The 144179-nt window shown below is 40.1% G+C and overlaps 3 protein-coding genes and 1 long non-coding RNA gene across 7 annotated transcripts; 2 read left to right on the top strand and 2 right to left on the bottom strand.

The window, feature by feature from the left end:
* The first annotated feature begins 4470 nt into the window (after positions 1-4470).
* LOC127047512 (2'-5'-oligoadenylate synthase 1A-like) lies at positions 4471-31259 on the top strand. Of its 4 annotated transcripts, XM_050945879.1 has the most exons (9): positions 4471-4675; positions 4946-5105; positions 6187-6373; positions 9642-9832; positions 11501-11661; positions 19598-19722; positions 21963-22152; positions 25242-25451; positions 28013-31259. In XM_050945879.1, the coding sequence occupies exons 1-9, from the start codon at positions 4668-4670 to the stop codon at positions 28167-28169; spliced, it is 1389 nt and encodes a 462-aa protein (XP_050801836.1). In that variant the 5' UTR covers positions 4471-4667; the 3' UTR covers positions 28170-31259. The 4 variants fall into 4 exon arrangements, with proteins under 4 accessions (XP_050801836.1, XP_050801840.1, XP_050801837.1 ...); XM_050945883.1 differs by lacking the exon at positions 25242-25451; XM_050945880.1 differs by lacking the exon at positions 4946-5105 and having other exon boundaries at positions 4610-4675.
* A 26-nt stretch (positions 31260-31285) lies between these two features.
* LIX1 (limb and CNS expressed 1) lies at positions 31286-75313 on the bottom strand. Its single transcript, XM_050945955.1, has 6 exons — positions 75029-75313; positions 62601-62764; positions 48260-48400; positions 39075-39170; positions 33889-33966; positions 31286-31971 (listed from the first exon to the last, which is right to left on the bottom strand). The coding sequence occupies exons 1-6, from the start codon at positions 75108-75110 to the stop codon at positions 31687-31689; spliced, it is 846 nt and encodes a 281-aa protein (XP_050801912.1). The 5' UTR covers positions 75111-75313; the 3' UTR covers positions 31286-31686.
* Positions 43118-90357, top strand: LOC127047620 (uncharacterized). Its single transcript, XR_007773420.1, has 5 exons — positions 43118-43261; positions 45137-45440; positions 65789-65839; positions 82873-82975; positions 87924-90357. It is a non-coding gene; the product is annotated as an uncharacterized LOC127047620 (long non-coding RNA).
* Positions 83203-109712, bottom strand: RIOK2 (RIO kinase 2). The gene is made up of 10 exons (XM_050945829.1): positions 109493-109712; positions 107855-107993; positions 105720-105836; positions 104135-104310; positions 97522-97610; positions 95416-95607; positions 94727-94819; positions 92828-93361; positions 91402-91498; positions 83203-83488 (listed from the first exon to the last, which is right to left on the bottom strand). Exons 1-10 carry the CDS (start codon positions 109556-109558, stop codon positions 83327-83329), a joined length of 1665 nt encoding a protein of 554 aa, XP_050801786.1. The 5' UTR covers positions 109559-109712; the 3' UTR covers positions 83203-83326.
* Positions 109713-144179: the final 34467 nt, after the last annotated feature.

A 144179-nucleotide genomic window follows, 5' to 3' on the forward strand; every position in this document is an offset into this window, starting at 1 on the left:
TCTTTATTCTTTTTTTCTTTTATTAAAAGTTTTGCTTTTAAGACCTGTCTGATTTTTCCCCTTGTTGAGGCTCAAGGGAATTGAGTCTGTACTTAACAGGGAAGGAGAAGGGAGGGGGAGGTAAAGGGGGGGAACCCACCTGATTTCTCTGTTTTGTGATTCAAGGAGTTTGAATCATGGTGATCTCCTAGTGTACCCAGGGCGGGAAAGATCTGGGAGGAAGAAAGGAGAAGGGGGAATCCCTTTGTTTAGATTCATGGACCTTGAATCTGTATATCTCTCCAGGAGCCCAGGGAGGGAACACCTGGAGGGGAGGAGGGGGAAGGGAAATGGCTTATTCCCCTTTGTTGTGAGACTCAAGGAATTTGGGTCTTGGGGGTCCCCAGGGAAGGTTTTGGGGTAGACCAAAGTTTATCAGGCACTCTACTCTAAGTCCTGATTGGTGGCAGCACTACAGGATCTAAGCTGGTAATTAAGCTTAGGGGAATTCATGCTAGTACCCATATTTTGGACGCTAAGGTTCAGAATTGGGAATTATACTATGACAACACCCCATCACAGCATCATATTCACTTATAACACCTGAACTGGTTAAATCTAAAATGGACTTAAAATTTAAGCCTGGCCAGAGAGTGAAGTGGAAAATGAGATATTGGGGCAAAAAAAGGCAAAGAGGTCAATAAGTAAACATTCCTCCCTTGGTATTGCAGCCCAAGTAACATGTTGAGTTACTCAGACAAGTCCAAGGGTGAGTCAGATATACAATTAAGGCTGCAGGAATTCCAGGATCAAATGACTGCAGAATCTGCTGCAGCATCAGTTCCCTGGTGCCAAATCATGATTTACTACCTAATCTTTCTTTTTAAAAGAGAAAACATCTTGCCGCTATTGTTGTAGTGGAAGCGTTCCAAATGCGAACTCAATATAAAATGGAGCAGTGTTAGCTTCCTGAGCTCGTATGTGGCCTGAATCAATAGCTCTGAAAAATGTGAGGTGCTCCAGTTCATCACACCAAGGTGTTTACATTGAAACCTAATGATAATAATTTGAAAGTCAAAACCTTCAGCTTCCCAATGAGGCCCCAACTAGTTCTACAGTGCAGTCATGTATGTTCAAAGCCAAAAATCTGCAACATATTAAAAATGAAGGACATCATAATATTGAATTTAATATCCACTTAAATAATACAAGCAATACTGTAATGACTGTACTATTCCTCTTTGATTCTAAAACACCCTCTTTTTAAAATGTAGACTCTGCAACTGACTTAGAATTTCTCGTCTTCTGCACAGGAGTGCTGCGCAGTACGGGGATTTAAATACAACCTCCAGTTGCTAGGGTTGACAGGCACAAGAAACCAGGCTCAACTTCTTCAGCAGAAGACAGGAAATGTGTGCATGGATGGAGATTTGAGGAACACATTTTATTATCCCTCCCCCATACACTTACACTTACATTTTGGGTGTCCCAAAGAATGTTCCCTTACCCATCCCAGCATCCTGACTCCCAAGTGGTGGTGGAATATTGGAGGACGAGATCTAACTATATTTGGGGGAAGGGCCGCCCGAAAGTGTTTTGCAGGCCCAACCAAAAATGTTAAGGAAGAATTTCTTGTTAACCCTTTCATCCTCCTTTATGCCTAGGACTGAGCCAATTGCTGCTCAGTTTGGAGCAGTGGTGTGCCTACCAGCTATTAAAGTGGAATGACTTTCCAGTGTCCCCACATCAACACAACTTAGAGTGGATGGGCATTGTACTATGTGTTCCCTGTAACCTCTCTGTGCCCAAATAGGAGAAGGTAGGGCCAAATAGGGCCAAGCTGATGTCACATTCATTGCTCAAGCCTTGCTCATTGCTGATGTCCACCTGCTCAGCCTCAGCCTCCAGCATGAAGAAAATAGCACTGGGAGGAAGCCACTAGTCCTTTCCCCTACTACTTTCTCTCTCCCCTACCCCTTACTCAAACCAGCTTGGGGAAACTTGCTCCACCACCCAATCCTCACACAAATTAAAGGACACAACCGTCAGCAGAGACTGATCCACTTCAAGAACCAGACAGGTCCCATGCTCTAATCTATAATCTACCACCTGTACTACCACCAAAAAGAGGAGGGGGGGATGCCTGCTCCTCACCCACCCAAGTAATCATCTCCACTACCAGAGGCCACCAGGATGCCTACCTGCCATTACTGGTGTCACAAAAGGCTACAGGACACCCTGCCTATCTTTGCTGTTGCTAAAATCATCTGCTAGGTAAGGGAGCCTCCTAGAGGACTTTCCATGGAGTACTGGGATGAGTGGCAAGCCTATGGGCCAAGGGAGAGGAGGGGAAGGGTGTATGCATTTGTATGGCAGAAGAATATGGAATTTTTGCAGTGGAGGTGAGAGAGAGAGATGGCGATGGGATTTATTTTTATCCACAAAATGTGCAGTCACTTTTCATTAAAGCAGGAAATTTTTCAGGGAACCCTTTGATATTTTGCTTGCATTTTGTTCATCAATGAGATGTTTCTACTTAATATTTAATAACTGTTTCTTTGCCAGAAACACATGGAGAACCATTCTGGAAACGGCATACTATCTGGCCTCTATTGGCCTGAGTAGCTGCTGTCTTTCTGTGCAGGCCAATTGCCAATTTTTGTTGTTGCCTTTTACCTCATTCAGTAAGGACCATGACAAGGTTTGAGGACTTAGCTAACAGGAATGAATTATTCTTGACAATTGTTCTATCTTACAGTAATGGTAATTGACTTAAGAATATGGACAAGGGAGATTCTGAAGGACATTGTGCCAGTCCTTGCAAGAACCCTTGGCTAGCTCGTTGTGTGGAAAGCTACTATGAGATCACTAGAAAAAGCCAGCCAGAGATGGACTGGGCTGAGGGCCATGGTATTACTGCTGACTGCTCTCCTTACTCTGTTGGAGCTCAGAAGAGGGTGCGAGAGAGGTGAGTATAGACTGTGTTCTGGCGTATTTAGGATACTCCAGATGAGAATTGTATTGGGAACCATGAGACCTACTGTTTGCCTGGTCACGAGCAGTCAGAAGCTAGTGAAGGAGAATATTTGTTAAAATGAGCCACCATGGATGGGAGAAGAGAGAGAGAACACACATTTATACCGCACTATGCTCATTGGAATGGGCTGTGCTCAGTATGTGGCACCCAGCAACCCCACAACACAGAGATCCCATTCTTTCTTTTCTGGAGTGAAAACCAAGCTACTGGAGGCTTCTTGGGTAGGCCAGCCAGCCAAACCAGCCTAGTGATGCCAGCAGCCACAGCAAGCCAAACACCAGCTATTTCTGGTTATCTGACACTTCACGTAGCTGGGAGAGAGGGGGCCTGTTTTATTTCCTTTCTGCTTTTTTTCCCCATATTATCTTGATCTGATTTTTGTAGCCATGGATGTGCACAGCCTATGACCCAGGACTGACAGTAGCTAGTAGAGATGGACTTCCCCATACTGGGTGTTACATTAATGAAGGCATCACACAGTGCTTTAATATAAACTCATACATACTGTAGTGACATGGATGTCAACAGAACAAGATGTACTGACAAGAAGATAGTTTACTTACTGACTGAATAATTATTTTGTTTACTCTTGCTGATGTGAGTAGGTAGAATACTACCCTCCCTTACTTATAATGTCAAAACAGCACTTGTCCCAAACCAGCAAGTAAGAGAAGGGCTCTTACTTTCTTAAAATAGAGTTTGTATAGTTCTTAGACTTTTGTCTCAAGTTCACTCTGGGGATATGCTCTGACCCCACTTGGCTTTTTAAAGTATGAATGTGACAAAAACAGCAAAGACAATTCTTTAAAAGAAGAAACCATATGTATAGTAAAATACCAGTGTATGGGAGATAACACACTAATGTCGGTCTGACTCTCCCTGTGAAATATACTGCAGGTAGTAGGACTTTGACACAAGTCATCCCGTCAAAACTACCAATACTTAATACATAATATATAACCTGTGGAACTCTGTGTTGCTGGGTATTATTGGACATTCAAACCAAATGTGTACAGAAGGAATGTTGGTGATAACACTGGTGTTCTCTGGTACACTTTCCACAAAATGCCAAAGAATCTATGTTCCAGAGACCAGGCAAAAGAGATCTTAGTTTAACATCTAACATAATGAATTAACTTTGACCAATGCAAGACTTATAATGCTCCACTGTCAGCATAGGCTGAGAGTCTAAGAACAAAAGCTGAGACCACAGCTTGTCAGTTTCTGGTTCAGCTTTGTTTCCAGTGACACCTTAACCTGCATAGAAAGCATGGGTACTCTATCATCAAATCATGCATGTCTCCTCATGCTTTTGAAAAACTCTTGCCATACACGGAATCATTAATAAGATGGTCTCATTCTGGTGACATGTAAACTACAAGTCCCACAATTCTCTGCATCTGGGGAGTGGTGCAGAAAGGCTTTCAGCCTGTTCACGTGGAGGTAACTGGGAAACGAAGAAATAAACACACTTGCCGTGAAGTGAAAGTACTTTTTTTTGCAAAAGTAAAAGGAATCTTCTTTGACAGTCACAGGGGTCTGTACCAGGAAAGTTCTTTCAATGTGATAAACTCCTTTTTGAATGGGTCTGCATGAAAAAGAAAAGTAATGGAAAGAAACCAGGTCTTCTGTACAGCTTATTCTTCAGAAAATGTTTAGGTAGGTAATTCAGGAGTGTTCTCCTCTTTTCCTTTGTACAATAGAAGCTACTATTAATATATCACTAACTTTAACAGCATTTGATTAGACTAAAGTTTGACTAAACAAGTTTTGAAACAATTTTGATCAATACTACAAATAGTGCAATATATTTTGAATCACAATCCTAACCACAGCTCTGTTCAGAGGTTTATACTGTTTTTCAAGTGTATAAAATCATTCAGTGCCCCTCTGGAGTGAAGCCTCTTACTTTTATTTCTTTTTATAAAGGATGGGGTCTCTCAAATCCTACAGCTGTGAGCAATGTGGGAATGATTATGTCAGCCGCACCACCTTGAGGTATCATTTCCGAGTAAAACATCTTGGAAAAGTTCACTGTGAAAAACGTGGTCCGGAAGTTGTGAGAGAAACACTTCAGGACCATGAAGCGGTGAGGCTGTTTGAGAGCTCTGACTCTATCTCTTACTCACAACACAGATTTTATTGATTCCCAGTCTCTCCTTTTCCTTTTGTATGTTCAGTTTGTATTAACTTTTCATTCAATAGAGACATTTACATTGGAACAGAAAGTACATCTTTTAATTGAAAAATGGCTTATACTATATATACATAGTGAATATACATATCTGAACATCTCACTGCAGTATAGGTGAAAATCCTGTCTTAGCATGTGGATAGATAATATAACCCAATAGATTATATCTCTAATTTCTGTGCTCAGTGCATTCCAGGTATGGTCTGTCTGTAGGTGTTTCACACCCAATCCAAAAGCAGCAGCCATTTAGTTTGTTACATTATAATACAGTGCCACCCCTGCCAAGGAAACCTTGATTCGTTTTTTATAAAACTATAAAGAAAATCAGCGGAACCTCCATGGATTGACTAAAGTCCTGTCTGGCTCAGACATAGCATGGGAGAGTACATGCTCGGTGCTTATGGAAGCTCCCACTGCAAACAGTAAAGTACAGATTTTATCAGAAGACATTTCTTAGAAAATCATTCCTTTAGGTGGTTTGCTCTTAATCTCATGCATACTTTTCTTATTTGGACCATCAAGTTCCTATATATGGAAGGAAATGTGGCACTGTGCTGTGGTCCAGTTGACTACTGCTTGCTGCCATGGTGGTGGCTTTATTTCACTGCTGCTATATTTACAGAAGTCACCAATGAAAAGTCCACATCCCCTGCAGATACCACATAGTTACCACTGTTCTTTCCTATTCTAAGTATAGTGTCTCAAATAATTCCTATATAAATTTTATTGTAAATCATGGAAAGCTTCAAGGTGGACTTCTAAAAAAATGGAATTATTGGAGCGGTTGTTATTTTTTATTATACCTGCTTTATGGATGTAGCCCATCTTCTTTCCCTGTGTAGTATGCTTTAAAAATGTTGAGGTTTGTCTTGAGATGAGCTCCTGGAAGTACTTCCAATTCACTGTATTAGCCAGCCTCCTTTTTCCATATCCAGCTTACTCCTATGTATGGTGTGCCCCATCTTCCTTTTAACAGGCCAACCATGAAAGGATGACTGCTGAAAGACAAGGGTGTTTCTGGGACATGCCTCCAAAGAGGGAAGCAAAATTTGTGTCTATGGAAATGTCTACCTCCTGCAGGATGTGCCCAAGGAAGTTTGGAACAATCCATAGCAGGGAACACCATGAGAAACAAGATCATCACTTCACAGCCAGCAAAAGAGGTATCACTGCTGTTCACAACAGACAGGAAGTTCTGCTAGAGTTCACTGGCCATTAGGGAGGGAGCATCAAGGGCTGTTAAATACCATAAGTATCAAATGCTTTCACTGGTGAGATCACTCCCAAGATGATTAAATTTCCTTGACCATTTATCACCCTTACCCAGCAAAACTCTTCCTGAAAGAGCACTGAGATGTGTGGGGGGCTGATTGTTTTCAACACCCACTGTAGTTGGTAGGAGCGGAGGATACGTAGGATGGGACACTCACACTGGTAATTGTAGTTACTGGTAACCAACTAGATACAACTTGTGTGTCTGGTGAGGACTTGTGGTGAAGGTTACAATGAATCTCCTCATTTTGCAGTTATGAAATATAATACCTCCTTGCTTTGAGACTGTCTAGGTTAATTGAACTGATTAACCCCTTACAGGTAAGGGGATTCTGTACCTCTGGCCAGGAGGAATTTTATTTTACTGCATACATATAAGGGTTGTTACCCTTCCCTTTATATTTGACAGCTGGGCATTAACATTTTTGGTATAAATAAAGAGATATGGCCCAATGTTCCACAAGTAAATGAATCTACATCAGAAGCTACAGAACAGAAAGTGTATCGAAAATTGACATCATCGTTAGTTTGTGTTCACTGACACGACCCTGTCTTACCCAACCCTCCCTCAGCCGTCAGGCTTGTTGTTTTAAATGTTGGAGAGGGGTATGGATAAAAAATAGCTTGTGCTATTGTCCTCATACACATTTTGTACTTCTCTGGCAATGAAGCTCACTTAGAATTCTCTTAGTGCTTGATCAGTTTGTAGAGATTATTCCTGCACATGTGGAAAGTGTGTGGGGGTTTTTTTATTCGAGGCCTTTAGGAAAGGCACCCTCAGGAAAACCACCCTACAACTAAATACATTTTTTTGGCATACAAGCTTCAGTTCTATTAAATAAATAACAACCACACAGTAACCAAACATAGAAGTGGAATGTGTAATTCTTACAGTAATGGGCCAGCTGCTACAGAAACAAGGTGCTGTTTGATTCAATCACTGTTTGCTGACTCAAAGTTTATAAAATCATCGCCTCAGGTCATCTGAAAACCATCTGGCCCACTAAGATGTGGGTGATAGGCATGACCATAAAACCAAAAGCCTGAGTCCCATAAAGAAGATTGGAGCAGCCCCTAGGCTGAGCTCCCAGCAGTCTTCACCAGTATATGACTATCTTTATGGCTGTCCCCTTGTTACAACAAATTAGTCCTGGAGATGACACTTTCCCACTCCAAACTCTCTCAGCCAAAGCTGGCCTGAATCTTCCTACCTGTAAAAACTACACTACCATCAGATGCCACTAGCAGCTGCTTGCTTGGCATCCCACCAAGCCAACCACTCACAAATACCTCTCTTGTCATAGCGGAATGCCCAGGATAAAAATGCCATAACAGATATCCAACAAATGCCCTTTGTCGTTGGAACAGTCCTGGGGAAGCACATGATACTTCAGTGCTCAAAACCATCACCCGTTTCTCATTTCTCAGTCTACATTTTTGTGAGTCTGTTTTCCACAACAGCTAAGGAGACTGCTCCATGTCTGGGCTATGTCATTGTGTCACCAGCACCATAAGGCTCAGGAAGGCACAACCGCTCTACACACACAACCTAACAATCCAGCAAATGTTTGTAAATAGTTTAGGGTGACTTTAACTGAACTATTAATCTTCCTAACCTGTTCCCTTCATTGATCAACCTTCACGGCTGGGAAGTGAGATGTTCTAGTCTCTATCAATTTTCTGTGCCCAGGTGTGTAATATATGTATTTGGTTCCTCTGTTTTTGTCCTATGCCAGTGGAATTCTGAGACACTCTGTGGTGGAACAAATTGTTTACAGCAAGGCTTTCTAATGCCTGGATCTGCTAAGGCTGAGAAACAAAACATTGTCCAGGACATGTGCCATGCACGATAGGTCACGTCCATGTCTTTCCATTCTAAGAAGATACTAAATAGTTCAAAGGCTAAACAGGAAAATGACAATCACATGGGCATGGCCTTATCAGTATGTTGAAAGCCCCATCAAATCAAAAGCATTAGAGTGAACCAGCAATAAATAAAAAGCTGCCTTCATACAGCAGGGAGGAGTCATGTGGTTAAAAGATGGCTACTTTACTGAGCAATTCTGCAAGTCAGTGAGTTTGTTGTTCAAACTCTCCCATGGATAGATCAAATGATGAATCAGTCCAGACTTTCTTGGCGCACACCCCTCCCCCCATTATGAAATCTTCAAATTGTTAAAGGGCCCCGTCAGAGGTCCTGTCTCACTAGACCAGATCTCACTTCACCAGCTTTCTTTTCCCATACAAATTCTGGAAGAGTAGACAATAACTTGAAATTATCTGACAGAGTCCTTTACCAATAATGAGGCATTCTAAGGCCCCTTTTTAAAACCCCACCACAGAATTCCACCTACCTTCTGATCTTGCAACCCTGCAATAACACCAGTAAGGAAAGCAAATTAACAGGAGTATGGGACCCTTTGTACTTGGAGAATCCTAATTTTGGACCTCCTGGTGGTTGGCCAACCTTCACATTTTTTCTTGCCCTCACCAGGAGCTGTATCTTTCCAAAAGGAACTTCTCCCACATTCCCTCACTGCACTTGGAGAATCTGTGCAAGAATCTCCATAGCTGTTTTCAGCAGGTGCCTCTTCAAGAGGGCCAGTAAAACTCTTCGCCTCTCTCAATGTGTTCCTAGTATCCTGGTACTGGGAGGCTACTGTCTGTAATCTGCAGCTAGGGATAGGCCTGAAGGAGATCATAAAAAGCTACAGCTTGATGTAGTGGGTGTGGAAGAAGGTTTTAACTGTGGTATTTGGGGTAAATTGGAGAAGGGGAAGCAGATAATCTGGGAATGAGGAATTTGTAGTAGTTGAGAGAGAGAAAAGATGTGTGCTACGGTTTTAGCAGTAAAGATAAAAAGGAAGGGGCAGAATTAGAGACAGCATAGTGGAAATAAAATGTCAGGTTTTGAGGTATTATACTAATGATTTTTTACTTCATACCACGTCACTTTTGGGTCCTTGGGCGCTGAGTACTAGCTGTCTGCCCCAGCTGATTAAAAGGAAGCAAGGAATTTATAGCATTGTTATTATGTTACAATCGTATTTGTTCTGGAGATGAATTTTACTCAGTTTGAAATTACCATGAAATGAGAGCTTCTTAACAAGCCCTTTTCAAGCAAATTAGTGATCAGACTTTAATTTTCTTTCTGTGCAGCTCAAATGGCCACTGGATTTTCACCCGATAATATCTTGGATTATAAAAATCCAACAGAACTAAAGACATTTGTAGAAGAAAAGCTTCGACCCATTCCAGGCCCAGCAAGCATTGCCTGTGCAACAGAAATTGAGGCAATTATTAATTTGATCAAGGAATGCTTCCCATTACCAATAGCTCGGCTAATCAAGGTAAACCTTATTTCCTGTTTTTATTGTGGTTCAACAAAATAGCATTTCCTTCACTTGTCAAGGTGTTGCAGCCTGTATGTATTTGTACCACAAGCTCCTCTTGTGTCCCAACAGTCCAGAGGGAGTGATCTCATAAACAGTGAATTTCCTTTTGGGTTAGATTCAGGTCTGACCTGTAGCATTATTTGGATCCACCATATTGTTTGAGGATTTAATCTTTTTAAAAAACTAACATTTAGTTTCTGGCATCTAAATATGAGTTGAGCCTATGATGATGATCTTTCCTCTAGCTGTAATTGCTCTTTTAGACCAATTATATTAATTGTGTAAATCTGGATTTACACAGTTTTAAAAAAAAGAACAGGAGTACTTGTGGCACCTTAGAGATGAACAAATTTATTTGAGCATAAGCTTGTGTGGGCTACAGCCCACTTCATTGGATGCATAGAATGGAACATATAGTAAGATGGTATAGATATAGATAATAAAATACAGAGAACATGAAAAGGTGGAAGTAGCTATACCAACTGTAAGAGGCTAATTAATTAAGATGAGGTATTATCAGCAAGAGGAGAAACCTTTTTTAGTGTTTGGTTTTTTTAAAACTTTTTTTAAGGCAAATTACTGGCTCATTTAGTTCTCCAGAGGTCCTAAAGTGACATCCCTAGAGACTGAACATCCTCACAGGACCGATGTAGTACAGATAACAGCCGTATCAACTTCCCCATAACTCCCTGTCGCTGTACATCAACTTCATTCTGAAGGAGCCATTTTTAGGGGTGAGAGGGCATTTCGACTTCCATGACCATTCCATATGAAGCCTGTTTACTAAGAAATTAGTGGTGGATTTCTGTTGCAGACAACTGTCTGCTAAGAACTGACCTGAACTTCCTAACTGATTATAAACACCCCTACCTGCAATGTGGCCATTGCATTATTGTAAGAAGGCTCTTAGTACCAAATACATGAGGATGTACTCATTAGCATGAGTAGGGGTTGCCTAGTTGGGCCCTATGCTCTTACTACAGTGATTGCATCAAGCAGAACTCTAGATGTGTATTGATAGATATGCTCTAGTTTAAAATGTATTTAATAAAAGCAAGAGGGTGATCAACAGGTTGAGAATTTGTTAGTTACTAATATGTACTTCTGCATTAGAAAATACTTCTATTAGAAATGTACTTCTATTCTAAAATGTACTTCTATTAGAAAATAGAAAAACTGTTTTGACACCAAATTTCAGAAAGGTTCTCACTGCCTTTCTCCTCCATCCTCCAGTTCCCCCCACTTGGTTGACTACAATTTGAATACTGATATAAACTGGATTAAACCATATTCAACACCCAGTAAAGAAAACTTGATTTGCCCTTGTGATTTGGATGTTGAACCCAATACCATTCCTATAGTAAATACCACCAATGGTACTGTGAATGCTGTTACTAATAAAGTGCCTGATCCAAAGTCCATTTGAAAGAGCCAGGGATCAGGCCCATCTTGCATCTGACCTTAGTAACATGTAAGCTATAAACTACTTGCAAGTAGGTAGACAAGACAGACTAAGAAAGTACAGAAGGCATCTAAAGCCTGCTTTACCACCATTGCAAAAATGTCCTGTTTACAGAAAAAAATCAAGTGCTAATCATATTTCTGGCATCTCTTGCATACCAGGGAGGCTCGTATATAAAAGGAACTGATACACAAGGCTGGTCTGATGTTGATATAGTGTTATTTAGTGAAGCCTTTGAAAATCTAGAAGACTGCAAAAAGAAACTGCCAGAAGTTATAGATGATCTTGGAAAAAGACTGAAGAAATCTTCATGGGCCAGCAGGTTTGGATCACAAGGGTTGTGTGTATTTTCTATGTTTAGTTAGTATTAGGGCTTTTACTTGCTCCAGATGTTACACAGGCATTTCAGATGTGATCCCCCCCAAGACTGCCTACTTCACAGAGCACAGCAAAATCAGAAAATAAAATGGATAAAATCAAACTAGAAAACTAGACACAGTGGTGTGCATCCCAGTACAGACATAGGTAAAATTCCCATTAGAGATTTATAAGGTAGATCACACCATCTTGTCAAGCCTTAATGATTCATCATTTTCTCTCACTTTGCACCTTCACCCTCTAGCTTCTCTAGCATGTATGAAAGCAACTGAATGGGACTCCATACAGACTGTTCATCTATAACGTGAAGTACAATGCTCCTCCCTCATCTCAGTGAACTTGTCTAGACTACACATGCTTTATCCACAATGCAAACAAATACTATGTATCTTTCTGCTTTGGCTAATCATGACAACTGGTGATCCGTGGTGTGTGTGGGCGATACATGGAGGCAGCAGACCTTGTTTTCAGGGGACTCTTGTGTCTGCTGAGCAGACACAAGGTGTATTGTATACTCCCAGGCTGTGGGATTTTGAGGTTGTGGAAAGAGATGTGGCGATATCGCCAGTAAAGAATTGTTTTAGCATGAAAGCCAAAGAGTGTTCCCTAAATATTTTTTTTCTCTGGTAGAAGTCCCATCCAACCCAAAATGCACATGGGTTTTGTTTCTCATAAGAAGCACAATAAAACACATTTGGGATCCTGTTTTAGATCAACCTATTTTTATATTTAATTTTAATCCAACCCAGTGTCACTCCAGAAACTGCATATAAATACTTCTTCTTGGGAGGAGGCACTGAGATTGTGTTGGGACAAGTTAGAGGGGAGAATTGAGGTCTATGAATTAGAGAGAACTGGGTGACAGGGGATGAGCAATAAAATATAGAGGTTTTTAGCTCTGGGTCAGTGGTTTGAATCCATCCCAAACAGAAGGGACCTGCAGTTGTTACCGTGGCTGTGGGCAACCTATGTGAAATATGTTTTGTGGTCCCTGTACAGATTCACATCCCAAGAATGACCATGACAATAGAGAGTAATTGACATCTTTGTTGGCAGTCTTGAATAAGAGGCCAAGGCTTGAATAGCCATGGAAACAGGCCATTTTGCTCATAGAGGCAGCCCCTCCAGTTCTGAGCTGGTGAGCAAAGTGTAGACGCTTGCACCTCTACTGCCTGTGTCGTATCTGTTCAGTGAATGAAGGGACGTCTGGCATCCCTGGGGTCTGTAATCTGGTATTTTTCATACTTCATGTTTTAGAGACCGTCGACTGTGTCAGTGTGGGCAGCCACAAAGCAATGACACACATTGTTGAGGACTCCAAAATGACTCAACTTCCCGGAGGTCTTCGTGCCTTGAACATTGTTGATAAGGAAGCTGCGGCTAGGCTTGACTGGATTGCATACACCAAATGATAGTTTTATACTTCATGAGCATTAATTTGTATACACTCATAATGCATTTATATAAATAAACGTCTGCCATATGCCTTTTAAGTGGAAATTCATTTTAAAAATAGAGAAGCTATTAAGAAACATCTTGTAGGGTCTTAAAAATATCTCCAGTTTGAATCGCTAGGTGTGGTGAATATGTATTTTTTTGTGTGTATATCTTACTGTGAATGGCAGTGTTTGTTCAGTATCATTTATTTTCATAGCCCTTCAGTTGTCTTTTCTAGCTGTGAATAAGTCTGCACTGGGAGTGCTTTGCTATACCAGTACATTGCACTTGGGAAATGTTCCTAGTGTGGATGCAGCTTATAGTGACAATACTGCACATTTGCCAAGATATCATATTCTGGCCTTCCCCAAATGAAGTAAGCTATCTGACCAAAAGCTTTTGCCGGGACAGCGATGTCGGTCAGGAATCACATCTCTTCACATCCCTGACTGGCATAGTTATGTGCACGCAAGTTTGTATCATAGACTTGGCCTAGGTTTCAGTAGACTCACAGACAAATTTCTGCCTGTTGGTCCCACTTGAAAAAAGTTGTCATTGGACAGAAGCATTTCAGCTTTATCAAAACAAAATGTTTTGGTTGACCAGGAATTAGATTTTTTTTTCATTTTATTTTGAATTTTGATTCAAAGAAATTTCAATGTTTGTTTTATTTAATTCATTAATTGATTGATGTTCCATTCTGTAGTGGCAAACATCTTGAAATCACAAAACTCCCCTGAAATGAAAAATCCAGTTCCTGGACAGCTCTACTTTATATGTTCAAACCACATTTCCCACTGACTTCAGCTGTATCTGGGAGTGCTCACTGCTTCTGGAAATCAAACATTGGGGTCTCAAGTCAAGCACTCAGAAAAGGAGGAATAGACAATTTGTGATCACCTGTGAAAAGCTGAATTTAAGTGACTTGCCTAGCAATACATAAGGACTCTGGGGCAGAAACAGGGATAGAATGCAGTTCTCCAGGGCAGAATTCAGCTTTACCCACAAGAGTCTCTTCTCACTTTCTGTAGTCCCCTGCCTCATTCACTAGATACCATCCAACTTCTGTAAGAAATGAGGCAGAGATCCTACAGACAGTCTCCTTCACTACACAACTCTGATCCATCCCCAGCACAGGTCCATTTTGTGCATGGATTGAGGCAGGGATCTTGTGGAAAATTAGTATATGATAATGTAATTAAAGACTGTATCAAACAGCATACTCTCGGGGGAGCACAGCCAACCTTAATTCTGGCATTTCCTAACTTTGCACTGCTTGACTTTTTGCAATTGAATAATGTTCTTTTACCATAGTTTTTGTGTATAATTACTTAGCAACTTTTTTTCAGTTTTCTTTTTAAAAAACTTTTTAATGTGACATATTATTGACATCAGCAGGTCCAACCACAGAGGCTTCTGCCACTTCAACTAACAGAGTAACTGGTAGCAGTAGTAGGTCAATAGCCTTTCTGTGTGGAATGGTACGAGAGGGGACTAGGGGACACACATTTTGCCAGTGAATTTCACAGATATTTGCTGACCGCAGAGGAGTGGTGAGACTCAGGAAATGTCACAGGAGAGGGGATTGTTCTCTAATAGTCAGACTGTCTGTTCTTCCCCAAAACTTAACCTCTTCTGGCTTGTCCCTTCCAACCTGTTCACATCCCAGTTCTGTCTCTTTCCTACTATTGTCTCCTCATCTATGGTGACCAGACAGCAAATGTGAAAAATCGGGATGGGGTGGTGGGGTAGTAGGAGCCTATATAAGCAAAAGATCCAAAAATCAGGATCCTATAAAATTGGGGCACGTGGTCACCTATCCTCATCTCAGTCCCGTTCCTACTTTTCTGACCTACCCCATCTCCTTTCCTCAGGCTTCTCATCCCAGTCTCTTTGCCCAGCCAGTAGTCTCCATTTCAGGCCCCTGATCTGAGTCCCAGTCTCTTTATCCAGCCAGTCCCGGTTCCCACCTCCAAGCTCCTCATCTGATCTGTCTCTCACCTCTCCACCAGCCTCCAGGGATTTCACACACACAGTCTGTCTGTCCTCAGGATCTTCATTCACTCTGTTTCCCTCTTTATCCCTCACTCCTTCCCTGGCTCCTTGTTCCAATCGCTCTCCTCCTCAGCTAATCCTGGTTCTGCCCCTTGGCTACTTGTCAGATCTGTCTTCCCTCCTCTTTACCTGACCAATTCCTGTCTCTCCCAACTCCCAGTAACAGTTTCCCTTTTCTTTCCCCACTCCAGTCCCATCCTCACCAGGCTCCTTTTCCCAGTCTAGTTGTATCCCAGTCCCCCAATCTGCCTTTTATCCCCACAGCATTAGTCAGATGGTTTCCTCCTCAACACTACAGGGTGCCAGCAAGAGCACAGGAGAGAGAAGCTTCCTGCTCTCAGTTCTGGTGCCCATCTCCACCCTGATCCATGCTGGCTGGGAGCTGCGATTGCAAAGAAAGTCCCAGCGAGACCATGTAGTCCTGGGCTGGAGCATACTCAGCTGCTTTGTAGAGATGGCACGTGCATAGTGTGGTCAGCACTAGAACTGTGAGAGGCTGCAGAAGTCTCTGTGAGGATGGAATCTTCAGAAACTTTAGCTGCTAAACTTAGCAAGAATTTACTGAGCATGTGCAAATGGAGATTTTTTTTTTCAGAGGTGTAAACTTGGGCAAATTTGAGCAGATTTTCTCAGGAACAGGAAAAGGCACATATCTGACACAAAAGTCACCTCTGCCAAATTTCAAGTCCCTGTTTTAAAAGCACAGGGGAGCTAGAAAAAAATTACCAGATTATTTTTTAAAATTGCAGAACATATTTTCCCTGTCCTTGTTCATGGAAATGGCTGAACCATTTTGGTTGAAACTTTCCAAAAAGATTCAGCCTGAGGGAGACAACTGGCATGGAAAATTTCAGCCTAAACTATTATCATTTGGCAAAGTTATAAGCAACAGGAAACAGGGTCTTCTACTGAGAAGTGTCGAATAACCTTCATAACAGGCCCAGCTACCAGCCTCATCTGAATGTTTGTATATATTAATGCAAAAGTTATGGGTTCTACAGCCACACTTACTCTGCAACATTGCACATATCTCTAACAAAATAAACCAATAATATAAAGGAACACAGGAATAAAAAGGCCATGGCCCTTTTTCAGCAAGTGCTTTCACTGAAGCACTTGCTTAAATCCTATTGAAGTCCATGTCAGGTCAGACTAGAATGATTGATTATAATGCTATTTTCTGACCTAAAAATCTGAGTCTATGAAAATCTTGTGCTTAAAGTTAAGCATGTGCTTAAGTGCTTTGTTGAATCAGGGCTACACGATTTTTATTCCTATTTTCCTCTGTTATTGGTTTATGTTATCTGGAAAAAGGGGTAAACAGTGAGGTGGCCAAATTTGCAGATGATACAAAACTACTCAAGATAGTTACATCCCAAGCAGTCTGTGAAGAGCTAAAAAAAGATCTCACAAAACTGGATGACTGGGCAACAAAATGGCAAATAAAATACAATGTTGATAAATGCAAAGTAATGCACATTGGAAAACATAATCCCAATTATACATATAAAATGATGGGGTCTAAATTAGCGGTTACCACTCAAGAAAGATCTTGGAGTCATTGTGGATAATTTTTCTGAAAACATCCACTCAATGTGCAGCAGCAGTCAAAAAAGCGAACAGAATTTTGGGAATTGTTGAGAAAGGGATAGTTAATAAGACAGAAAATATCATATTGCATCTATATAAATCCACAATGTACCCACATCTTGAATAATGTGTGCAGATGTGGTTGCCCCATCTCAAAAAAGATCTATTGAAATTGGAAAAGATTCAGGAAAGAGTAACAAGAATGACTAGGGGTGTGCAACGGCTTACATATGAGGAGAGATTAATAAGCCTGAGACTTTTCACCTTGAAAAAAGAGAGGACTTAGGGGAATATGATAGAAGTCTATAATATCATGATTGGTGTGGAGAGAGTAAATAAGTTAGAGTAAATAAATGAGAGTAAATAGGTAGCAGGTTTAAAACAAACAAAAGAGATTACTTCTTCACACAATGCACAGTCAACCTGTGGAACTGTTTGCTGGAGGATGTAGTAAAGGCCAAGACTATAACAGGGTTCAAAAAAGAACTAGATAAATTCATGGAGGATAGGATCCATGAATGTCTATTGGCAGGGATGGTGTCCCTAGCCTCTGTTGGCTGTTCTTATGTCCTTATGTCATCCAGTATGCAGGAAGTGCAATATTATAGAAACTTTAACTTTTGGGTTTGCTTGATTTTTTTTTTTTTCAGCCTGAACCATTAAGTATAACCAATGCTCAGATTACAGAGTTGTACTCTGTATGCAGTGTTGTGGTACCCATGTCACGCCCAGGATATTCGAGTGTGAAGGTGGATGCGGTAACATATTTTATTGGATCAACTTCTATTGGTGAGAGAGACAAGCTTTTGAGGTTTCACAGAGCACTTCTTCAGGTCTGGAAAACTTAGGCCGTGTCTACACTACCACTTATGTTGGCAAAATTTAAGTCACTTGGGGTGTAAAAAGGTTCTATGTTGTTAGGAGAGCTTCTCCCGCCGACATAGCTACCACCACTCTGGGAGTGGTTTAATTATGTAGATGGGAGAGCTCTCACTTGTCAGAATAGTGTGGCTACATGAGAGATCTGTGCCACTGTAAGCTTTGTAGTGTAAACATGTAGGGCCAGTCTACACTGGCAATGTTAAAGCACTGCCATTAAAAAACCACCTCCAAGAGGGTTGTAGCTACCAGAGCTGAAATTTGCTGCACTCTGGGGGGTGTCTGTAAAGTGCCAGTGTAGACAAGCCCTTAGCCTCAGAGTGTCACAGCTAAATACAAGATGGAACAGATCATTTAGCATAAGTAGTTCACAATGAATGGTCCCTTGAAATAGGTGTTAAGTGGTCTATGACTTATCCAGTCATAAGGAGGAAAGGAAGGGCGGGGGTAGAAAGCAGTTGTTAGTGTTATAGATTGTTGTAATAAGCCATAATCCAGTGTCTCTGCCAGATATTAAAAATCATGGACTGAATAAAGTTATGAATTTAAGCTCCCAGGCTCACCTTTTGAAAATGTTGTGCAGGTTTCCTTTGAGGATAAGGACTAAGTCCAATATGGAGTGATCCCTTTGTGAAAAGTGTTCACTCACGGGTAATATGGTGTTTTAGTCTGATCCCTTTGTGAAAAGTGTTCACTCATGGGTAATATGGTGTTTTAGTCTGATATTTTCCTCTGAGATTTCATTCGAGTGTAGTGATTGATTTCACCTACATAGTTGCTATTGGGATATTTAGTGCACTGAGTGAGGTACACCACATATGTAGGATCTTTGGATCTTGAAAGGTCTGTTGGGGAGGGGGTGTTGATCATTGTAGCAGTGAAGATATGTGTGCAGATTTTTCATCTGTTCTGGCAGAATCTGGTGCCACTTTGAGTTGGAGTGTGCTGGTCTGTGGGGGTCTTGCTTCTGATGATGAGCTTGAAGAGGCTGCAGGGTTGTTTGAAGGCCAGAAGAGGGGAGCGTCAGGAAAGAATTCTTTCAAGATGGGGTCCTCATTGAGTATGGGTTGTAGTTGTTTGATGATATCCCATATAGGTTCCAGTGTCGGGTGTTAGGTGACAACTAAGGGCATGCAGTCAGAGGAGATTTTATTTCTGTATTGAATCAGGTTCTTTCAGGATAGAGTGAAGATGGTTTTGAGTGTGTTAAGATATATATCCCAGATTTTCTCCTCCGAGTACATTCTATGGTATCTGAGAGCCTGGCTGTAGAGAACAGATTTCTTGGCTTGATTACTGGATCTATGAAGGCAGGTGTGGTGATCGCTGGATTTTTTTTGTATGTAGCTCTCTGTAGGGTTCCATTGTCGAAGTTGGTCATGGTGTCCAGGAAGTGGATACTGGTATAGGAGTGTTCCAGAAGGAGTTTAATGGACAGGTGGTGTACTCTGTCGTCTTTTTATTTCCTCTTATTTTTACCACTCAGCAGCGAGAAGCAAGAATATGACAAAGCCACTTACGCTACTGGCTAGTTTGAGAAGTTTACCTTCATTTCCTATTAATGTGAGGTTTTGCATTTTATACATGTCAGTAAATGTATTGCTATAAGATGTTTATAAATTACTAGCTTTATAAAAGAAATATGAAGGGCCACACTGGTCACTGGTGTAAACAAGCACGAGTTTGCTGACTTCAGTAGTGTTTAATCCATTTACACTGGTGGTTAATTTGGCCCTGAGATGTCCGTGTGGCCTTTTGTAAATAGTGTACAGACTGATATATTCTTATTTTTCAGAAAGGAGACTTTCCAGCCACCTTCCTCCATCCTTACTATACAGTAGAAAGATTGGAAACCATTGAACCCTTCCTTCCCCCAGTATTACTGTTCAGTAATATTTTTTAACTAAGGTTTGTTTTAGGATAATGATGGAGAAAAGGACCCAGTCATTCTTACGATTTCATTTCAAATGCTATAAGAATCACCATGGCCACTCGTTTGATATCATGCCTTGCTATGACATGCTGGGGCCTGCACCATCAACAGGTAGGGGATGAATGTTTTCCCTTGGGGAGAAACTTTCTTTATCAGGGAATGATTACTCATGACCATTTATACCCATCATATAGCTGTATAAATTGCATAATATTCCAGCTATGCCTTGTGAATCCAGGCTATAGATCTATTTTAGTTTTGATGGTTATAGTATTCTCAGTAGATTATAATCTGTTACAGAATTTTGAGGGAAATCACACTTTTGCCTCACTACTTGCTAATGACTGTGATGCTTTTAAAGTCCAAGCGCCTTCCCATACATACATACATACTCACACAAACACACACTCACTCTCTATGCAGGAACCATCAAACACCTCAAACCATCAGATGCAATGTCTAATTTGTGCAATTCTTACTGTATTTATTTAATAGATTCCATTCCATAATGTATTTCTAGGTATACTTCCCATCTCTTCTTAACAACTTTAGATGCATGAGAATCATTGGATCTTCATTTGGCATAAAGGGCTTGATTTTCTAAAATGACATAGCCATTGCGAGTATGGCTACACTGCAGTTGGGAGGTGTGAGCTAGCTTACTAATAATAGGAATGAAGCTGCAACAGCACAGGCTTGCCATTCAGCATCCTGGGTGGGCTTGTGATCTGGTCCCATTTTTCCACCACCTATGTGCTATGGCTTCTCTGCTATTTTTAATGAGCTAGTTGAACAAAGCTAAGGAGGGTATGAATACATGTGCTACCGGCACACCTCTAACTGCCACGTACACATACCCTGTGTGTGCAATATCTGCAGTTGCATGCATAAATCAGGTATGTATATAGGTCACTGATTACCAAGTGATCCAGATCACTCTGAAACTGTGTACAGACAAATATGTGTTTTCATATGACCAAATGTAAACATCTGGTAACAAAAACTATAGGCCATACTTACAGAATGGGGGACTCTATCTCTGGAAGCAATGACTCTGAAAAAGATTGGGGGTGGGGGCGGATAACTGGCTGAACATGAGTTCCCAATTTTATGCTGTTGCCAAAAGAGTTAATGCTATCCTGGAATGTATAAACAGGGGAATCTTGCATAGGAATAGTGAAGTTATTTTACCACTATATTTATTTAGCACTGGTGTGACTGCTGCTGGAATACTGCATCCAGTTCTGGTGCCCACAATTCAAGAAGGATGTTGATAAATTGGAGACAGTTCAGAGAAGAGCCAAGAGAATGATTAAAGGATTGGAAAGCATGCGTTATAGTGACAGACTCAGAGCTCAATGTATTTAGCTCAATAAAGGGTCAGTTAAGGGGTGCCTTGATTAGTCTGTAAGTAATAGGCTCTTCAGTCTAGCAGAGAAAGGTGTAACACAGTCCAGTGGCTGGAAGTTGAAGCCAGACAGATTCAGACTGGAAATAAGGTGTAAATTTTAACAACCAGAGTAATTAACCATTGGAATAATTTACCAAGGGTCATGGTTGAATTTCCATCACTGTTCATTTCTGAATCAAGATTGGATGTTTTCTAAGAGAGATGCATTAGGAATTATTTTGGGGAAGTTCTGTGGCCTGCATTGTACAGAAAGTGAGATAAGAAGATCACCATATTCCCTTCTGGCCTGGGAATCTCTGAATTTATGAAAAACATGCAAATACTTAATTAGTCACAACTAACTGTTCACGTGGTTGATGTTTATGCAGTCTGAATAACTGTGTGTGCATCATACAAACATTTTTGTATATTCAATAACGTGTATTTAAAAAAATTTGGCCCCAATTTTTAACTTTAAAAAATCACGATTATAATTTTCCTTTTTCCACAAGAGATTGTGGAACAAACTAAAATGGGGATGCCCAAATCAGGAACTTTACTAATAGGGGAGCATTATTTTAATCGTGTGTGTGTGTCCATGTATGCATATGCAGAATGTATAACAGCTATCAGCCAGAAAATAAATAAATATAGGGAGAGATGGGAGGAGAGGGAAAAAACCCCACACAAACCTAGCAGTTTTTTTGGATAATCTCTTGCATAGGAGATTAAATCTGTTTGATAAACATAATATTCTCCTAATAACATTACTGGATCTTGCATGTTTTTGTATGCCACCAAACTTGGAATGAATTTAGTCTGGACATGAAGTAAGCTTGTTAATATTATGGACTTGTGCAATATTTAACAGGATTTTTTAGCTATTATGAAGCCTCACTATTTGAAACATAAAAGTAAAATATTAGGGAATGCAGTCTTATCCTTTTCTTGGTGTTAACAGGTTTAAAACAGAGCTTTTACCACAAGATCTATCTCTGTAATGACACTGATGAAATCCAGCTGTACTCAATGTCCTTGCTGCAGTACCAGGTTGAGTTTATCAAGGCATCTACCATGAAGGTGAAGGACCTGATTCGTTTGGTTAAGCACTGGTTCAGGACTTCATTTGCTAAACCAACAGCACAAAATAAGTATGTAACTAATACTTGAGCCTCTTTTCCTTTTAACATCCTTATGTTTTTTGAAGAATGAACAACAGTGAGTACTGTATAATGGATTTTACTTAATGTGTGTATTATGCTTCTCCACTACATCCTAATGGCTGTTTTAAAACTGAACTAGAATGTGATCCAGTTAGACAGTGCCCTCGAGCAAGAAGGGATGGGGAGAATGGAGAGGAAGAGAAAATACTGCACAGCTGTGCTAGTGCTATTAATATATTGGCTTGGCATTATTTTTTTCCAATTAAAGTGACTCACTGTTGATTGGGATAAAGGACCCTCCACCTGTACGGCTGACAGACGAGTTTCTGCAAATGCATGACTCGCTGGACTTTTCAAACCTTTCCAAACCAAACAGAGTAGAAATCTGGCGCACACTGTTAAAAATGTGTGAAGCAAATCAGCTGAATAAACAGAGCCTTTTACAATAAGTAACTTCTGTTTGTTTATTAATTCTGAATTACGGTTCTGAAAAATTAACCTAATATGTAGGTGGAACATACATTCTGGAGAGTAAAGTGAAGGAAGAATGGGTTTGCAGACAAGACACTGGATTGGAACTCAGGAGATCTCTGTTCAGTTTTCAGTTCTGCTTTAGTCTTCCTGTGTGACTTTGGGCGAGTCAGTTAATCTTTCTGTGCTTCAGTTCCTATCTATGAAATGGGGCTATAACAATAATACTTCTTCAGGTTACAGGGATCTTGTGAGGATAAATTCATTAATGTTTGTGACACACCAGATACTACAGAAGTGGGAGCCATAAAAGGAACAAAGTGTCTGTTGTGCTTTGCCTGCTATGTGACCTTTATGTGGTTTTCTGTCTTCTCTGTTTAGATTATCACTGCTTTCTCATCTATTCAGGAAGGACAAGCGCTAATGGCCATTTAAACTATTTAAGAAACTACTTTTGTGACTCACTATCTGTATAGACACCCTATCTGTAGCATGTGATTTCTAGAATCCCATGTTTTTCTTGCTCCACCCCCTTCCAGAGCAGTTAGATGTAGCGGTATGTGCCTCCATGTATCAGTTTTTTAAAAAGTAACAGCAGCATGGTCTACTACATGCTCCTGTTTTCCTTTTCTGAGCTGTGAGATCCCCTCTTACTATATATCCCCTGGCTTCTGAGTCCTTCTAATGATGAACTGAAGAATCCTTGCAACCATAATTTCTTCCAACAAAATGCTTGAGGCAGGTATACTCTGAGGGGTTACACCAGACATGTTTGAAAACTAGAAAATCTCTGATGTGAAGTGACCTACACAAACTTGAGCAAAGGACAAAATGTCTTTTACCAAATTTAGTATAAATTTATTTTCTAAGCAACTAATACGAATTTAGCAGGTAACTAGCAGATAACTGCTATTAATACTGATCCCCACAGACACATGATTGGTAAAATAAGAAGCTCCTGTACTTAAAAAAAGCAAACCCAAACCAAACCACCTTTCACACTCAGAGTGAACCTGAATCTAGAGATGGGCTTGATATGCAAAGTTTGGATCTGGATTCAAACTGTCCTAATGTGTGGGGTGGTTTGGATCTGGGTTTTGGTGTCTGGCCATCTATATCTGAAGCAATTTACTGCTTCAAAAAGTTGGCTACATTTTATTTTGTTCACTTCTTCTGCCTTTGCACTTACAAACTATGGCTGAAGCACCACGTGATAGGTTTTTCACATTCTATTTCTGACGTGAACACAATCATCCTCATTTCTTGGGATGATTGTTCAAACTAATCCTGAACTCCAAACTTGCTGACTCACCGCCGATTTCAGCTCTTTCCTCTTTAGCTGTTTTCAGATGGGCCACATTCACTTCAGGATTTGCACCAGAAAAACAGCGCCAGCAGCAAAAATTCCATGAAAAGGGAGGGGGCTACAATGGCCCTGCAGCCAGTCTACTTTTTGCACAAAAAATGGCCAGCACTGCCCATAGTGGTAGTGTGACTTGGGGTGATTTGGGGTTCTTCCCTATTAGCCTTCTCTGGCAGGGCACTGATGAAGTCCCCAGTGGAAACTAAAGCTTCCTTCTCCAAGGGAACTAAATGTGCTTTCTCTCTCTGCCAACTGCAATAGTTCTCACTGATGCAGGAAGGGCATTTAGCATTTTCATGCAGTACGGGGGTGCATCTGGTTTCAAGTGGTGCTGAGGGTAAGTTTTGTATGCTGAATAAAGGTAATGTGTAAGTAAAGGATTCTGTGCATCTTGCTGTGCGGCTGAGGAAATGACAGTGGTGTGGTGATATGAAAAAATCATGAATTACACTGGTGCTGTTTGCTTTACCTTCCTGTACTAGCTGGGGGATGGAGCAGATGAGCTACTAGATTATAGATATGGCAAAGACCTATGTTTCAAGACTGGCCGATGAGTGAATGACCCCTCCTTGATGTAGAGAGGATAATATTGTTTTGCTAGTGACTGATTCTTCATTGCATTGGTTTATTGCAGTGCAGATATTCCCTCTGAGCCTAATTTTTGCACCAGTGAAGTCAAATGGGAGTTTTGCCCTCTACTTCAATGGGAGCAGAATCAAGGCCTTAAATGGAAGCCACCTCACTTTTGGTGGTGTATGGTCTGTCTCTTTTCTTCTCCTCATCCAATGTTACAAAGTAATCAGAGGCATTGGTGATGGTCATAAATGGTTCCAATTCTTTCTTTGGCACCATGAGCTTATTGTTTCAGCTATTGAGCCATAGAGCTAGTGATATGTCTTGTGACTTCTGGCATGCATGGCTCAGCTTGCGCGGCAGACCGTATGGCATATTCTTGATGCATTCTGTACCTGATCTGGACACATTTGTAATTTAACCACAAAGCTGCTGCTTTCCTTTTTACTGATCAATTTTCCTTATTATGCAGAATAAAATAAACTTTTCAGTGCCCCCATTGAAGGCTCTGACTGGGGACAACAGAATAATGTTTGCAATGGATAACAAACAGCATGAAAGTACAAAGCTGACGTTTGCTGCTTGTTAGTGTTTGTTTTTACTAGCATTTTGTTTGGAAGTTTCCTGTGTAGACTTTGTGATGTGCTAAGTCTGTGTTTGGTGTACTTAGGTTTCGCAGGCTTCCTTCTTCCTATGCTATAGAGCTCATCACAATCTCCATCTGGCAGCTAGCAGGGAAGCCAGTCTTTTTCAGCCTGATTCAGGGAATGAGAGCTATCCTGAAGCTTCTGGTTAGATACCCAGAAATATACATTGTTTGGCACAAACACTACAGCCCAAACTCTACGATTTTCAAAAAGGCATTCCAGAAGCAAACCAGGTAACTATATGGCAAAATATCTACTGTCATCTTAATGTAAATATACCACCCGACAGGCATAGCTGCAGCAGCTGAATTCTGCTTCTGTCCTCAGTGGTTCCTGGGGAAAAGGAGGCCCCATAACTCTTGGGAGGCAATGCAACTTTCTGTTAAGAGATTACTAACGTTCTTTAAAGAGACACACAATGCCTCCATAGTTCGTATCAAAACCTATTTACTGAGGTGCACTCCCTTTACTATTCTAGCTAGAGATTACACAGGAAGTGAAATTTACCCCAGTGCATATCGCCTGCACAAGGGGCTAAACATGAAAGGGCAAATCTTCTGTAACTAGTTGATGGGCAGATACACGAGGGAAGAAAATGCTTCCATCTGCCCCATAGACTGTGGCCTGAGGTGCTTCACTGCTCCAATTGTCAGGAGAAGAGTCTTTTCTGGAAGTCCTCCAAAGACATAAGTAGGCTTGAAAGGATTCTGTTTTTATCAGTAAATGTTAGTAAGTGTCAGTTTCACTGTACACACACAAAACGACATGATAATCAAAAATTACAGATAGACAAAGAATGTGCTACTTGAGAACTTATTAGAGTTTGATTTACTTTGTATGTTTTGACATGTGAAATTGACAATTTGTGTTTTAAACTTCATAACTTTTTTAATCTTATGGTCTACTGTCATTAAATAATTGTCTGAACTCCTCCCCATAATTTCATCAAACTATGAAAATTAAATTGATGATAATCTACATAAATGCTTAAATAAACAGTTTATTTGTCAAAATTATATACGAAATTGAATTCTGCCAGGCCTATGTATAAGACAGGACATTACTGTGATATCTAGAAAATGTGTTCCAAATTATGAACTTATGAACGCTATTGTCAATTTCTGGCAAGCTAGCAGAGATCCACAGTCCTGCCAGACTGAAGCTGCTTCTTGTTTTTACTTTTACTTTACGTGCAGCACCTAGCACAATAGGGTCCTGGTCCATGACTGGGGCTTCTAGGTGCTACCATAACACAAATAAATAATAGTAGTAATAACTAAAAGAGAGAATCCTAGGAAATTTCATGCAAAAAAAATGTATTAAGAGAACATGGAGATTCCATGATTAAATAAGTAAATAAATCAGAAAATGAGACAGTTTAAGATTTCATTGTGCTGTGATTGTACAGCTCCAGGGCACCCTGCTTAGGGCTTCTAAGTGCTCAGGCAACAAATAACAATTATGTGCTCTTGCATGTATGTTAATCTTTAATTACTTGATTACATAACCTCAGTTTAATATGTTATAGAATACGTTTTGTACAGCCTTACATATGTTTTGTAGCATCTTATTATAGTTTTGAGTTTTATGCTTGCACTAACAGTACTACCATATGATACCATCTCTCTGGATTGACTTGATAAGACTTTTTTTTTTTTATATGTTGCATTCTCTTCTCTCTACGGTATGTATTTTAAATTTTGTTAGCACCCATATGTATGTTCCTTTCAACCAATATTACAGCCTTCTAGAGGTGCAGTTCCAAGCATTAAGCAGTCAACTATGCTGCAAACAAAGGTGGTCTATAAATATGGCAGCAAATTTTCCATTACTCTCTGTTATGTATGTTATCTGTAATATTACTCGTAGGTGCAGTTACTAAGCATCTTTCATATAAACAACTTGCATGGGCTCTGCTTGATTGGAACACAAATAGTACAAAACTGTACTATCAGATGCCACATAGGTCTAAAAGTTGTATGTTGATATCTTGTTCATTTTAGAATGTGATCATGTAATTAACAAAAGACTGTATTGTAATGTATATACACGAGGTGCAAAATTAAGGATGCTCATTCAAATGTAACTTGGCATTTTCTGTCTTTTTGTATTCTGTGCAATCTTACTACTACTTTAATATAAGGAGACTAGATTCTGTTTTAAATTGTAATATAAAGTTCATGTGAATAATCCTGCATCAATAGTTCTACTGTTTATGACATATTTAAAACTTTAAAGAAATAATCATGGAGTAAGAGTACCTACGGGTTACATACTAATTTAAAGGGACAGACTCATGGGGAAATGTAACTAACACGACCAGAGAAAACAGATGATGCTATGTGATTCTAAAAGCAGAAGGGATTGAAGAGTGAAAAGGTCAAACTTCTCCAGCTTTTAGCCTTATGTCCTGTGTATTATCAAGTTCCCCCCTTTCTTTGCTTTCTTATGTCACAAAGACAGTCAGCACATCTGTTGAGGGGCTTAATTTATTACTTCAGAGAAGGAGGAGTAAGAAAGAAGTGGTACAAGTCCCTGTTAAGGAGAATAAAACAGTAGTGATAGACTATATAAAGTAAAACCATGATGTCTGTCTACTTTCAAGCACTATATATGTCTTGACCTTCTGATATTTTTGAAAAATCAGCTTTTTTAATCTTACTACAAAGTGCTGCTTTCCAATGCTATTGGACTAGTTACCTACTTACATCAGAGCTACAGCTGGGTCTTAGTAAATTTCTAGATCTCACCTCTTGGTATCGATGTTCATATTGATTCTTATTTTTCCTCTCAGGCCGTTCGTTTTGGATCCTGCAAAACCAACATTTAATGTGTGTGAGAACAGCAACGCTTGGGATGAAGTGGCTCATGTGGCGAGACTGAGTCTCCTTAAGCCTCTTTTTAATGGTGTGCAAGCGAAGGAGCCCTGGCTTTTTACAAATGGCTGGTAAAAAATGAGAGAAAACATTAGCCTGGTTGCAGTCCTGTCAAATAGGTTTGTCAATGCATATGACACAAGTCTGCCAATAGGAATATTCCAATATAAAGAAATGTACATAAAGAATGGTAGGGTGTTTTTTTGTTCTCTCTCTAATCTATTTAACAAACAATTATTTGTCATTACTTCTGAATGAACAGGACAGAATCCATTCTAGTCAGGGAATTAAATTGTCCGCTAAATTTTTATCCCTGTGTGAGGGATGAAGCTGAAAGATATGCTTCCTTATGTTTGTAAGGAGCTCAAGCATTAGAGCAAAGAGGGCAATTTGTCACAGCTCCTACAACAGCTCCTACAACGTCCTTCCTTCCCAGCTCACTAGGGCAGCGCTGGATTTCCATAAACGTTTGAGCTTTGTTTACTTTAAAAAGGCCCCTGGAAAGAACTCATTGGTTACACAGTAAAATGACTATAGCTCCATAACATCTGGCAAATCACTAGGTTGCAACAGATAAATGCTGGAAGGCTCTACACTAAGCTGTCTCTCAATACATCATTTATTTCCAGAAGTTATGGCTGATCACACATCTTCTGAATGTAAGATGAAGGGAAGGTTGCAAATATAACAAAGAGTAGAGTTAAATTATGTATCCAGACTCCACCCATTGAATTGTCTATGGAGGTACTAACCATTTTAGTCTGTAAAGACAGACTATTTTGTGTACAGTTGCAACAGCAGTAATTTGGGCTACAGAACAAAGAGCCCACCTGAAGGGGAGTTGGAAAGACTGCATTATTTTCTAGAATTATGGTCTGGCAGTGGTGGCTATTACCAGGAGAAACAGCATGGAATATGGGACCTGAGCTGACAAGGTGCTTGAGCATCATCAGCCCCTCCCAGAGTTCAGGCTAGTGGAAGAAATCCAACTGAAACAGAACAGGAGGGCAATAGAAAGTGGGAAAGTAGTCAGCATTAATTTTTCTCTTGAGTAGCATGTTGTGTTAGGCTTCAGGCAATTACCTGATTAAATTACTTCACGCTAGCACAGCATATCATCTGGGATCCAGGATTTGGCACCTAGTGATTTTTAATTCAGCTTTCCTTTGATTTATCTGTGGGCAGATAACAGCTCACATAATTGAAAGAAAGGTAAGAAATGAAATTCTGTTGAAGAAAAATCAAATTATTAGTCCATTTTAAGTGTCCAGTAGGACTGTTTATTTTATCATCTAAATAAACACATATTAAAACTAAGTTATTCCAACACTTTGCCATTTACAAGCTGTTGTTTAAATACTTTGTGACACAGCAATTCTACCCTGATAGATAGGGACTATATAGGTAGATAACAATTTTTTATCAAATGCAAAATAGAGCATGTACTGTTTACTGATGCTGTATAAAATTCATTGTACTCCATGAATCATGTTTTGAAAACACAACCTGAATGAAGGCTATTTTTTCCAAAGTAGTCCAAGCAAACTATTAGATGTTAGTGCTTCATTAATTACAATGGAATTTGTTCTGAGAGAGCGCAACCACCACCCAGTCTCTCTCATGCTGAGCCAGATAAATTAAAAATTCATAATTTTCCATTATCTAATATTTGTTTTAATGACATAATTGGCAAGATTCTACTGCCTGAGAATTTCAATAGCCTTGGTACATGTTTCTCAACTTAATATAGCAAAGTGTTGCTGTAAGATGGATTTCTACTTTCTCAACAAATGCTTTCATGTGAGGGTTCTTTCAGTCAGCAAAAAGTGAGCACTAAAAAGCAGCTTGGTGCTACCCAGCACAGACTTCAATCCCAGCTGCTGCTACATTTGAAGAAGCTGTTTTCTTTTCTAGTCTTCTGTGGAAACTCCTAGTACAATGAGCAAAATTAAATTAAAATTTCTTTTCTTGCCAGAAGAAACTGCCCCTTACTAAATAACTTCTACCAGAAATCTTGGAAACCTGACAAATATTTGCTGATTTTTTTTCATTTATTGTGTATATCATGGTAGTTCCTAGTGGCCATTTGAGAACGGACCCCAACTGTGTTAGACCCTGTGCAAACAGACTAAGATACAATCACTGCACAAAAAAGCTTGAAGACAATTAACATCTCATCTACAGAGAAAAGAATCTTGGCATGCAATGTTTTACTTCACCATGCTTCCATCACCACTAGTAAGGTGAACGGCTTTCCAGCAGCAGTTCTGTCATTCTTGTTGCACAATTCCTGGTTTCCTCTTTCGCTTCACAGGTGGCTACCTTCCTGGACCCTAACTTTACTTTGGATGGTAAAAGAATGAGGCAGTTTTGTTTCAAAGTATTCATTTTTCTACATTGAAATACCTGACAAAGCATTAATGGCCATTTCTTCATAACACTGGGAGTACTAGATTGGACCTGCACTAATACTAATTTAAGTCAGTTCAATTTATTGAAAAAAACTCCGTCAGCTGATTTTGCTTGAGAAAGGACTACAGAATCAGGCTCTTGGTGGTTAAATATGTAGTTGTAGATTTTAAAAACATTACTACAAAATAAGCTATGGTATTTAAAATAATACTCTAACACCTGACAATCAATTATTCACACTACGTTTTACATAGTATAAGTAAGTCACTCCACTCTAATATTTGTTGGTTTTTCTTTGCTTCCATTTTTGTAATAAAAAAAGTGTAAAATTAAGACACCTAAGGTCTATCTATACTGCAATCACAGGTATACATATATTAGCTAGTTCTGGTACCAGAGCATTGAAGCTGTGGCAGCATGGGCTTCAGCACAGGCTGTACAAGCCCATCCAGAACCCTACTCAGGTAGCATGAGCTGAAGCCTGTGTTGCCATAGTGTCACTGCTCTGGTACCCAAACTACCATTAGACATATACGGTCAAAAGTCTTGTGTACTGGTTTGCAGTTGTAAATGCAGTGAGGCTTTTGCAGAAAAGCTGTTTATAAATTGTTTTTTAGTTTGCTACTGGAAGAATCTTTCTACAGTAACATTGAGAAAATAAACTACATGGACTTGAGCAATACTATTTGCTTGCATTGTCAATAGGAAACCAGAATGGTGCAGAAGAGTTTGTTTGCATAATAAGCCCCTATGCATAAACTACAGTCCTTCACATCACCTACTACTAGTAATCTCTAGCTTTTTTGAACAGGTCTGTATGAACCCTGTGACCAAATATTTTCCTCATCAGTGTACTAAGTTCTCTTGGTGAGAAACACTTTGTATTGATCAACAGTCCTTTGCTAATATGCACTAAAGTTTTCTGCAGCAATTTCCCATTCAAGTTAGCTTTAATATACCATTCATATATCACTTAATAGAGCAAAGAATAGTGTTTTCGGGTTGAGCTGAAGCTGAAAAATATTTTCTTTCAAAAATGTGATTTCTTCAGCTCCTCTAGTGAATACACAAAACAGCATATGAAAGTGACTAATGGCCACTTCCATGTGTAGCCTAACTACTACGGGTTAGTAGGTTAGAGTTCAGTGTTATAATCCTACTTCAGGGCAGCAGGGTTGTGCTAGTGATAGCCACTTAGGGTCAGGCCCATTTGATCATCAGTTGAAGATGAGGTAACTTGGTCTCTGTAGATCTGGCTTAGTGCTAAACTCAGAATTTCCTTCTTTTCTTTGTAAAACCGCAATTCTTGTCCAGCTTTCCTGGCTTCCTCCAGCTCTCGCAGTGCCACTTGTAACTCTTGGGAAATAATTCCTGGAGATTCTTGCTCCTTCATAATCCAGTCCAGGGCCATATGACTTCTCATCCTTTCATCTAAGGAATACTGGGAATAATAGGAAATTACTTCCTATTACCCAAGAAATTCACAACAGAAATAAGTTATTAACAAAGAGATTCTCCTTTTAGTCAAACAAGCTCTAGCAGAACTTTTTAGCTAATGATATTCCAGAGTATATCAGCAAATTTGTATCTGTCAAACAACTAGCTAAAAGAAGCTAATGTGATCATAAATCTAATGATGAAAATTTTAACATCCTACTCTTAATTATAAATGTAGGGCATTTAATGTAATAGGTAATTTGAAAAAAAAATCCTTATTTTTAAAAAATAAAAGATTTTATAATCATATCATTTACAAATAATAAAACATGCCATTTAGATTTTGAATGAATTCTTGTGCAAGCAATATAGCCTTTTACATTATATTGCATCATTCACACTGAAGAATCTCAAAGCTCTTTACAAATATAGGTCTCAATCCTGCAAAGATTTATGTATATGCACAACTTTATGGGCTCTTACTACTTAACCTGAGTGGGGAGGGGAAGGCGGGGGAGAGTGAGAGAGTGTGTGTATGTATGTGAAAAGCTAAACACAAATAAATATTGGTAGGATTGGTGCCTATGTGTGTAATGACTTACAGACAGATAAGGCTCTGTACTTGTGAATGCTCCTTTCAGATCAAGGTCTGAAACAAATATACAGACTCTGCGCCGAGATCGCGTCAACCACCACTGAAATCCAACCCCATGTGGCATGACACAGAGCAACTGTTTAACGGTGCATAACATTGAGTAAGCACTCTATTTTTAGAAGAGGACATCAGAACACCTTGGGGCTTGTCTCCCCCAGGGGACACTTACTGGGAGATGAACACACAGCAGTTGATCGACTGGGGACCGATTTAGCGGGTCTAGTGAAGACCGGCTAAATTGACCGCCGATTGCTCTCCTGTCGACTCCAATGGAATGAGAAGCCTAAGGTAACTCAACAGGAGAACTCTCCCATTGGCCCAGTGCTGTGCAGACACTGGAATAAGTTGACCTAAAGGTGAATAATGTGAATAATATAGCTGGAGTTGGGTCACTTAGGTTGACTTAGCCCCGTAGTGTAGATCTGCCCTCAGTCACCTGTGATTCCAGAAGGAATGTTGTAAGTAGAAAGTATATTTGTGTACTAGCACTTTTAAGGTTCTTCATAGCACAGTTAATATTTGCAAGTACACTTTGAAAAGTAATTTTTTTAACAGATGTCCAAAGGGAAAAAAAATCCCTTTCAGGCAACATACTCTATAGGGTACATGAATTAGCTTTAAGATATAAGCATTCAACCTGATACACTTCCAAGTATTTTCACAAAAACAGAAGATGAGAATAAGAAGTTTAGACTATAGTTTATTTCAGTAAATTTTCTGCTTATTTATTTTCCATCTTTGTCAATTGGTAACAAGACAACAAATGGCAACGGATAAATGCGAGGGACATAAATCTGTTCAAGAACTTTACTTTTCAAGGGTCAGTTTTGTTTAGAGTCAGTCTCACTTTCTTGGTGCTGCAGGGTTTGGATTTCAGGCACTGCAGGAGAAGGTGTTTTGTTGAAAAGAACACTTTTTTTATTAAGAGCCATGAAAATATATTTATTTATAGATGTTACAGTACGTACGTGAGGACCAAATGTGAATGGAGCATCCATATAAATTATAGTTTTGGACTTAAAATGGGAAGGGTAAGCACAAATCTTAAATAATTGAAGAAGAAGACGAATTGAAACAAAGGAGGCTAATAGTTATGCCTAGTTTGTTTTCTTTTACCTTAGTTATATCAAAATAGACTGTTGTTTGGTCATCACAAGAGATGATTTAGAAAAGCAATTTCTTCCAACTGTCACCTCTGTACAAATTTGTTCTTGCTTCTCTGAATCCCTCGATCTCAGTTCCTGGTTATTTAAACCAGTCATAAAGTGGGAGCTCATTGTAATATCTTACCTGACGGGAGCACTTTGTTTCACGTAGGGCTTTAAGGCTTCCATTCCAGTGCAGCAGCTGAAAGACTATCATCAGCTCCTGCGGAATGAAAGCACATTGATTACTGATGGAAAACTTCAAAAGCAGCACCTTTGCTCTTTTAAGACAAGTAAGAGTATAGATTTGGTGTCATAAAGAAACAAAATTGACCCTAATCACATTAAAGGGTCTAATATGTTAATGAAAGGCATATAGACATGCAGCTGGAAGCTAGACATTCCATGGCCCTTTTCAAAGAGAATAGGCAATAACTCCTGTGTGCTGGACAATATTCTCACTCTCAGTAGTATAGGTTTTAGGCTTGATCCTGCAATGTGTTGAGCATCTCTTGTTAGGTGTTGTGGCCTCAGCAACCCTTGCGTTTAGTCACAGGTTTGAGGGCACTCAGTGCCCCACAAGAAGCACTCAGTATCTTGAAGGATCAGCCCCTTAAAATTGACAGCATGTGTGAACTATTGTTGAAAGCACAGTAGAATGTCTTTGTTTTTCTACATAGTGACTGCATGGCAACAAGTTTAATTATTTACTTTGCACTGAGATACTTGTAGTATGAAAGACACCACATCAAATCAAATTTTGTTCAGCATGTGAAATTAACCTAACCCCTTGCCTTTCACTAGACTGAAGCAGTATTGTATCAGCACTAGAAGACATATATCAGTAATCTGAAAACTCTTTGAATTCAACAGGGTTACCTTCACATATAAATAGCTACATAACTAGCAATGATACAATTTCTGGGGTAGGCAACAGTGGATCATCATGTCCAAATTAATACTGGTCTCTAATAAACTCCTGTTGAGGGACACCAGTTTTTAAACAGATGCCTTCCCCAATCAAATTATCATTGATTATCAGGGTAAAATGAAATGGAAACTTTGTAAATCACCAATTGTTTATAGTGAAACAAGAATAGATATTGCGCCAGTAAAAATAAATGGATATAAAATTGGAGCTTGCCTTACATGCTTTAACAGGACAAAACTACGCTGTGTACATTTCCACTCAACTTGAGTCACTGTCTCAGTATTTACTCAGTATTTATTTATAATTTGGAGTACTAATGAGAAAAATAGTCTTAGCTTCCCACAGTCCATGCAAAGCACAGAGAATTTTACTTCTAAATACTATTTCTTTTACAAAGCTGCTAAATTAGATTCATTAATTTTAAAAACTTTGTTTTGTAAACTTTTCCCTAAAACATAAGGTCAGCTATTTCTTTTAGATTTGTACATTAGAGTGCTCATTTTACTACTAATTTTATTACCTGTTTTACAGATGGAGAAAGTTAGCAGGCATGTTAAATGATCCGCTAAAGGCCTCAGAGAGAGTTAGCTCCAGGGTGCATGCAAGGGGCTTCTGTAAAAATCTATCTATCTGTACTGCTGCCTGGAATACATTTAGTGAACACTCAGACGTGTTTATCATGAGAGAAGACACAGCACTTTTTATTGGCTTTGAGTGCACATCACTAGTGCCCTGCCCATAGTAAATGTTAGATTTAGATTGATGGATGAGATAAAGATGATGATGATGATATCACTGAAAATCCTGCCTTAACTGAGAGTCCAGCTTTACCTCAATGTCACAGGAAATGATGTACTGGAAATTACTATGTACCAGAAATGTTATGACCTAAACCTGTGCCCTTCAAGAATCTGTCCTAATCTGATTCAACTCCTGACCCCTCATGGGAAGGCCCACCTTACCTAATGAGGAAAACCAACAGGATTTGATGGATAGGGCAGGACCCCTAAACCAGGGCCTAATGAATATCCCCACCCAAAAAAGGAAAGAAAATTAAGAAACACAGCTAAATGCAAGGAAACGGGCAAAATATAAAAGGAAGAGAGTGAGATTTAAAAATTTGCGATGAGACCTGTTAAAAGGGAAATAAAGGATCTTTTTAAAAAATGTTAAAATTTAAATGTTAACCAAAAACACCCCAATATTTTTTCTCACATGAATAATTTGAAAGGGGCCTAACCAAGCCTCTATTACTAGACCCCAAATCCTCCTTTGCTAGAGATGATGTAGTATGCGGCTTCAAACTCATAAACCCGAGCCTAATAAGCAGGGTTGCCTGTGGGGGAGGGGCAAGTGGGGCAATTTGCCCCAGACCCCACAGGGGCCCTCACAAGAGTTTCTCAGGGCCCCTGAAGTGGAGTCCTTCACTTGCTCCGAGGGCCTTGCAGAGCCTGGGCCCCCGGAGCTGCTTCTGCTCTGGGTCTTCAGCGGCAAATCAGCGGCAGGGAGCCCCACTGCTGAAAACCCCAGGCTCCCTGAATCCTCTGGGCGGCCCTGCTGATAAGTAGCACCAACCCCTTGGAAATGAGCAAGAACTGCAACTAAACATATGAGAAAAGCGAAAATGCAACGAGAGCTTTTAAAAGCCTTGCAAAGAGATGGTTTTAAGGGAAATGGGACATTTGTAAGCACAGGTGTTAGCTAAAAGCCCGGCATGTTTTCCCACATGGATAACTGAAGAGAAATTTGTAAAAGATGTAGGTATTGATAATGATACTTTACAATAATCTGTTATAAGTGATATTCTTATTACACATATCTTGTGAAAAAGCAAATATTAAGATTTTTATTTAAAGAATTGTTGAGAACCTCAGGGCTGCCCAGAGGATTCAGGGGGCTCGAGGCAAAGCAATTTCGGGGGCCCCTTCCAGAAAAAAAAAGTTGCAATACTATAGAATACTATATTCTCGTGGGGGCCCCTGTGGGGCCTGGGGTAAATTGCCCCACTTCCTCCCCTCCCCCCGGGGCAGCCCTGGAGAACCTTCTATAAGTACTGAAAGAGAAGGAGCAAATACAAATTGGAATTCAGAAGAACTGAGCCTTTATAGGGTCTGAACCCCTGTAGATATTCACATTCTCATTGCAAAAGGTCTGTCAATAACTTTGAAAGTCAGTTCATCCCAGCTGAACCCTCTTTTCTCAATTGTTAATATATGCAATAAAATTCCATTTGTTGATTATTTTTTTAAATTTGAATTGGTATCCTCCCTTCGCTCATCCATCAACCCAAATCTGAAGTTTACTATCAGCAGAGTACAGCTCAGCCAACCTTCCTGGGCTGCTCAAAATAATCTAGTTCAAAAATCACATCTTGCAATAATAGTGAGATTGTGCCACCTCATTTGCACAGCCATTTCCCCATACACTAATTTGATTCTGATCTTTACATTGCGTATGTATTTGCTTGCCCCAGTTAGACAAATCTGAATGTTCATAGGAGGAGTGCTTGAGCTAGTCTAGATACATAAACATTGTAAAAAACAAACTACCCCCCCCATCCTAAATTACAGTCAGTTTGTGATTCACATGCACACCTTAGTCTATTTTTCATCAGAAGCAAATGCCTCATTAAATGAGAATTTGAAAAATAGGTGGGTCATATTTAAAAACTGCATCCCAGAAACACATTTCTTTCATAGAGTTCTCTATATTGAAACCTACATAAAGGAAACATTTTTGGGATGATGTTTTTAAATACGTCTTGGCTATTTAGAATGATATATACAAACATCTGCCTGGAGACTGTATTAGTTCTACAATATATTAAATGCTTGCAGGCATGAGTCAGGGGCAACATCTCTCTGACTGGACTATAACCTTGAAAAGACTAGCTGACAAAGTACAAGACATAATCACCATTCCTCCCAATTACTAGGCATTAAAACAGGAATATTCTTCCTTGTATACACTACGTTACATGGCATTTAGCTATTCATGTTAAAATCAAATTTAATGTACGGTGCTGGACTTCAGACTTCCCAGTAAGTGCTAAAGCAGGAGAACTCTTGCATTGTCTTTAGGATATATCTAATCGGTATCTCATATATGCAAATAGAGATATTACTGTTAATTGAAATGCCGATTATTGCAGAGGCCTATCAGATTTTTGGTTTGTTTCCATGGCATATTTTCCAATAATGCAGATTAAGACAACTGCCATTTTTAATTAGGGACTGGAAGAAAGTCAGGCTTTTTAAATTCAGCCGGATAATTGCTGTTAGTAATTCTCAAGTACTGAATATGAACATAGCACTCTGGAGGATATGAAGAGAGAAATCAGAAGATTCACACACCAAAGGTCTGGATGGAAGGAGGTTGGCAGCAGAGGAGTAAGGGAAGAAGAGAGGTGGGCCAATTCTATAATAGACATGATCACATGATGTTGCCATTTTATGATAATTGGTATTTGTTTTATGTCTTTTAGTCACTCAAATTTGAAGTGTGATGTTAATTTAACTTTCCCCATTGTTACCATGCAGTCCTGAACCCTCATCTGAAATGTATCTACTTCTATTTGACACACAAAGACTTATAAATGAGTTGAGTTTAAGGTGCCACAAGTACTCCTGAGTGTTTAAAAAACATTTTTCCAACATATATTCAAATAGAAATAAAACATTAAGTTTAATGCTAGAAAAACCTGTTAAGTGGTGAAGTCCTGCTAGTTAGTGCATGATTATTGCCTGTTCCATAGGTAGTGGTATTTTGTGAGGCCTATTTTAACATGTCAAGTCATGTGAGTCTACCACCAAGTACTAATGTCAAGAGGAAGAAGTGGGCCCTTTATGTTTAAGAACTAATACAGATAGGCTTTCAGTATTTATCAATCCAAGCTGATGATCTTTAACAGGGTGTGATATACCTTGGTGACAACTGGATATCACAGAACTTGGATTCATGAGCAGCAAGCCGCATTCCAGCCTAAAAAGCCCTTTGAGGTCATCTATACAGCTGTTTCCGGCTTGGAGAGATTCATACTTTACTAAGTCCACTTACTTACTTCATTCTACAGCAACCATAATTCTTTCTGATCAAAGCTCTTTTTTTTTCAGATTCAGCTGCTCTATGCTTCTTTACAGAAGACATAACACTATCCTTTTTTAGGTATCATCAGCTGGATCAAATAAAGACATACAGCATTTCCATGAAGAAAAACAAATAACCAAGCCTGAAAAGATGCTGCTCCAAAACAGAGAAAGCAGAGAACAAGGCAATTGGCCAGGTGGACAGAGGGTCTGACAGTTCCCTCTTGACATCAGCCAGCCTACCCAACACATTGTCTTCAGACTTAACTATTCGTAAGTGAATAAATCAGGAAGCACAATTTTATATCCTTGTACCTGAAATTCTAACATAGTTTTCCCCATGTTTGACTCCAACATATAATGATAAGCCCCGATGCTTGTGCTTGGGTCATCAGCATCACTTGAAGTACCCTTGGGAAGGAAACAAGACACAGAGATTAGTATTGGGATGTTTGGTTTTTTATATATATATATTCTAAGTTTTAATAGTTTATTAAAACAATTCCAGTGTTGAAAACTTGAACAATCTGTCATGCCCGTCCCCTTCCCCCCCACCCCCTGATAAACTATTTGGAAGTACAGATCAGTGAATCACAGCTACATTGACATGATCCTTTGTGATGCCAATCCTTTCCAGCACCATCTGGGAATTCTGAAAGTGCTGTGAAAGCTAGTAAATTTTAGTTTACTTCTAGTTAAATATTGATCTTCCTAACAGGAAACCTTGTGCACCCTTAGGAGATTGGACTGATGCTGAATGAGGACTCCAACTATCATATCATCATTGGGAGTGGGGATACGAGGGGGGGGGGGAAGACCAACTAGAGATGGTGGAACCTCTAAAGGCTTGTGTTTGTATAAGCATCCAGAAGATTAGGTGCTTGCTTGATGTGCTGACCTGTACCCACCACTCACATACTCCACGCCCTTTTGTAGTTCCAGTCATATTTCTAGTGACATGTCTGGGAGTCATTCTCACACAAAATAGGCCTGATCTTGGGTATAAGCCCTGTGACCTGTTATCTCCTCCAATACTAGGTTTTTCCCCACCTACCCAGGCAGCCCACTGCCTTCATTCATCCACACTTGGCTAATTGGCTCACTCACTTCCTTCTGCAAGGCTTTCACACTGACTTGGTGTTTTATGTTAGTGCAAGTGCATTTGAGCCATCTCAGTCTTTGCACACTAGAATTAAAGGCTAGTGTGCAGTTCCCCCTTCGCTTCAGAAGATTTAATTCTTCAGATCTATAGAAGATCAAGTCAACTCGCTGTTTCCACAAAGAAGCAGGAGGAAAACGCAGACTAATCATCCAAACCTATAAGATCAGAGGAGGGCAGAAGCATTTGGTCTGCTCCAGATTAAAAGAGAGCGCACTGGAGGGGTTGAGTAGCAGGATGCTGGGTCTCACACCCCCTTCCCACCAAAAAACCTGCCAGTCATGCAAGTAAGGGTGTGGTGGGAGAAAGGGCTAATTTGGGACTTCCAGTATCTCCCCTAAAAGAGATGAAGGTCATATATTTGACCATTTCAGAACTTTTTCAATAAAGGTTTCTTCTAGGTGTACATTTTGGGTGCAGTATGACGGAAGGGAATGGATCTTAAATTTGTCCATACATATTTACCCTCCCTTCCTTTCCTTCTGCCATTTTCTGCCATTTATGTTAAACTTGTGTTGATCTGTTCACAGGCTTCTAGTGTCGAACTGATGGATTTGTCTTCTTTATTGTTCTGCTTAATGTTTCTCTAGGTTACTCTATTTCTCTTTCCAGGTGGTGTCCATGTTATCTCTTGGTGTGGAAGTTGTGTTGATGTCATCTTTAAAGCATGTCCATCAATATCGTCTTACCAGGTTTGATGCTTCAGGTTGATTTGCTCTCCTTAGAATTTCGGATCTTGCAATCTTTCCAATAAACTCTGAAGATCTTTGGAATCTTCAGGAATTTACTTTGGAATTAGTTGATCTTATCAATTTCTGTTGTTGATTTTCATGACTCTGTTCCATGAAAGAGGACAGAGATAATGCTGGCATTAAAAATTTGTATTTTTGTGCCATTGCCAATCATGCTATTTTTCCAAATCTTTTCAAGTTTATGAAAGTTTTTTGTTTTGGTTTCTTTTTTGCTTGTTTTTATATTTGTTGCTTAGTAGCTAGCATGGTATCACCACCATTGCACATCTCACCCCCTCGCTAGGCAAAATGATTTATTTCTTCTAATATTTCTCCATCTACTCTGACAGTTGCTTTTGGAACATTAATAGCCATGTATTTTGTCTTCTCCTTATTGATGAAACAAGCCAACTTGTTTGGCTATATCTGCAAAAAGCTGGGTCTTCCATTAAGTATGTTGGACTAAGCAGTACAATGTCATCAGCAAAAACAAGGTAATCAAATTGCACTTTGTCATTTATCCATAAAATTTCTTGGTTGCTTTCTATGGTTACTTTCCTCATGACATAGTCAATGACCAGGGCAAACACCCTTGCCTTACTCCAGTTGTCACTGCAAACCATTGACTGATGTAATCACTATCTTTAACTGCACATTATATTGGCCTTGATGATTCTAATTATTTTTGCTGATATTCTGTAGCATGCCATAATTTTCCAAAGACAGTCTTTGCATACACTGTCAAAAACCTTCTGGAATTCTACAAAATTTATCACAAAAGGTGCTTGCTATGCCATACTTTGTTGTATAATATGTCAGAGAACAACAATATGGTCTTCATAGGATCTCAGTGGTCTAAAATCTGCTTGTTCCTCTGTAAATTGAAGGTCCATTTCTTTCTTGATATGTTTCAGGGTGATGTTGCACATGATTTTACCAGGCTTTGACAGTGTTGTGATTCCTCTCCACTTATTGCAGTCGGTAAGTGCACCCTTCTCTGGCAATTTTACTATGAGGTCTCTCTTCCACTGGTTTTTTTTCTTCACTTCATATTCTATCCAAGAACCAAAAGGAAGTCTGGAGGGCTGTTTCATCATTTGTTTTAAGCATCTCTCAAATAATGTTATTTTTTCTAGCTGTTTTCTCATTTTTATATTTTTCTTGCCACTTGCCTGTCTCTTCACGTCTTAGCATTCATCAGTTTTTGTTTTACACTTCTCTTTTCCTCTTCTGCCCGAATAAATCACTAATCCATTGTTCCCTTCTAGATTTGTTGTTATTAAGGCTGTGTTTGCACTTTCTAGATAGCACTCTTATATTTTCCCACAGAGTATCAATGTCTTGGTTTTCTTCAGTTGACTCCATTAGAACACTGAACATGACTTTCAGATCAGATTGAAAAGCACTTTTTTTTAAAATGCCTGTTCTTTTTAAATTGTGCACTGCTAATGCATGGTCTTCTTTTAACCTTCTTCAGACTCTTTAACTTGATCTTCAGTTTAGCAGTATAAAGGTTATGATTATGGTTACTGCCCACTTCCGCTCCCTTGTATGCACATCTGCTAATGAGCTGTGAAGCTTTCTTGAAATGCAGAAGTGATCTATCTGGTTTTTTTGTAATAGCATTTGGGGATTTCCATGTCACTTTATGGAATTTTTTAGGAGGGAATATTGTTTTAACTATCACTAGGTTGTTCATGCAGGAAATGTTTACCAATTGTTCACTATTTTGATTCATGTCCCACCCCTGCCACACTTGCCCATAACTTTATCAAACTATTTATTGTTACTTCCAAACTTTGTGTTAAAATCACCTGTTGTCACTATATCATATTTTGGGACCTCAGTTAAAACATCCTGTAACAAATTTTTAAAAGTATCTTTTTCATTATGTAGCTTTTCATTGATTGGTACATAGTTTTGTATGACAGTTTAGTTTAAAGAATGTAGTCTGAAATCAAGCTTTAGTAATTATTTCATTGACTGATTCCCACTCATTCAGTGCCTGTTTAGCTTCATTCAACATTAGAATTCCTACCCCAGCTTTATGTCTACCGTCTACATTCCTGGAGTAGATGATAGTCTTATTTATTTTTCTTAAAGTGCACTTTGTTGAGACCTGTCCAACTACACTCACAGATTCCAAGGACATCAAGATGCTATCTATCAATTTATTTAATTATCTGAGCAGTTTTAGTACTTTCCTACATTGTTCTCATAGTCCAAAATCCATTTTTCATTACTGATTTGTCCTTAAGCATGGGACTTTTCAGGACATGGGCTTCCTTATGTGTTTGACCAATGCTGCAATATTCTTCCCAGGAAGTTCATCTCTTGTTCGAGTCTGCTGCCCACTGTTATAGGTGCTGACGTTTGTTTCTGTAGCATGTTTGTTTTATGTGATGAAGTTACAAGCCCCACGCATAACCTTAGGTCCATGTCTCCTTATTTATTATTCAAAGCTGTCCACATGTGGAGACTTCCCCATCCATCACCCAGGGATGCGTTTGGTAGCTTCTGATGCCCCATGCTCAGCCAAAAAAATGCAGCACATCTGATTGACCTGGACATGATGGCAAAATGAGGACAGATGAATGGATGAATTTTAAGTGGTAGGCTGCAACTTTTATTGCACAGAGGAGGAGTATTACCCACCCATCCTCCATATTCCCTTATACCTGGCATTCCAATGCAGGGGTAACAGGGCTCCTACCAATAACTCATAACTCAGTGGAGAGTCTCCTCAGCCTACCCCTAGGACTCAACTCGTTTTGAGTCCTACTCCCTCCCTCCTGTGAAGGGGACAAAGGATTCTGCAGAAAAGGACCTGGGGATTACAGTGGATGAGAAACTGGATATGAGTCAGCAGTATGCCCTTGTTGCCAAGAAGGCCAATGGCATATTGGGCTGTATTAGTAGGAGCATTGCCAGCAGATTGAGGAAAGTGATTATTCCCCTCTGTTCAGCACTGGTGAGGCCACACCTAGAGTATTGTGTCCAGTTTTGGTCCCTCCACAACAGAAGGGATGTGGACAAATTGGAGAGAGTCCAGAGCAGGGCAACAAAAATTATTAGGGGGCTAGGGCACATGATTTACGGGAAGAGGCTGAGGGAACTGGGGTTATTTAGTCTGCAGAAGAGAAGAGTGAGAGGGAATTTGATAGCACCCTTCAACTACCTGACAGGGGGTTCCAAAGAGGATGGAGCTCAGCTGTTCTCAGTGGTGGCAGATGACAGAACAAGAAGCAATGTTTCAAGTTGCAGTGGGGGAGGTCTACACTGCATATTAGGAAGCACTATTTCACTAGGAGGGTGGTGAAGCACTGGAATTGGGTTACCTAGGGAGGTGGTGGAATCTCCATCCTTAGAGGTTTTTAAGAGCCGGCTTGACAAAGCCCTGGCTGGGATGATTTAGTTGGTGTTGGTCCTGCTTTGAGCAGGGGATTGGACTAGATGACCTCCTGAGGTCTCTTCCAACCCTAATATTCTATGATTCACAAGGGTGGATACCTCAGCCTATGAGAGTCACAAAGTCTCATCCTATCACATGAGCCCACGGCCAGTCAGCAAAAACTCAGGTCTTTTACCTTTGGGAACCATTCAGTGTATCCTTTTAATCACATTGTAAACTAGCCACAGGACTAGCCAGTGACTAGCTTGATCACACTCCCCACAACCAAACCACCTGTTATCACAACTTCATTCATTCTTACATATTCTGGTGCCGGCCTCTGACAAATGTTCACCATCATCCCTGAAAAATTCAGGCCAATTGGAACAGATGTCTCTGTGTGTGACACTCTGTACCTCAAAATAGCACCTTGTAACCCGCCATATTCGCCACTGTGATATGATTATGATATATTTTGTACAAAGTATGCCTTGTGAGGTATCATTTAAAAAGTCTTGATCTATTGAACATTGTTAGCCTGTTGGATTGTATGTGAGGTTATGAAGTATTGCTATATGTATTACTGAAATATGTTGTGAGGTTGGGAATGCCCACAATCAGCCTTTCAGTTGCAACAAAGGAGGGCCCAGACATTGTTAATGGCTCAACATGAAAACAATCCATTATCCCAGAGGCTCCTTAGAGAAGAGACATATGCAATGCAGACTGTTTCACCAAGGGGGGCTCACTGACCCCACCTCACAGCAAGGATCTTTCTAGCAGGTGGAAGAAAGTATAGAAGAGGGAGAGTGCCATCATCACTTGGCCTCTACCATCACCCCATCTCAACACTCTGGAAGCACATCTGGAAGGCTCTAAAGGTCTATCAGGCCAGCCTTACAGAGCTCATGGAATTTGGGACACAGGAAGTGCTTTGTCATGTGTGGCCCATACCGACACATCAAAATCAAGGGCAGGCATGTGGGAGGAACCCTGCTGAATTAATTGCAGAAAGGAAATTAAACCTAGACCATTTTAGCTGCTGTTGATCTTGAAGGCCAAGGAATGATTTTTATTTGTGTTCATTGTACCCCAGAAGATGGTTGGATTATGTAACCAGAAGACTTGATTATCTGGCCAGAAGACCAAGCCACAGAAGACCCACAGAGGCCGACGTACAGCCTGCAGGGTCAATGGGAGCTGAAGAAAATGGCAGCACTGCTCCTGGACATCAGTGGGTGCTCAAAAAAGAAAGTGCAACTCTCCACACCCTCATCAAATGGCTCCCTTTGCTTCCCCCACCTGTTCAGGCAGCTGGGTGGCCACTTTCTGCCCTTGGCTATGGATGTGCAACTTGAATTGGCTTCAATGGACCCTCAGTGACTTACTGGAATTTTGAGGTGGGGCTTGGCTTTTGATTGGAATAGAAATTTCTGACAAGTAAAAAAAACAAACCAGGAGTTAACTCTCCAAATCACTTCTGAATTAATCTGAGAGTCAGTGGTAGTTCAGAAATACAGTGTTTTATGTTGATGCCTATTGCCCTCTACCTGCTCTTCACTGTTTCAATGATCCATTGATATGAAACTTTACCTCCGGTCCCCAGTCTTTTCCTGGCGCTGCAGGATTGCTGCCCATTCATCTGAACATTAAGGTTTAGATGTTTGATATGATCCACCAAAAATGTCAGTTAAATTAGTCCAGTCTACCTGCAGGCATTTATGAAAGACTTATCATCTATGTGCTGATTGTTCACACTTGGAGTCCCATACACTATCTCTATGATAATCAGGGCATACTGATGGACCTGTAGAGATATGAGCCATAATTAAGCAAATACTTTTTCAATGGACCTCTGGAGTATCATGAAGTAGCTAGGTAAGGAAGTGGCTAAATTCCCCATAAATTTGAACTTGTTAATTTTTTTTCTTTTTGAAAACCTAAAAAAGGAGCGTCTGAGTCAACTACTTTCGATAAATTCCCTCTCATAATTCTAGGTATTCAGTGGCAGCTGTGCAGAGTTGAACAGATCCCTACACAAGATAGTTCCTCTAACTGAACGGCCAGCAAATTTATAGCTTTTGAATGCTGTAACATTAACACACTGCTGCTGAAATATTTATGCTGGCTTTTAAATATCCCTGAGGAAATCCACCCTGAAGTCTGCAAAGCTATACCCTTTTACCTTCAAAATTTCCATAAAAAATGATGAATTACATTAAATTGAACCTCCATTTAAATTTCATGTATAAATAAATCATGCCCCATTTTGCCTAACTGACGTGGATTTTTGTTCCTCTAAAGTGTATGAGATTCAAATTACTGGGAAAGAAAGCTCTCCTTTCATTCACAGACCAGATATAGACCAGGCCTCCTTACATTGCTCTATCAGGTCACCTAAATTATAGCCACTCCTCTTCCCTTCTCCCAGTCCATCTCGTAAAGGAGAAAAGGGGAAAACTTCAGCTAGTGTGCCTCACTAAAAGCTGTTAACAGTGTTTCTAAATTATTTTAATTCCACTCCACATTTGTTATCAGACGCTTCTTCTGAAAAGATGGGAAGAATTTAATGAACCCTTTGTAAATCCAGGACATAAGCCTATCAGTGAGCCTGCACTTTCATTTATAAAGATTTGTTACATCCCACGTTGATTTTAGCCACAGGGCACAATGCTGAACTAGAAATCAAGTCTTGTTTGTTTTGTTTTGTTTTCTAATTATTGCCCAAACTGACTTTGGAGTTATCTTTACCATGACAACAGTGGGAAAAACCCAGACCCTAGTGATGGTTTATTTGTCAGTCAGGGGACAAGTAGCAGTGATAAGTCAGAGTTAATGGGAGTTAGTATGGGTATCAAGAGAAATTGTTCCTTGAAACTATTTAGGAAATTTTACAATGGAATTATGTTTTCCCACTCATTTTTACTCATTATGATAATTTAAGAAGAAAACAGATTTGGCTGATCTTTTCAAAGCAATGCAGGAAATTTAGCCATACACCTTCCACTAATGGAAAGGACAGTGCAAGACAGTCCTCAAACACTGTTTCAAAATATCTCAAGTGTCCATTAGAACCATTAGGATCCACTCCTTGAATGTGCTGAGAACAGTCAACTTCCATTACATCAATGGTGTGGGAGGGGATACTAAAGCTTAGCTCATCCATTACTTGTTACATAGACACAGACACACATTTTCTAGGTATAACTAATTTTACATTTAGATCAGCCTTATGTAAATATAGATGGGTTTTATTTATATCAGCTTATAATATTTTATGTTTAGCTATAGATATGAATCATTCATATAAGCTATGTATATAATATGTGTTAGACATTTGTTAAACTTCACCCTATATTGAAATGCACCCATCTCTGGCTGGGAAATTGTTGTGCACTGTTTTCAGCTACATCACAAATATTCCTAATTTTCATACTTTACACTAGATAATTAAAAATGAAACTAAAAGAATTTCCCCACACACACACTTGAGAAGAAGGAAAATACAGACCTTGGGCCAGATCTTCAGTTGCCATACATCAGCACAGCTCTACTGATGTACAGCGGCTCCAGTGATATCACCTAAATACCTGTCTCCTTGCTCTTAGAGTATAAACTCTCTGGGGGAGGAACCATGTCCCACATCTGTGTTTGTGCAGTGCTTAGCACAACTGGGCCCTGATCTTGACTGGGGCCTTCAGGGCAGAACAATTAAATAAATATTAAATAATAAGCACCTTGAATGACATTTAGTCTTAGGTTATCAGATTGTTTGTTTTTTATTTCAAACTTTAATTTAATAGGACACAGTGGATTTTCACTGGCCATCCCACACAATTGACAGTGAGTGCAGGTGTTGGGAGTCTGTTCCATCAATTGTGGTTGATTCAGTTTTGGTATTTAATGACAAAGGTTCCTTCCTTCACCCACTTTCCTACCAGAGTAACTATAACGTTAAGGAATAAATCACTGAAAATGAGATACATTGAAATAAATTAAGGATCTGGAACTAGAGTCCCTTACAGATTATACAAACAAATTAAACTCCCTGAATTCCAGATCCTGTGTTTAAGTGTTTACTAAAGAGTTAACGGATTATCAGTGAAGACACAGTTATGTAGGATCTAATATTAATCCCATTGAAGTAGTTTCCTCAATTAGCTGCAATTTTATATTAACACAGCGGACAACAACTCAAGAAACATAGATTGGTACTTACACTGGTTGAGGAAACAGCTTCTTGAACACTTTCCATAATGAATTCCTTTGTGATCTTGCGACAGGGCAATTCATTGAACAGAGAGTTGATCAGAGCTACTTTTGCAGCATCTCGTCTTGCCTCCGCTATGCTTAAGCAGCACTGAAATTGCACATAAATACAGAGGGAGTTACAGACCTCAGGAAAACTATTCTAGTTCACCTTAGGACTATTTTTGTCTTTATTAATACAACAGAGAGCCCTTTTCAAGTCCAAATTAAAACTGTATTTCTACATTAACATTGGCCAATGTGCTTTTATCAGTAAAGTTGGTTGACTTCTCACACACAAAATATTTTTCATTGAAAAATTGCCTTTTCTCTAAAATAGGACTTTTCAGAAAATTGTCAACATTATCAAAATTTTCTAATTTTTGCAAAATTCTGTGATATTTTTACTGAAATAATTTTTGAAATCTATCAATTTTTTCATTGACTGCAAACCTGATTTTCACTGAAAACCGAGTTTTTTGGGGGGGTGTGTGTATCTATATCTATATCTATATATATCTATATATATAAAAACCTGGGTAAAAAAAATAGACATTCATGAAAAATAGAACCAATTTAAACAAAGAAATGGGAAAAGACCCTGAATTTCTTGGTGAAATTGTTTCCCCATTTTTTGACCAACTCAACCAATCAGTATTATCCAAACATTCTATGGATGCGGTTTTCAAAGGAGTCTGAGAGCAAGGGTCCCAGCTTCCATTGATTTTCCCTTCATTAGGCACCTTTAAAAATCAAAGCTCATGTTAATTTCCTCTATTCTAGTCATAGTGTGAGAAAATCTTATTAGCACTTTCAAGCACCGTGCTTGCTAGCCCACCAACAAAACATTGTAAATAGAAACTAATACAGAAGAGACCTACCTCTTCAGTTTATTCATTTATCACATACTGGGAGTTCTGCTGAAGTGCAACTTGGATAGAATGTGATACATTTTACATATGATGTCAGTAATTGGACGCTTTCATTTTTTACTCTGCATATGACAAACTAACTACTCTTTAGTGGTTGCCCAATTACAGCAACACACACACATTTAAATGATTCTTCCATCAGCTTTCCTCAGATACGATACGGAATTATTTAAAGCCTGATCTATAGCCCACTGAAGTCAGCTGCAGTCTTTCCATTTATTTTAATTGGCCGTGGATGAAACCCTTGGTATAGATGTGTGAGTACAGATGTGCTGTTTTACCAGTAGGAGACTTGGGCACCTATGAATATGACGATTATTTCTGTCCTCTCTACAAGCAAGGAAAATGCAGGTATATTCACCAAAAACAAGTAATTGTGATGTTTCAAAAGCTTATCTTTTTAAATGATTAAACTTAATGTTTAGATTCAAAGAAAACGATTTTGTTTTCTTTTTACAAAAATTCCATTCTTAGCACATCTGTTTAAAGAATGAGTTTTCTAAAAGGAAAATCATTTTAATTCCCCTTTTATAGCTTAATTTTTACTCACCAAATTTAATTATTTGAACGTGCCTCAAGTAGCCTAACCCCACAGCTACTCATGGTATGTAAAATACTTGACCCTTCTCTGAGCAATTCCATGCACCTTTTATATCCATTTAGAGTTGCCTAGATCAATACATTTTACCACTCTGTTTTTCCTTCATTAGTTTGAAATATTCTCTTGTAAGTATCTCTGCTTTCTAAAATTCAAAGAACAAAACTCAGACTTGTGTGTTTTTAATAATAAAATTTATAATAAAAACCACTCCAAATAATTTAGATTTAAACCATCTTTGTGAAGATGAAACCCAGTGAAAATGACAGATAAAAGAAACTTAGTTTTAAGTAAGGCCAGCAAAGCAGCAGATCAAAGAAGTTGCATACATTTATAAGCAAATGGTAAGTCTTTAGAGATTAAGAGATTTACAAATCTGGAAGAGTACAACAATCCGTAACATTTTCTAAATGTAACAGGAGATATATAGACTTAACCAAAATAGATTATAATTGTAAACTGTGACATATGACTTTCCCTCTGCAATTTTTTCTTTAATTTAAATGTTTTCAGTCTCTGGAGAATGAAACTGATTAGAACTCATTTGAGCTGGGAGGTAAAAGGGCAAACTTTTAATTTAGTTTGTCAGAGGGCAAAAGTTTTCGGCATGGGCTGTTTGACTAAAATGTTACAAAGAAGTCTTGAATTATCCAGGGCTTAAGTTATAGTGGAGCAGTGAATATTAATAAAAAAGGGTGAAAGCTCCCTTAATGATTGGAGCTCAGCCCTGGGACTATCTTTATACTCCCTGGCAATGGATGGGGGTAGGGAAGAGAGATAGTGGGAGGTCTGCAGTGATGTAACTTTATGCCTATTGAAAGGTAGTAACCAGCAGTTATGTCAACTTTGGTATGATGTTTTAAAAACAATGTAGCTGATTGGCTGAGGAAGGAATGCAGCTCCATGTACATCCCACTCACTGCAGTCTCTATCACCTCCAGCCCAACCAGTCACAGCCCCCACTGTTCCCCACTCATTTGGGTGACATATTTCCCCAAAGGGAACACAGGACACTACCTGGAGCTAGCTCAAGCTTCCCCCCTCCCATGCCTGGGGATGATCCATGCCATTCACCCTCTTTGGCCTGAGCTGCTCACCCCCCAGGCCCATGTGGGGCTGGCCCGAGCCGCATGCTTGAACCCTCCCTCCCCCTGTGCGATGCTGACGTTGCCCCTCACCTGCATGTTCCACTGTGCCCCACTGGGTCACATCCTGCTTTTTTGCCAAAATTGGGAATTTGTCCTGTTTGCTCATGCAAATTGATGATCCGTTGGCAAGAGCAAGTGGGACAAATGCCCAGTTTTGCCAAAAAAGTGGAGACAGCCAGGACAGGGTTTAAAAAAGGGACTGTCCTGGCCAAAACAGGATATATGGTCTAGTACTAGTACCACTCACCCTCAAACATCCTGGCTCCCAGTCTCTCCCCACCCACAACTCTCCCCAAAACTGCCCCCAACATCTCTCACCCCACAGCCACGTTGCAACACCATTTACTCAAATCACTCATTGTGATGGAGAAGTGGCCGAGCCACACCTGAGAGGCACTGTGACACCGTGCACCAGCTCGTAATATCTCTCATTCAAACTTGGCCCAGCTGCCCCTCCCCCCCGTCATGATGGAGAGGTGACTGGGCCAAACCTGCATGGCACTGAAGTGTCAATCAGGTTTGAGATGGGCGCCCTGTTCAAGTGCATATTAGTTAATGAGTCCAGAAAGCAGCTTTGAAAAAGAAATGAAATTTGCAATGTCTCCTAAAAGTCAACCAGTTTGGTTCTGTGGGATCACTAGGGGCAAGAGAGTAAGTTCCAGAGCTGACAGGAGGACAAACCCACCCCAGGCAAACATATGCTTAAGCATCCTTAGTTGATCTCAAATGCCAGATTAAACATGAGAAGAGAAACAATCTCTAAATCACAAAAGGCTCAAAACATAAAGGGCTTCATAGATCAGAATCAATACCTTTCGTCACACCTCGAAGCAAATGATGAGAAAAGTACAGTTTTTGGAGCACACATTTAACATGTTCCCCACCCAAAGCACTGCAAAGTAAGAAAGCATCTGCTTTCTGCTCCAGTTAAGCTTCTAAGCGGTTTTCAAGTGTTGCCCCAAAATTGAGTACATTATAATCAAAATCTGGATAAAACAGAGGCAACTGTGCCAAGGTTTGCATCACATAGGTGTAGGCCTGAGGAGACCTGATCAACCCTTACTCCCCGCCCCCCCCAGCCTTGGGCAAAATTCAGGGAGTTCACCAATAAAATTGAAGAGAAAAAAAAAGTTCAAATGTGGCAATTTTGTTGCCAAGCACAGATGAGAAAAGGAGTCTCTTTTTTGGGATGCTGTTTGTATATTCCCAAACAGACAAGGATCTAACAAGATCCCCTCCCTCTAGCTGGCAAACCTGAGTAACAAAAGGTGGGCAAATAAATAAGTGCACAGATATTTCCTGTAGCTATTGCTTCACATCCCTTCTGTCTCACCAATTTTCAGCCAGCTAGTTCTCCTCAAAAGACTCAAATCTTTAAAAGTCTTGGGGGAAAGTAGTTCCAGGTCTGATGAAATAGAGATGGTGAGGTGAGAGTCATTCATCTTCTAATGATGCCACATTACTAATACCATTATGATAGCATCTCACATACATATGAAAAAGAATAGAATCCTATCTGGGCAGAGGACTAATGGTCCAGTACTGCCCTCAAATAGAGAAGAACGGAGACACTGAAAAGCAACTCTACTGTGTAGGCTGTTCCTGGGATAAATTGAGGACTTCAGTTTTACGGGCTGAACTCAATACCTTTCACTAGAATTGCAATCACTTCCATGAAGAGAGAAACTCATTTAGCAGTTCCCCTGAAACATTCAAACTGCAGTTCCTTTAAATAGTTTAGGTAACAGTTTTTCATCTTTCAGATGAATTTCACTGACCCTGAAAATATTATAGATCAGCACTATTTTTGCAACCACCTGGTTACTTTAACAAAGACACAAGAGACAAACACAATAGCTGGAAAATTCTACAGATTTTTTCTTAAATGTGTAAAGTGAGAGTATCTTTCCTTCCCTACACTGAATAGGGTTTGAGAACTTGGTTTATGTTAAAGGTGATTTTTTCACTCTCTGATATGAAAATGCTCAACCAAAACTGACCGAAGTCCTTGAGCAAGAAAGTTTTCAAACAGGTCTACAAGAAAACTGAAGCTTTCATTATTGTGCATTCAGCAGCCTATTTGAAAGAGAATCCTAGAAAAGCTTGTAAACTGTGGGGGGTGAGGGATTCTTATGGAGCTTCCTTGAATTCCTATTCAATCCTTATTCTACACTTTACCCTCTTGCACGCTACTGTTCTATTTTGAGGCAAAGCTCCTTCTATTCACTCTGCTCAACAAAAAAAAAAACACTCAAAATTTATGGGGGGGAGTAGATATCCTCCTGCCTTTTGTTAAAATAATCAGCATCTTCTGATTCATTGGGCTGGTATTTAAAAATTGCCAATTAGACTTTAGAATATAACCGACTTCTCTCCATCTTCATGTTTCTGTTCAGGGAGTTCCACTACCTAACATCCCCTGTAAAATTAACATTACATTGTTTGATTAAAAGGCTCTCACTGTTCTTTGTGATTTTAATGATTCCAGACAGAAATACCTGACATTAAAATAACCTCATTAGAAATGGACAGTACTTTAAAACACACAATAAAAACTAAAGGCTCTTCGAACTTTGCAAGGAAGGAGTATAGAATATTTAAAATAGGTATTATTTCATAACTAAAAAACCATATAATGATATTCAGACAAGACAAATAACCTCATTAGAAATGGACAGTACTTTAAAACACACAATAAAAACTAAAGGCTCTTCGAACTTTGCAAGGAAGGAGTATAGAATATTTAAAATAGGTATTATTTCATAACTAAAAAAACCATATAATGATATTCAGACAAGCCATTTGCCATATGCCATGTACACAGTAAAGTTGTCCCCTACTTATTTCTCTCTTCGGAATAACTTAGTTTTATAAACCCAATTTATTGTGAGAAAGAAGTATCTTAATTCACTGAACATTGAGACTCATCACCTGATGTACATAAACATATGGTTTTCATCTACATCTTCATTGTAGCCTTAGGTAACTTCCCAAAACCACATACTCGACTGTTAGAAGGCATGCAATTTTCCCATAAGCCTCTGCCTTTTTCCATCCTCAAATATTTTTGCCTGTCTTTATTTTAATCCCCAGATTTTATAATAAAACTCGGCTGGGGTTTAAAGTAAAGATCATTAATATGAATTGCCTCATGGGGCTTGGACTGAATCTTTTAGGCTCATCCCACCATTGGAGGGGTGACTCTCTTCATCCCACCTCACACCAAAACCAAAAATCTGACCAGCCACTTTCACTCACTGCACAGAATTTCAGTGATGTGCTGCCAACAATCTAACAAGCAGATCCCTCAAAAATGTTCCAAATGTCTGCAATACACGTGACTGTTCCAAAGTAAAAGGCTCTTCCCTCCAAAAATATAAAATTCCGTCAAACCCAATACTTTCTCCCAACTCCACTCTCATGCCTAGCAAACTAATACTCTTCCACCCCTCCACAACAGAACAATTCTATCCTTCTCAATTCTATTTATACCTCCTTACACTAAACCTCTCAACCCAACATGCTTCCAACTACCCAGGACCTTACAGAGGCTACTCCAGTGACTTCCCTACCTGGCAGAGTACAACTGTAGTTGTATTGTATTACAACTGTGGTTGAGGCAGGAAGGTTGTCCTGCAGCCTCTGGCTCTGGGATGATTGATTGGGTAGACAGTGAATCACCTCTAGTGGCGGGTGTAGGTTGCAGGAATGGCTCTTGGAGTGGGCAGGTTGCCTCTAACGGATGGAAATATCTATGTTGTGAGGACATCAGCTTGGCCCTAGGCTGTTGAGGAGGCTTGTTGGTAGAACTGGGCAAATAATTGATTTTTTTGGTTCATGGGCAATTTTGAGAACTTTTATTTTATTTCATGTCTAACTGAATCAAAAACTAGTGACAAATTTAGGCAAAGTAAAAAAAACAGTTTAGGATCAAACAACTTGTTTTGTTCAAGCACAAACGGATTTTTTAAATTCACAAAACAGAAAGGAGAGGGGCATGGAGTAAGTGTTGGCAGCTTCCCTGTAGCCTTTAACCCAGTGGTTAGGGCACTCGCCTGGAACAGGGGAGACCCAGGTTCAATTTCCCCCTCTGCCTACCATGGAATAGGATTTGAACATATAGGTATCCCCACCTCTCAGGAGAGTACCCAAGCCACTAGGGTACTAGGCTATGGGATAGTCTCTCTCAATCACTGACTGAAGCTGTTCCACTTGAGATAAATAATTAGTCATTGGAGCAGAGACTTGAACTTGGGTCTCCCATCTCTCCTGTGAGAGCACAAATTACCAGGGTAGAGCCATTCTCTCTCTCTCTCCCTCCCTCAATAGCCTAATGACTATTCATTGTTATTCATAATGGCACGTCATAGAAACAGAATAGTGAATCATGATCATGAATGACTATGAAGTGCCACTTGTGAATGACAGTGAATGTCTTCCCTTGTGGGTCTGGAAGGCCTGGTAGAGTAACAAGTTTGCCTTCTGTGGTGTTTGGGTAAGAGGAAATGAGGCTCTGAGTTCTTTAAACTCTGTTGTATGACTTGGCTGGCAGCTACTAGCAGGGCTGGACTAAGGCGTAGGTAGGATAGTCCGGTATCTAGGGCCTCAGCTCTTGGAAGGGAGGCTAGCAGAACCTCAGCTTTTTTTTTTTTTTAAGGTAAGTTTCTGTCCCTCTTGGTTGTGAAGAGAAGCTGGAAAATGTGACCTGAACATAACCAATGCAGGGGTACTTGTCAGAGAGCTTGAAACAATAGCTTTGAGAAGCTGACTGTGTTCAGCGCATCTCAATGGGGTGTTAACTACAAAATCCAGAGGAGCATGGTGGGCCTTGTCCACTCCTACCCAAGCAGATACACCCTGGCTGCAGACATAAGTACTACGGCCGCACCCTGCTTACCCATTCCTGTTCCTCCAGAAAGAGGGGGGACTGCTGCCTCTCCTGGGAGGGAATGGATAAACCTCTGTTAAAGAGGCCAGTTTAGCAACCTGAGTCCCACTTCTTCACTCCAGGAGAGGCAGCAGTCCCCCCTCTTTCTGAAGGAACAGGAATGGATAAGCAGGGTGCGGCCCTAGTACTTATGTCTGCAGTTTCCCCCTACCTGATCTCCTTGTTGTGCACCTGGAGAGGCTGGAAAGTGAGATGGAGGGAGCAGAACTAGGGCATGCCTTTCCCCTCCTCCTCCATGAATCTAGCAGTGCTTACAGGGAATTCAGGAAGAGAGTTTCTTTTGTAGCAGCTGCCAGCCCAGCCCAAGAAAAACCTGAAAATTTCAGCAAGCAGAGCCTACCTTAGCTTTTCTGGGCAGACTTATGAAAAACTTATTGTCTCCCCACCAGCCTCCCCTGTTATTTTAACAGATTCATGTCCCCCATTATCTCCCCATTATGCACAGAGCCAGCTTTGGTGATACGAGTCTTTGGGAAACCTCCAAATTTGACTGACTCATTTTACATAAAAAGCATATGGAGGTGGAAACCAGGATCTTTAGTTTTTGCTGCCTTCCTTCCTACTGCCTGGTGCCAAAGGGTGCTGGAACTAGGGATGCTGCCACACACACCAGGCTTGAAGTAGTAATAACAACCCAAATACGTGGTTTCTGCCTTCAGCACCGCAACTGTAAAACCTCTTCCAGCTCCACTGCACAGCTGTTTGCTCCTTTAGCTCTAGCAATAGTTTTTTTTATCAATTTAGATGATCAAGACTGTCTTTTCAGGGTAACAGACTGGAAAATAAAGCAAGATAAGATATTCTTTATGGGAGGCCATAGGGCAGTTACTTTAATAAGGAGTGTGTGAGATTCTGCTAGCCTGCCCAACATCAACGGTCTCCTTCTCCTCCCTAGCCCCCCAGTCACAAGTTTTAGCTATAATGATCTAAAATATTGAATAATAGAAATATTTCCAGTTGGAGAAACAAGACACAGCAAGGGGGGTAGACTTTACTGCTTCCCAGGTTATCCGATGAATGATAGGACTGCAAAAAAAACTGAAACCAGGGATAAAAATGCTGCATAGTGAACAAGCATGGAAGATAACTAGATTTTTTACTTAGAAATATTTTTGATGTGAGAGGGGAGGAAGGCAATACAGAGTTCTCTCTTTTGGTACATTTGATTTTTACAAATTAAAATGAGCAATTTTAATTCTACTTTTCAGCTAAAGTTTGAAACCACTGTTATTGTCAAAACACACTTTAATATTCTAGTAATACACATTCTGGTAATATACAATACATTGTCATTTTAAATCTGCTCAAGGAAGCTTTTAGTCCCCCTACCCCCTCCTCAACAAGCCAAAAGTTCATTGATCAAAATCACACAATTAATTCATTACTGTTGCTTGTTAAAATGAAAGCTAAGCTTGGATCGCAACTTTTTTCAATGTGTTTTTAAAGCTAAAATATTCAGCAAAGTTCCCCGGGTATTGAAAGCAAAAACATCCGCTAAAAACTATGAATGGCTTGATGACTAAGTTCAGCAAAAGGGAAGCCAGAAGCTGATCAACTGGGCCTTATGTTGGTGCCCTTTTGGTAAATGGAAATTACTTCACAGTTTTCAGAGTTGGTCATGGTATGCGGTTGTTGGTATAAACAACCCAGAATAAAAATGGTATCAAGAAACTCCTTCAAACATTGCCTTTATATATATTAGACAATGGGACTTAAAATAAATGCAAGAGAAATGCAAGTGTCAAAACTGTATCCCATAGTGTATAATTCTGAGCAAAGACTCAGAACAGATCATTGTTTAAAACTAATTTAGTTTGAGCAGAGACTCTATAATTTATTTGGATTGTGGTGCCTACTGCTTCTTGGGGGTGCTGTAAAATAATAAAAATCATGAACGTAGTACGTTTAAAGAAGTCTGTAGATTGAAAGCATGGATATCTATTGGGTAAGATACTGGTAGTTCATTATTAAACCTTTCTAGTGGACTTTCAATGCTTTTCTCTGATGAGCAGTTGGCAATTAGACCCATCTGCTCATTCCTAATACCCTTACCTAAAGGATGAATGGAACCAATCTACTGAAGTCCTTGTGGGACTACTTAAAGAGAGGAGAGGGATTACCCAGGGTATCCAGCCCAATATTCCTTCTCTCACATTCCATCACTGCAGTTAGCTGGCATCAAAGCAGACATTCATGACTGGCTGTAGAAATATTGCTGGCATATAATGGATGTTACATGCACAGTCATAGCATTAAAATTACATAATCAAATGTTTTGTAATGCACAGGAGAGAGAAATGATTATGTGAAGAGCATTATAGAAATGAATATTTGTGCATTTGTGGGCCTAGTGTTGGCAAAGTATGTTGAAATATTATATAGTGATGATGGCATATAAGGTATATCAGAATTTACAAAAGATGTATTCTGGTGAATTTGCCATACATTTCCTCACTTTTACTTTCTCTTGTCTTATTTTGAAAAGCCAAGTGGATAAAACTAACCAACTTTGACAGTCAGACTTCATGATAAGTTTTCAAAACATCTTAGATTCAGGAAATTCTACGTTGTTTTAAGCAACAATGTTAACAATGCTCTGGAGAATTTCATAACATGATAATTTAAACATAAGGAAAACTAGACCCAAAATGATCATAAGAAGTACTCAAAACCAAACAGAAATTCCACAAGAGGACTCTTGATCTTCAATTTTTTTGTAAAAAAGAATGTGACAGCAACATTTAAATACACTTTTCCCCAAGTGAAGCATTTTGGATTGAAATCAAGTCATATCTTTTCATATTGTATTAGAGGTTTATTTTTGATTCTGAAGTACACAGCACAAAAGTATGCATTGCTTTAGCTGATGGAAAACATGGTGTGCTCTCCTAAACATCTTTTAGTACACTTCAGTGACCTGTCGGAGGTTTCAGATGCTCTAGCCAGACAAATGATGACATGGTAATTCTCCCAAACCCCTTATGAGGGAAAAACACCTACAGAAATAGAGCAAGATAAAGAATTTGGAGCTCTGTGTACTGTCACTAAAGAATGAGGGACTTATCCTAAACTGGAGAAAATCTGCATAATTCTGTAGACTATAAGACCAGATCCTTGACTTCAGTGGAGCTATGTGATTTATACTAGATGAGGACCTGGCCTCAAAAGTTTAAAACTAAAAAAATGTTTAGCATTGTGGAACACTTATTGCTGTCCTGTGCAGCTAAATGGAATAAAATCTCCTGGTCATAATCAAAGCTGGTGTAAATTGGCATAGTTCCACTGATGTCAATGGAGTTCAATTAACATGTACCAGCTGAGGATCTGGTTCTCCCACGCTTAGCTGAAAGAGGGCTGTTGTCTCATCATTTTCAGAGGATCTTCCTTCTCATTGTGTCCTGAAAAACTGATCCAGAAAGCAAATAATGCAACATCTTCTGTCTCTGAATTTGGCATTTGGTTCATCATCTAACTAATTCTGAAAGAACTCTTTGTAATTACTAAGCTCACCATCTCTATTATGAATCTGAATCTTAAGAAATGTACTCATGTCTGTATGTATACTGATCTTTTACTCAATAGTCTTTTTTCTTTTTTAAATAAATTTTAGTTTAGTGAATAAGAATTGGCTGTAAGCATGTATGTGGGTAAGATCTGGAATATTTATTAACTTGGGAGATAATGTGTCCAATTCTTTGGGATTGGTAGAACTTTCTTATATGATGAATAAGATTTTCAGTAATCCTCATCATATTTGACTTGGGTGTCTGGGTGGAGGCATGAGGGAGGCTTTAAGGGAACTGTGTTGTTGGCTTCTGGGTAACCAGTGGGGTATTATAGAAGCTGTTTTGTGCTAGCTTGGTAAATTTAAGTACTGGAATATCCACCAGCTTTGGGGATTGTCTACCCCATTCTTTGCAGTTAATTGAGTGACCTCAGTTGGATTCCCTGGAACTCCAATCATACCTTCATAATCCTAATGTATATCCTACTGCCTCGCCCCGGATTTTCCAAACCACAGCAGCTCTTTTGTTTCTTTGTCAAGTGGACTACTGGAATTTGATTTGACTTGTCCACTGAAGCAACCAGCTTTTTCCTGAATTTAGAATTACCATTCTTTCCTTTGGTGTTACCACTGTAGTTGGATAGCTTTAGCAAGATGGGATGTGCATTCGTCTAGGGTTCTTAAATTTGAGTAGGAAAAAAAGCCAGGCACCAATGTTATCATGCTAAAATGTAGGAAATTCTATGAAAACAGCTCTTGCTCTGCACCACTCACACAAACAAATGGATAAATACAAACCGAGATGACAAAGCAAAAGAAGAAAAAGCTTGCTATTACTAGTCAGAGCAAACTTTGAGCCTGATAAACTCCTTATTCAGACTAAATCCCTATTGACTTTAGTGAGAGCTCTGCCTGAGGGAGAATTCCAGGGCTTGTTCCTCTTGTCTATCTAATTTAACATTATACTCTTTACTTACACATCGTGTGTACATCAAAATGGAGATGTGCTATTAATTAAATACACACGTACTCTGTATATACCAAGCCCCCACAATTAAAAAATGCTGCTAGAATATCGTTTTTCAACAATGATGCCAACAAATTACGCCCCCCATCCTTTTTGCCACCACCTTCCAGAGGTAGTGAATACTAGATATTACATGAAGAATGCACAATTATTGTGTCACCAAAATACTTGTATAGCTGAGCATGTAGGAAAAAAATTGTAATGTATAAATTCAGCAGTATACATCCCTGCCCCGCCTCCCCCATCTTCCCACAATATAGTTTATGGGTCTACATGCTTTTTTTTCACCCAAAAAGTAAAAGGAATCAAAACAACATTTAAAAGTTGCTGTATTCAGCATACAGCTAGCTACATAATTGCTGTACAATGCTCTTTGGCAAACAAGCTCCTAAATCAGATTCTCCTGTCCACTTGTCATAGTAGTTTGAACAACTGTATCTCTGATGACAGACAAAAGTACCCTCTCCTCAGTTTTGACCTGGAGAGGCCCATCTCTGGACAGAAGATAAATAGTATGGTCTCCAGGCCATTCAGTGTTTAGCTTTTATGCAGGGATTTCCAAGGACGTTGCCACTTCTGATGGTGTTTTCCTATGATGTGGACTCTTCTCCACTGGTAGCTGGACTAAAGCCACCAATTCATTTCACAAAAGCCAAATGGCCAACAGCTGGTAAGAAATTTTAAATGTTTGAAAACTGAATAATGTCCCACTAACTTCACAGATGACATAATGGTAAAATAATTTCATTTTTGTCCCAGGAATGTGGTTCTTGAGGGAAGGATTTTCAAAATCTTATCTCAGGTCCTTTTTTCCCAAATCATGGGCTTGAACCTATGAGAGACAGTGTTATCTCTGCTCCCTTGACTTGAGTAGGAGTTGCAGGTGCTCAGTAACTCCCAGGATCAAGCCTATGTTGGATGTCACTGACAGTAAATTGAAGGGATATATAGGATATAATTTAATTAGCTACAATGCTCAGCCATAGAGCCCTCTCCTCCTCTTCACAAAAATTGACAAATCAAATTGCCTTTTCTGTTGATTGCAATGTTTAGAGTCTGACTGTGTAGCATTTTCTTCTTCAAAATGTATTCAGAATAAAAAAGCAACTAATTTAAAAATGCTAAAACAAAGATTTAGTTATTCTGCCCCATCCTGCAATCCTTTAATGCCAAAAAGAATTGAAGGGGTCCAGAACCTCCCAGGTTTGGGCCCTGAATAATTAAAGTTAACTAAATATAAAAAGAATACTGTGTTAAAATCATATATAAAAATATGTATTACTAACATTTTAGACTGTTAAAATAAAAAGACTGATAATAAAGACTGAATTTACTTTTCATTATTTATGTTGTCTACTAGAAATGAACAAGGGACAGAATTTAGTTTTAAATAATTTCACAAACATTTACTGTTTTTAAAATTGCCTGTTTTCCCCCTCTTTTTTCAACTTCCACTACTAGATTTTGCTCATAACTAAAACTTCAAATATGTATACATATGTAGCTAGATAAAATATTTTTCTTGTATTCGAGTGCTCATACATTTTTCTAATCAAAATGTACCTTTCTTCCCTCCCCCACTTCCCTCCCATTTAGCTTAAATTCAAGTTGGTTCTATTGTTCAGTTTATGTCTTTCATTCAATGTGAAAAACTGATCTGTTTCTAATTTAGTTTCATTTTCTGGATCTCATGCATTAGCACTGTATTGATGTGTTTGGGTTGCACAGATTGCAGGGGAATCTTGTAATAAAAATATCTTTTCACTGACCATCAAAATAATGAAAACATTGCTACTACAAATAGGTTTTCTAAAGATTATGGGAAAAATCCTAACCAAACCAAAAATGTGGTCTTAAAACTATCTGACAAAGATATTTGACTTTGGATATTCTATTCACGAGAATTCCCTTCATTAAATACATTCTTATTAGAACAATCAGCCATGCCATGATCAATTAATTCACAGTACTGCCCGTTATTTTTCTTTAAACAATTTATGTCCCTGAAGATACTGTGGTCTGGCACTTAAGGATTAAGTGTAAATATATATTGTGCTCTGAAAATAAGTAACCATTTATTTTCCCTTTTAAAAAAAAAAACCAAAACTTTGAAGAAAGGTTTCCCTTTGGCAAAAATTGAAGTACGCTTCTTACCTGAAAGTTGCCAAAACAGCTTCCTCCAGGTAGGGTAACAAAACTGACAAATGGAGGACCAGGAGAGTTCAATGACTCGTACACCACTGTGCCTTCACTTGGAAATACAGCTCTCTGTTTCTGTTTGTTCTCCCAGAATTCCTGCAGCATTGCTACGACATTCACTATCAAAGACACAGAAGTGACAAATATTGGGTACATTTTATCTTCACTTGTAACTTCATTTGCCAGATTTAAACAAGAAATATTCTGGTTATATACATGTGAGAGTTGAAGATTCAGTCGAAGCCTGTAACTGTATTTTGCTCCAGCATGATATTAAGAGGCATTGTACTGTTGGAGCAGCTGTCTTTCAGATGAATGGGGAACTATATAGAAATTCCCATTTATCCATCACAAGAAGGGTCACAGTTGCTGTGTTCCACAGTAGAAGGGGCTGGATTTTAATGGTGCACGAAGTGATGTGTTTCCACACTGCCTTGTGATGTGGTCAGAAGGGAAGATGCTGTATATTAGGGCAGAGAGAGCTGCCAGCTAACATGAACATTAAAATACTAATGTACAAACTAAAAATTGATACAGTGCTCCTGCACTACAAAGTTTTAAGTTTCAGGGATGAAATTTTCAAAGCTTTGTAAGAGTCTTAGCCTCTCAGCTCCCATTTAAAGTGAATAAAAATTGGGTGCACCTCCTTTAGGCTCCTTTGAAAAGCCCAGCTACAAGATTATAGCTGATGTTTCTTGGCGACTAATAGTGATGGAACTTCTTACACTCTGTCAAAAATATTACCAGTTTCTATTTTAGACCATGCCCCTCTCAAACAACATGCCCGTTTACCACTTCCAAGAATAGGCTTATTGGAAGGTCATTGTGAAAACACAAGATGTTATCTATTTCCTATGACTGCTTGCTTGGATAGTCATAACAGGGAAAGCAATGAGAATACAGAAAATAAGAAAGGAAGTCCTTACATTGGGCCTTCAGAATGGTATGGCTAACCCCTGCCCCCATTTTGAATACCTAATGGAATAAGAAACAGGTGGTTATCTCAATGTACGATGGTGCTTTGACACAAACTGCATAAGAGTGAAACTCAAACCACAGAAACTGACTTCTGCTTTTCTAAATTATAGCTATATCTCCTCCCCCATTGAGACTGCTAGAATTTATGAACTGCATACTTAGTGATCGATACTACCTGCTGTTGATCTTTGATATTCATCACAGCAGTCCAGAAGAATAAAGTGACTAGATGAAATTGGTGACCTATCATTTTTATGTTCAACAAGGGTAATTATCCTCTTATTTTCAACTTTGAGCGATGATAAGTTTGAGCAAAAAATCAAATCTTTAGACCAGATAACTGCCAGCAGAACAGACCACAGAACCAAATGCAGCCTAGGTCAAGGAAAATGTCTAGGGTCTGCTGTGTTGAGAACTTCTCACTGACCCTGAGTGAAATACATCTTTTACATCACTGGTTGCTTCACTCTGTCTTTTAAATTCATGTTTGGTAATGATTCAGTTTAAAAGCCATTAAGTGGAAGTTGATATCTAGAAATAAACTTCATGCATGTTAAATGTCAAATTTCTAAGCTTTGAGCTTGACGGTTTAATAGAAGGAAAGTGCCACATTTATTGGAGAAATTGTATTGATATTAAATCTTTATTGAAAAGGTCATGTTTAGGTTAAAAGAAACAAGCTTGAAATAGAGCACCAGAATAAAAACAAATGACAAGAACAACAAAGGCTTATGACATCCCTATAAGGCAATTGTGGCCCTAGTGCTTCTTGGGAAAATTGACATTTAATGGTTTGATTTTTCTTTAAAAACAATAAATCAAAACGTCAGATGTCTACGCCAGGATCCTATTCCACCAACATGAATACCACCCACAGATCTTTCTCAGGCCCTGATATACTTGTGACATAAAATGTTAATTTAAGAAAACATCAACTGATAACCTAGTTTTCAGACCAAATATTCTTCAGCCTTTCAAATCAGAGCCACAGCTGCCTCCCCCTCAGGAAAAAAAATTAGTGTTTTAGTAACTTTTAGGCTGGCATTTTCAAAGGAGCATAAGAGAGATTGGTGCTTAACTCCCACTGAATTTGGACTGGATTTGGGGGGCTGAAACACAGTTGAAAAATTAGACTCAATACTTGTTTATCAAAGAAAAATGATAGTTATCCAGATGACAAACACTGAACAGTTCTTAAGAGCTAATGTGCACAGTAATGGTTGGCCTTCTAAATCAGTTTTTCCTTTCTTTTTTTTGTATAATCTGTCTTTCATATCTTTTGTCAGTTTTATAGCAAGATTGAGAAAATTTGCAATATCATTTTTGTTCTCTTTTGCTGTTATTAGTTCAGCATTTGGACAGCCTATGAATACTTCTTGGTTGGTTCAAAATTGTCACTGGATTTTGTGATACCTTCAGCTGTTTTAAAAATTAATCTGCATAAAGTTCCCTAAGCAACCAAGAGATTCTTCTTGGTAAAGGAAAATAAGGCAGAGTCTCTTCTTTTGTTGAAGTCGTGAAACTTAGCTTTGGCTGTCATTCTCTAAACTATGAGAGACTTTGTTACAGGTTAAGCTAATAAGACAAGTATCTAGAAAAAGGCCATGTATAACTTTTAGCAGTAGTAGTATTCTGGCAGCACCCATAAACTGTTACACTCTATTCACACACATAGAAAGACTGAATTTATAATCCCTAAGAGTTTACAATCCAAGAAAATTTAGGGCTGCGTACACACAAAATAGTACCAGTTTAAATCAAGTTGTGATTTTATTCCTCATTTAGTTAAAGCAGCACAACTTTGTGTGAGACAGTCTCTTAGATTGGTTTAAAGCAGGCCTGTAGCAGTTTAGCTTGCATGAGTAAATTTATAGGCACAAAGTAAACTGATATAGGGCAGTTTTAAAACCGATATAAGAGTCTATACTCACAACTTGCAATGGTTTAACTAAAAAAATGTAAATTTAAACCAGTGCAAATTCTGTGTAGACAATGTATTATACTCTCATATTCATACATATTTTAAAAATAGTATCACAAGTTATTCTAAACATATCCATTCCAAAAACAGCCATTTAATTTAAAAAAATGAAAAGAAAAGAAAAAAAAAGCAGGATGTAATCAGCAACCAGAGAGGTTTGAAAATGTTCCTTTGTGTTTTATAGTAATCCCAGGAGCACTGTAGAGATATTCAGGAACTGTTCTACCACTATTAGGTATGTAGGTGGCTGTTTAATCCTTCTTGAAACAGGTACCTTAGCAATATGCATAGTTTATTCAGACCTTCTACATTCATTTTCATATAAGGAATTGCATTATTTATTTTTTTGAACTTTCTGGGTGAAGTCTTGTCAAATCAACTGATATTTACACATTTTTCTTCACACACGTTTTTGCATGCTGCACAGCAGGGGTCGGCAACCTTTCAGAAGTGCTGCTCCGAGTCTTCATTTATTCACTCTAATTTAAGGTTTCGCGTGCCAGTAATACATTGTAACATTTTTAGAAGGTCTCTTTCTATGAGTCTATAATATATAACTAAACTATTGTTGTATATAAGGTAAATATGGTTTTTAAAATGTTTAAGAAGCTTCATTTAAAATTAAATTAAAATGCCCCCCGGACTGGTGGCCAGGACCCAGGCAGTGTAAGTGCCACTGAAAATCAGCTCGCGTGCCACCTTCGGCACCCGTGCCATAGGTTGCCTACCCCAGCTCCACAGGAATGCAGTGTAGCAGCAATCCAAAATTTAAACCATCCAGTGACAGTGTACAAATGAAAAAGCTAGATATTCTTTTTATTTTTTTTAATGTTGGAAGCGTTGAACACACTAAACTTAGCATTGTGATCTACATCTCATTTTGAATTAATGTCATTTACTTTAATTTGCTTTTTGTATTTGAAAAAATAAATATAATATGGCCAAAGATGTTTAAACAATGACTAGAGTACCTGTGTGCATTCGTGACTACTTTTCCTAACAGTTTAATTACATGTGCTCTAAAATCTGTTGTTCAGTATATTGTAACATCACTGAATCAGTTAAACAAAGATATAGGATGAAATTCTGACTCCACTGAAGTCAATGCCAAAACTCCCATCAACTTCAATAGGCCAGAATTTCACCCACATATTCTACATATGCATTTTCCTCTCTCTTTTAATCTGTTACAAACATGTAATACAAATATCTAAGTAATGGTAGGAATGTGACCACTATACAATATAAGGATTTCATGGATTCTTTATCCTTAATTTACCTCCATTCATGGGCATTATTAGGGTTTCAGACCAGTGCATGGTACTTGATGTGACATAACTTCTAGTTACAAGGGGATAGAAAGAACATCTTTTTATGATGCATTTCTGTACTTTTGTTTGTTCCCATAATAGCCAAGGCTTTGTGGATTATACAGTAAACTGGACCTAACTTCTGTGGTATAAGTCCCCTGGCTTCTGGGACACGGATACTGAATTTTACAACAAACAAGAAAAGATGTGGCAGTGCCAAATTAATAAAAAATATTGAATTAAATACAAAAAATGACTAGCACAATCAATATTATCCGTATTATTTTAGAATTACCTGTATTTTATGCTGTTCTGCAAATGTTCAGCTTTTGTACTAATAATGTGTAACCATTACAGAAGTTTTTTAGGGAGGGTGAAATAGTGGCTTTGGCAGCTGACCTAGGGCTTTTGACACACAGGGAGCAGTTGAGAATTTTGTCTTTGGAAAGTTGGTATCTCCTAGTGGGCAGAAGAAGAGATGACTTAAGAATTCCAAGTTGCTTCAAATTTCAGTTCCCCCATGTGGAGAACATGGGAGATACCTGTATTATTTGTGTGAATATTAGGTATGCCTCATCTTACTTGGTTCTTATTATGATGCTGGCTACATGGTCTCAAATGGTTAACCCCAGCCAGAGCTCTCCAACTAGGAGGGCCAGAAAGCAGACAATGGCTCCAGATAAACCTTATTGTCTGGTGCTCAGAAACAAGAGGGGCCAATTTCTTTCAAGTCTCATGTCTGCTGGGCTCTGGCTAGTGTGGCCAAGGGTAGGAACGGGGAAGATTCTGGTGGGAAAGCTGGGACAAAGAGCTGGGATCCTAATAAAAACAGCCCCTGATAAATGGGGGGGGGGAAGACTGAGGACGTGTCTTCACTGCACAGTTAACTGGGGTTCTTACACAGGTGTCAGCCCAACTGTCACTTTCCACCATTCACACAGAAACTCTTTGACCCAAGACTGGAGATGCTTTAAATCCAGGCTAGCTTATTTGGCTGGGAGAATAGGTTAGAATCCAGGCTTTGATTTAACTCAGCCTGGAACCCACTCACTTTGCAGTGAGGATGCAGGCAAAAATCTCTCAAGTACCATTCCTCCAATGTCCTTCCCACATTTCCCTCTAAAGAATGGACAAGTTTTCCTGCATGAATGTCACAGGACAAAGAATCATGAGATACACCCCCCATAGACATGTGGGTGAGTGCAGAAACACTGAGGATACAGAGTAAGGTGGATAGGACTTTGTTGTGAGGTTGCTTGTAATCAGGAGAGGCTAACCTGCATACAAAAAACCTGGGTGCCAGTCAGAGGGGTTAACTATAAAGACATATCCACAGACCACTAGGGATGCTCTTTGTCATCCCAACTCCTTGAAATGAGTGCCTAGAAGACAAATGGGATCTAGCTATTTTTGCAAGCAAAACTGGGGAGATGCAGATAGATTGTTCAATGTTTTAAGATTTGCTTTTCTGAATGCCTTGGTTCTGAATAATCAATACTTTGCTGTATGAAACCTGCACAATCTCTGTAATTACCACTTGCCATATCTCATGAAGAGGAGTACACTGGGCAGGGGGCCGAACCCTGTAGGACCTTCTGAGACAGGCATGGTTGGTACCCAGTGTGTCTGAAGGCCAGTCAAAGTCAGGGGGAGACATGATTTCACTTTGTGAGAGCTCAAGTGCAGCTGGCCTGGTAACTGAGATACCCTACCTAGAAAATCCTTGATAACAACCAACCACTTCACTGATCTCACCACAAAAACTGCTACTGCATCCATCACTGATTGACCAGCAGTGAATCACTTAACATTTTTAGCATTTTAATTGTCTATAGTTATTAGAAGTTAATAATGCTTTGAGATGAACAGGGCAGGCTATACCTCAGAGCTTTAGTACCCAAGTGGTGGCAGATTCAGGAGGACAACACTGACTTGGTTTACAATTGGAAGGCTTTCCTCAGAATCACAAGAGACAAGGAATTTAATTTATTTCTTTAAATGAAAGTTTAGATTCTGTTGCATATTCCATAATCATGGTACTAACCTTAATGTTACTAAAGTTCAGTGTGGGCTTTGTATTTAGTTATGGATGGTTTGGGGCTGAGGAAAATGGCTGCTCTCCCTGCTACCTCCACTAGCATAAATGCATGAGATTTCCTTGTAACTCTGATCTTAAAACGGTTAATTTCTGCCAGGTGTACAGAAATATTTTATGTCTCTGGGTTGGGTAATTACCTTGACTGGAATGAGGATGCATACTCTATGCAAGGTATTGCTACCCACTCCATTACTTGGTGGGAGGGGGGACATATTTTCTTTGTTTTTGTGGAAGGAAGCATATGGAACATTCTAGAGCCAAATTCAACATTGGCATAAGCAAGAACATGATTTAATGAAAATTAATTACTTCAGAGGATGTGTGTCCACTTATGCCAGCAGTGAACTTGGTTCCATATTTCTAGGACTAATATTAAAGCATGGTTATAGTTACCCTACCCGAGGTGAACAAACATGTAGAGGATTGAGAGTTAACAGGACAGTAGACAACACACACACATAGATGGGGATATTATTTGAGAAGGGAAACCCTTAGACTAATGGAGCTATTCAGAACAGAAGTCATACAGTCTTACCAGTAGAGTGAAATGGAGTCATAACCCTGACAACATTTCAATGTCAGAAGAAAGCAGGATACAAAGAACACGCAGGATAACCATCTATGTTGACATTTTTAAACTTAAAAGGGTTGTTTTAACTAACTTGACAGACTATCATTAAATGAACACTCAAATGCAGAGAACAATAATAAAGCTTTTGGAGTTAAAAAAGCTAAGCATTAAAGAAGATTCTTTAGTGAAAGGCTACTAAAGTTGTCTTACATTTCTTAAATCAATCTGTGGCACATAATCAGTGAAACCATATCATTGAAACAAAGATCATAAGTTATAAGTGCACCCTCCTGCAGCTGTATCCTATTATGGACTGTAACTTAACACATGCATCTTGGAAAAGTTGTTAAATTGAGTTCAGACTAACAAACCTATATTATTTAAATATGTGGAGAAAAGGGGCAGAAATTTAGGTGGGAACCATCAGGTTCTATAGGAGTTTGGTATTTCATGTTCATTTTTTTCATCAGTTGAGAGTCTATTTTAAAGGAATAAATGTATACGTACACATATATACAGATCTCTGCTGCAGACATGGGCGTAATAATCACAAACTAGGATTTTCACTAAAAATGCTATAATGATTTGCAGATTTATATGCTAGTACATTAATAGTGATGCCATGAAGCTGCATTTATCCCCATGCTAAATTTCTACAGGGCATAATATACTTCAAACATAAGTGAAGACAAAAATTCCCACTAAAAGAAGACTGGTAACGAACAAGATATTACTGTTTATGTTCATATTGGAGCTCCAAAAGTATTAGAGTAATGTACAAATACAAGCGGCCAAAACCTGATTTCAGGATAGCCCCTGTGCACTATTCAGGCAGCTGAAACTTCTTTGGTGAGAGGGAAACCCCTGGTGGCATAGAGCCATCATAGCCTCTAGTGTAGAAGTGCAGGTTGGTGGCATGTTGGAGTGAAGGGGAGGTGGCTGGAGTGCTCCTTCACTCTGGGAAGATGGATCACCAAAGTTAGAGCAGCTTTGAGGATGCTCTAACTTGCACTTGAGACTGACATAGACTCTGGTTTCTCCCTGTCGCTGTCCAGAATTTAGGGGGCATAAGTGTGGCCTAAAGCCATCTTTGCCTCTGTTGGGTTCTTTGCTGAAACCCAAGAATTGGGGCCAAAGTTTCTTGAGGATTTTGATTGTGAGGTCTTGGAACTGGGACCATCCTTCATAAGTATTTGGAAAGTATCCAGCACACAGTAGGCATTACTGTCAATAAATAATAATCCTGGGGGCTTATAGTCTAAATAATGGTGTCTGATATAAAGCTTTTATTGCCGCTCCTTTGGAAAGACTGGCTCATGGCTCCACAGCTCATGAGTGATTTGATAATCCCAAATTTATGGCAATAAAAAAAATTGATAGCACAGATCATCAGTGTAATAAATGTAGATCCATGGGATAACTGTATATATCATGCCCTTTTGAAGGCCTCGCCTGCACTCTGTCCACTAATCTATTTTTGCTGGGATGACTATTACTTACATTCCAAACCTTCTAGCAGCTTCAAACAGACACCATTTATATAAATAAAACTGCCAGAGAAATATTTACCAAGATCATACAGAGCCTGATCCGAAGTATTGGGGTAGGAGTCTTTCCATTGACTTAAGGATCAGGTTTATTCTTTTTCCCTTCCACTTGAAAAACAAAATGACACCCATTTCTAAGGAAACCAACACTGTAGGATATAGGTGCTACTGCCAAGGATCTGCTTCTGAGAAACAGACTGACCTTTACGTTCTCAAAAACATTAATTTTAAATATTTCTAAAAAAGTAAATGTGTTTCCATACAAACAATTTTTAAATTCTGCATTCCAGGATGATAATTTTGGAACACTTCATAGTGCTTTACAGCAAAGTTGTAGTGAGGGAAAAGCCAATAGTCCATTACTTAAGTTTAGGCTTGACAGAATTCAATTTTTTAAATAAAATTTCTACTGATTGTATCAATGGCTTTTTAAAGTATTTTTTCATTTTGTTATCTATTGAAATGTTCACAGTTGTGGGAAGTTATGTGGGGGGAGAGTCAGACAAAGGGCAGATAATTATTTTAAGAAAGTAGATAACCTTTCACTTTTTCCAATCTCTACAACTGTGAAAACAAAATTTTAATATTACATATCAAAATATACAAAGTACATATACTTAAATCAAATTCTAATCCGTTCTTAAACAGCATTTTTCTTACTTTATTTATCTGTAAAAGTAGATTGATGGAAATATTTTTTTAATTGGTTTGTGTGTATGTACGTATCAACAAAAATCTAATTTTTCCAAGCCTACTCAAATTGTAAACTCTATGAGGAAGGGTCCATCTTTTTGTTTTATAGTTGTACAGCACCTAGCACAATGGGGTTCTGATCCATAATGTGGACTCCAAGGTGCTACCATAATAAATGTAATAGCAATGTTGGAAAGGCATTCTACAGCAAGTGATGATGCAGGGAAAGTTCTGCTCAGTTCTGCTGGATCATGCTCAGTGTGAATGGAATCTCATGGGAATTTAGCTGCTAAAATTGAAGAAGTCTTTATAGAGCATATGTAAACTGAGATTTTTTTACCCTCAAAGGCTTTAAACTTGGCCAAATTTGGGCAGACTTTCAATAACCACAACAAAAAGCATAGTCCAGACACAAAGGCCAATTTCTTGGAAAAATCTCAAGTCTCTAATGGAAAGTACGGAGGTGCTGGAGTTTTCAAAACAAACAAACAAACAAAATCACCAGAATTTTTTACCATGGGCAAAATGTATTTCCCTAGCCTTGTTATCAGAAATTGCTGACCCATTTTGGCTGACATTTTCCAACAAAATTCATGCTGAGACAGATACATGGTATAGAAAAAATTCAGTCTGAATGGTTAAAGTTTGGCAAAGTTATAAGGTACCGAAAACAGGGTCTTAAAATGGGAAGTGTCAGGTAATCTTAACAGGCAGTGCTACCAGCCCCGCCGATAATATTTCAGTTATACTCAGCGATGTTATTTTTGCTCAGTCAGATAAAGGAAAACCATCTTTTTCTTAATACATTGTGACAAGCAGTAAAGCACTATTATAGCTGACAGATATGATTTCATTACTGGATTATTTCTGGTAATATTTGAAGTCTGTGCACCTTGAATGTTTGTAAAAGCTGTAGAAATAATAATACACACAGGCATGCTCATAATGATATCCTGTTCTATAATATAATTTCTACCCACATCATATTTAAATCCTACTGACAAAATACTGTTCCCAGTACCAGGACTGGTGGTTTAGGACAATACTAACTTCTTCATGACAATGCCATTAACTACAGTATCATTTTGGCTTTAATCTCCCACTAACTTCAATGGCAGCAGATTTATGCAGTAGTTTGGACCTTTTAGAATACAGTGCTGTGTACGTTCTGGCTTCAGTGGGAGCACATAGCAGAATCAAGCATAAGATGGGCAGTTTCTATATTAGAATTCTTTAAAATGAGTGCTTCCTGGTGTGGCTCAAAAAGCCCTTATGAATGTGACATTCCAACCTATCTATAATTTTGGGCATCTGCTTTTTCTCTTTTACCTTATCCATCTCTGGATCTGTGGGTGGTCATGGTATCATTGTCTGGGCAGCTGGTACATACATTTTCAATCAAAATCTTGTCAGCTGATCTTTATGAACTGGTTACCAAAGGAAACTCAGAAAGGGGAATGCCTTTCCTCCCCCTATTGATATCAAGTTCTTTGCTCCTGCAATGTCTGCTCTCCCTGGCTCTCAGAGCAAGGTCTGGGGACTGCAGCACTACATGAGTCTACCACAGCAACACAAAGTTCTCCTGCTGGGTGGCCTGAGAAACCATATTATTTGTGTATGGAGCTGTCTAGGTCTCTTACTTCAGGGTCAGACTCTGATACTTTACTCACTGAGTAGCACCTTTCTACAGTATGATCCTATTAATTTCAGGGAGACTATTTACACAGTGAAGTATTTTTCAATGCAAGTAAGGGTATTGGAATCTGGCCATTAGAAAACAGTTAATATACAGTATACAGACATTTCTTCTAGTTCCTTTACCAGTTGCGCGCTTAAGTAGTTTCTCCCCTATCATGTTTGAAAGAAATAACAATAAGCTGTTAATATAGCTGCTGACAAATGAATGAAGCTGAGATTCAATAAGCACCTTCCACACTGTGCTTGAGGGTTTAAAATAGATTACAGTCAGATATGTATGTGAAGAAAGCATTCCCAAACAGAGTCAAATGCTATGTTTGCAGTATCTTTTTACAGCACATAACAGAGCAATTTAGATTTAAAATTACACCTGCAAGCACCATAATATCACAATCAGAAACCAATGGTATAAACTAAAAATTGCCTTTAAGGAAACAAACTAAGTGATCCCATTCATCATGGAGGAAACTGCAAAATAATGGAATCTAAAGTAATGTTTTGCTGAATTTGCTCATGGATAATGATTCTTATTAATTCCTGTTTCTCCAGGCACTGATATATGAATTTAGGTAAGAAACAATGGGAAAGATTCAGATACCCTTACTCATGTAGAAAAACACCTCACTCCATGAATCAGCCCACTGAAATCATGAATAAGGGAATCAGAATCTGGCTCAGTAGAATAGAGAGCTAAATTCAACTGCATATATTTCAGCTGAGTTACCAAGAGATGAATGAGTTCAATATGAAGCAGTTAATCATATTAGCTTCAGAAACTAAGTTGCATGAAGTAGTTTAATGCTGATGCTGAAATAAAGACTTTTATATAGCAATTGACTAATATGATTTGAAAGGAAAATTGAACAGTTTGACAGATTTGCTGTCACACAAAATATCACAAAGAAAGTATGTAGTTAGTTTGTTCAGAAGTCTTAGAAGGAAAAAAAGATCAGTCTGTTTGCAGGACAGCATGCTGTGGTTTAAACAGCAGCATACTGTACTGCTTTACATCTGTTCCAATAGAAGTGCTCAGAGTTGAGAGTTCAGCTTTTAGAAAATTTTTACAGGAAACATTTTAACTATATATATATATATATATATATATATATATATATATATATATATATGAAATGCTTGGTCTAATATAATAAACTAATTGTTAGAAAGAGTAAATATTTATTATAGAATTACACCATCATTTTCTGAGATTTCACCACAGGACCCAAAAATGTTTGTTGAATTTAATCAAATTATCCCTTACAAAGAAGTGTTTTGAAAGAACATTAGTCTTTTAGAATATACACTTGAAATGTATTAAGTCAATTACCACCAAAAAAAGAGCAGAAGATAGTATAGCTTCAGTTTAAATTAGCATCATCTATGACCCATAAAATCAGACTATTTGCTTAATATGCTGTGCTCCTCGGTATCTTAATGGTAAAATACTTAAATTTGACATTAATAAAACTATTGTTTGAGAAGTCAAGAAACTTTCTTTGGTACTTACAGTCTTTAAATACAAGGGCAGGGTCTCTATGAGGCAGTACTTGGGCAATTAAATATTGCAGAGACTCCAAAGTTCTGTCCATCCTGGTTCTGCTTTTCCAGAGTGTACCCACAAAGTGTCCTCATGCCTGAATTATTCCAGTCCTGTACTGACTTTGTGCAGTTCATTGATGCTCTGGATTACTAACGCTTCTCTTTTAACATCTGCCAATCAGACATTACCCAGAATCAAAAGACCCTTCCCGGGGTCCTTCTCCCTGGCTCACTTATCTTTGTTATATGCTGAGCTAATTAGCTGTAAAGGCAGTCTGACAGGCTCATTCCTACAGCTTCCTTCTGTTAAACACACCCACCTACAGGCTAGCTGGAGAAGCTAATCATGTGAAAGACATTTCTCTTTCATCCAGATATTGACTGCATGTGCTGAAACAGACATAGTTTTGGTTTCCCTGAATTAGTACAAGTTTTTTCCCCCCATGTTCTTTTGGAATGTTAGGCTGAGACTGAGCTTCATAAGGTTCTCATTAGACAACCCAGCTAAAGTTCTGTAGAACTCTCCAGAGAAATATTAGCAATGAAATAACCCAATGTGGTAAGAGCCACATTCACTTTAAGAATAAAAATCGTATAGGTTCTTCTACGTTATTAGGCCAAACTGCAGGTGGAAAAAAATTGAGTTAGGCAGAAAAATTAAACTACTTCTGATGAGTTTTGTTGAACATGCAATCTGACTTGATGTTTTGTTGACGTATCTCCCTATTAATCTATGTGGATACAGGTGTTAGGGAGTAACAATTTGCCTTGACAAGAACATTTATAGTAATGCCCCTCTATGCTGCCTTTTTGGGGGGGAGGGGGGAAATACTAGGAAAAAAATGAGAACTTGACAAGTATATGGGTGCATAAGAAAATTAATCTCAAAATTACACTATATAAATTTGATATGAACTCTCAAGTATTGTAGATTAAAATGTGAATACATCAAACTACATTTACATATTTATCTTGGACAAAGTACAGCATCTATGAAAACAAACCCTTAAAGCAAGGAGAAAGTAGACATCTTGTCAATAAGGATAGCCCCTTCTCCATTCTTCTTATATTCCCAAATTAATTCATTTTCTTGGTGGTAAGAGCCACATTTCTTGGCAGATATCATTATAAAATGTTTCTACATCTAAATACTTGGAAGTTTTAGGCACATATTGTATTGAAAGTTAAGTATTCACTCTATAAGAAATGCCTTTTTGTTTGCTGTTCATTGATTTTCAAGAGGCTTGATTGGTTACAAAACCATAAAAGTGCTAAAGTTACCTTAAATGCAGTCATTTAAACCAGTATGATAATATCAAGATACTCATTGGTCCTAAATATGTGAATTTGTTAAGACTGTCAAGAACGTTATTGACTTAACCTCTATGTTTCCCAAAGCTCACTCTAAATAAAGTAAACTTTGTTTGAATGACCACATATGAAACATAAACTGAGCACTGCAAAGTTCAGTCTTGTGTAAACTTCGTTATGACCTTTGATGACTTCAGATATTTCAGGAATTCTGCTGCTGACAAAAGAGAGGTTTAATAAATATATATTAAGCTATAAAGTTGAGGTTCAGTTCTTCCCTCACTAACTCCAGTTTCTGAAGAGAGATGTGTCTATCCAAGTACACTGGCAGAATAAGTAAAAAGGATTGCTTATGGCCATCCATCAGTATTTCAAAGACTTAATGGAACATTTTGAAAAATAAACTGCATGGATTTCCATAATCCCTTCTGTTCTGACAGAAAGCTGAACCAATCTGAACAACCTTTGCATAGTAACTGGTGCCAAAAATAAATAGAACCATTTGAAAGATTTCACTATCAATGTCCACACATCAAAATAAACTTGTTCTCTAACAGAATAAGAAGTCTAAATTAGAAAACAAGTAGGGCTCATCCTAGTCAAACCGGACTATAGTATTTTTTTGAGGTCTTATCTCTCAGGATGAATGTGACAACATCACAACTTTTCTTAAAGACATAAATGTGAGAGAGTCTAGATATTCAAAGGTAAGATTACATGCAACACCCTGCAACTGTTAAAGTATGGCAATACACAATTAAGGTCACTTAAACAATCTTAACTCTGCTCCAATATCACTGACCACAGCAACATCAAGAGACAATTCTCAAACAAACACCTTTATCACACCAATAACCTGAAAATCCAATTAAATCATGGATTTCCTTACTTTTGTAGAGAGACTAATAAAATACTGTGGACTGAAGTGCATGTGTCTGTTACATTTCTTCAGTAAACTGCTACTGGTTTGTTTAAGACCATATGCCGTTGCTGGTAGATACAAGCTGTTACAACTTTTCACCAAGTGACCCCACTGCAAATAGGATTTCAAAAGTGAAAGGGGTCATGCTGTGAGACTTCATAGAATCACTCTCAGTATTGCTAGACTGCAATTAAACATCCACAGCTGACTCGGGCTAGTGGGGCTTTCAGCTCCAAGGTAGTTAAATTGTGGAGATGTTTGGGCTTGGGCTGAAGCCCGGGCTCTGGGATCCGGCAACGGCAGAAGGATCCAGAGGCTGGTCTCCAGCCTGAGTCTGAATGTCTACACAGCAATTTAAACTTCCACAACCTGACCCTATGAGCCTAAGTCAGCTGAGCCATGAGTCTTTTATTGAAAGGTAGACGTACCCTATGTCTGAGGCTATAACTCTCTGATGGGCCAAGATCGAAATGGTAGTTTGCATACCAGAAGCACAGGGTAGTGATGTATATGTATGTATCAGAGGTGCTTAAAAAAACCAATGTCCAGTCTAGAGTTTCTTGACTCTGCAGGCAAACTATGGAAGTATAATAGATTTAAGATGTCTATAGCCACAGACTCAAGGCCGGTCCACAACATTTTGGCCCCTGAGACGGGGAGCTCAAATGATACCCACATGCCCCCTCTCGCTTGGGCCAAAACTTTGAAAAGTCTCAATTCTGCCTTCTTCTTGTTTTACTCCTCTCATGGTACTGCTCTGCTACCTACTCCAATAAAGGAGAACTAACTACTAAAAATGCCTTGTTCAAATATTTTAAGTAACACTTAACTTTCAAACACCTGAAAAGCAAATGTAACTTTTCTTGTCTGCATAGCAAACACTGGCATTTTTATCTGTTTGACTAATCAAAGTGGTGCTTTCCATGCCTTCTTGGTTGCAAAGGTTTGAAGTGCTTCCTGCTGAAGGTCCACAGTCTGGGCCAGCTCATGCTCTATTTAGATGGTTGCAAGGCCAATCAACCTCTCCTGTGCCATTGTGGAGCACAGCTGTGTTTTTATTAACTTCAGCTGGGAGAAGTTGCGTTCTCCACTGGCAACTGTTACAGGACGTATTAGAAGTATGTGCAGAGCAACAAAAGCATTTGGAAAGAGTGTGGTCATCTTATTTAGATCATAGATCATAGATTATTAGGGCTGGAAGGGACCTCAGGAGATCATCTAGTCCAACCCCCTGCTCAAAGCAGGACCAATCCCCAACTAGCCCCCTCAAGGATTGAACTTACGTGCACATATATTCCAGAACAGCCCTTGGAATTGATCCTCCTGAAATGTATCTTGAAAGGGCTTTCAGTTCATCACCTAAATCACTCACATCAGTATTGCACATCATCATGTGACAACACTGTCTCTAGTGCCCTGTATTGCTGGTATAGGTCTTCTTCAGGTATAGTGAGGAGTTTTGGATATCATACAACATCCCAAATATACTGCTGTGTTCCTTGAGCTGCATGAAACATTCTTCAACTGACTGTATTGCACAATCTACCACCTGGTTAAAGAATTCAATTTTGAATTGTTCTTTGGGGTCTCTTATGGGATTATCCCATGCCTCGTAATCAAAATGTCTTCTTCGATAACTCTTGTATTCTTGAATGGGTGGGAAAATAGCTTCAGTGTGAAGTTCCTCTGCCAATTTCTGTGCACTCTTCAGAACATTTTGAAATCCCTCATTTGACCAGTAAGACTGTAGGTATGACTTTGTTTTGTCTAGTTGTTCCATTGCTCCAGATATATCAAGGTCCACACCTTGGAGTCTCTTGCTTACAACATTTATTTCAAACAGTATGTCATGCCACAACACTAAGCCACACAGAAATTTGAAATTATGTATGATTCTGGTGATTCCATTTCCCTCTGCCACTGTTCTCCCACAAACAGTTCCTGTCATAGCATTGTCCTCCATAATGGCAACTATGCATCATCTATCTTCCCAATTTGGTGCTTGTTAGGCTTTATCGCATCTACTTGCCTTTTCCATCATGTGGCACTCAGTAGTTTCAGTGTCAGAGAAGATGTTCCCAGATGTTGCTTCAAAATTTGCCATTGATGAGTTGATGCAAAGAAAAATACATAGATGCTTTGAATTACATTAAAAAATTCAGCAGCCACACTAGAAGCTGATGCTGCATCACTGACCACCAAGTTCGATGAATGAGAACTGCATGGGATAAAAAAGCTTGAGGTTTTAACTCTTAGATCTGTGTCTGCACTCCTCTGTTCTTTCTTCTCATGTTGGCACCATTATCGTAGCCCTGACCTCTCATGTCAGCTATCACAATTCCTGTATCTTTCAGCTTTTTAAGAAGCACATTTGTCATTACCAGCTCCTGTTGTATCATCGTAAATAAATTCTAGAAAATGCTCTCTGACCGTCACCATTGCAGGGACATTTTCATTAGGTTCTGTTGTTGTTATAAAACACACCATTAAAGTTATTTGTTCCGTATGGCTGATGTCAAGTGTGACATCAGCCAGAGTAACAGAGTAATATCTTGCTGACTTCAGATCTGCCACAATCTTCTGTTTGACTTTTGTTGCTAGTAACTGTATGATCTCATTTTGAATGGTTTTTCCAAGGTAGTGGTGTTTTATTGGGTGGTGACTCTTAGATTCTCCTGGAGTACAGCATCAAACTCAGCCATCAGCTCCACAATTTTAAGGAAGTTTCCATTGTTTGGCACATGCAGCTGATCTGAAGTGCCACGCAGTGCTAGGTTTTTGGGTGGCAAGAATTCTCACAATGCCAATGAGCCTTTTCAGAACATTTTGCCAGTAAAGAGACTCTGATGCAATCTTATCTTCATGCTGATCATCTATGGTGGCCTTTAACCTTAGTCTCATCTCAAGCTCTTTCCATCTATGGAATGGTCTCTGAAGATTTGCTGCCTTCCCACAGCATGCCAGATTTTCCCAGTCTTTTTTTCCTGTAGAATCCAATGTGGTTGGAACATTAGACTGGAAGAGTTTGCAACAAAAACAGTATACAGCATTCTGGGTTTTTGAGTACGTAAGCCATGGCCTGTACTTTTTCTCCATTGGGGATTTCGTGCCAGTAATGTATTGGATGGAAACTTCTATTTTCATTGCCTTTGGGGAACATGAAGTTTTTCACTTACTGTGGCCCATGCAGTACAAGGAAGTCCCTCAGGCTACTGCTCAAGTAGGTCCACAGTCCTGGATCACCTAGACTTAAGGAACTAAACTCAGCAGCAGCTGTTTCTTGAGCCTCCACCACATTCTTCTCTGATCAACACTTTTCTTCAGGAATGTGCATGGTTACATCCATTTGAGATGGAGATATGGATGCCACAGTAGCTGCCAGGTCCCCTGCACTCTGACTAACTGGAAGATCAGGCATCTCCTCACCACTCACATCCTCACTGGGGCTGGAAGGCTCACCGTAAACATTTGTGTCTATGTATCTCAGGAGAGCTCCTTTCTGCTTAGATAGAAAAGCTTCCTTTGCTTTCTGTTTCTGAATGCTGCCCCAGAGGGGCGTTTTCTTCTTTCATTCATGACTGGTGTTCTGTGCCAGCTATAGTGGCTCTCAACGCTCAATTGAAGGTGACAAATAAGCAGACTGGTAGCAAGGCCTGAGGGAAGATATCAGTGTCTTAAGGGCCTAACTGGCTCCTACTACTTCAGTTGACTGCCTGTTCTCCTCAAGTAGGTTCAGGGAAGCAGCAGGAAACAGGAAGCTCCCTGAGAAGCTGGTCTTAATCAGTCCAGGCTCCTGGGGGTGATAGAGAGGTACATAAGAGGCTCCTCCTTCTCTCTCTCCCTGCAGCTCCTGCTGCTTTCTGTTATTCCCTCTCACCTTTTCTTCTGCCTGCCTGTTATGTCTCTTGTGCCCTTCTTCCTCCAGCACAGCACTCCACCATCTCTGTGCATCTAGAGCAGAAAGAATACATATGCACCAGCAGCAGACAATTTTCTACACTTTGGGTCCTAGTGGTGTTTCCCCCCGCCCCGCTCCCAGTCTGGCACCTGAGGCAACTACCTCGGTTCGTCTCATGGTAAGGCCAGCCCTGCACAGACTGTACATTTCAAATTCATATCAAATTCTCCTTTGTGAGGTCTCCATCTTACACACAAGGTGTGATGGGGATGAAAGGTTAAAGGAAAATGTGAGAAGAGTTAAGGTTGTTTGAGTGAATGTATTTCTACTCTTTCTAGTTTTATTTTAAAATGCAACCTTATATTTGAATTTTCAGGCTAATCTTTCTGATTTTCCTACAGAAACTAGTGTTCTCTTAAGGGCTTTTCCCATAAATAAAGCAAAGCCATATAAAATCTTGGTTTTTTTTGTTTTTGGCCTAGGCATTAGGCTTGCTTAAAGTAGTGGTTCTCAACCTTTTTCTTTCAGCCCCTCTCCCCCCCGCAAAAAATCTACAGCCCTCCTGTGCCACAACTGTTTTTCTGCATATAAAAGCCAGTGCCCGGGTTAGGCGATAACAAACGGTGTAGTTGCCTGCGAGGCCCACACCACGGTGGGCCCCTGTAGCAGGCTGGTTACTTGCTCCTGCCCTGAGGGGTTTAAAAAGCAGCCTGGCAGGGCTTGAAAGCCGCAGCTCTAAAAGCTGGGCTGATTGGGAAAGTGGCCGCAGAGGGAGAAGGGCCTGGCTGCAGGGGGCTAGACAAGGTACCTAGCGTGGAGCAGGGCTGGGGAAAGGCAGAGGAACTGGGGAGCTCCTGCCTGGAAAGCCCCAGGCTGTGGCCTAGCATTAGGCTAAGAGATACTGGGAGTTGCAGGGGGCAGCCAAAGGCAGCAGGTCCAAACCCCTTTGCTGATGATGAGTGGCTGATAGTGCTGTCTGCCCCAGTGAACAGGGGCTAGATGGAGACTGGGTAGTAGCCAATACTGAGGCAAAGTGGGGCTAGTGGAGTGGGGGTTCCCCTGAGAGGGGTAGACCCAGTTAAAGGGGCACTGGGATCCTGGGAGGGACATGGGGGCCAGTAGCTGGAAGGCAGTGAACCAATTCCCAGGACAACCAGCAGGAGGTGCCACAGGGGTGAGTCTGGCCTGTCTACAGCCCTGCAATGCTAAATTGCTCAGACTTTAGTGTGAGCCCCACATGGTGGGGCTCAGGATCCTTGCAAGTCTAATGCTGGCCCTGGTTGGCAGAGTCCCTGAAGCCTGCTCATGGACTCCCAGGAGGCCTCCAAGTCCCTGGTTGAGAATCACTGGCTTAAAGGATGAAGAGGTTTGTTTGCACAAAGTTTTCAAAATGCATGAGCAAATTAGGTGCTGAAAGTTATGGTAACGTTCTTTGATATATAGCTTCCAGAATCATCTGCAACAGGCTATCTGGTAAATTACTAGATGTACAAGAGTTGTATTTATTGGCACCTGAGCAGGCAAATTCAGAGTCTGAGTGCCTGCCAGACCTATGCAACATCATTTTTATTACTTGTCTTTCTGGGCAAGATTTATGTAAGAAGGCTTGGAGTGAGAGTAAAATAAATGAGTTGCTAGATGCAAAGCTCTCTTATTAATTATGGGCTTATTCTCTGCACAGGTATAAAACCCAAGTCCTTGCTAAGGATGTAAACTACTTCGTTTCTGACTGTCTTCAGGTGCACATGATACAGATTTTTCAAAGACCTCTGCTTATAAATCAGGTGGGTAGCGTATCGGGGACGTGTTGAATAATTCTGGTTGTCAATTTCTTGTCATTGCAAACATGTTAAGAAGAAATACTTCATGGACAATTTTCAGACTAAACATCCACACTAAAATGTGCCTATAAGAGATACTGTAGGTCATTATTTCAGTTTGAGTCCCTAATTTAAAAATTAGGTACAATCATAGGTTTTACAGTTTCAAACTACAAAACAAAAGGACAAGGTTACAACAGCAAGAATGAAATTTATTGACTACAGATATAAACATTTCAATTTCCAAAAAAAGCAAGTATGTAATCTATGCATCATGGATAAAAATACTAATACTCCGTTGGAAGTTATAATGCATTAGCCCCAGAAACTAGCAGCATCCAAACTTGACTTAATATTGAACATATTTTCTCGACGCTGTTTGGTATAAACATTTGCCTCTCCTTTCTGTAACCGTCGTCTCAGAGCAGCTTTCTGCTGTTTAGTCAGTTGACGTTTTATCTTCTGTTTCACCAGTTCCTAAAAATAAACACAACCACATGCATCAGTATTGTTTGTTTGACATACAACATTAAGGACATACTAGTTTATATTTACACAGTGCTTTCTCATCCAAAAGGGCTTTATGCACAGATAAAAAAAGATGAAGTTTGGTGCCTGGAGACTTGTCCCTTTTTAAATGAAAAAAGTTACCTTGTGGATATTGTAAGTCCTTGGTACTTTATTTGGCTTGTGGCTATATTTTATGGCACTTTTTTAAAAAGTACTGTCTGCAGAAGTGATTTGAAATTCTTCCTTCAGTTGCTCCCCTGCAAAAAGGCAATTTATCTAACATTTTAGGGTATACGCTCTTATAAAAGAAGACATAGTCCCTGCCCTGTGGGTCTGTGTGTCCTGCGCAGCCTCAAACACAGATGGTCACTTGAACAGCAACAGTAACTGCCATTTACATAAGCAGGCAGTAGTTTTCTAGTGCTTTCATACATACCATCCACAATTTATTCATGCTAGGTCCTACTTGCCATCATTATGGCAATAGCTGCACATAAAAAAAAAAATCAAACCACAGCTCAGTAGATTTTGGCTGCCGATTGCTCTGTAGTGGAGAACATACACAATTCAACTAACTCATTTCACTTAATTCCTCAGAATGAACTAACTAGAAAGGGACTTAGATCCTGATTAAGGGGACTAAAACAGTTAATTGATGTTGGGAGAAGAGTTAAAGAAGTTGCAATATTTGAAAAATCATGCCTGAGCAAGTAATTGACGGATGTTTTAGCAGTATATTGCAGCCTGTTCTCCTTTGACACATCATAATGCATCTTCCTCCTTACCCAGTTTGACACAAACCACAGCTGTGGCTGCTTCTGTTGGGATAACTTGCAGGAGGCAAGCTTCATACATCTCATCAAAACAAAAATCAATCTTTCATAAAAACAAAACATCCTCCCATATTAGCCTAAACTTCAGTGAAAGGCAGACATGAACTAAGAATAAACCATGTTCTTAGGCACAGGGCTAAAAGACTGACCAGTTGAAAACAAAAAAAAAACAAAGCCAAAGGGCAGGTCTATACTACCCCTTATGTTGATATAACTTATGTCACTCACTGGTGTGAAAAAGCCACCTAGGAGTGACACAAGTTATCCTAAGCGCTGTTCACATTAGTGCTATGTCAGTGTGGAATGCTCTCCTGCCAACATACAGCCTCTTCACCAGATGTGCTGCTGCTGTGCCAATGTAACACTTCTCGTGTAGACTAACCTCAAAACAAAACCCCCACAGCAACTCAAGTAGTACAGAAGTCGAGGTCCCAAAAGCACCATCAACCTGATTGTGTTGCACATATGGTATGTTCTGTTCCTGTTAAATGTGTAACGGAAACTATTTTTATTGTAAAATATACTCCATAAAATGCATAGAGTGTAAAATGTAGCTGAGTTAGTGTTGTTACTGTAACTTTAGTTTTTGCATTTCCTAATTTAGGGCTGTTATGACACTATAAGAGAGCAATTAAGGTAAAGAGTCAGACCGCATTGTGGCTTGAGAGAGAGAAAACAGCCTCTACCGATCACTTATTACCCGGCCTGTGCGTGTGGGTGGGGAATGTCACAGCCTTGTCTTTCATCCCCTTAACATGCAAGCCAGCAGAAATGAGCTAGCACAGAGAGAAGTAAGCTGCTACTGCTACAGGACTGGCACAAAATTACTTCCATTGTGATTTTCACTGTTTAATCCAAAAATTACATTTTCATTTAATTTACCCAAATTATTTTATAAACCAAAAACAGCCTGCAGTTGAAGCCTAAACTTTTTTCAACCTCAGCATTATATAAAAGAATGCAAGGGCTCTTCTACAATGCAGCTCTACATGAAGGGGGGGGGGGGGGGGGAGGAGGTGTGGGGAAAACAAAGCATGAAAAATAAAAAAAACCCCTCACTTTCTACCCTCAGCACTGAAACACAAAATTAGTTGGTCCACCTGGCCCAGCATCCTGTCTTTTGACAGTGGCCAGTGCCAGATACTTCAGAGGGAATGAATAGACAAGGGCAATTTATTGAGTCGATCCATCCCCCATCATGTAGTCCCACCTTCTGGCAGTCAGAGGTTAAGAGACACCCAGGGTTGCATCCCTGACCATCTAACAACCATTGATGGACCTCTTCTCCATGAACTCAAATTTTTTTTTTTTTAACCACAGTTATACTTTTGGCCTTCACAATGTTCCAAGTCCCACAGGTTGACTGTGTGTTGTGTGAAGATGTACTTTCTTTTATTTGTTTTTAAAGCTGCTATTAATTTCAATAGGTAACCTCTGGTTCTTGTGTTATTTAAAGGGGTAAACATCTCTTTATTCACTTTCTCCACACCATTCATGATTTTACAGACCTCGATCATATCCCCTCAGTCTCTTTTCCACACTGAACAGCAAGTCTTTTTAATTTCTCTTCATATAGAAGCTGTTCCATACTCCAATCATTTTTGTTGGGAGGTCTCTGCACTTTTTTCCAATTTTAATACACTTTTTTTCAGAAGTGACCAGAACTGCAAACAGGACTCAAGGTGTGGGGAAACTATTGATTTATATAATGGCATTATGATAGTTTCCTGTCTTATCTATCCATTCCGAATAGTTCCTAACATTGTTCGCTTTTTTGACTGCTGATGCACATTGAGCGGGTGTTTTCAGAAAACTAATCACAATGATGCCAAGATTTTTTTCTTGAGTGGTAACAGCTAATTTAGATGTGATAATTTTATATTGTCAGGATTGTTTTCCAATGCGCATTACATCTGCCATTTTGTTGCCCATCATCCAGTTTTGTAACTCTTCTATAGCACAAGAGAGATTTGCCAGGGTAGCTTGTGTGCAGGAAATGAACTTCAGAGGATACCCCCTTCTCAACCCAACCCTTACATGCTAAGTGACCCTTATTTCCCTGGCTATTTAGGGCACTTAGCCTCAAGATATTTTGGGGTGGGGGGGGAGAGGAAGCTGCAGTTCACATTCAAAAAATTCTAAATATAAATAGGGACAAAATTGTTTAGTTATTGTTTCCTCACACTTGACTCTTTTTTGTGTGTGCAAACAATTCCATTTAACATTTTGTAGCTTGGAGAAATTTGAAAGTAACTTCTACCCCTTGTCGTTCAAAATAGTACAGAGTTTTTTCTGGCAACACGTACGCAAACCAGCTGGAGAACTTTTGCAGCATTAACACAAAAAAAGCAAAAGCACATCAAATTTTAAAAAGTAGATTACACATGAAAAACTATTTACTGTCATACAGAGACATCAAACATTTTCCACTGAATGTGGAAGAGAGTGTCTCCTCTTGCAGGTCAATGTTGAAATGAGTAATTACGCCTGATGTGAGCTACCCAGGTCCATGGAAACTTTTCTCCTGCTGGTTTATAAGTACCAACATCCAACAAGAAGCAACAGAGTCCTGTGGCACCTTAAAGACTAACAGATGTATCGGAGAATAAGCTTTTGTGGGTGAATGCCCACTTTGTCAAATGTACCCATGAAAGCTTATGCACCAATATCTGTTAGTCTTTAAGGTGTCACAGGACTCTTTGCTGCTTTTTACAGATCCAGACTAACATGGCTACCCCTCTGATACTCAACATCCAACAAATGAATTGTAACATCACATCTACTTCTCCTGCCTCTTCTCAATACCAGCTTCTTATAGAATTGGTTCTTGAACTAAGCATAATAAAACAGAACTGAAGCTGCAGTTTGTAAATGGAAATACCTGGTCAGATACATCCAATACTACCGAGATGCTGCTTCTTTGAATATTAACCTTCCACAGTCTCCTCTGACAAAAACCAGAAAAGATGACAAAGGTCCACAAATTCCTATCATGCAGCAATTGCAAGAAGTTAGTAACGTGGGATATGCCAACCTGATCCTAACAATTCATGCTTAAGTGATCCAGGCAGATGGGAAACAGGGGACCCTATCACCCTCACAGACCCTACCACTAGGGAAAAATTCTTCTCAGACTGAAGTGCATATACCAGCCTACATGCCCTGAGCAAGTAAATCTCAGTCTTTTCTTCATAATCATGCTACGGGTGGATGACTAGGTTGAATGCATTGGACTGAATAGATCAAAGCTTTATTTTAAAATTTTGCAAAATCCAGTTTTCCTCTGGTGGCTCATTTTGAATAAATCCTTAGTCAAGTTTGAGAGAGTACGGTAAGATGCCCACATAGTCTCCACATCAAAATAATGTTTTTAGCCTAAAATAGCTTGGATTTTCTATAGCTGATCAACTTAGTATCTCTTTTCTGGACATTCTTCAACATTGGTACATATTATATGCTGTACTGTTTATATATAATTCCTGATGCTATATACAAATTACATATACATAAATATAACCTATTTTAACATAGCTACAAAACCCACACAGAGCACTCTTATTATTCCACAGATACAACTCATCTGGGCCTGCTGATTTATTAGAGTTCCTGCTTTTGCAAGCACAATGGTAATGTACTTCCATGAAGACATGTAGCTTTTTTGGAAAGCCACAACCACATTAAGGTCGCTGCTGCCACCAAGTGGTTTTTCAATCTCAAATCTGTAATTTCTTCTGTCTGGATTCAGTAGTGCATCCCTCTTTTTGGAATCCTACCTGCAAAATTGCATTCATTTCTAAGAATTTAAAGACTGTGCCTGTAATGTTGTCAGTCCATCCCTTCTGCCAGGGGATTCCTGGACTATCACAGGAGTCATAGCTGCCTGTTAGCACATGGTTCTAATCCTGAAGTTCCTTCTAGCACTGACAATAGGATTTCAATAAAAAGGTAACAATTCTTACTCCAGGCTACTATTATGCATATAAATAAAAATTCATTCTTAATCCTTTTAAGTTCTGGAAAATACTTTTTGGCTAGAATTACTCCAATAAATACACCCAACATACAAAATTAATCCATCATATACATAAATGGATAAATATACTAAAAAAAACAGGCAAATGCTCTGGAAATAATACAACAACTTGAAAACATCAGTTAATAGGAGGAAAAAATTCACTTATGTTCTTCAAACAAGTGAAGTCCTTCATACACAAGCTACAATCTATCAAGAATGAAAGCCTACCAAAATAATTATGATAGTTATATATTAGTTGGTAAACAAAACATTCCTAGGATATGTGCCCTTATTATGTGATATAAAATACTCTGCAACAATCATCTGGACATTTTGATTCATGAAATATGCCATGTATGGATAAAGGTACATTTCTAAAAGCGTGCAGAGAATCTGCAGAGTTTGTTTCCTATTCCTATTTGCAAATGACACCATCTCACTTGGTTTACAAAGGAAAGCATCTATAGCAACAACAGATTTTAACTCATAGTAAGGTTATTTTACTAGTGAAGTGTTCAGCAGAAATTACCGAATTATTTCTTCATCTGGTGCAGCAGAAGGTATGTTAACTTGTACAGAGTATTAGCCATCCTTTCCTTCAGGGAGCTTTCTAAAATGAGCTTGCATTTATTTAAAGTATGACAGAAGGAGCCAGCATAGCTATTTTGTGTGTGTGTGTGTGTGTGTGTCTCTGAGGTATTAAATACAGCTATAAAAATTCTCTCTTCAGAGTGTCAAATTTACACTACTGAAGTGGTTTAATGCTAAAGTTTTAGGGAAAGGTGCTGAAGAAATTTCTAGGAAGAGAGGAGGTGGGTAGGTCACATTGCCTCAACTTATTTTAAATGTACTTCTCACTTTACTTCCCAAACCATTTTTTGTTTTTTTAAGTTTGACAAGCAATGGAAGGGAACAAACTGACTGTATGTTAGATAGTTAGACTACCAACATATAGATTTGTGGTTGCTTTACATGTAAAAGAGTTCATATTATTCCTGGGGGAATTCTGCACATCTGCAGACATGCAGAATTCTTCTGTGTCACATAATTTTGTATTTTCCCGCATAAAATGCATTTTGCCTAAGAAGTGCTGCAGTTCTGCCTTTTGCCCGCTTGAGGCCGCTGTGGCACCAGAACACCAGCTGCATGAACGCGGATGGCCGTTCTAGTGCCACAATGGTCTCTGGTTGGGGGGCAAAAGGCAGAACTGCAGCACTTCTGGGGCAAAATGCATTTTCTGCAGGGGGCGGGGGGGATTCTATGCCCAATGCTGCAGAATTGACCCAAGGAGTAGAAGTTCATCATAGCACCCTGTCCGCAGAGCCAAGTTCGGACAGAGTGGAGCACACAGGGCTGTTGCGAGGGGGGGGGAGGAGAGGGAGAAAGGAGGGTGGTCCACAGACTGGGGTTCAGAATGGCCAGTGGCAGAGAGAGACTGAGGCATGGACTCAGGAGCTAGTGGGGTGACAATGTTGAGCCTGGGGATGGGGGATGCATAGACCCATGGGGATGAGGAGTGTGGGGACGGGCAGATGTGCTTGACCTCATGGGAGAGACTTGGGGTCAGCCAGGGGCTGCATGGGAAGGCTTCCTAACCCTCCAACAACCCCCCTTCCCTCCTCCCTAAAAAAACAACAACCTCTTTTCCACCCACCTCCAGGTTCACTCCTTCCCTCCTCCTCAGCTCCTCTGTTACCTCAACTCCCCCAAGCCTTTGCACTACTTCTGACAGGGGCAGGAAATCCAGTTCTGTATTGTAATTTAAATGAATTACTCAAAGTTCTACATTAATATGCCTATAAGGAATCTATTAGTCAAAAAACCACTATCCACAATCTTTTTTTTTTGAGGTCTGTATTGTTACAGACATACTCACTGAAAGATATTTTGCAATAAAGTACCAAAATAATTGAAACTTGCACAATTATATTGTGTTATTTTGACAAAGCAAATAAGCATACTTATGCAGAATTTTCAGATACTGTGTGCACAATTTTTAATTTTTGGCACAGAATTCCCCCAGGAGTATCATATGTTGGAGTTGAACTTAAGTTGTCGGACATCTAACTGGCAGCTGCAACCAAAGATGAGCACAGCCTGGTGGCAAACAAATCTTTGGGAACTATTAGAGATCTAATCATTACCATTTTTTGGGGGGGGGGGGAGGAGGGAAGAGAAGAAGGGTTAACATGATTACTTAAAATGGTATTAGCTGGCCCAGTTTTCTCCTCCTTTCCCTGGACATCCCAGGAAAGAGCCATTATTCATTCCAGGTACATGTCACACTTCAAATTCAAAAGTTTAATAGGGAGATTAGAAAGTACACAGGATGCAGGCAATGCCATTTCATACATAAGCTATAAAAAAGCCTGCTGGCACTCGGAATGGGTGGCAACGTTCATCCCAGAGAGTGAACACACTATCTTTTATGCTTTTGATCTCCACTGGCAGAGACTGCAAATTTAGGAGTATGCTGCCAAGACAACACAAAAAAAATCATACAAATAAGGCCTATAAGTTTGTGTATTTTCACTTGTGCCAGACAACAATCTAAAATTCCTCTCTGCTGAAAAATGTATGATGCTAGAAGAAACAAGCCTACAAGAGCATCATGCTTTCTCCTTAGATCACAAGGTTGCTAGAGGCAAAAAGAAAAAAAGCACAACTACTCTTTTGAATTCTGAAGAGCACAATTCCTCTTTAAATAGCAGATATGGTTAAAGTTACATCAACCAAGGAAATATGAAACAATTCACACACTTTGGAGCTAAGGTTTCAGGCTTTCTGAAGACAAAATTGCTTTAGTTTACCTTCATTTTAAATGTTTTTTTTTTTTTTTAAACAAAAAAAACTTAGATTCTGGAACACAATTCCATGATCATGGAATCACAGAAGACACCAGAATCTGATAACACTAATTTGGACTGACCCACAAGTTACAGTTGAAAGACAGTTTTAACAACAAAACATTGACATCTTAGAATTTTAAAAATCTACAGAGGTAAACTAGAAAGCATGTATACACTAGTTACCTGAGGAATTGTTGAACAGCTCCCAAAACTGCCAGTGGAGGTGGTACTTAAGGTTCTCATTCTGTGTTCATTGATGTGAATCATACTTTCTTTGTCTCTACAATATATAAATTGGATTATTTCATCTGGCAAAAAGACAAGACAAATATCCTTTGGCTACAATCCACCATATTCTAATAATTTTTATCGATACAGTCTAAATTTCCAACACAATATTTGCATAACAAGGAAAAAACTTACATTTTGCAATATTAACTTCACTTCAACTTGACAGGTGTTTTATAACCTCTAAAGATTTTCAGATCTTATTTGTAAGATGATACAATGACCAACCTTAAATGCCAGAAGTGTTCTAAAAAACTAAGTGACAGTGATATTTTATATTTATGCTCAGTCAATGATCTCCATTTCAAATTTGCTAAGTTTACATATAAAAAAATAAACAAGCCAAATAAAAACCAAAATCAAGCAGGCTTGCTTCTTGTATCACTGTATTGGCTTTGCAATGCCAACAATACTAAAACTTGTCTGTCAGCAAAGTAAACCAATATGACATGTAGCAGAATGATGTTTTCACTACAACACTACTTTCATTCCCGACATGCCAAAGAAAAAACCCTAACAAACCATGATGGCAACATTTCCTAACTTTAAAAGTGACACATGCGATATCTATGTTTCTAATTCCCTCGCTAGTAAAGCACATTACGTAAGTTAAATATTAAGTTTTCCTGATGTCTATGCCATGCTGTCCAGGCAACAAATCATTTAATTCAAAACTGACTGGGTGGGCTGTGGATGGGAAGAGGAAAAGGGGCTACTGATTGGTGTACTCATTCCATTACATGTCCGCCCATCTCTAGGGGCTAGGATAGAGGTAATTATGATCTCTAAACAGGACAGGCAAGGAACTGATAGTCAGAACAACAAATAGCTAAGATATTATGATTGGATCTCAGGGGATTTGTGCTCCACAGCTAACTAGAATAACTGCACTTCAAGAAACGTTGTTTAAATTACAAACTGCACCATACAAATAATTGTGGAGTAGTATTTTAACACCACAAAACCCTTTTTCATTGGTATAAACAGTTTAAATATTCAGTAGAAAAGTGTACACTAGCTATAGAAGATAAGTGGAACTAAACTCAGACACCCAAGTCTAGTTATTACATTTTGTACTCTGGGGCAAGACAACTGATCTGTCACACTAGAAAATGTATAAACGTAATACTAATCAATAGGTTACCTAACATCTGGTCAAAAGGAAAGTAGCGTATGTTCACTCTAAGATTAGAAATATATTTTCAATTTAAGCAGGGGTGGCTGAACAGCAGTGCATGCTGAACTACTTGAAAGAGGTTCATTTACTGAAAAGGAGAAAAAAAAATGGAAGCCTTCCAAAACAGTCAATATGAATCTATACCTGAAAGGCCTGAATTCTCTGTTTAATGTTGACAAGTCAACCAGACCAGGGCATTCATCTTCATACTCTTTGTCAGCCAGGTCTTCTCCTTGACCTATATGATCTTCAATTTTGGTGGTATTTTCAGTTCTCTTTTCATCCCCAGAAAAATCAATTGCAGAACTCTCTGCATTATTACTAGCTTTCCCTGCAATTATTTGCCCTTCAACTTTTTCGAGAGCATGGCTGAACTCAGTCATATCTAAACTTTCTGTTTTTTTACTACTGTCAGCTATATCAACTTCTTTACTGCTATCCACCAAAACTTTAGAGGATTTGCTTTCAGCGGCATCTTCCAATTCATCTGTGAAATTTATTTTGTTTTCTTCTGTGGTATACAAATTTACTTTCCCATCGAGATCATCTACAAGTGGTGTAAAAACTGTTTTATAATCTTCCTCATCAGGACCTGCTGGGTAAAGCAGTTCATCATCCTCCTGCATTTCTTTTGTGTAGCCACTGGCGGCAATCTCTATGTCAAGAGAGCACTCTCTCCTGGAGAAGATAAGAAGATTGATTTAATATGTTGAGGGGAAACAGTTTGTTTATGCTTCAATTTAGTAATTTTAATTTTTTAAGAAATGACTACCAGCGTGCACTATCATTTAACTGCCAGCATTAAAGGACTATCAAAGGTATATAATTCTGCTACCCTTACACATGCTGAGTAGAACCTTACATAAATAAGACAGTCTCATTGAACTTAATATGAGTACAAAAGACAGAATATGGCCAATAAAAGTACAATGTCATTTGTGTAAGAAATTACCACATGCTCAGATGATGATTTCAGCATTTACAGCTATGACTGTACAATGTCCGTACACTTCCGCTGAAGTGTAATTATAATTTAATGTTGACTTAAGTGTATTATACTATATTACATAATCTAGAAGCACTAATTCTGCACTTATCAAAAAAAGTTATATATTTTGCATGTTCTGGTTAAAATGTGGTTCCCTTCTGAAAAGTGACTGAAAGAACCTGGTAGAGTTTATTATTTCCAATATTGCCTAGATCAAATGTACTCACAACGGTTTTGTGTTAACTTTCAAAAAAAAAGACATGAAATTTGAAAAAGCAAATTTCCATTTGAAAACTTTGGAACTTAGAAAACAACTCTGCCTTGCCTATCATCAGCAGTACAGAGACCAACAGCTCACTCTTTCAAAGCAGCGTTGTTCTAAGTGGAATAAAAATGTACTTTGAAGTGAACTGATCTGTTGAATAACAGGTGTCATTTTTATACAGTTGTTTTCAAAACAGAACTATATTTCAGTGATTTTCATTATCTGAGTCCTGAAAAATGTGTTCTTTAGAAAAGCAGTGACCATGACTTACTTTCTTGAAAAACCTCCACTCCGAATGAATCCACATAAAAGAATGCCCCACAAGTGCAATAATTGGGCTGAGGGGTAAGAAAAATACTGTTCTGTATTATTGTGGCATCTCTTAGCAGTGTGTCCTGGAGGACCATTTGGATCAGGTCTTGGAAGAGCCCTCTTCTAAGCTACAAGAACACAGGCATTACTGGTTTCCTGATGGTAGTAAAATGTAAAATGGGAGTGAAGTTTCAGGATGTCACCTACAATGATTTTGGGTGGACTGAGCACTGACATTTCTGATATTAAGAATCAAGAAAATCCTATATTAAAATGAAAAGGAAAAAAAAGAGCTGGAAGGCTGTCCTCCCAGTTCTCCAGCAAAAGACTTCATGGAGGCCATTAAACAAACAGCATACAACTGAAAACCAGTTGTCAACATTTTGGCCAGTGTTCTCATAATATAAAACTTGTACAGAGAGCACTCTGTCATCTTTACTGATCAATATCAGACTCCTAATCAAGTTACATTTCTCACCTGATATCCTGGAAGGTTGGGAAAAGTTCACTTTCATAGCTGAAACGCTTCTTAAAAAAGTCTCTAATACATTTAACATCTCTGTCAAAATACCTGGAAAAATAAAGGATTGTTTTACACAGAATTAAAGTTGAGAGCGACAAGCATTTTGGTATACTTCTAAACATCTCAAGTTCTACTTCATATCTGTTACTGTCATAGCTCCAATAGCTTCTGTGTATTAATCATTCCACATAAGCACATCTTAATTTTTTTCTGAATTTTAGAAAATGAGGTATTCTTCCAGCTTTGTCAAACTTCATTTTCTATTAGCCAGATTTGTTCTGGAAAGGAAATCCCCGTTGTCTTTTTTTCCACTTTACTAAACAGTGATTAAGCTACCACATAGCTGAAAAACAGAAAACCCAAAAGACACACAAATGAACCACACAGTATCAAGTAAGTTTGACCTGGCTTCCTGAGAACATCTGCAAGAACCAAATCATACGTCCACTCTAAATTTTGACATTTATGTCTGTGGATAAATAAAACTGAGTATATTTTTGCGGCACTATTCATTGTACGAGATGACACTGCTAGAAGACCGTTAAGAGTGGATACATAAGAATGAATAATCAGTGCTAATAAATTACAATAATCTGAAATGGCCAAACTGATTTTGAAAATGCTGTGAGAGACTGAATATATACCATTCAGCATTTGGATGAGATGTTGACACCATCTGTGGGAAATCAATCATGGTAACCTGGTCCTTGCTGTCCAATAAGAGATTGAATTCATTGAAATCTCCATGAATCAAACCATGGTTGGCAAGTTTTACAATTAGTTCCATTAATTCACTATACACAGATGCAGGATCTTCTATTTGATGCACTTGGCACCTAAAAACATTAAAAAAAAAATCTAAACTATTAAGGGTGTAAGAAAATAAAAAGTTAAAGCAAAAACCACAATTCCATTGCAAATTAAACCCCACCCGTCTTCACATTTGGCACTCTTTGGCTGACTTCTTATGAGACCTAAGAATAACTGAGTATGGAAAATAAACTTTTTTTTTTTTATCCTTTATAGTATTTTCTCCAGAGCAGAATTACAAAATAATGATGGAGAAAAGTGGTAAAGCTTGTAGTGTTGATGTCATGCATTACCTGTTGTGGAATTAAAGATAAACTGTCCATCAGTAGCACCTTTCACTGCACTAAATTCACTTCATAAGGGGGGGGGGTGAGAAGTGCTGAAAATCTGAAAGGAATTTTCTTTTCATTACTATTCAATTATTTTAAATTTTGGTTTTGATTCCTTTTTGATTAAACAGCTCACTTCAGATGCCTACCTTATGTTAGAACAGGGGTTGGCAACCTTTCAGAAGTGGTGTGCCGAGTCTTCATTTATTCACTCTAATTTAAGGTTTTGTGTGCCAGTAATACACTTTAACCTTTTTAGAAGGTCTCTTTCTATAAGTCTATAATATATAACTAAACTATTGTTGTATGTAAAGTAAATAAGGTTTTTAAAATGTTTAAGAAGCTTCATTTAAAATTAAATTAAAATGCAGAGACCCCCAGACTGGTGGCCAGGACCCAGTCAGTATGAGTGTCACTGAAAATCAGCTCACGTGCTGCCTTCGGCATACGTGCCATAGGTTGCCTACCTCTGTGTTAGAATGTGACCTGGTTTGCTCTAAAACTACAGTTGATTTACTTTAGATACTAGGACACGTATAAAGGTCGCATCCACTACCAAATTGGCCTTATGCGTTTAGCTGTGCAAACAAATCAAATCAACTTTTCAAATGTAAACTTTAAAAATATTTTTAATGTTTTAAAAATCATTTTGTCAGATAATGCAAAATGACTTAATGATTAAATACAACATGACCGCTCCTGACTGAAGATTACCTGCCTCCAGCACTATTGCTGTAACACAAAAATCTGTATGTAAAAAAGAAAAAAGATTTCTTTCTGAATTTGAAAGTGGTGAGTAGGAACTTTAGAGTCAATTACAAGAACAAGGGAGCATGAACTGAAGCCAAAGAAAGACTATACAGTAACATGAACGACACTTCTCACAGTATGCAGTTGTCACAGAGAGTAAGCTGCCCTGTTGCAGTCTTTGGTGAACTGCATAAACAGTTTGAAGAAAAGAAAAAATCATCTCATCAGGTGTAACTGCTAAAACAAGAAGTGACCCTAAAGAGACTTCATAGTCGTTAGCCATTCTATAGTGTCCAATATCAAATTGAAATGCAGTTTCAGTGGGATTTACTAAAATACTTAAAGCTGCAATCATTAAAAAAGCTAGATGATGAGAAATACTTCTGCTTTGTACAAAATTCTGCACTTCTGAATCTCTTCATCAGGATAGTGGCATTACTTGTGATACTTGCCAGCACTGTTCAACCACTGTTTGAGGTTTTTAAACAGTTACCAAACTGTTTGAATTCCTTTTTACTGGATAAAGGAACAGTACACTTTGTATGGGGAAGGAAGAAAGGAGCGGAGCATAACTGGAATTCCCCTCCCAACTAATCTGGATTCGAAGGGTGCTCTGTTACTATAGTCAGGCTGGGCTACAGAGTATCAATCGACTCTATGGAGAATGGTGGGCCACTGTTAGCTCTTATCTGACTTAAAAAGAATAGTCATTGTCTAATGCATAAATATTCAGCTATCATTTTACTTACACTACTGAATCAGAGTGCCTCTGAGCAAGTACCTCAATTAAGATTTCCAAAATCATAGTTACTGTATTCAATTTAGTCTTAAATGGGAGTTCGTGTTTCAATTAATACTTACAGAGGGTAACCACTAATAAGTTCCATAACTACTGCATGTCTATTGTAGTCAAATGGTTTTGGAACAGGAAATTTTCGATCATGCAAAGCCTGGAAAGAGACAATGTGTTAGAAGGTTAGTGCTACTGGATACCAAGGCAAACAAGCAAGTTCTCATATGTTGTTAAATTGTAAACGCTTAGTGACAGAGCATATGTATTCCTATTGATGTACAGCACCTAGCATGTTTTGGGCAGCACCATAATACAACTTAGAACAAAAAGATTAATGTGTCCCATAAACTAGACATTTTGACACATCAAATAATTGAGTAAAATGATTTATAGATCATAAGGCCACAAGGTACCACTGTGATCATCTAGTTTGACCTCCTGTATAAACACAGGCTATAGGACTTCCCTAAATTAATTTCTGTTTGAACTAGGGCATCTCTTTCGGAAAATATACATTCTTGATTTTAAAATTTCCAGTGAGGGAGAATCCACCAAAACCATTGGTGAATTATTGCAGTGGATAATTATTCTCATCATTAAAAATTTGTGCATTATTTCCAGTCTGAATTTGTCTAGCTTCAACTTCCAGCCATTGGATCATGTTATACCTTTCTCTGCTAGATTAAAGAGCCCACAGTCAAATATTTGTTCCCTATCTAGATACTAATAGACTCATCAAGTCACCCCTTAACCGTCTCTGTTAGACTCAAAGAGCTTGATATATTTAGCTTAACACTATAACATACTTTCCAATCCTTTAATTGTTCTTATGGCTCTTCTCTGAACCCTCCTCCAATTATTCTGTTCAAGAAGAACGTAGAGTACTATATTTAAATATTTTAAATACATTTTCAACTATACTGGCTGCAGTTACAACACAGAATACAAAGTGTACAGTGCACACTTTCCAAATATTTGTTATTCAAAATAAATATACTGTAAAAAACAAAAGAAATAGTATTTTTAAATTCACCTAATACAAGTATTATAGTGCAATCTCTTTATCATGAAAGTTGAACTTACAATGTAGAATTATGTACAAAAAAACCTGCATTCAAAAATAAAACAAAGTCCAATCAGTCCTACTTCTTCAGCCAATTGCTCAGCCAAACAAGTTTGTTTACATTTGCAGAAAATAAGACTCCTGCTTCTTGTTTACAATATCACCTGAAAATGAGAACTGTTTTTTGCATGGCACTGTTGGAGCTGGCGTCGCAAGATATTTACATGCCAGATGCACTAAGATTCATATGTTCTTTTATGCTTAACCACCATTCCAGAGGACATGCATCCATGCTGATGATGGGTTCTGCTCAATAATGATCCAAAGCAATGCGGACCAATGCATGTTCATTTTCATCATTTAAGTCAGATGCCACCAGCAGAAGGTTGATTTTCTTTTTTGGTGGTTTGGGTTCTGCAGTTTCTGAAAGTGTTCTTAAAATGAACAACATATGTGTTGGGTCATCATCAGAGACAACCATAACATGAAATATATGGCAGAATGCGGGTAAAACAGAGCAGGAGACGTACAATTCTCCCCCAAAGAGTTCAGTCACAAATTTAATTAACAACAACAAAAAAAAAACCACAAGCATCATCAGCATGGAAGCATGTCCTCTGGAATGATGGCCGAAGCACGAAGATGCGTATGAATCTTTAGCACATCAGGCACGTAAATATCTTGCAACGCCAGCTACAACAGTGCCATGTGAATGCCTGTTCTCACTTTCAGGTGACGTAATTAAGAAGTGGGCAGCATTATCCCCTGTAAATGTAAACAAACTTGTTTCTCTTAGTGATTGGCTGAACAAGAAGTAGGACTGATTGGACTTGTAGGCTCTAAAGTTTTACATTGTTTTGTTTTTGAGTGCAGTTATAAATGTAGTTTTTTGGTTACATCAGTTGCACTTTCACGATAAAGAGACTGCACTATAGTACTTGCATGAAGTGAATTGAAAAATACTATTTCTTTTGTTTATTTTTACAGTGCAAATATTTGTAATAAATATTATAAAGCACTGTACATTTTTTATTCTGTGTTGTAACTGAATTAGATATTTGAAAATATAGAAAAACATCCAAAATATTTAATACATTTCAATTGGTATTCTATTGTTTAACAGTGCAATTAATCACGATTAATCTTTTAAACCGCAATTAATTTTTTCAAGTTAATCACGTGAGTTAACTGCGATTGACACCCTATTCTCGACAGAACTGGTTACAGTATTCCAGCAGTGAGCGCACCACTCCAAATATAGCAGTAATATAGTCTCCCTACTTCTCCTCAATATTCCCAGGATTAAATTAGCCCTTTTGGTCACAATATTGTACCCAGAGCTCATGTTCAGCTGATTATTCACTATGATCCTTGAGCCTTGTACAGATGTACTGTTTCCCAGAAGACTGTCATCCTGTAACTTTATGTAGATATGAGTGACTATTTAGCCATATTAAAGCACATATTGTTTCCCTGGACCAAGTGATCCAGATCACTCTGTATCTGTGACTTTTTCTTTCCATTATTTATCACTCCCGCAATCTTTGTGCCATCTGAAAACTTCAGTGATGATTTTATGTTTTATCTCAGATCATTGATAAAAATGTCAAATAGCATAAGGCCAAAAGTTACGTGATAGCAGAATTTTCATTATGAAGACCAGAGCCTGGGATACTGCTGTATGAGGACGGAAATGGCAAAGTTCAGATTCCAGATCTGAAATTCTGTACATGTAATATCACCTTGTTTATAGTCCCACTGTCCTGGGTCTGGAGAAAACTGGAGATGTAACAAGGAGAACAAAATGGAATCAGATCTGGTCTGGTGGCCCGCACAAACAGCAGCAGATAACTGGAGGATGCTGTGTCAAGAACTAAACACATCCCACATTTTAAGTTTTTGCCAATTCCATTCTGACTGGCTAATCTAATTCTTTCTGCATTTCCATAAATACAGAAGTTCACTGTCCTGAATAATGAAGCTTCATCATAACCACATTATAGACAAATGGGGGAAGATCATAACTGTGGCACTACTGTTAGTCTTTTTAGATGCAAACTCAATTGATGCACACAATTCCATCACAAGTTCATTTTATACCCCTATATATTCTGTTGCCTAAAATGCATTGCACAACCAATGAGATTTCACTACCACATAGTTCACAGTAATATAAAAATAAATAATTTAAGATGGATTTATTTTTAAATTTCCATATTTCTTCCTGTTCTGGGCACAAACTGAAACCCCTGCAGACTTTCTCCCAGTACATTCTAAATGTGTATGTGTATTGCTGGCGGCAGCAGCAGGCAGGGAAATACACAGGAGGAGAGGGAAACCAGCAAGAGATCTGGGTTTGGGGTTTTTGGTTAAATTAGGAAAATTAACATTTCAGAGAAAAACAAACAGCAATATCATTAGGGAATCTAATGCCAAATTCTGTCTATATTTCTGTGAACATTTACTGCTGGGGGAATTGTGCACCAATGTACATGCGCAGAATTCATATGTCCCACAGAATTTTGTTTCCCCCCCAGTCCCCGAAAATATATTCTGCCAAGAAGTGCTGCAGTTCTGCCTTTTGCCCACCAGAGGCCACTGTGGCATCCAATAACATGAATGTAGCAGGCTGTTCTGGTGGGTAAAAGCACTTTTTTCCTTTATAAATGGAATCAAGTACAGTACTTGATAAATAAATAAGACTTTAAATAATAATTTCTTTAAAGTAATTCTTGTTGCTACTTAAAAGTTAGTTTTGACTTCCTGAAATTAAGTGCATCAAAGCCTTCCAAACCAGTTTATAACTACAAATGTATCTAATTTAGAGGAAACTAATTAATTATTTTCTAGGCGCTTACAGCATCCACAAAGCATTTATCTAAAAGTTTGCAATGCAATGTTGCTGAACAGCTGTGCAGAGAAAAAAATCCTGGTAGTTAATCTGGTAATTTTCAACTATATTATATAAATATAATTTTCTAATACTCTCTCTTAAGTTTTGGAATTTATCTATATTCTTTAAAGCATTTGACAAAAATATGGAATTCAGACTAAGCAGAAATATATATCAGGGGACTGAAGTCCTGGTTTCTGAATAGTGCACACCACTTCCTCTGAAGACACCAGTGCTTCAATTGAGAATGAAAGAGTGCACTTATGGGAACGGCAAAGACTGAAAATTTAGGCAAAAACCAAAAACGGGGTAAGAGTAGTTTCAGGTAGCATCCCTGCCCAAGTGTCTGCCAATAATTGGGGATGTACAGTAATATATATAAATATATATATGTTAAGCAAACCTACACAAAGAATAAACTGACTATACAGAAGAAAAAGTAGAACTGGCTACATACACAATGTTCTCAAGTCCTCAAAAGTAAAAAGCCTGATTTTTGCCCCCCCATAAATAATCTTGTAAGGCCCCATGCGTCTAGAACCCAGGCCTACAGAACTCCCAGGCAGTTGACATCTCCAGGCTGCCACACAGCAGCAGCTGGAACCAACTTGCACTCTACTTCCCATGACCCACTATGGACACAGACCATGGGAAGTTCCATCTCAAGGGTTAGAAAGACCCCATGGCTCCTGATTGACTCCCTGTCTTTTATAAGCCCAAGGGGCATTCCAGAAAGTGTCCAGACAACAGCACGGATCTTCTGTAGCTGCCATGACCATTCTAGCTCCTTGCTCCTGAATTCCTGGCTTGACCTTGGCTTGATTTGGACTTCAGACTCTGATCTTTGGTATTGACCCTGGCCTGGATCTGACTACAAACTCCATGGGTACTCCTAGCTTCAGGTTGGCCCCTGACTACCCTTGTTAGAATCTTGACAATCTGAGGTGGTGTTTGCAAAAATAGCAGTTAAAAAATTTCTGCAAGAAATGTGATTCAGCTCAGCTGAGTGACCAACAACAAACTCAGAACACTGTTTCTTTTATCACAAACTCATTCATAAATCCAACCAAAAATGCAGAGATCTGTTGTTTAGAACAAACTAACTTAAATGATTGTATCTTTAAGCACTGTATTCCAGTGTATTTTGAGAACATATTAAAATATACTGTTATCGTTGCATTCTTGCCTTCAGATGCAGTTAAGTTTTATAACACAGAATTCTGTCATCCCACTAATCGAATTCCCCCTGTTGAGAGCCATACTGCTTACTAGTCACACTGGAGAAACAATACATAAAAAAGAAATAACTATTATTCCTTTGCTGGTTTTAAGGCCTACTCTCAAGTGACTAAGTGCTTTTTTTCAATTAGACAAGAAAAAAAAATCACTAATCAAATCTGTCAGAGTACAGCACAAAGATTCTACTGTCTATTGAACTTAATTCCAACAGTCATTAATTTCTAGAAAACTGCACTCAACTACACACTGCAGCAACTCAGGAAGAGGACATAACATTAATGGGATATTGCTACATTCAAATAGGAAATGAAAATAAAGGCAAGGGACTATATAAACAGACACCAAATGACTGTGATAAAATGACTCAGTGGGGCGGGAGAGAGAGAACTGGAATTCCCTAGCTGCTGGAGATGAAGACAAAGGCAAGTCTTCCCACTTTTAGAACAACATGGCTACGTAGGAAGGTATTTCTTTGCATTTCTAAAACATGCTTAAAGATTAATATAAATGGAAGTAGCTGGCTTACCATCATATTAAGGTATGTCAAGGATTCTCAAATGGGGGTCACAAGGTTATTACATGGGGGGGTCATGAGCTGTCAGCCTCCACCCCAACCTCGCTTTGCCTCTAGCATTTATAATGGTGTTAAATATATAAAAAATGTTCTTAATTTATGGGGGAGGGGGCAAGGGGGTCGCACGCCAAGGACTGCTATGTGAAAGGGGTCGCCAGTACAAAAGTTTGAGAACCACTGTATTATGCGATAAACAACATGTAAAGTTACCCTATGGTTAAAGAGAATTTTATGTATAAAAGAAATCATGAGATGCATATTAAATTCTTATGTGGAACATCATGTTTCAGAAGCCAGACTATTTTGCTATAGCTTCACTGCCACTGTCAAATCTTGTATATTAAAGTAGTACACATTAGGGATTCCATGTATGATACACACCCTGCAACTTTAAATCTGGGGTTAGAAACATGTATACAAATCCTGTTTATATTGCAAATGTGAATCACATAAGAGGGGATCTGAAAAGCACCTTGCATCACCACCATTTCCACTGTATTACAGCACTGATGACTAATGCTGCGAGTCTTTCACGGAGGTCACAGATTCTGTGACTCTCTAGGACCTACATGACTTCTGCAGCCATGGGTGTGACTGACCCCAGGGCCTACTGAACAGCTGAGGCGGCTCCAGGGCCAGCTACATTGGCTGCTGTTAGGGCCGCCCCCCTGGAGTAGCAGGGGTGTGCCACCCATTCCCTGCCCCCCAGAACAACAGCTGTGGGAGACCCCTCCAGCACCTACGTTTTCCCAGATGTATTTATATAGCACAAGTCAGACAGGTAAGAGGCCGTGACCTTGTTTATTGCCTGTGACCTCTCCAGGACTTTTACTAAAAATACCCATGACTAAATGGTAGCCTTACCGATGACACATTTTGGACATCAACAGTTACATTTATGATTTAAAATACCTTCATGTAGGCAAATTCTTTCATGGCAGCCAGGCGGGACAAATAAAGCCATGACATTTTGTGTCTGTGCTTATGGTAGTCACGTTTGTTTTTTAGATTACGAAAGGAGGTTCTCCCAAGCCTATGCAGCTTTAATGCAAGCTGTTGCTCCTCTTCATTTAGAACAATATAAATATCTGTAAAACATAAGAAATAATTACATTTATCTGAGAGAATGTGCCAAATAGATAAAACATTTGTGAAGTGACTAACTTTCCATGCCACTTTTTGCTTGATTACTACTTATACGATTGCAAAAAGCAAACATATTGCAGAAGAATCAGCAAAATTACCAATGACAGCACACCACCTGTATATCTGAAAAATGAATGTTCTATTAGTCCTAAAGTTCCTCAAAAAGCTCACTAATTCATTAGTTTTTATTTTGGTATGACCTGTGTCAGTGTGATAATGAGTAGTTGACACTACTGTCTGTTTCTGCTTCTTACTCCCAAGCTTTGTAAACAGTCCTCCTTGACATAACAAGACACTGGCACAATACAACAGCTCCAGATGAAGGGATAAATTACAGTGGCTAAGGAACTTTCTTAGGTCGGTCTTCAACAAGGAAGTTAGGTATTTGTGTACATGCCCAAAAGTGCTCCTAATGTAGTACAAACGTTTCCAGTACTGTTGGGAACATACCTCAATAATGGGAACAAGTTTCTATAATGCTTCTAGTTGCTCTGATTCACTGTGCACCAGTGCAGCAGGAAAATCGGACACTGCACCTACAGAGATGTACTTGGTCCTTACAAGTCAGTAATGCAATGCTCTTCCTTATCCTTCAGTGACAGTTCTATGCTAAGTCATCTAACAACATACCTCACAATCTCACTGCATTCCATCAAGGCTAAGTGCAACCAAGGTAGTACTCTGCTAATTTACTGTGCCATAGTATCCCATCTCATCTGAGAACTGCTGAAGCTGCCCCATTTTACTCAAAATAGGGTGCTAAGTTGGAATACATTGAATTGTTTGCAAATGTTTGCATGCTTAGATCTAGTGTCTGTCCTTAGTATAGAAGGAATTCTGAAAAAAATATATCCTAATCACGTGCAATTTTTCTTTATTAATACATAACAGAAGAATAGAAAGAACACTATATAGAAGGAGCTTTGTATCAAAATGAAGGGTGAAATCATAGCTCCTCTGAAGTCAAAGGCAAAATTCCCATTGACTTCAATCTATTCAGAATTTCACCTGTTTCTCAAAGTTCTTCACAAGATCTTAAAACAAACAGTTCAAATAAATAAAAATTTATCAAAAGTAATACAAATGCCATCTAACTATCATTTCAAATGACTACTCAAGTATTAGGAAGAGTGGCCAAAGTGAAAGGAAAATTCTAGTCATTCAAGTAAAGAAAAATTCAAATTTTGCTGATGGCATTGTATGGCATTTCAAACAGAATGACAATGTAGTTCAAGTTTCTGATAAATTAGTGAACTATTTAGCCAGATGAAACTTTACTGGATTACTTGTGACAAGTCCAATATTCAATATAACAGCTATATTTGTTTAAAAAAATATTTTTTAAAATTACCTGATTCTTTGCCAACACCCATCTGGTTTCCAACAGAGTTGACAACTTGTCGAGATGATAGAGTTTTCAAGGCAAGGTAATCATACCCTCCGTTAGTTAATCGGTAGCCCTGGACAGCTGAAAAATATAAGAGAGAAAATTGCGTGAATGTTTAGCACACACCACCATTAGAATCTCTCTTTTTTAAGCCTTGTTACGGTAGTGTGTCAAAAGTCTCAACTTCAACTGCTCCATTCTAGTCAAGTAAAATTTCCTAAAATGTTGACTCTGAGATGCCAGCTAAATGAAACCAGTGGAGAACAATGCACTCACATGAAGATATTGGGGTGGCTGGAAGGAAGCAAAAATGGTGAGAAAGAAAAAAGGGAATGAAGGGTGATAACTAAAGAGAGGGTGACAGTAAAGAATACAGGGTGAAGGATTCCAGGACTTTCTTATACATAATGAAGTGATGGCAAATTTTATATTTTTGTAGTATAAATAGGGGATGTCAAGAAAAAATGCTTTGTTAACTGCTTACATATCCACAAGAGAATTATGGATTTACAATATATAAGACAATGAGATAACGGCTACAAAAGACAGGATTTCCTTTGAACCTGGATAAACATTTGCTGATTGTATTGTTAAAAATACTCAGTGTTTAACGTTTTATGTGCAGCAAACATTAGCTAGCTAATAAAAAAAAATTATCTCACTCACATTTTTGATTGCTTTGCTCTGTAAAAACACAAGTACACAAAGTATAACAGCAAGACATGAACATATACAGAGTGTTTGTCATTGTCACTGAAAAACCAAAGATCAGATGCTCCAGAGAACAGAACTTATGGAAAGATCAATCAGTACTTAAGTAACTCACATAACTTGGTGAAATTGTTGGCAGAATGGAATCTTGTTATAGAGATGCAGTCAAACTACTTCATCAGATCTGTGTTAAGGTTTTTAAAGAGACTATGAATGTTAATTTTTCCAAAAGGAACACACTCTAATATTTCCACATCAATTCTTTTTTGACAAATGAATTTTAAATTTCTTTCAAAAAAAAAAAAAATCTAAAGATTCAGAATTCTATTTATCAAAACCAAAAGCTTTCTCAGATACATCAAGCATTACAAATAATCATCACACATTAATATATTTCATTCTTATTATGGTAGGTCCTAATCCTACAAGACTTACACACATGCTTAAATTTATGCATTCTGAATTACCCTACTTAAATTGAGGGGTCTACTGAGAGTGTGTAATGATAAGCATGTGCATAATTTTTTCTGCAGGACTGGGACATTACTGTTCTGTATATATTTAGTGCTCTGAATGTTCTGAATAATATTAGTATTATGCAGGCATCTTAGCAGCCCCATCATAAAATTGTGCAGAGATTTGCACTTAAATTAGACTGAAACCTGACATTATACATCCTGTAGACTGAATTAACGTCTGGTCTACATCTAAAAGTTTTACCTATGTAACAATTTCTGTCAGGGATCTGATTTTTTTTTTTAAAACCAGAATAGTTATACTGGTAAAAGCTCTAGTGTGGATGCATTTATACTGGTATAAAGAAAACATGCCAGTATAGTTATTCTCTTTCCAGTATGGAGAAGCTATACCAATATAAAGCACCTTTATACCAATATAGTTAAAACAGTATAATCCCCTTTGTGCTTCTATCACTTTTCAGTGTAGACAAGACTTCACTCTCCTCCTATGGCAAAACCTCTCTTAGCCATGATAGGCAGTCCCCAGACTAGAGGTTCTCAAACTTCATTGTCACCGCACTGACAACAAAAATTACTATATGACCCAAGGAGGCCGGGGGGGGGGGGGAGACCAAAGCCTGAGCCCGCTCAATCGCTGCCACCCTGGGGTTTTGCATTTCAATGTAATTGTGAAGAAATAAATGTGTGCACATTGGATGACTGTACTAGAATGGACAGGGAGTTTACTGTGGAGTTGCTCAGTCTAAGCATGTTTAGGCATTATGTTTAGGTGACAAGGCATTTGAACAGATGCAAATGTTGTCTTCACTGATAATTTCTCTGATTTTTAACAGTTGCATTGACAGGAAATGCACTTGAGCAACTTTAAGTCAAAAGTAACTATGATTTTCATGGGGGATTCATACTCACTTTTAGTTCGTTCATAAGCTAGGAGTTTGTGTTTCACTAACTCTCTCAGAATTTTGTTACATCCTCCATGCTTCAGGCTGGCTATGGAGGCAATCAAGCTAGCAGGGACTATTTCATGATTCTTCATACCCATTTCCACCTGAAATAATAAATGAAAGACATACATGAATCCTCCAATTAGACAAGGAAATAACAGTTCCCTACATCAAGCCTAAACTTACTTTCCATACATACATTGACACAAACATATTGTACTGCACAAAGTTTCTTTAATCTAACTCAGCCTTTACATTTGTTTGCTTGACTAGCAGTATTGACGAGTTGTTTGAAAAAAATCTATAATGCAAATGGAGAATCTCTTCTTTAGGGAATGTAACATAAAGCCTCTAATATATGTAAGGCTTCAGAAGTTTAACAGAAACCTACTGTCCTAGCCAGAAAACAAACTATGAACTAGAGCCCAATATGAGGGATGTATAGATAGAGCGCAGGACAAAAGGAGTGCTGGATTTCTCAGTAGGATAATCCCTATGGGATCATGACCTCAGTTCTAAACCTTTCTGTTGCTTACTTGGTACAGCAAATAATATGTTAAATGCCAGGCTTCCTGTAAGCTTCAATGTCCTGCTCCTGTTGGGAATTCAGAGCAGTAGCCAAGAGTCACCTGGAAGCTACAGAACTTACGGGTCAGCAAAATTGCTTTGTTTCTCACACACGACAATGATGGGTGCAATATAAAGATTCAGACACACAGATCTATGTTACATTTTTTGGAAGATTTCCCACTGTTCTACTACCACTTCAATTGTACAGATGGTAACACTGGTAAGAGTGCCAGAGTAGATAAGTATCAGAGAGGTAGCTGTGTTAGTCTGGATCTGTAAAAGCAGCAAAGAATCCTGTGGCACCTTATAGACTAACAGACGTTTTGGAGCATGAGCTTTCCTGGGTGCATAAGAGTAGATAAGACATAGATGGTCACTGGCATTTTGAGCACATGCGTAGACCTGCTCTAAAAGGATTAGATTATGCAGTGGTTAGAGCATCAGCAGCCACCAAGAGGCATGTCTATTTTAGCATGCCCACTATTACTATCACAGGTAGAGCTGAAACGATATGAAATTCTTATGGGGAAAAGGCCCAATGTTGACACCCCCATACTTCAGTAAGTGACTGGAAATCCAGCTCTGCTTAACCAGGTAATGAGTGCCTTTCATCGGAAACAATTCCAAAGCCTTTAAAGTCGCTTCAAAGACCGAATCACAGCTGCACTTGGGATGGAACATAGCAGCTGCAGCAGCACCACCACACAACAACGTACATCAGTGCATCCAACCAAACCCTTTACATGGCCTGTCTGACATAGCCGGGGGAATCCAATTAGCAGCAAGTAGCTACACGAGCTTGAATTTAACACCCCCCGCACTCACTGGTCGCCAGGGGTGACGTCTGAACGGAGCCAGGTCACCTCACTCCCGTGCCACCCTAGGTGAGCAGTGACTAGCTCCATGCTCTGAACTTCCATCGCTACCGATAGCACCAGCCCCACCTCCCGCAGAGGCCCGGCCTCCCCGCCAAGCACCGACCCTGCCGCACTCTCTCCCGCTGTCTCGCGGCCCGGCCCGGCTGCCTCCTTACCGCCGTCAGGACTCTGAAGTGGTCGCGGGAGAGGTAGCGGAGCATCACCACGTTCAGCCGGCCCATGGTCTCGCCCTGCTCCCCCCGAGCCACCAGACAGACAAGTGGTACTTGCCGGGGCTACAAGGAGCCGAGTACCGGAACCCCGTATCCTAGTTCTACCGCTGTGCGCGTGCGCAACCGCTGGGACGCGCAGAAGATGGCGTTACTTCCGCCAACCTGTGCATGTCAGGTCCTAGTAGCTGCATAAACATTGATATTCCTGATCGGATATATGTCCGCGTAACCTTGCGACAGATCCATCGTAGAATACCCGTTCTCTAGGGTTGCTTTTATGGAGCCAGGCTGAATTAACTGATTCTCTTTCGCTCTGGGTTGTTTTACCATGAGTCGTATATCTATCTGCCAGGATCGGCTGCCTTGGAGAAGCGTCCTTCTGCGAAATACAGAGCAGCAACTCGTTTCTCGAAGCCGAGGCTCGGCTCAGTCCCAGCGCCTGCCCACAGCGCGGGCAATGAACTCCTGAGGCCGCCCCCGCGGACACCTGCCGCCGACAAGGATAACTTACAAAGTGACACCCTCAACTGACGGCCACAGTGGCAATGCAACTGCGCCTGCGCCCCCAGGATAGTGTGCGGCTACTGCGCCTGAGCGCTGGGTTTCGAGAGACGAGTGGGCGGGCGGGTGCCCAGTGGGCTATCGCGCGTGGGGTGGAGGGTGAGGGCAGGACCCTACATTTCCAAGTGCGCATGCGCGACGGGGCTCTGAGGCGATCCGACGAGCAAGGAGCTGGATGTAGAGGGATCCGTCCAGCCCTGTTCCCGGGCGCCAGCGTCTCTCGGGCCTGGTAACGGGGCCGCCGCGCCGAACTGTGGGTGTCGCTCCGCGTCCCGTGTCGACCCTGGTCTCCGTGTTATCCGAGCCCGTGTCAGATACGTGGTTGCTCTGGAGCAGCGTCGGCCTGCACTGCGCTTGTCCCGTGCTGGGATTGCCAGAAACTACTCTCAGCTCAAGTTTGCTGAGCTAGTGATGTCAACAAACTCCTCGTTTGCAGCAGCTTTCCCTGCGTGGGCATGCGTGTGACTTGCGTAACCTGCTTTTAGCTTAAACTTTACTTATTCTTTATAAAAGTTATTAGTGTGCCTTGGGTCGATGTACCATCTGAATTGATTAAATGAGCCATTTCCCCATCTAGTCAGCCAACAGAGGAGCATCCAGGCAGTCCTGCTCCACAGGGCTGTTATATATCTTGCAGGTGAATTTCTCAAACAGTTGCTGTTTTAGTTGAAAGTTCCTACAGTGCTTCCGCCTCCATTGCAAGCCATATTTCACACACAACAGGCTTTCTAACGTCCTTCTTGCAGTTGATTTTTGTTTTGTTTTCATATTACTTGCAGTACTGAAAGTTCTTTTTGCCTTGCCATTTGAAATAGAGTCAACGTGGTCAGGGCAAGCTGTGCAACATAATCAAATCACCTGTTTTCTGCAGTGTCCATACCATCAAACACTTGAAAGCAGAAAGATGATTAGTCACTTGTATTATTCCACCTTTTGTTTGCTGAGTTGCAGCATTCCTTCTCAGTCTGCAGTTTTTCTTGACATGACATGATATGGCACTGCTGTGCAAGGCCAGTGATTGGGTTTTTAACTTGTAGACAGTGCCTCTTTTGGGTGCAGCGTGTCCAGTTTGTCCAATAGAGTAGAACCTCAGAGTTATGAACACCTTGGGAATGGAGGTTGTTCATAACTCTGAAATGTGCATAATTCTGAAGGAAACATGGTTCTTTTGAAATTTTACAGCTGTACATTGACTTAATGCAGCTATAGAACTTTACTGTGTGGGAGAAAAATGCTGCTTTTACCCATCTTAATTTAAATTAAACAAGCATGGAAAGTTTTCTTACCTTGTCAAATCTTTTTTTAAAGTTTCCCTTAATTTTTTTAGTAGTTTACATTTAACACATTTAACTGTACTGTATTTGCTTTTTTTGTCTCTGCTGCTGCCTGATTGCATACTTTAGGGTCCAAATGAGGTTTATGTTCGTAACTCTGAGGTTCTACTGAATTTGAATATTTGTTGGTAGTCGACTCCTCAGTTTGTGAGCCATCTGCACCAGCATAGCCTTGCACGTCACTGTCTGAACAGCTGCTTTGTCTTTCAGAATATAAGCTCAGCAATTGAAATCATAACCTGGTTACATGGCAGAAGTGGCATGATGTATGCTTCAGAATTAAAATGGCCATATTTTTAAGAAGAGATTTTTCTTTAGTTGACTCGGATTACCTGTAATTTTCAACCCTGACTGACAGTACATCATTAGATCATGAAATAGCTTGTAGGGACTGCCTGGCTCCAACTGGAACAGTGTTGATTTTGTTAAGGACACAAAGGGTTGATTTCAAGAGGATTGTATAAAGTTTGTTTTGTCAGCCAACATGTTACTAAGGAGACTTGCTGTGTAACACCATTCTAAGTTCTTTTGCAATTGTTAAGAGCATCCCACTTCTTCCAAATAGTGACTAGTTGCTGCTAGTTGAATCATCATTCTTGGTTCAGGACCTTCTGTAGTCTTGTACAATTCCCTGTACAAAAATTTTCTCTTTGAACTATGTGAGAACTGGATATTATGCACAAGGAAATCCAGATCTGTTGGTAATACTTCAGTTGATTTGTTTCCAACTAGGTTTAGAAAATGGCAAAGGAACTTTACTAGGATGAGATCATAGAACCACAGGGTTTGGAGGGATCGCAAGGGTCATCTAGTCTAACCCCCTGCCAAGATGCAGGATTTATTGTGTCTAAACAATCTAAGACAGATAGGTATCCAGTCTCCTTTTGGAAACCTCCAGTGAAGGAGCTTCCACAACCTCCCTAGGCAGTCTGTTCCATTGTCCTACTGTTCTTACAGTTAGGAAGCTTTCCCTGAGATTTAATCTAAATCTGCTATGTTGTCGTTTGAATCTATTGCTTCTTGTGCTGCCCTATGTGTATGGCACCTTTTCTTTCAGTATCTTGTATACTGAATAGTTGCATCCAGTCATAACGTTGGCACCTTCTATCTACACCAATGCCAATGTACTTTTTCAAGTCCAGGTCATCTTCTTTTAAAGCTTTATGCAAAGAATGTACTAATGTGCCCACATCAGTGCCAGTTACTGAAATAACCCTGAAGAAAATTGACATCATCTTAGTTTTTGAAAAACTAGAGTATCTAATCACAACAGAAAGAGTCTTCGTAAGTACCAGTGTTCTCATCAATTAGAAGTGAAAAGAAGTTGTCACCAATATCTACTAGTAGTTCCTTTTGCAGCTCAAGACTCAAAACATTAATGAGTGCTGTACATGTGGTATGTCTATAATACTTAGAGTTAGGATTCAGTGATGTGATTAGCTCTCTTAAATGGTCAACTGCTTGAGCTGAGCTGTGTAGTGCTATATAGCAAGCCAATTTTAATTCTGCTGCTTTTTATTCCCTGAAATATTCTAAATGAAATACTGTTGAGCTGATTGTAGTTCACTTGGTGCCCTCTCTTTTTGAGCGTTTGAAATATGCTTCTGCAATTTGAAGTGTGCCAGAAGATTCTTCTAAGCATGCAGAGTGCAGTGACACAGCACAAAAAGCCACAGAGGCATTCCCTTGCACAGGCCATAGCCAACCTACAGAGAATAGCCATGAAAACTCACAGTCAAGTTAACAATGAAGCAATTTTGTTCAAAACTAAGTTTGTACCAAAAAAATAACCTCCCACCCCCACTCCCCAATAAATAAACTATTTATAATGATTGTTTGTTTTACTGAGAAATATTTGTAAAAGAGATGTAAAACATTTCATAAAAGAAATTTTGGGATGGATATGTTGTTGAATCAAGCCCATTGTCTGCACATTTTAAGAAATTAAATTAGAAGCACAAAAATAGTGCAAACAGTAATATTTGTCACTAGAAACAAAAAAACACTAACTAATTACAAAGACGTATACTTTTAATTCGGGATCTGCTTCCCATTTCTTGGTGCATTGCTGTTCATGTTGAGCAATTGTTTTTTGATGCTGCCTTTAGGGATGTGTCAAATATATGGGAGTATGAGTACACCCTTTTAACAGGTTTTATTCCCATAACAAAACTAAAGACTCTGACTGAAGGCCCTCTCTGGGCACTGTCTTTACCATGCCTATTCCCTGGAGAATATTCCACACCCCAGTGTTAGAACAAAAGTCAACTATTTGCTTATCATCTCAGCTGCTCCCCTCATGCACGTAGCTGCTTTCCGTGCGCACGTACTCAGGCTACTCAGTAAAGGAAGTTAAACAGATGCATCCTGATTATACCTAAAGAGGAATTCAAAAAAATGCATAGGCTAGTAGAATTTGTGCACGCTAAGTTGTTTGTTACCAGGTATAAAAAGCCTGCTCTGCGCTTGTAAGGTGTGTCTCTCCCTCTGGCATGAGTCGAGGGGAGCACCCGCTCAGCTGACTGACAAATGAAGAGTTTGGTATCCATCTTCTTGTCTTCCGTGCCTCCCTGGGGTAATTGAGTAAGCTCCAGGGGGAAACGAGCCCGTTTGACTAACAAGTAGCGACCCAGATGGGACTTCTCTCCCTGTAGGGGGCGCTGACCGGCAGCCGAGGGCGATTCCGAGGAGTGGCCACCTCGAGCTGTTGGTTTGCTTGGGCTCCGGATCGTCACAATCGGCCGGGGTGGCTGCGTCCCCTCTGAAGAGAACTCCGAAGGACACAGAGGCAAGACGGTTCCACAAGAAGGGGAAGTCCGACTGCTGGACGTGGCCACTCCGGGCGGTAAGTGCGTTTACCTCCTGGGTTTGAGGAATAACGCCCCCGGAGTGTGGGTTGGAGGATGGAAACCCTTTAGACGGTCCGTATACGGGAAGGTATATTAACATTGTTGCAGTTCTGCGAATGTCTTGTTGTTGTGTTATTGATTAAGGAGTGAGTGAGTAATGGCTGATGAGTAATTTTACTAACTCCACTAGTTTTTGGGCCGTTTTGGACAATTATTGGGACTTAGAACAATCCCAAGGATTGCGCTTGTTCCTAGTGGGAGTAATCCTGTTCCTCCTCCTAATGGTGTGTTGGAAACCGAAATTATAATTAACTGAAAATTCTTTGTGAAAGGTAGATGAATGCCACTGACCAGGTCTGAGACTTAAGCTGAGTCCAGCCGCCCCAAGACTCCTGCGAGGGGAAACCTGGTGACCAGGATATCTTGATTGCAAGGGGGGTCAGCCGAACCTCATGACCCAGTGAATCTTTGAGTTGGAACTAGGTCCCTGTCTTTCCCTTTGTTTCGATAAAAATTGGGTAAAGCATAATGGGGTCCGGACAGAGTACCTTGTCTGGGACACCCTTGGGATGTATGCTGGATAACTGGAAGGTGTTTAGATGCCAGGCTAATTATGGGATTATATTATGTAAAGACGATCTTGTAAAATTCTGTACTCTTGAATGGACGACATTCGGGGTGGAATGGCCCGAGGGGGGGGACACTTAAACCAGAAATTGTACAAGCTGTACACAGTATTGTGACCCGGGATGGGCATTGGGACCAATATCCCTATATAGATATTTGGCAGGACCTCGTGGCCAACCCTCCTTCGTGGCTGCAAAAAATGTAGGTCACGAACTATTAAAATTTTAATGGCCCGTACCCCTGTCCAGAAACCCTGGCCTCCTGTTAAGAAATCTTGTCCGCCAGCTGTGATTCCTTCTGCCCCTGATCCTATGCCCCCTCCCCCTATGTATCCTGGCCTCCTGGTCCGGGCACCCTCGATTGAAAGGCCCCCCCCTCCTCTGAGGATAATGCCTCAACTAAAGAAACGAGGGATGAGTCAAGTGACCGGAACTCTTCCGAACAGGAGCCCCCTCAGATCTCTTCGACCTCCCTGGCTCGGGAGGACGGGCCGTCTTACCATACTAGGAGCAAGACTGGCCCCTTGATAGCTCAGAGCTCCTAAACGCAGTGGAGCTTGTCATCTGACTATAATCCTGGGGATACTCGGTTTACCATTATTAGCCCATCAGGCAAGGGTGGCCCGGTACTCCAAATGCCCCTAAAACAGAGCTATTTGTGTCAAATGCGGGAAACTGTAGCCCCTAATGGTTGTCTCACTATGGTATATGTTCCCTTTACTAGTGATCTATATAATTGGAAACAACAGAACCTCTTGTTTTCGGAAGATCCCGCCCCACTAACAGCAGTGTTTGAAACCTTAATTATGGCCCATAACCCTATCTGGGGCGACATGAGGATCCCTCTTAACACTCTACTGACCGCGGAGGAGAGGCGTTTAGTCCTCTCAAGGGCCCGCGAGTGGCTAGCCGAATCAATAGCAGACCCCGCCGAGGTGGCTGCGCGGCTGCCTGAGAGTCCTCCCGACTGGCCACATGACGAGGCAGGCCGAATCCTCCATGGCCGATACACCACGGCCATAGTACAGGGGATGAAACACTGCATTAGAAAAACCCCAAATTGGGCCAAGCTATATAATATAAGACAGGAGAAGAATGAAAATCCAGCCGCTTTTTATGAGCGGCTTTGCAATACTTGTAGAAGATATATAGACCTCGATCCTGAGGACTCCAATGGGAAACGGGTACTGATCCTCCTTTTCATTGGACAGTCCTATGAGGACATTAGGAAAAAGTTGCAAAAGTTGGAGGGGGCATCGGACAAGAATATAGAGGAACTTTTAGAAATTGCCATGAAGGTTTATGATCGAAGGGACGATGAGGAACGAAAGAAAGGGGCCCGCGTTTAGCAATGGCCCTGAGGGAAGGATATGAAGAAAGGGGGGCCAAAACTAAGGGGTGGCCAGGGCCACCGGGGAAGGGACGGGGCCCCCGCCTGGGTCAAAATCAGTGCGCTATCTGTAAGGAGGAGGGACATTGGAAGAATGAATGTCCCCGGCGACGGGCCATGGGAGAGGAGCATAAAAATAGAACCCCGCCCCTTCCAGTCCTCTACAACAGTGCCAGACCCTCGGGGGAGGAATCCTCCCTATAGGAGCGCCAGGGGACCCAGCGGCCTCTCCTGGCAGCACAGGCTGCCAGCCTGGATCCCATGGTAAAAATTAAGGTAGACGGCCGCCAAATTGAAGCCCTTATTGACACGGGGGCTACCCTTAGTTTACTCCCCCTTAATAAGGCTCCCCAAGGTAGAGCCCGGGGACATGCCATAGTACAAGGAATTGAAGGACAGACTACAGCTCTAGAAAAAACTCTTCCCCTCCTAGTGAAAATAGGAGATCATCAAATTTCCCACCAGTTTGTTTGCAGCCCCTCCTGCCCCATCGCGCTGCTTGGACGAGATATCCTTACTAAATTGCAGGCGGAGATTTCGTTTGACAAAGGGACTATGGAAGTTAGGCTTCCTAAACAGCAAACTTCTAACTACCAGATGGCCCTCATGAACGCTAGAAATCCCTCCCCAAAATGCCAGGGGAGTGAAGGAGACCAGCTGCCGGGGGTTAAACTTGAGGTTTGGGCGGAGGAGGGAGGCGTCGCTCTGGCCCGGAATGCTTCACCAGTGCATATTTCTCTTAAGGAACGAAGCAGCCCGGTCCGAATTCGACAATACCCTCTTAAGCTGGCCACTCAGATTGGGTTGAAACCTCTGATTCAAAAATTTCTGCAGTACGGGTGGCTCAGGGAGGGCACCCCATACAATACTCCAATAATGGGGGTGCTGAAGCCTAATGGACAATATCGATTGGTCCAAGACCTGAGACAAATTAACAGATTAATAGAGGCCCCCTATCCAGTTGTCCCAAATCCTCATACTATCCTGGGTCAAGTTCCTAAGAACCACAGCTGGTTCTCTGTTATAGATTTGAAAGATGCCTTCTTTTCTATTCCCCTTGATCCGGAGTCTCAACGGCTGTTTGCCTTTGAATGGGAGGATCCAGATACCCACTACAAGGCTCAATATTTTTGGACTGTTGTCCCACAGGGACTTACCTGTGCACCCGAGATTTTCGGCAGCCAGCTAAAAAGAGACCTTGCCCTGTTCCTGGCTAGGCACCCCTCATGCAACATAGTCCAGTACTGCGATGATTTGCTTCTAAGTACTGAGACGGAGGCATCCTGTAAGGAACAAACCGTAGAGCTCCTTAATTATCTTGGGGCACAGGGGTATAAAGTCTCAAAAGAGAGAGCCCAGTTGGTTAAGCAGCAGGTCACTTTTCTCAGGTATCATCTTTGCCAAGGGAGTCGTAGCTTGGGTAAAGAAAGAATCCAGGTTATACTTGATAGCCCTCAACCCCGGAACCCCCTGAGAATTAAGGGCCTTCCTGGGACTGACTGGCTTTTGTCGGCTCTGGATTCCTGACTACGGAGGAAAAGCCAGACCATTATATGTATCCCTAGCTAAGGAAGGTCTGCTCCATTGGACCTGGACCAAAGAAATGGAAAAAGCATTTTGAGAGCTTAAAGAAGCCTTGGTTCAGCCTCCCGCTCTAGCCCTCCCAGATCCCCGGAAGCCATTCACCCTATACATTCATGAGAGGGGAGGGGTGGCAGCTGGAGTCCTGTGCCAGAGGTCAGGACCAACCTGGCGACCCATTGGATACTACTCAAAGGTGTTGGACCCTGTCGCCAAGGGGTGGCCTGCTTGTTTACGGGCCATTGCAGCAACCACTCTCCTCGTCCAAGAAGCTGAAAAATTAACCCTGGGTGGGGACACCGAGGTTGTGGTCCCCCACGGGGTACCTCAAATACTGGGGACAGGAGCCGGGGAAAAGCATCTAAATCCCAGCCGACATACGAGATATGAGGTGGGGCTCTTATTAGCCCCCAATTTAACCTTTAGGACAGTTAATTCCCTCAACCCGGCTACCTTACTGCCTGATCCTCAGGCTTCCTATGAGACCAACCCCACTCATGACTGTATTGAAGTTTTGCAACAAGAAACTAAACCTCGCCCTGACCTTTCGCACTTGCCCTGGCCCAGCCCCGATATCGAAAGATACATTGACGGGTCTAGCTATGTGGTAGATGGCAAGCGATTTACGGGGGTGGCAGTTGTAGTTAAAAACAAAGAGGTACATAAGTTTAAACTCAGCCCCAATTTATCCGCCCAAGCGGCAGAGCTGGTGGCTCTCATTGAAGCTCTCCGGTTGGGGACCGGGAAAACTATCAACCTATATACTGACAGTCGTTATGCCTACATGGTGGTATATGCTCATGGGACCCTGTGGAGAGAGAGAGGATTCATCACAGCTTCAGGCCAAAGGATTGCACGTGGGAGCCTCATTAAAACACTCCTTGAGGCCCTGATGCTTCCTCTCCAGGTCGCCGTGATACATGTGCGTGCCCATGGAAGGGCCCCTGAGACCGAAAAGCGTAGGTATAATCAACTAGCTGATCAGGCTGCGAAGGAGGCCGCACGAGAAGGGACCTCGTGGCTTCTCTTGGTTCAAGATACAGAAGCTAAAACCCCTCTTCCCCAATATACAGCTGAGGAAGTGTGCCACGCGCAGGCTGCAGGGGCCCGGCAGGTTTCTTCTGGGTGGTGGAAATTGCCTGGGGAAGAGATTTTTGTCCCCAGACCAGGACTTCAGGAAATTCTCCGGCTCTTGCATAAGGAGGGACATCTGGGGTCGGGGGCCATGGTTGATTTGGCCACCCGATCTCTTAAGGCGTCACGCTTCCACTTCTTGACAAGGACTTGGTCACCGATCTGGAACGGATGCACGGGCTGATCCAAGGAAAGGGCCTGGAAGGGCACCACGTATCGATGCAGCTGTAACAAGATAGATTGCAGCCCAGAAACCTGTTTCCTGTTTTGGGTATGCACGTGGAGGCCCAGAGAATTGTTAATAATTGTTCTGTCTGCCAACGAACAAAGCAAAAGGGGTGTGGCCCTCCTGCCCCAATGGGAGGCCGACCCTGGGCCACTCTCCCTTTTCAAAGATGGCAAGTCGACTTTGCCGAGATGCCCCCTTGCAGGGGCTGTAAATGCCTACTCGTCTTTGTTGACCAACTCACTGGGTGGGTAGAGTGTTACCCCACCCAGCATTGTCAGGCCTGGGCTGTCACCAAGGCCCTGTTACACAAAATACTTCCTCGTTTCCATCCCCCCGAGATAATTGAGTCTGACAGGGGAAGCCACTTTACTTCCCAGGTGGTCCAACAGATGTCACAGGCCCTCGGTATACAATGGAAATTGCATGCACCTTGGAGGCCGCAGAGCTCGGGTCAAGTAGAAAGAATGAATAGAACTCTCAAAGATACCCTCACTAAAATACGTATGGAGTCTGGTTTAAAGTGGCTTGATGCTCTACCACTTGCCCTTACCCGCATTCGAAGGGATCTTAAACTTTCACCCTTTGAACTGGTCTTTGGGTTTCCTCCCCGAATACTTATCGCAGGGTTCCGGGAGGATGTAAATTGGGAAATGGGGAATGACTCCTTATGGAAACAGGTTTCTGGGCTGCAATCTGTCTTGTTACAGCTGCATCGATACGCTGTGCCCTTCCAGGCCCTTTCCTTGGATCAGCCCGTGCATCCGTTCCAGTTCGGTGACCAAGTCCTTGTCAAGAAGTGGAAGCGTGACCCCCTCACACCACGGTGGGACAGCCCTGACACTGTTTCGCTCATCAGCCAAGCTGCAGTTAAAATTCTTGGAAGTGACAAATGGACACACCATACGCGGGTGAAACGGTTCCTGAACCCTAACGTGGAGGCTGGGTCAGCAGAAGAGGACATCAGCCCTCTGTCCGCCCCGGCCCCGGAAGCCTGGGGTGGCACAGGCGAAAACCCCACCTGGGAATATCAAGGACTAGACGGACTAAAAGGACTGTTTAAGAAAAAATAAGATAACGAAATTATCATTAATACTTTTGCTTATGCACTCCCATCACTATTATGGTTGGGAAAATAGGTTTTTCCAACTGGGGGAGACAATAACAAATTCCTTTAATCTCAGTAATTGTTGGGTGTGTGGGGGTCCAGGAGATTTGAATGAACGGCCCTGGGTAGCCCAACCAGTATAACCCAAATGGTGGGTTAGCAACTTAAGTATAGTGCACGATGGGACAAAAATTTGGACTGAGAATAGTAGTCCCTGGCGACTCTATTCCTCCGGAATAGGCATCTTTTGCCTTAATCGGACACCGCGGGAGGGAGTGCATGTAGAAGAAAGAGTCCATTCACATTTTCTATCTCCAGGATTTACCCAGCTGTCACCCGTACTGTTGTTCGGGAATCACCCGGTGGGAGTCTATCAATGGGCATGGCAGCACCCTAATGGAACTCGTACTTATTTCAAACAGTTTTGGTCTAGTACCAATTGGCCAAAATGGGGCTGTAACTGTGTTTGGAAAACAGGAGCTGGGGCCTGGAAATGTGATTACTGCGATTCTGACGGTTCTCCGTCAGCGGTTATGAGGGGGCCCTTAGGGCCAGGTAATCACTTATACTATGAACAACCATCGGACTCCGAGACCTGGGATGGTCCCTTTGCTAATGGAACTTGGGCCCTGAAAGGCCATTACTGGATTTGTGGGCAATATGCTTACCGAAGATTGCCTCCAAATTGGTCAGGAGTATGTTACGTTTGATATATTAGGCCCTTGTATTTTCTACTACCCCAGATACAGGGAAATAAATTGGGGATTAAAGTATATGACGATCTAATTAGGGAAAGGCGGTCCGTGGACTCCACCTTGGCCACCGGAAGCTCCCAAACATGGGGGGCTCAGGAGTGGCCCCCTGAAAGAATTATAAACCTTTATGGACTGGCCACTTGGAATCCAAATGAATTAATATCAGGGGCCAGGGAACCTATTTATAACCTAAATCGAACAATTAGGCTACAGGCTGTTTTGGAAACATTAACTAACCAGACAGCCACAGCCCTCGATCTTTTGGCCGATCAATCAACCCAGATGAGGAATACGATCTATCAGCACCATCTAGTCCTTGATTATTTACTGGTGGAGGAAGGAGGAGTCTGTGCAAAATTAAATGAGTCTAATTTCTGTTTACGAATTGATGATAATGGAAAAGTGGTAAAACAGCTAATGAAGGAAATGAGAAAGTTAGCCCATGTCCCAGTTCAGACCTGGGGAGGGTGGAATATGGACTGGTTTACTTCCTGGTTACCACAATTAGGATGGCTCCGAAAAGGCTTCCTCTTCCTTGCATTCTTTATTACAGCCCTATTAACCCTAGCTTGCTTTGCTCCCTGTTTAGTTGCATTAATCCGACGAATGGCTAGTCAAGTTGTATATCAACGAATGATGGCATTATACCAGCCGATAAAAACTGAAGATTGGGGGCCATAGGGCTCTCAAAATGCTTTTAAGGGGGGATAACCTTGTTAGAACAAAAGTCAACTATTTGCTTATCATCTAAGCTGCTCCCCTCATGCACGTAGCTGCTTTCCGCGCGCACGTACTCAGGCTACTCAGTAAAGGAAGTTAAACAGATGCATCCTGATTACACCTAAAGAGGAATTCAAAAAAATGCATAGGCTAGTAGAATTTGTGCACGCTAAGTTGTTTGTTACCGGGTATAAAAAGCCTGCTCTGCGCTTGTAAGGTGTGTCTCTCCCTCTGGCATGAGTCGAGGGGAGCACCCGCTCAGCTAACTGACAAAGAGTTTGTTATCCGTCTTCTTGTCTTCCATGCCTCCTTGGGGTAAAGCTCCAGGGGGAAACGAGCCCGTTCGGCTAACACCAGTACTGTGCTGATTTCACACACATAACCATGAACAGCATAGCTAGTTTCTAGGTAGTGGCAGCAGTTCTTGGAGTAGCAGATCTCCTGGAAAATGTCTGAATTAGTTTGTCTCTCCCACTCCACTGCAGATAATCTTATTCTTCCTGAGTTGATCTTTTGCTCCACAAAGCTGCTTTAAAATGTTTTTCCTGTTATGCTGAACTGGGTCTTTGCTTTACAAGCACCTAAACTCTAGCTGAGGAGATTGCATGGGCTAAAGCACATTTCTTTGGCAGTTAGGAACCCTGAGCTTCCTTTGTATTGCAAAGCAGCTGCACAAAAGGAAGACCGATGCCCAGTTTGTTCCAAAGGAGCTGCTGTGAGCTAGAAGGTTAAAACACTTGTAAAGTTCAGAAGCTGGGGCAGGATTCCAGAGAGATTAGCGTGAGACTAGAAAGAGAGGCCCAAGGCAACTGCTGCTTGGCACAACTAAAATCCCATCAGACTTTATCAGATTAAAGGTTTTACACTTTAGTTTTAGTGCCACATGTGAAATTCAGTCTTTAATGAGCTTTAATAAAACAGTACAGTTTAGATGTGCAGCCCACCTGGAAAACTTAGGTTTTCTGGCAATACAATTCTGGCAATATTTATGGGAAAATGATCTGTCTGTACCTTGCAATATGGAGAGAAGGCTCTTCCAAATGTTGGTTTAATATTGGTCAGTGAAATTGATCTAGTAATAGTTACCTCTGTAAAGTGTTGAGAAGCATATTATTATACAGGAAAGCAAAGTTTTCCCCTTACACATGGGAGGTATTGGAAGAGCAAATATACAAAGGAGTCAAACGTCTGTCTGATCATAGGCTGACTTAAAATATGAATAAGGAACCAGGAAGTTTATATGAAAATGTGAGCCAATTGAAATGGAAGGCTTCAGTTCATTGAGTTATTTAGATTCACATTAGTATGTAGAATTATTATGTTTGAGAAGAAACCTGGAGAGCACATTACATTGAATATACACCTGGTGAAGGAGAAGAAAGGAAATTTTGAGTAACCTGTTTGTTACCTTGTGCACTTAGGCAGCATATGGAATGAGAGAGAACATTACACATTTAGCATTTACCAATTATAGATGGTACTTTCCAAAAATATGTTTTGTGTGTTAGTGGGAGGTTTAGCTATCATTTGTAAACACGAATATAAATTAAAATATTAGACACGTCATTAAGTGGTTACAAAATCTGCTTCAGTGGCTTTATGATAGTCAACATTTTTAGTGATGATCTGGAAGAAAAATGTAAAGTCACTTCCAATAAATTTTGTAGCTGGCACAAAGAGAAATGGAGTGGCAAATAATATGAGGACAGGTCATTGTTAGAGAGCAATCTGGCTCACTTTGTAGAATGGTGTGACAGACTGTACCCCTGTATTCCCCCCTTGCGCACTATTGTAATAATCCTTATACAAAGTATGGCCTGTGAAGTATCATTTAAAAACCGTAAAATCTGTGTGGCAACATTGTATGTATAGTTATAAGATTCCACTCTATGGTGTTATTAAAATATGTTCCAAGTCTGGGTAGTGAACAAACCAGTTCCTCAAGAGACAAAGGGCAGCCGATGCCTCAGCCAGGTGTAAACAAGGTCAGTGGGACATTACTTGCTAAGTGGCTATTTGTTGGCAGGAAATGGGCATAAACAGAAAATCTAAATCTTAGCAAAGAAACAGCATAGGTTCCCATCCACACAGTCTGCCTGTCACTATGCTCCCAGCTGGAAATGCTTCTCAAAGAGTAGACAGGACTATAAAAAGAAGGGGCAGACACCCCAAAGTATCCCCCCTCCTCTCTCTGTCTGCCAATTCGCTGCATGAGAAGGAACAAAGGAAGCAGTCATTACATAGAAGAAGAGATCTTAGCCTAAGGAGTTTGGCCAGGAAGATTGTTGAGAACATTTGGCGAGAAAAACTTTGTTTTGAATTTACCATAGTTTAAGTTAAGCACTAGTTGCATTTTATTTTTATTATTCTTGTAACATTTTGCCTCATTACTTGTATTCACATAAAATATATCTCTTTTTGTAGTTAATACATTTGTTTTACTGTTTTATCTAACCCAGTGTTTTGAATTAGTGTGTTTGGGAAACTCCATCTGGGGCAACAAGGTTTGTGCATATAATTTCTATTAATGAAATGATGGACTTTATATAAGCTTGTATTGTTCAGAAGAGAGCTGGGAAGTATCAGATGTAAATATCTGGGGGAAAATCTGGGACTGAGCATGTGTTGGGGTCACCCTGCAGTATGATTTAGCTGGTAAAAGCCTGGAGGTGACTAGCAGGGTGCCAGTGCACGCAGGCATAGATGTAACATAGGAGTAATTTACATTCTGGAGGCTGTTTGGGAGCAATCTTGACTGGAAACCACAGCAGCAAAGCATCCCAGGTAAGAACAGGGGTGGCACAGCTACTTAATAGTCTAGATTGTACCCTGAGTATATTACAGATGGACATAATTAAACATCATGTATATTAATTAGAGCTGGCTGAAATATGAGATGACTTTTTTGAATTTTGAAATTTGAATACTTTCAACCAGCTCTAGTTGTAATACAGATTGAACCTCTCTAGTCCGGCACTCTCGGGACCTGACCAGTGGCAAACCAGAGAATTTGCTGAACCATGGGAGGTCAATGCAGAATGTCAGCGGGTCTCCACAGGCATGGGAAGTAGGAGTGCAGGGGATGCTGCAGCATACCCCGGCTTTGCACCCAGCATGGCACCCCACCCGGGGGCTCCACTGCCACCTGGGGTCATGGCCACTACCCCCCCGCCAGCCCCAGGTCCCAGCCGCCGTCCACTTGCTAGGGTCCCAGCTGCTGGCCCCAGGTCTTCCCCCTCCCTCCCCAGAGCTTGAGCACTGTGAATCAGCTGTTCACGGTGCTCCGAAAGGGCTTGGAGGGAGGAGCAGGAGTTGGTAAACGTGGGGCCGCCAGCACATGAGAGGCACAGGGGCAAAGGAGGGAGCTTGGTGCTGGAGGATGCTCCGCACCCACTAATTTTTCCCCCAGGCGCTCTGGGTCTGGAGCACCCATGGAGTCGGTGCCTATGCTGGACCACTGATGTTGCCGGACCAGGGAGTGCCGGATTTGAGAGGTTCAACCTGTACAACAAAATGAAAGGTCAGTCATCTAGCAGCAAATAATGTTATGCATGCTTTCGGGATTGGGGGACTGTATTTTGGAAAGCCGTGTCTTTGAAAAGGACATAATAGTTATTTAAGATCACCAGCTAAACATGAACTGTGGCAAAAAGGAATAATGCAATACTTGGAGGTATTAAGAGGCAATATCAAACCAAAGGAGAGATGTGACATTACCTTTGCATGTGGCTTTGGTAAGACAAGTAGATCAATATTATGTCAATTTCTGTTGTGTCACTTCTAAAAGGATGTTGAAAAAATGGATAGGATTCAGAGAAGAGCTCCAAGAATGATTTGAGAACTGGAAAATATACCTTGGGGTGAGAGACTAAAGGAGCTCAATTTAATTTTGTCACAGGAAAGGTTAATAATAGGTGACTACATGTGGAGAAGATACCTGCTACAAGAAGACTTTTTAATCTGCTGGACAAATGCATAATAAAATCCAGTGGCTGGAAGTCCAGCTACATGTAATCATCATAATGGACCTTTATGAACTTAAAAATCTCTGCTTCTGCCAGGGCCCTTTTTCAAGCCCTGTTTATTGTTGGTCATTTACACTTGATGTTTATGAATTGAGAGGCAGTAATGTTCTATTTTATTCTCTTTTGCTTGTAATTGTTCTGTATGTAAATTATTTTATTTGCACCAGTGGAAGTTTTAACAAATACATTTGTTTTGCTTCCTAGTTATAATGTGTCATTTCATACTAATGGAAAAGCATTGGCATCTCCTCAAATACTTTCTAAAGTACCAGAAAAAGTAGTTGGTAGGTGTTTGTCTTGAATGTATATCTATATGATGAAATGTTCACTTTCTGCTACTAAATTTGTATAACTGCCTAAAGACGCTTCTTTTTTCATCCCAGTTTCCTTCTGAAGTTATTTAGGTGACATGAAGAATATTCTTCCATTATCTTAAACTTTTGCCTCTTAAAAATATAAATATATATTCTCCATGTGTAGATTATCTGGACCAGAAGTTTGGGTGATCAAACTTTTTAATGTCGTCTTTTTCTTTTTTAATTGTATTATTTTTATTGGAATGACAAGTTATAAAATTATTACTTAATTGAATACATCCAGTATCTTTGTCTAAAAACAGGATTCATATTTGTGAAGAGGTTAATGTACTTTGTTTGCCTTACATGTTGTCTGTACTTGTTTTGATGGTTGGCTGTTAACTTGGATCTTCATTCTTAATGTAATTTATGTACAGTAATCGTTTGTGATGTTCCTGTTTTCACAAACTGAATTCCAAGAAATGGTGTATGCTGTGTTTAAACTATATAAAGATGTAAAGGAAGAAGTTGAAAAATAACCTATTCTGTGGTTTACTTTATTCTTTCTAATGAGCTTTCTAAGCCATGGCTGTATTAAGCACAGTTTATAGTGTGGAATTCATTAACCACTTTTGCCTCTGTTGTATTAATATGTTTATGAAGTGGAAAATATGTTAAAAGGGAAGGAAAGTGGGGTTAATCTATTATCAGATCAGTGTATTTAAGTAGTAAAACACACATTAGATTATGACTTGTGCTAATTCATGCCCAATGTGGTGTGAATTTTAAAGCTAAATTCTTCACTGCTGTTTTGTTGTTCATTTATGGACATTTTCATGGCATAATGAGTTACTGCACATCTTCCTGATTCATTTCTTGGCCTCTCTTGAGCAGTTTGTCAACTGCTTCAATGAATGTGGTGGCTTTCTGATGTATCTTAGAACACTGAGAATACCTGAACTGTGAGTTGGTGTCTGAATCATGCTGTCTCCAGGTGAAAAATGAGACTATTAACTCACTGTACTTTTCTAGTTTAGTAAATACTGACATTTGGAATGTTTCCATATAAAGACTGTACTGAGCTTCATGTTCTTAGCTTTGGACAAGGAATGTTAACTTTTACAGTTTTCTCCAGACTGTAGGACTTTTAAGCGCCTGCCTGTTTAAAACATTTTTTCTGGTGTAAGCTATGCTGCTGTACCTTGGCTTCCGAATTAATCAAGCCCTGCTAAATGCTCCTAATATAACACCACATGAAAACATTCATTGCTTACAGGAAGATAACTTGATAGTTAATTCAAATAAAATGAATTGTTAAACTTCCAGCAGAAACAGTTAATAAGGAGTCTTCCCTAAAAATTCATTTTGAGCTCAACAGTCACAAGTTTATCTGGTGTAAAAATATTTTTAAGAGTCTGCATTGATACAACAAAACTAATGTAAACTATAAAAAGTGATTATTGGTTTGTCAACAAACTTATGCTGATGTTAACTTCATGAAAAACAAGAATGTTCTAAATATTGTAGCTTTGATCCGTATATTAAGAAAATTAGCATACAGAAAGTGGGTGTTAGTAAATCTTTCCTAATGAATGGCAGTATCCCTGCCAGATTTACAAATGCTGTACATTCCTTTCTGAGGGTAGATTTATAAACACCCAAAATCTCTTGTTGAAAGCAAGGCTTGAACAGAGTGGTTTATATACTAGACTCTTTCATAGTAGTGTTAGAAAACTACCATTCTCAGAATACATATGAATGGTCACAATTTTATTACTGCAGGTGTCCCTTTTCAAATGAAAGCCAGTAACTGATCTCCTGAGATTAGACCTGGTACTGTTAAAATTCTCAATTTAGTTACATTGACATCTGTATTCAACTAATAGCGGAGAAATGTCTTAACTAAAAGTTCGTTTAATGAGCCCGCAGTGATCCTCAAACTTCATTTACATATTGCACCTTAGATCCGCAAGTCAGTAGTTGGCATTGGCCATGATGGTGTTGAGTCACCTCATGAATCTTGGTTGGTGGTAAACCAACTCTCTTTGCAACAGAGTGATAGTTCATTCAGTACATATGAGGTCTACCTGGGGTCAATTCCCTTGATATTATGGCTCAAAATATCCTCTTGAAAATGGTTTAAAGGGGTCTGGTGTATGTTTTCAGGGTAACTAATACTGGAACTTTTCATTTCTAATTAGGTGAGGTAAAAGTTTTACATAGTTTAATCTTTCCCATAATACTGGCTTAGGCTACTATTCATAATTTGTGTTATAAACTTTAGTGCTCACAAAGCACATTATTAGTTTAATACTCATGATGGATTATGGTGTGAAGTTTAGTCCTCATGAAGTGTTTTAGTGCTTTTGTTGGTTAGGGGGACTTAGAGACTGAAGTACTACATTTATTCACAGAATAGGTATAGCAAGGGCAGCAAAATTTCCCTACTCTGCCTCATCAATGTGACACAGTCTTGACCAGCTTTAAGGATGTAAGGCTGTGATGGGCTGTTCACCCCACATGCACTGAGAGGGTTAAGGCAAACCGAGAAGGGGGCTAATTAATGCAACAGGCCACAGCTGAAGGGAATCAGGTGGCTAAGCAATCCTCTGATTGAATGAGGAAGCCCAACTGAAGAGGAATGAGCTGGGCTGGACCTAGAAAGGCAAGAAATTGGCAGCAGACTGGGGCTGCTGGGAAAATCTGCAGTCACTCCCTTGGAGAAGGGAGGTGCATTTGGGCTGGCTGGCAAACCCAGAGAGTGGGGAAGCTAAGAAGGTAGGAAAGAGCTCTGGGAAAAGGCAGTAAGGTATAGAAGGGAACAGATCTTGACTGCTGGCCAGAGGGTCCCTGAGCTGGAATTCAGAGTTAAGAGTGGGGTCTGGGTTCCCCTACCAACCACTGAGGGAGTGGCACTTCAAGGCAGTGAATGGGAAGACTGCCTAGGACTGTGGGTGAGCAAAGACTTTGGTACCCCAGAAGGGTAAAATGCCAAAATGACCTGTCTGGAGGGCCAAATCACGAAGAGACAGCAGCAGCCCATGATGTGAGAAAGGGGCTGCAGACCCAGAAAAAGAGGCGGAGGATGGCATGTAACTGCGGAAAGAAGCATTGACTTGGTGAGCTATTCCCCAGGGTGTCTAGGAGGAGGTGCCATCCTAGTGATGGGGGAGCACACCATCACGGGTGTAGTTTAGTCCCAGGGCCTGTTCAATCTATAGCCTCAATGGTGTGACTTATAGCACAAGTGCCAATTATAATGGTGTGTTTTGAGATGTAGATTCATATCTGCTGGGACCCAGTATAGGGTCCTGAATAGTTACTAAATCGTGACAGTTTGGTCGCTTCCAACATGGGCTTGGTACAAATTGTTGACATAAAGTTGAAATGCTCCATATTCCATTCCCAGTTTCCTGAGTCACCTGACTTTCTTTTTTGTACTGGTGATTTGGTCAGCTAGTGGCTTGTGGTCAGATTTAGGAGTCATAAGATTTTGTGACAATCATTCACTCTTTATACCTCAAATTAGAGCCTAACTATATCTATTCTGAGACCCACCATAGTGCTTCCTTTTCATTTGTTCATCTCTCTGTCAAATATTTGGCATCTTGTATGCTCTGAGTGTGTCAAACTCCCTCTGCTGAGAGTTCTGATGCACAGTGGAAATGGGAAATGCTATACAGAAGCCAATACATGTATAGCTGGACCTGAATTTCGACTGCTTAAGCAAGGGAAGGAAAGTAGGTGAGGTAGGAATAGCTTTTCTTTTACGTAACATTTGAAACAACTCTCGCAGCTGCCAAAGTTCTTCTGCACCATCCCATGCCAATTTTCATCTGCATGCACCTTGATCGTTTGTGATCCTTAATTAGGATGTGTTTCAGTTTCCTAATTCCTCCCCTGCAGTTTCCCTTAGGTATAGTATTCTTCACCTAGTCTTTGTATATGCAGAAGACAGTATATAAATACACTTCATTTACTTTCTTTCACTGCTCTTGCAGTATCTACAAACCCTAGCCTTATGCAGTAGGATAGAAAAAATATGTATTATTGTCCTAATGCAGAGTAATGCATAGAGTTAAAATATGTCAGACTTCTCATTTTTAACACTCTTGGTAAATAAATTTAATGAATTGCAAACATTATGTTGATTCCATCGTTTCCCCAACACTTTTTATAACTAGTCCTTTGAGATCTGGATGCATCTTGTTTTTCTCAGGTTACCTTTTATGCATTCTCAGTTATTGACACACATAATATTCCTTTAACATAACATTAAAATGGTGCATGTAAAATAATTTGTTTGGAGTGTTAAACACAAACTGTCACTAAAAATAGAAACACAACCAGAAGTAAAGTCATTGCATAAACTCCTTCAGCTTACATGAAAAGAAGCACTTGGAAACACAAACATAAACCTGTTTTGTTTATAGTTGTGCATATTTTTTCTGGATAGCCAAATCAAATAATGCTTATTTCTCAAGGGGTTAAAAAATGAACCTTTTGGGAAACAGTGATTGTATACTGTAGCTATCAGGTAGATGGGTAGTAATGTCAAAAAGCTTGCATGTGAGGATGCTGGTTGAATTAAATGAACATCACCAGGACCGAGAGCAAATGTAAGGTTTGGTTGGAAGAAGAGTGAATTTAATCAAAAGTAATATTTATTTTAAAAATAAAGATTGTCTTTAATCTTTTTTTCCCTTTCAAAAGAAATCAATGGGTGGGAGAGCTTGATGGGGCCAGTGGTAAAAGGGGCATATAGTCCCAGTAGCAAGGGAGGGAGACATTCACCAGGGGACAGTAGGTAGCTCCTCCCCGTGGGAGTCTCTGGCAACCATTGGCCAGCTGGGAGACAGGGGTGCTTATTGGCTAGCTCCCAGGATTTAACCTTGCACAAGGGCCAGGTAGAGCCTCTGCCAGCTGCGTTCCAGCAGTCTATCCTACCCATGGGAATGGGAGCCCTGCCTGACAGATGCTGTGGGTCTAGCCGATCACTTGTTTAGGGGGGCAGGTAGGAATTTTTTTCTCCCGTGGGACAATTGGTAGAGGCCCGGGGAGTTTTTTGCCTTCCTCGCAGCACTTTCAAGCCACAGTAGGTTAAGTAGGAACATACTTAGTACCCAACTGAGGTACTAGGATAGAATTCTTTATATGTAGCAACTTGTGGCCAGTTTCCTGTGCACTTAAGAGAATAAAATGAACAGTTCCCAGAGGTAAAAGACTTGGGATTTTGGTGTTGGGCCTTGGGCTCATGTATTAGGGTAAGACTTTGTGTCTTCCATGGGCTGAGGTCAGACCTTGTGGCCCTCACTGGCTGAGTTCACCACCCTGCTGCCTTCTCTGTCCCCCTTGCAAGGGAGAGATTGCTAGGACTCAGAGAGGAGAGCCTATGCTGCGTTATGTGTATGGGTGCCAGTTACAGGTTATATGGTAAGGAAAGTATAGGTGATGGGCAGGTAGCATCCCTCCTCTGTGTTAAAGTTTAATAAAAGTTGTGGCCTGCCACTTAAGTCCATGTGTCTGTCCTCATTTTGCCACTGTGTCCAATCAAGTTCATTTTGTTATGTTTACAGCAGACTCAAAATATTTTTCTATTTGATGTATAAAAAGTATTGGCTAATAGTGCTGTTTGGTAATGTGTATGTGCCTTATTCAAGCAGTGATTTGTTTGCCTAAATAAGGCCCAGATCCTGCAAAGATTTAAGCACATGCTTAACATAATACACGCTGAGGCCTGGGCTGCACCATAAAGTTACATCACTGTAAGTTGCCTTGTGTCGACCATTTATGCATGTGTCTAAATTCAAATTTGTCTTCAGTTGATGTAAGTATTGCATTATGGTGATGCAGTAAAACTAGCTCCTAAAACAGCATAGAACCATGGTCGATCTACTTCAATAAACGCAATGTGGGGGTAGACATTGCAGGACCTAGCAGGTTGACCTAGGTGATGACCCTAGCAATCATCCAGTCACTGTCTCACAATGCCCCATTCCTCCCAACAGTGACTGCAATGCTCACAATTTAAACTCTACTGCCTGCCTCTCCCCCTGTAAAAACCCTGCATGTTTTTGAAATGCCGTCTCCTGATTGTCTATCTTGGTGAGCTCACCTAGCAGGTTACCTTTTTTTGTGTGCATCCCACTGCCCAACGAACTGTGCTGGTTTCACACTCAGAGAGAAGTACCAGACATGATCCTCTCTGGAGCAGGAAAGAAGTATTGGATCTCCTTGGCTTGTGGGGAGAAGAGGCTGTGCAAGCTATGGAACAGCTGTAGAAATGTGGACATCTACGAATAGATTGTATGGGGGATGCTGACAAAGGGGCATGACAGGGATCAGTAGCCATGTGTACAAGTGAAGGAACTTCAGCTGAGATACCACAAGGTCAAGGAGGGCAAGAAGAAATCCTGGTGTTGCCCTGTAGATCTACCACTTTTGCAATGAACTACATGCCATACTTGGTGGTCCCACTAGCACCCCATAGACCACTTTGGCCTGGGAGGAGCCTGAGACGGGGATGTCTGCCATGAACAAGGAGGAAGAAGATGGGGAAGACTGGACGGGGAACTTCAACCATGCTGGGAGCCAGGACCCGTTTGAAGCTCAGCAGGAGTCTAGTGAGTCATGCCAAGTGAGTGCAATGAGCCCGCAGATGAAGAGGATGGGAGCTCACGTAAGTGCGTACATGCATTTCTCTTTAAATGTTTTATTTGCTTTTCTTTCCTCTTCTCCCTTCCACTCCCCCATTTAAAGATGGGGCCTGGCCTATCCCCAATTTTACAAAACAGAGGTAGCAACTTCTGTTTGCTTTACTGGTATATTGTGAGAAAAATAAAAAGGAAGTCAATTAAAAACAAATTCTTGAATTATTACTATGACAGTCCAATTACATGATTTAAATCAATTGGGTGTCTTATTCTACCCCTACCAAAGTACAAACAGGTAGAGTCATCTTTTGCTTTTCATTAGCTTGTTGGGCCAGGTCGGGGGAGGGCTTTTCAGAGCACGTTGTTTATGTGGCTAGGGATGTCTCTTGTATCCTCCTGAGAGATCTCAATGAAACTCTCATAGGGATACTGTGCAATCTATCCCTCTCTGAGATGATGGCCTTATGTTAGAGGGCTTTCCCATCACCCTCTCCCCTGGTTCTTGTCATGCAGACAGAAAGCTGAAGAGTAGAAGTTCAAAGTGCAGATGGTTCAATGTTTATTGGGGTTAGTTCCAAGCAAACATATCCATAGCTCTGCACGCCAGCAAAGTCTGTTTTCCCAGTGTTCTGTTCCCAGCTCTGATACTGTAGAGTGTTTACCCTGTGTCCCCCTTCCCAGCTCTGACACCACAGAGTCTTGCCCTTGTCCCCATTCCCTATTCCTCCCTCCTCATTTCCATTTTCCCATCTCCTTCTTCTTAGCAGGCCCATATATACCTGCAATGCATGCCCACAGTCCCACCCCTTACAATTTATGGTCATGTTCTGTTTTGGAGGGTCGTGAGTCTAGGATCTTCATCCCACATCTTTTTATGTATCCCATGGGAGGGGTGAAGAGTGAAGTTGAGCTACAGCCAGGGACAAGCATTTTTTTGGCCTTTTAGTATTTTATACTTTCCCCCTCAACCTCCCCTTGCCCCTCCTGACTGGTTGCTTGACCTTGCCTTGAGATAGGGATTGAGGCAATCTTGGTGTGCTCATATATTACACTTCCACCATGCCTTGTAATACTTTAGCTTTATCTCTTATCTTTTCTCATTGTACTAAAAACCCCATCTGGTTGTGGGAAATACAACACACAGTGTCTTTGTTCATTGTTCTTCACACATTAGTATAAAATAGGAGTATTCAAAAAGTCAAACACAAAATTCTATCTCAAGCTGACAAACAAGCCTATATACTAACACTTTATTTCTTCTTTTATGATAAGATACTTTCCCATGCCATTCTGAGATGAGTTTGTCTGGCACCATCATAACAAACAGGGTAGTATATGAGCCTAGGTAGCTTTGGAACATCAGGACTACTGTATTCTTTGTGCCTTTGTGAGCCTCCTCAACAGGCCATACTCATGGTTGGGACTGGAGAGCAGTGCTGCAACTAGCCTCTCCAAAGCTAAAGTGTTAATAAAAAGTATCTTATTACAAATATTTATTGGAATAAAGGAAGGGAATTTTGAAATGCATCTTTCCCTTTCCATTGTGACTGTAAATTTAATGGTGCATGCATCTGCTTTTATCAGCAGCTTCTGGCGTGGTGGCTTTGGAAGGTATCCCTTCCATGGCCACAGAATGCCTGACTATGAGGAGGAAGAGAAGGAAGACAACTAGGGAACACGTGTTCTGCAAGATCCTGTGAGCCAGTTCTGCACTGAACCATGAACAAAGGGCTTGAATGATCAATATGAATGAGAGCATGGAGAAAAAGAGAGGAGAGGCAACAGACCTGTGAGTACTAGCAGGACAAATAGTGGGAAATGCATTATGAGTTTTCTCAGACAGCAAACCCAAATGTTGCAGACTCTTGTTGTCATACTGGTCCAGGAAACCCAGACTCACTCTGGAGAGCTTGATGGTTGCTGTTTCTTACACCCCACAACATACCACATGGCATTTTTACCCCTACAACTCCATGCTGGCGGACAACAAGGGAAACCACAGCTTCGCAAACATTGGCCTGTGAAAGCATCAGATTGGTGTATGCGTAGCCACAACAGACTACATTGAACTACCATTTTGTTTACACAAATGGACATAAACATTTACTTCCTTTTCTATGGGAATTTTTAAAGTGTCACCGTGTTAAGTTGTTAGAAGGCTGTATGACATTGTATGTGGTTGTTTGCACTTGATTTTTGTGCACTGAATTTTTGTACTCAAAGTGTTATTTTTGGAGTATTAAAATATCTTTATTACTTCACAACAAATATTGCAGAGTGCATAGTGGCAGTCAGGAAATCAAACAGTATTTATAAATGTACACCAAGCACCGTGGAATCCATAGCATCATGACAATACGAAGTCCTATTTATAAGTGTACAGCAAGCGCCACACAATTTAGAGTGGCAGGCAAAGGCCCAGGGCCAGCACAATTTGTAATATGCAGCAGGCCCTGCAGAACAGATATCAATAGGCAAAAATCAAATAATACATAATCTTAATTACACAAGAGAGACATTGTCTCAAGGCAGAATACCGCTGAGCTGGACTGTTAAAACAAACCTTTACGCATCCCTCAAATGCATAGCTCCATGGTGGGCTCTTGGAATAGCTCTAGTGTCTGGCTGTTCAGATTCTGCAGACAGCTGCTCCAGCTTGCCCCTGGTGGCAGCTTTTCCTCACAGATATTATGCAGTATGCAACACTCACCTATAACCATGGGGATGCTTTTCTCACTGAGATCTAATCTAGTGAGCAAACACTGCCAGTGACCCTTTGTCCTACCAAAAGTACGTTCCAGAGTCATTCTGCACCTACTGAGCCAGTAGCTGGATCTTTTCTTGTCACCATCCAGATGACCAGTATACAGCTTCCTAAGCCACGGGCACAAGGGGTAGGCTGAGTCCCCCAGAATGATTATTGTAATTTCAACATCACTAATGGTTGTTCACTACTCAGGAAAGAATGTCCCTGCATACAGCTTTCTGAACAGTCCTATGTTCTTAGAGAGGCAAGCGTCATGCACCTTCCCTGACCAACCCACATTGATGTCAGTGAAGCATCCCTGGTGATCCACTAGTGCATAAATATCCCTTTCTGTTGTACTCAGTAGTAAGGTGCTAAAATAGGGATATGTATGCCGTCTATTGCCCCACCACAGTTCATGGCTGCCACTGTGGATTTTTCAACTCCAAAATGATTTCCCATTGACTGCTAGCAATCCAATACTGGAAGTTTCCAGAACACAATGACCATTTGCTTCTCCACTGTCAATGCAGCTCTCATTCTGGTGTCCCCCTGCTGTGGGGTTGGGATGAGTTTGGTACACAGATCCAGGAATGTGGCCTTTTGCATCTAGGGTGACCAGACAGCAAGTATGAAAAATCGGGACGGGGTTTGGGAGTAATAGGAGCCTATATAAGAAAAAGACCCAAAAATTGGAACTGTCCCTATAAAATCGGGACATCTGGTCACCCTATTTGCGTCCGAAAGTTCTGCAGACACTGCTCGTCATCCCAAACCTTTCACTGTAATCCTACCAGTGAATGCTCATTTCTTTGACTCAGAAGCGGCATTCCACCGTTTGCAGCTGCTCCATGAACACCCTGAGCAACCTAGAATTTTTTTTTGCTATGTTCATCAAAAAATCCTTGAAGATATTTTCTTCTTCATCATTGCCATCTTATTTGTTGCAGTATTTCCTGCAGGTCTGCAAATATAGGAGAATCATGTGTACTATATTTGCAACATTCATGAGAATAACTCCGAACTCTGCAATCTCTGTGCTTCTGTCAGCGATGGCAGAGACCAAGAAGTGCCATGTGGGTTTGTGAGATTTTCAAAAAACGGTGTGAAAATTATGGGATGCAGAAGGCATTATGGAATAGAGAATGTTGCATGCTGGGAACTTGACTTTTAGCTTTCCAGAAATGCCTAGGTGAATTGTTACTTTCCCACAAAACACTGCAAAAATGGCCCAGAAGGCACTGTGCTGGTTCATGGCACACTAGGATACCTACCCAGGCTGCGCTTCACTTTTCAATGATCCAGGCACTCGTGCAACTCCAGTGCAAGCAAAAAAGTATGCATGCTCCTAATATACAAATGTCAGCACATGTACAACAACATAACTTGTGTCAAGTGAAGCTTGTAGTGTAGACATGGCTTGCGTGAGTAGTTTTATTGACTTCAGCAGGACTAGTCACAGTAGGTAAAATAAAGCATGCGTGTTAGGCTTTATAGGATTGAGACCTTAATTAGTTATTCAGAAACTTCATTATAATAATACAAATTAATGACAATTATATTTCTGATTTACTAGTTATTAGCTTATTCCAACATAATATATACAAGACATTATAGAATTAAACCAAGAAACGCTCTAACATGTTAGAATTTTTTTTCCTTTTTGCTGAGTTTTTATACAAAATATTCCCAACACCTTTGTTGTCAAATTGATTTTATTTTTTGAATGGCTAATGTGTCAGATCCTATGAAGATCTATAACAGGAGTCGGTAACCTTTCAGAAGTGGTGTGCTGAGTCTTCATTTATTCACTCTAATTTAAGGTTTCGCATGCTAGTAATACAACAATAGTTAATATATTATAGACTTATAGAAAGAGACCTTTTAAAAACCTTAAAATGTATGTAAAGTAAATAAGGTTTTTAAAATGTTTAAGAAGCTTTATTTAAAATTAAATTAAAATGCAGAGCCCTCCTGGACTAGTGGCCAGGACCGGGCAGTTTGAGTGCCACTGAAAATCAGCTCACGTGCTGCCTTCGGCACACGTGCCATAGGTTGCCTACCTCTGATTTGTAATGATCTCTCTCCTATGTCAGTAAGAGTTGTTGTCTGGCCCTGCCTTCTTTTCAGTAGATGAACATTTGTTTTAAAAATCTACATTGAAATCAAACTTGTTAATGCGATATGTACTAAAAGTCAACATACAGTAGTTAAAAGCAAAGCAAATTTCAGTAAACTGACTGAATAAGTAAGAGGAAAAACGGCATTGAGAGATTTTCTAGAATGCAATTCTTTCATCTCCCCAGCTGTTCTTTGTTTACTGCCAAAGAGACTAATTTTCCTGCTTTCTTGAAACCCATTTGGTTTCTTGAATTAGAAAGAATGAGACCAAATGTAGGATATAAATGTCCTTGTGTGCTTTTAGTTTACAGCTAAACATTAAAATCAAGAGATGTACTTTTTTCTATAAAAGGTACCAACAGTATTGAACTTTTAGAGACTACTACTTTATCCTTTTGAACTGTGTGTGTATTTCTTTTTTAATTATAATATTCCAATTTAAAAATTTTAAAAAATCTTAGTTTTTATCAGGGTTACTGGATGTTGTATTTTGTGACTAGACTGAGACCAGGATATAGAAAGACAGAGTAATTTAATGTGAATTATCTGGTAGCCCCTTAGCCTTGTCAAAAACTATCCTGTGTCATCCCTGGAAGAGGTGGACTTGCATTTGTAAAGACTACACTGATTTACATAAGGAATAAAACAAACAAACAAACAAAAGAGAATATAAGTAACTGTAGTTTATGTTTATTTAAATACGCAGAAGTGAAATAGTAATATAGTAGAATTACAGAATATGTTTGCTACACACAGGTTACCTATAGAGATAATTTCAGATAATGAAGTTCAGTTTACTATTAAGAAATTCCTATTTTTTCAGGAGAAATAAGTGTGCTAGTTCTTTTCTTTATCACCTTGTGCACAGGACCGGTGCTAGGGTTTTGAGCGCCCTAGCTGGACGGCAATTTCGCCACCCCGCACGCTGGTCCCGCGGCTCCGGTGGAGCTGCCGCAGTGGTGTCTGCGGGAGGTCCACTGGAGCCGCACGAGCAGCTGACCGTCCGCCCGCAGGCACGACTGCGGCAGCTCCATGGGAGCTGCCTGCTGCCCTCTCCGGACACCCTGGACTGCCGGCTGCCGCAGCGGCGCCCTGACCCAGGGTCAGTGCGCCTCCGCGGCAGCCGGCAGCCCGGGGTTTCCCTGGGCCAGGGGACCCCCGCCCCTGGGCTGCCGGCTGCCGCGGAGGCGCCCTGACCCAGAGGACACCCTGGACTGCGGGCTGCCGCGGAGGCGCCCTGACCCAGAGGACACCCTGGACTGCGGGCTGCCGTGGCGGCGCCCTGACCCAAGGGACATCCTGGACTGCGGGCTGCCACGGAGGCACCCTGACCCAGGGGACACCCTGGGCTGCCGGCTGCCGCCGGCAGCTCAGACTCCCTCTCTGTCCCAGCAGCAGCGGCTGCTCAACCATTTAAAAAAAAATTGGGGGGCGCTATTTGGTGCCCTCAAATCTCGGCGCCCTAGGCAACCGCCTAGTCTGCCTAAATGGTTGCACCGGCCCTGCTTGTGCATATCATTTCACCCCGTCCTTCTGTTTCCCTCCCCACCCTTGCTCTGTTTGTTTATTATGAGTTCTTAGGGGAAGGGACTGTCTCTTGCTGTATGTGTATACAAGGCCTAGCACAATAGGCCTGGAGGTGTTACAATAATAAACATAAAAAAATTAGCTTAAGGGACTGGATGAAAAAAACAGAAAACACATTATGGGATCACAATTTTTTAACAAATCTAGTTGCAGAGAGGGGTGTGCCATGCATAACTATGTAATTTTAAGGGTTTGTTTTCTATGTACTGAACCTTTAGGTGTTTTAGGGATCTGCTTTCTGTTGGAGGCAGCTGTGACTGTGTCTTCAGTTCAGAGGCAGCTTATTTCAGAAGGGAGATACACTGCACTCTCTCATGGAGTTTTTGTTTTCCCTTAATCTCAAAAAGCCATTCTCATAAATATATGAGTGTTCTGTGTTTGAAAAGGCATCATTGTTGGTAGTGGTGCCAAAGAGGATTTAGTGTGGATGTGTGAGCTGAGGATGTATGAATTTTTGAGCTTAGACAGAAGGAAATGGTGATATTCTTGGGGAAAATAAAGAGGAAGACGGTGTGGAAAGTGTGAGGCAGGAGAGTGGAGGCAGCAGGGGAGAATGGTGAAATGCACAGTAGTTAGATGTGAATGATGCCCAGAAGAGGAAGGTAGGGGTGTGTGTGTGTCAGTCAAGGGGAAGAAGATAGAAAACAAATAATACCAGTCAAGACAGAGTTGAGTCCTAAGAACTGAACTGATTTCAGGCTCAGGAACCTCTGACAGCTCTCTCCCTTGGCTCCTCTTGCTGCTATAGATGCCTCAAGGATGGGGGGTCTGGGTTCTTTTATAAGCCACCCCCCGAAAAATGGTAGACCTGGTGGAGGTGTGCCATGTGTGAGGGAGGTTGCTGGGCCCCTGGAGCAGCTTTGTGGTGTGATGGTGGTTGTTCAGGGTCTACAGTGCTTGGCTTTCTTCTCTGGCTTTTGCAATTGTTATATTATGAATCATTTGGGAACTTTGTGCTGATTCATCTTTACAGTAAATGATTAATTTGCTTAAGATTCACTTGGGTGGTTTTTTGTTTAATCCTTGGTTGTTGTAGGAGAAATGTTTGTGGTATGCTGTATGCAGATAAATGAGTTTATTAAAGAAATATAGTGCTCCGTTTCTAATGCTGTGGCTGCAATATGTACAACTACAGTGGATTTTTTAAAGCTCTTAGAAAGTAACTGATCCAAAAATAATACATCTTCTGAAGAAGCTATGAAAGGGACAAAGAATAAAAGATTGGAGGCCTCCATTTCTACAGGGTATAGTTAGTGTCTTAACAGTGAATTTCCATATTTTGAAATCTTTTGGTTTCTTGTAAATTTAATCTTAATTCTGATTTTTTTTTAAATGCTTGTCTTTTGCTAACTATACAACGTTGTTGTAAGGATTTTTACCCTTAAACTACTGATATGTACTCTTAACTTTAACTTCACAGGCAAAATCTGTTTTTTGTTTGTGAATATTTTGTCTTTGAAGTTGAAAGTAGACTACTTCACAAGTAAAGAGTTAGATACTACTGAATTTGCTCACAAATTACAGTAGGAGTATCTGAGGTCCAGATCCAACTCCCATTGAAGACCGTGGGAATCTTTCCACTGACTTCAATGAGAGTTGAATTGAACCGTATATGCTCAAGATGAATAACAGCCTTAGGCATTAGAATTTTATTTAGTGAAAAAATAAATGTTAATTAGGACCCTTGGGTTATCTGTAAGCTTCTTGAAAACTGCCAGCTAAATAGATGCTATAAACTGTCAGAGGAGGCAGGTCAGGCTTACATTCCCTTCCAGTACTGCACTGCAAAGTCGTCATATTAATTTATTCACTTGTATAACTGTAATCCCTAGGGGCCCCAGCCATACAGCAGGATCCCATTGTACTAGGCGCTGTACAAACAGAACAAAAAGACTGTCCCTGCCCTGTAACTGTTACCCATATAAATGAATGAAAATTCCAACATTATAGCACATTCAAAAGTATTTTAATCTGTTCTGTCTTCAATTACTTCAAATTTTTGCAACAATACAGCTCTCCCCCACCTCAGCTTAGCTAAGGAAAGAGAAGATGATGTCTTCTGGACACCATTCCAAAAAGGAGTTTTGCAGTATGGCTCCTGAATTTATTTCCTGAAGTTATGATGTTGGCTTTAAGATTTTGTTAAAGAATCGTGTATCTTTTAATTGGATCTTTGAATTCTCTTTTTTTAGGGTAGCATTTTCACTTCAGTAGATTTATTGTGCATTAAAAAAACTTCACTAGTGTCCTTCCTTTTTCATTTACCCTTTGTTACATACAATAAGTAAAAGGTAATATTAGATCATCACAAATTAGAATATAAAGTATAAATGTTATTTGTTTGAGCTGTCTTAAGCCAATCTTGCCTTATTTTCCTATCAATTATAGTTACATCAGAACAAATTTACATTTTTTTCTCCCAAAAATATTACCTATGGAAGCTAGTATTTTTTGTCTCAGTAAAATCCTTGATGATACTTTAATTACATTTCACTGTTCCTATTGGGAGCAATAATTACAAAAATAAAATTAATCAGAGAACGAAACAAGTATTTCTGAGCTTCGATAATTTTGGGGTCCAATCCTGCCATGAGCTCTGGTTAGGTGGACACCTGTGATCTCAGGAAGCTCTTTTGAAGTAAATGGCATTGAGGAGCCCATCTGTACAGAGCTTAGTGCAGCATCAGGGCCTTGGTTACTTAGGGATGTCTACCCTGCAGCTGGGAGTGTGCTTCCCAGCCTGTATAGACCGACACAAACTAGCTCTGCTGGAGCTAACATGCTAAAAACAGCAGCGTGGACATTTGTGGCAGGGGCAGTGACACAGACTACCCACCTGAGGATGGACCCAGGGGATCAGGTGGGCTTGTCCTGGGATGGTTAGCCCTTGCTGCTGCCTGTGCTGCAGTGTCTATGCTGCTGTTTTTAGAGTACAGCCCTAGCAGAGCTAACATATATCTGTCTACTAGGGTGGGAAGCACACTCCCAGCTGCAGGACTATGCAGTCCCTGCCTTAAGAACTCGTAATAAACAAACAGACGTGCCTTTATGGTCCTTTATTGCAGGTCGTTACTCACATAACTAATCCCATTGATTTCACATGAGTGCAGGTAGTGTCACTGGCTGTTTTTTTGGTCCCCCCCCATTTCTTAGTAGAATTCTTGGAAGCGTCTGATCTTTATTGCTTACATTTTTGTCTGTCTTCAGCTTAGATAGAATTTTGCTGTTTTTATTTTCACTAATGTGATTTAATTATATTCTGATTTTGCTGAGCACAACTCTTCATTGTGCTCATAAATTCTGGATCATGTCAGGCCTCAAGAGTCTGGAGACTTTATTTATGAGGATTAATTTGTAGAACACTGCTGTCTCTTGATATGCAATAGTATTATCCCCATTTTACATGTGGGGAATTGGGGCATAGAGATGAAAACCAAAATTGTCAAAACTTTTAGCTAATTGTGGGGACTCAATGTAAGTGTACGGCCTGAGTTTCCAGAGTACTTAACACTTTATATGTTCAGAGGAGGATTCCCATTGATGTCAGTTGCTGTTGTGAGTGCTCATCTTTTCTGAAAATCAGACCGTAGGTGTCCCAAGTGGGTACCCAGAAAATGAGGAACAAACAGTGGCCACCTTCGAAAACTTTTGTTTGTGACTTGTCCAGCATTACATAGAAACTCTGAGGCAGAGGCAGGGATAGAATCCAGTTTTCCAGGATGGCATTCAGCTGCCTTAACCATGAGACCTTCCTTTCTCTTCCTGCAATTCCCTGCCTTATTTGTTCATTACACACCTTTCAACTTCTGCAGCAAATGAAGCAGGGATCCTACGGACTATAATTTCTTTACCTATGCTACTCTTATCCATTCCCATAGCACAATCTGTGCACTTAACAAAAATGGTTGTGTAGAAAAAATAGTGTGTGTTCATGTACCTAAAGACTTTATCATAATTCATATGCACAAGGAGGATGATTTAAGATTACACAGGCAATGTTCATTCTGGCATTTTTTAACTTTTGAGCACTTGACTTTGGAAACTTCATGTTCTTTTGACATAGTTTTTAATGTAATTTAAGTGTCTACACTTAAAAATTGAAAAAAAAATGTAATGTAGAACTATCTTGACTCCTTCACATGGGTCATCTGTGGGAGCTAATGACCCACAGGGGGAGGGATAGCTCAGTGGTTTGAGCAGTGGCTTGCTGAACCCAAGGTTGTGAGTTCAATCTTTGAGGAGGCCACCTAGGGATCTGGGGTAAAATCAGTATATGGTCCTGCTAGGGAAGGCAGGGGCGGGACTTGATGACCTTTCAAGGTCCCTTCCAGTTCTATGAGATAGGTGTATCTCCATAACTGATAACAGCAAATGACCGCACTCTTTTATGTTGATATGCCACTAGAGGGGGTGTAGAGACAGTTTACCAGTGGATTTTACAGGCATTTACTAGATAGCAAAGGAATGATGAGCATCAGGAATTATGCTCAATTCCAAGTTTGGTTGGGGAGTGTTCTCTAAAGGTCACAGAGTGTTCTGACCCTGTCCTGCTCCTATCCATTCCTCCCCAGCTCCTGCTCCTAATCCCTACCTTCCTGTTTTTTTCCAGCCCTGGTCCAGCTCCTGCCTCTAGCTTCCTCGCCCAACCCCTCTCCTACTTTCTCCTACCCTTTTCCTCTCCAGGGATTTGCCTGCTTTCCCCACATTTTTTGTCTTCCCCCATCGCTGGATCCTGCTGCTAACCATCCTCACCATCTAAGCTCCTATCCTTACTGCCCTGTGTCCTGCATTTCTTCCCTCTTGCCCCTGGTACTCATTCTTCTGCATTCGAGTCAGGCAGCTTCTTCCTTCTCCCTCAAATTGCCTGGGCACCAGCAGGGGAGCATTGAGAGCTCAGGATGGTATGTGTCTTTCTGCT

The sequence above is a fragment of the Gopherus flavomarginatus genome, chromosome 3 (assembly GCF_025201925.1).
Source record: "Gopherus flavomarginatus isolate rGopFla2 chromosome 3, rGopFla2.mat.asm, whole genome shotgun sequence".
Lineage (NCBI taxonomy): Eukaryota > Metazoa > Chordata > Testudines > Testudinidae > Gopherus > Gopherus flavomarginatus.

Excerpts from the sequence above, each read along its gene's own strand:
- LOC127047512 (XM_050945879.1), top strand. Across the intron at positions 11,662-19,597 it reads AAATCTTCATGGGCCAGCAG|GATAATGATGGAGAAAAGGA; the intron begins GTTTGGATCACA and ends GGTTTGTTTTAG. Across the intron at positions 25,452-28,012 it reads GCATTCCAGAAGCAAACCAG|GCCGTTCGTTTTGGATCCTG; the intron begins GTAACTATATGG and ends TTTTCCTCTCAG.
- LIX1 (XM_050945955.1), bottom strand. The coding sequence starts at position 75,110 with ATGGACAGAACTTTGGAGTCTCTGCAATATTTAATTGCCCAAGTACTG. Across the intron at positions 62,765-75,028 it reads TGCCCTTGTATTTAAAGACT|TGAATGTCGTAGCAATGCTG; the intron begins GTAAGTACCAAA and ends TGTCTTTGATAG. Across the intron at positions 48,401-62,600 it reads GCTGTTTTGGCAACTTTCAG|TGCTGCTTAAGCATAGCGGA; the intron begins GTAAGAAGCGTA and ends GTGCAATTTCAG.
- RIOK2 (XM_050945829.1), bottom strand. The coding sequence starts at position 109,558 with ATGGGCCGGCTGAACGTGGTGATGCTCCGCTACCTCTCCCGCGACCAC. Across the intron at positions 95,608-97,521 it reads CTTATTAGTGGTTACCCTCT|GTGCCAAGTGCATCAAATAG; the intron begins GTAAGTATTAAT and ends TAATGTTTTTAG. Across the intron at positions 93,362-94,726 it reads CCAACCTTCCAGGATATCAG|GAGAGAGTGCTCTCTTGACA; the intron begins GTGAGAAATGTA and ends TATCTTCTCCAG.